At 38.7% G+C, this 124,933-nt stretch overlaps 2 protein-coding genes across 12 annotated transcripts; one reads left to right on the top strand and one right to left on the bottom strand.

Moving 5' to 3' along the window:
* Nucleotides 1-45,736: 45,736 nt before the first annotated feature.
* Nucleotides 45,737-98,393, top strand: DAPP1 (dual adaptor of phosphotyrosine and 3-phosphoinositides 1). 3 transcript variants are annotated; one of them, XM_081049303.1, is made up of 10 exons: nt 45,908-46,115; nt 55,011-55,154; nt 64,459-64,581; nt 68,533-68,666; nt 79,353-79,483; nt 87,276-87,323; nt 91,831-91,893; nt 92,528-92,613; nt 95,265-95,352; nt 96,681-98,393. In XM_081049303.1, the coding sequence occupies exons 1-10, from the start codon at nt 46,015-46,017 to the stop codon at nt 96,747-96,749; spliced, it is 987 nt and encodes a 328-aa protein (XP_080905429.1). In that variant the 5' UTR covers nt 45,908-46,014; the 3' UTR covers nt 96,750-98,393. The 3 variants fall into 3 exon arrangements, with proteins under 3 accessions (XP_080905431.1, XP_080905429.1, XP_080905430.1); XM_081049305.1 differs by lacking the exon at nt 55,011-55,154 and having other exon boundaries at nt 45,737-46,115; XM_081049304.1 differs by lacking the exons at nt 55,011-55,154; nt 96,681-98,393 and adding an exon at nt 95,477-96,289 and having other exon boundaries at nt 45,918-46,115.
* Nucleotides 98,394-105,316: 6,923 nt separating this feature from the next.
* Nucleotides 105,317-119,774, bottom strand: LAMTOR3 (late endosomal/lysosomal adaptor, MAPK and MTOR activator 3). Of its 9 annotated transcripts, none has more exons than XM_081050868.1 (7): nt 119,721-119,774; nt 119,268-119,313; nt 116,638-116,672; nt 110,294-110,352; nt 108,485-108,618; nt 107,313-107,376; nt 105,317-105,879 (listed from the first exon to the last, which is right to left on the bottom strand). In XM_081050868.1, the coding sequence occupies exons 2-7, from the start codon at nt 119,274-119,276 to the stop codon at nt 105,806-105,808; spliced, it is 375 nt and encodes a 124-aa protein (XP_080906994.1). In that variant the 5' UTR covers nt 119,277-119,313; nt 119,721-119,774; the 3' UTR covers nt 105,317-105,805. The 9 variants fall into 9 exon arrangements, with proteins under 9 accessions (XP_080906994.1, XP_080906995.1, XP_080906988.1 ...); XM_081050869.1 differs by having other exon boundaries at nt 119,268-119,399; XM_081050862.1 differs by having other exon boundaries at nt 119,609-119,774.
* Nucleotides 119,775-124,933: the final 5,159 nt, after the last annotated feature.

Here is a 124,933-nt window from a genome sequence, read left to right on the forward strand (position 1 = left end):
CTGAATTTCAGTCTGAAGACTTTTGTTACAGTGCTTTTTGCCTCCTTTCCAACCATGCCTTGTTTTATCATTTTAGGATCTGACAAAGCCTTGTCTTCACATTTTAAGGCCTCATTCGACAGATATGTATAATTCTGGGATGGTAGCAGTCACTACTGTTTTCCCACCCCAAATCTAATGCCCAGTTTACCACGACTTCCTTATTAATTTTGTTCAAGGTAATAACATGCCTGGCTAAAAATCTCAGCTTACCAGACTCAGAGTTGCGGGTGGCAAAGATATACCATTGTAGACAATTAAATACAAACCAAGGGTTTGGGGGAAATCATCCTTATTAATTTAAGCCATTCTTGGGACAGTGCTGTGTCATTTGCAGCTATGTGAATTTCTGACAGTACAGCAAGTACCAGTGAAATGTTGCAGTTACCTGCCGGAAGAACGACAGGGCTTACTTGTTGACATCTCCTACCCTGAAGCTTTTATTTCTAGACCAATCTTAAATCTTCCCAGTGGGTGGATGAATGAGAGGAATTGAGGAAATAGACCTTCTCCTGTTCTAGGGAGATATTATTACCCTTAGGCCTAAGATACAGTGTGGATGTTGGTTGTGAGGTACCATGTGTGGGAATGAATCCATCTGGAGTTCATGTTCTGTGGAGAGGTACGGAAGTGAAGTTATAAGTAAAGGATCAGTTTCCATGGGGCTATGAAACTCCTCCTGGGCAACAATCTGGCCGTTTCAGGAAAGGCAACATGATCATCATAGGACCCAGAAGGCATTTTCTATTTCTCTAAGTCAAGATTTCCTTACAGACACTGCCACTTTATGCCCTTGAAGAGAAGGCAAACCAGGGCAAGAATTTCCTTATTAGCAGACAAATTATGGTCAAAAGCCAAAACAACCAGCAGAGGAATATTTGGTTCCAAAAAAAACTGGAGCAGTTTTTTCTCCCTCTATCACCTGCCTACCAGGTGAGGAGAGGGGGCTGATGCTAAATGAATTAAAGTGGAGATATATTACTGCATTTCCTGACTCTCTTTCAGAGTCACCTCAGTCCTTAAATCATCTTTAGTAATAATCATTCACCTTTGGCTGGAAAAACAAAGTCACTCCCACTGGTCATGAGTAAATATAGTAAGACTTGAAATGCAATGCCTTTGAGAAGCCAGGCACCTCTACAGGGAGCAAGCTCATCTCGATAACAAAGAGATAATAAAGGGAACTCCAGCTGGCCTGATGGGTGTTCTGGAACTCAAACAGCTGCTTCCGGATGGATCATTCCCACCTTTCACAGCCTTTCAGCGGAAATATTTACTGGCTCACTCACGGAATAGATAATTTTTCCAATTAAGCAAGTTGGTGTAAAGGCCCAAGGTGGGAGCTGGCAAAATTTCCTGGAGGAGCTTACCTCGGATTGGCAGCCTGAGTCCACGCTGGGGGAGGGTGGTTATGTGCACACCTCCTGCCTTTTATCACAGACATAGGAGCGGGATGCGGATGAGGTTCTGCCCATTTTCTCTGTATTATCTCATTTCTGGTGTTAGATTCTTGAATTTCTCTAAGCCATAACCATAGCTATTCCCCAGGCAGTTGTGTGTATGTGTGTGTATCCAGGTGCCTACATGTTTGGAGAGGAGTGAGAGTGGGAAGGAAGAAAGAACCCCTTCCCCCTGGAAACTGATATAGTTGTAATAACTCAAGACATTTATAAGTAAACATACTTCCAGTACTGTCTGAATGGCTCAAATATAAGAAACAGAAAATAAGGGATTGGACTCTAATAAAAAGTGAGCCTCAGGACAGGGGCTTCTGTTTAGTTTAAAGAGCAGTTTTTTCTCCCTTGATCACCTGCCTACCAGGTCCCAGCCAGCTCATCCTGCCAAGGCCAGTGACTCAGCAGAGTGTGCATTCAGCACCTACTGAATGACACGCTCGGATCAGTTCCTGTGGGTCTCTCCACTCTAAGGAGCAGCATAGTGACTGATCAGGCATTATAGTTTTGCTGTTGCTGTTTGATCCTGAAATGCGTGCTGATCACTCTGTGCATTTTCTGCATTGCCTCAGTATTAGGAAGTAATGCAGTAAAGGGCTGCCAGAGAGCCCTCCTCCAGCCTTCGGTCTCAAACCTGCAATTTCCTTATCTGACTTGACATTTAAAACAGCTGGATGGCTTCAACGCCTGCCAAATGTTTCTTGGAGTTGTGCACGAGGGGTATGTTGCTTTGGGATATGATTAAGTGAAAGCATAGACTTTTTCTTTTGTTTACTTTCTCTGTGCCCAGGACTGAAATCCAATCAGTAAACTACTGGTCCAGCAAATAATAAACCCTAAGGCTTACTACTGTTACTGAGAAAAGCCCAAACTCAGCTCCCTGCATTCCCCTGAGGGAGTTTACCCTTTAGGTTGACACCATGAATTTCCCTCCCTTTTGAAAAGCATGGAATTGCCATTAGATGGAGCTCAATGAAAGAAAGAATAGAGGATTGGCTTTTTCTGGGTTAGAAAGAGGTTTTTCCTGGAAAGTCTGTTGGAACTGTTAAAGAGGCAAGTTTCATTCTGGAATGTGATTTTGCAAAGTCAGCCTCCATATAAATCTAGCAGACATCTCTCTGACATCGAAGTTGTCGGTACAAACCTCTCAGCATGAACATCAGACAGGAAACTGGTAAGTGTGAAATAAAAGGCCCAAGGAAATGATATAATAGAATAATGTAGTTTACAGCATGTTAGAATTTAGAGTATATGAGCTAACCCAGATTTCCTTATAATTTGTAAAGTGAGATCTAATTTGTTTCCGTTTCTCTGCCCCTCAATTCATCCCCACCACCAGGAGACTTTCTGGTGTTCATACACAGAGAAAGCTAAAGTCAAAGAAATGTATGGCTGTGGAAGAGAAAGGCAACTTAGTGTTCATGGTTAAAGGGAAATTCCAGTGTGCTTTGGGTGATGGTGGGTATGATGGCCAAGCCAGCTGCTACAGCCAGCAAGATGGTTCTCTTTTGCTTTATGGGTAGGGTCAAATCAGTATGTGCATGATCCTATGTCATGGGGGGAAATGTATGTGTCATGGGAAAAATACAACCCTTCTGAGTATCACAGGGGGGAAGAAACTGAAGTTTTTGTTAACACCCAAGCAGTAATATAATTTAATTGTGTCGTAGCCATTTGTATTCCACTACACTGGGAATTTCTAAAGGATGTCTCATGTAAGAATTTCTGCATGCTGAGGCTTTCTATTGCCATAGAGCTCAAAACATCAAGGGAAAGAAAATAAATCATTTCACTGCATTTATTTATACCCATATTAAACCATAGTATGTGATTTGTATGCTATAAGCAATGAAGACACTATGGATTTAAAAAGTGAATTTGGTTCTATGAACTGATCTGCACTAATCATTCATTTCCCTTCTCTTCTCTAATTGCACTATACAATTCTTCCATCAATGCAAGGATTGTCCATTTGTCCCTTTCCACCCTATAGACATCATTTAACATGTCAGAAGAGATGTGCCTTTAAACTTTTGTTTGTAAATCAAAATATGTTTTAATTGCACTGGAAGAGTATTTATTACATATTAGGAATAATTTCACAGATGAAACATATTTTAGAGAGTGAATAATTAAACTGTAGTAAATCTTTTTCCACAAATAGGAGTTAATATACTAAGTGTGCATAATGCAAAATACTCTTTGCACAGAAGTAAATTTTGGTGCCCTCTACTTACATAGCAGGGTTTCCCATTTTGACCAATTACCACACACTTTCCAGAAAGATTTCACAGAAGTCCTCAAAGATCTGAGCTCCTCCACTAGACCTCAAATGATGACCTCATGTCTCTTCACTCACATCCTGATTCCCACTCTAAAAATGACTATCCACCTGGTCTTGAGTCTATTTATTTCCAAAAACACAGGAAGTAAGGTATCAGGAAACAATAGACTTGTCACTGAGTCTCCACAAAGGTATTTCCTCCCAAATAATACAGGAAGAAATCTCGAGGGGTTGGAGGGTAAGATGCAAGAAGAGGCAAAGGACAACATAGCCTAATTAATCATGTCATGACATCAGTCTTTGATTCAACATTAAAATCATCAGTGAGTTCATGGGTGGAATATTAATTTGGATTTGTATTCCTGCATTTACCCCTTCTAAAACAGGAAATATGTAGATTCCCCAGGATTCAGTGACTGACTGGGGAGTGAGAGAAAGAAAAAGATCAAGAAGGATGTGGGGTTCCTGACTCGGATCACCCGTGGATGACGGTGTTCCCTGAGATCAAGGTGGACACTTCTACAACCAGTTCGGTGCTAGGCTGGTAAAAGCAGAACACGTCCGTCTGTATTTTGTGGTAGTGTTATAAAGAAGAGCAGCACTATGCTGTCTTATATTTTTATACTGCTTTACAGTGCTCAAAGTATTTTCAGAAACACTATGTCCTTTGTTACTCACAGCAGCCCAATAAAATATGTAGGTTAGTTATCAATAACCTTGCTTGAGAGATAAGGAAACTGAGGCCCCACATGCTTACATGATTTTCCAAAGGTCACAGGGGAAATATGTGGCAGGGTGGGGCTCGATCTTTGGTCTTTTGAATCTAAATTATTTAATACATTGAGTTTTGTATTTAATTAGTCTTCCTAACTTCATGAATGCCTGTTTTGCAATTAGAGTATATAGTATCCGAAGAAGAAGATAATGGTATATGTTCTGTCCCGGAGATTCTTGATCTTAGCACTACCGACCTGTTGGACCAGAAGTTGCCCTGCACATTATAAAGTTCTGAGTAGCATCCCAGGCCTCTACCCACTAAATGCCAGTAGCGTGGCCTAAGTTGTGACAAGAAACTATGCTGTCCATCATTGCCAATTATTCCCTAAAAGACAAAAACCATCCCTGGCTGAAAATCACTGATTTAGTCACTTCACAACCGTGGAGAAACCCAGTAAATTGTTGGTGATTGATTGAAAACTAATATGCATTCTGAAGTGTTTTTTTTTAATAGAAACTCATCAAAAGATGAAGGTAAACTGGAGTTAGAGGTCTAGGACTCCACCTTTTTAGTGTTTGGCCAGTGCCTAACACACTGGGGAGATTGTGATGGTGACGCCCCTTGTGCTGATTAGTCAAATAGTTTTATAGGGATCCATTGGGGAGGAAAAAAAGGATACTGTTTCTTTCAGAAGTAGGTATGTACACACTTTTTTACCTCCCTCTGCACTGGCACAGTGAGTCTGGAATAAAAGACACATTCGTGTCTATTTCACTTGTTTAGAAAATCCAGTCACTGGAAAGAGCTCGTTACAGGCTGTGAGGAGAAACCCAGGACCCTGGGGACTGGAGTCTATTTCTATCTCTGCTACTAACCGAGTAGTAAGACCTTTGGCAGGTCACTACCCCATTCTGGACTCAGCATCCTCATTCATAAAACAAGGAGGTAGGAATTCATATATTATCTCTTAGATAGCTTCCAACTTGAACATTCGTTTATGATTCTATGACACAGGTCTTCAGTCCCCCTTCTGAGAACCTTGAGACTGCATGTGCCACTGACTTCACACTTTTTACATTCTTTCAAAGGTAATAAAGTGCATGAACTATTTTTTATAATACTTCCAAGGGGGGCTGAGGCAACACCCGCAAATTAAACACATTACTATTTTTGCAGTGAAATGTATGTGTTCACACTCAGTGAAATAAAGGTACTCAACAACCCTGACTCAGTTCAAGTTAGATTTTGATGCCAAACGAGTTTGTCGCAAAAGCAAATAAACAGAATCCCTTTTGGTTTTCAGAACACTTTAAACCTCAAAATTGTGAATATGCAATTGTGTATGTGTACTCAATTCTGATGATTGATAATTCATTCATAAATCTTGTTATAAGTAAGTAAAATTTGTTAAATAAACCTAAGGTATATTTTTTTAATCCTTTGGGAGATGTCATTAAAAATATAAATGGCCTTTTCTTAATATTTATTCTCTTGGTTTCCAAATTTCAGAGCTAACACAATAAGCAGTCGCTCAGGCCTTGACTTTTAATATTTCATCATTATTCAAAAAATTATTATCCCAAGCCATACATGTGCATGGGAAAAATATGAACAAAAGTAAAAATGTAATGAATTATTTCTTTATGTTAATGTAAAAGCATGTAATAAATTTCAGGAAAATAGTAACAACATTAAAACTTATCAAAATAAATGTAATACAAAACAATTTAACAAATAAGATTTTATTTTTGTTTTATTTCATATTAATTAGAGTTATATTGACCTGTAGTTTGGTAAAATAAAAAGGGGCGGGGGGGGGATCAGTAAAGAGTAATGCTATCAGAAAGCTCTACTCATTCCTGGCTAGCACACACATCAAGTTCTCAGGTTGGACTTGAGTCTTACTCCTGTAGGTCTCAGTTTCCCAAATTACTATTAATAGTACTGCCAACCATGGCACTTTTCTTCACTCCCTCAGCACTTTCGGTCACACATTAATAATACTCCTCAACAGAAGAAAACACCATTGAGCTAAATGTGTTAAAAAGTCTTCACCAAGTAGAAAATGCATGCACACTACACTGAAAGGGACACTAAGGTAGATAGTGAGCCAGCAGTTAGTCATATGATCTTTCAGTGAGGAGCTCAGGACAGAATATAATTGTGTCACACTCTCTGTGAGCTGCAAAGTGTATTTTAAGCCATGGAGAAATTAAGAGACAGAAGGGGTTAGGCGAGGGACAGAAGAAGGAAGGAAAAGAGGGAGGGAAGAGTTTGTGAAATAGTGCCGGTTAAATTTTCCATGAAACATTTAGAAGTTCAATTGTCTATTTTGTCTCCTTAATTATGATGATGATGATGATGATGATGATGATGAAGAAGAAAATCATCATGTCAGTCATTGTGCTAGGTGTTGGGAGTACAATGGTAAACAACACATTTGAAACTTACAGATTAGTGAGATAAATGGACAATAAATAAGAAAAAAGTGTATAATTTCAGAGAAATGATAAATGCTGTGAAGGAAAGCAACTTTGTAATCAAATAACAAGTAACTTATGTAGGATGCTTTTGATGAGATTGTCAGTGAAGGCCTTCCTAGGAGATGAGAGTTAGACAGAAACCTGAAGGAAGAGAAAGAGTCTTCCACTGGAGACACTCCCAGTGCCAAAACCAGAGACAGGAAAGGGCCCGGGAGATTCCTGGAAGACAAAGGAGGCAGAGGAGTGATGTCAGAGAAGAGTCAGGACCCAGGCATCAGGGCCTGATAAATCACGGGAAGGAGGCTGCACTTTAAGGTAAGGACAGTGAAGGCCTTGAACCAAAGAGAGACGATTAGTTTTAGTTTAAAATGAACAGGCCTGCGGCCTTATAGAGAATGGATTGGGAAAGGGCACAAGTGAAAGTGAGAGCACTAGTGAGAAGGCTGATGTGGATAAAGACACTGTAATAATTTAAGAATGCCTGATACGCTAAGACTGAAGGCTCGTTAATGAGCAGATGGGATATTATTACCTTTTCATGTTTTCCTAGAAGCCTATGATTTTTATAAGCTTTATATGTATCTGTTTCTATTTCAAGCCACAGCTTCTGCTTGAATACATATCTTTGTTTCCTGGAGTGGACACTTTTTGTATAATCCAAATATAGACCAGACATCCAAAACACTATATAATTAGACTTATGCATTCACACTGACATCAGATGGACAATTCCACTTTAACTTGTCCATATCTTGTAGAATATTGAAGAATATTAAAGTTGTCGTTTCTTTCATCTTTTATCTTCCCAGGTTGAAAATATGTCTCATGTAGTGCCCCTTGATTAGTGTATCTATTAGGTTGGTGCAGAAGTGACTGTGGTTTAAAAGGTTAAAAATAATTGCAAAAACTGGGATTACTTTTGCATCAACCTAATATTTTAGGTCTTCCTACCACTCTTTTTTTCCAACTTTACCAGTGGATTTTCTTGAGATGTGAAATTAACATTGCTTCTGAAAAGCCAAACGGGAATACTATGTTTTGTTTCTTTCAGAGCAAAAATTTACCTTGTTTTGTCATCTATATAACGCCTAAAAGGATCAGCAATTAGTTTCCACTAAGAATCATGAGGTGAGGGGGAAAACTTCTGTGTGTGTGTGTGTGTGTGTGTGTGCTCGCACATTGGCTTTAATTACCATATTGTTAAACTTTTAGTTAGGTTTCCCTACGAGGTCTGACAATTAAGTTCGCAAACTTATCCTAGAAAAAGTGCTACATACCTCATTGCCGAATATCATTATGGTCACTTTCAAAGTACTCCCTTTGGGAAGCTTTGCACTGATACCAGTGCCTAGTCCACCCTTCAAAGAAATTTTGGAACTCTTTTTCTAGAATAGCCATCAGAGCTGTCGTTGTATTACCCTTGATGTCCTGAATGTCATCAAAATGTCTTCCTTTCAATATTTCCTTTATCTTTGAGTAAAGAAAGAAGTCACGGGGGTGGAGGGGGGCAGATCAGGTGAGTAGAAAGAATGTTCCAATACAGTCATTTGTTTACTGGCTAAAAACTCACTCACAGACAGTGCCCTGTGAGCTTGTGCACTGTCATGATGCAAGAGCCAGGAATTGTTGAGGAAAACTTCAGGTCACCTAACTTTTTCACGCAGCCCTTTCAGCACTTCCAAATAGTAAACCTTGTTAACTGTTTGTCCAGTTGGTACAAATTCATAATGAATAATGCCTCTGATATCTAAAAAAGATTAGTGACATCATTGCAACAAGTTTGCGAACTTAATTGTCAGACCTCATACATCTATGTTAACTTTTGTCATTCTATTAAGACTGTGCTTTCATGGTAACCTAAGTGGTCTCAATGGTCTCACTAGTGAAATTAGGTTAAATCAGAGATTTAATTAGTTACATATTGCTGCACAACAAATTTGCATACCTAACAACTTATAACAACAATAAATATTTATTCTCACAATTTCTATAGTTCAGGAATTCGGGAGCATCCTAGCTGGTTGGTTCTGGCTCCCAGTGTCTCGTGAAGCTGCAGTGAAGATGTCTGCCAGGGCCCCAGTCATCTGAAAGCCTGGATGGAGCTAAAGGGTCTGTTTCTGAGGTGGCTCATTCACATGTTTGCAAATTGAAGGTGGCTCTTGGCAGGAGGCCTCAGTTCCTTCACAGGGCTGCTTTGGTCCTCATGACATAGCAGCTGGCTCCCCCCAGAGCTGGTTTTCTTATTGCAACTAAAAGTGTGTCTAGAGTTAAGCATACAACACTGAGGAGAGCAAACAAGTGAGAATGGAGTGCCAATCCAGTGATTTCCGGTAGTGTTAAGAGGCAGGGCTCTTTAAGGGAAGGGAAGGGAGGCTCAAGGCCCAGTGATTCTCCGGCATTCTCCAGACAGTAACTGTGAGGCTGGAACAGATATCTGGTGGGAGGTTCCACCAATTCAGGCAGTGTCTAAGATTGGAGGTCTCCTGTGATTGCTCATATCAGGAGTGAAAGTGCTCACTCATGAAAGTGCTGGGACAGGGAGGACAGGAAGTGTACCAGGAAGGGACCCTGAGGTGCAGAATGGTATGTGAACTGAACGGATGAGCCGGTAGGCCCACACAGGAGTCCTCAGAAAAATGTCAAGAGAATGATATAACAGTAGAGACATGGGTCAGATAAGGGTTAGGAGCTACCCCCACAAAATCTGGACATATGTCCCTTCCTGCCAAGCCATGAGCTTCTTTCCAGGAGAAGAGTAGCTCCTTAGAGAGCTGCCCCAGACCACACAAGATAAGGGGGAACTAATCTGTTACCACCAAGTACTCACCATACACAATCTGTCCTGGTACTTAGGTAGTAGACACAATAACAAGGCCCTGACCTCTGAGTTACTACAGGAAAGACAGGGGTAATGGCAACTTCCACCTCTAATTCTCAGCCTTTCCTTCTGTGGGAACATAAGGCAGATGATACTGTCCCCATTTTTATGAATGAGGAAAGTGAAGCCCAAAACGTTTACATGGACTAATAAAAAAGGATGTCAGAATGCAAACCCACATCTTAGTCTTTTAACAAAAAAAAAAAAAAACGTACTAAACTGTCTTTCTATACAATAAAAGGAGAGGCTACTAAAAATAACATTTAGCTAGAGTTTGGAATAGGACTCAAAAAAGGAGAGAGATAGATGGAAAATAATACACTAACTATGCACGTGAGGAATAGTAAGCTAGTGGCATTCAAGTCTAAATGTTTAGGTACCTACATTTGGGTGATATTTGGATGACATATAAAACTGATGTATCTAAACTGACTTTGAGCTGTACAGTTATGCAGACGTAAATTTTATGCAGTTTATGAAGTTAACAGAGTAACATGATATAAGCAGGGTCATTTAATGGTTGTAAGGAGACACTGACAAGGGTATTTTTATACTGGCTTTTGATAATATGTGGGAGAACCATATTCAGTACTACTGTACTGATTTTGCTGTATATAATGCATTCCCATGTATAATACACACCCACGTATTTGGCCCAAACTTTCAGGGGAAAAAAGTCTTTCATTTTAATATTTTAATTCAAATTTTTATTTGTTTACATTTAGGTACTTGTTTTTTGCATTATAAAGGGATTTTAGCATTTATTTTTTTAACATATTATGGTACAAGAAATTTTATGTAACAAATAATTACAAAACACAAGAACAGATACAAGGTACAGGAAATTTTATGGACCGGTAACAAATTTACAATATTTACACATTATAGAAGACCAAGAATTCTTTGTCGTTGAAAGTTTACTATAAGTTCAACAAAACTGATTATCATATTCCAGTGTATTATTTTGCATACGGATATCGTTATTGATTATTAGAGTTATACTTTTAACTCATAAGCATAAATAAAAGAATTAAAAGCATTTATATAGATACAGAATTAGTACTACCCATGTATAATGCACATCCTTATTTTTCCCTCACAAATTTGGGCAAAAAAGTGTGCATTATACGGTATTTATTGAGCACCTACTCTGTACTAGGAATTTTAAAAGATTATTTCATGTAGCTCTGAAAACAATAGGAGGGGTAGGAATGGCTCCCATGTTAACAGAAGAGTAACCGAGACTTTAGAGTTGCTACTTGAACCCAAGTCTCTCTGACTCTAGTCCATATGTTCTTGCTCCTACACCCGCTGCTGCAAGTTAATAAAACCAAAAGAATTCTCATGCCTTTCTCTCCTGATTCTTTAGAGCTGAGTCTGCTAAAACCTATTCTTGTGAAATGATGTTTCTCCCAAATCTGCTTCTTCTTATGTGTTTTCTCTCTGTGACTCACCCGGCAAACATCTCAATCAGCCAGCCTTGATGCCTTCCTTCTATTCATCATCTCTCCACTCTACCATCCCACCCAAATCCAATTTGTTTGAAAATCCTGGCAATTATAATCTTGTCTTCATTTTCACACCATTCCCCTATCTCTGCCATATAGGAACCACCTATAGCAATGCCTCACTACCTGTAGCTTGATGGGGTGAAATAACTTCCAAAATGACCCCCTATGATCCTGCCTGCCAGTATTCACACTTTTGAGTAATCCCCTCCCCTTGGTGTAGACTGGGCTTGGCAACTCACTTTGAATGAATAAAATAAGGCACAATGAATAGAATACAGTACATGTGATGGGATGTCATTTCTGAGATTAGCTTACAAAAAGACTCTGGCTTCCACCTTGGTTGCCCTTTCTTGTCTCTCATTTGCTGGCTCTGATGGAAGCCGGCTGCCATGTTTTGAGGCTTCTGGAGAGGAAGTGAGGGAGGTCTCTGGCCAACGGCCATGGAGGAACTGAGGTTCCTAGTCCAATAGCCTCTGAAGAGCTAAATCCTGCAATAACCATGCCCACATTTTTGACTTACATTAACTGCAAGGTAATAAATGCTGTAAGCTGCTAAATTTGGGGGGGGGGGGGATCATTTATTACGTATCAATAATTAGCATACTTCCTCATTATTTTGGTATTCCCAAATCCAGGAATAGCATTGCTAATTTTCTGCTGCCAATTCAACCTCTAGAAATGTACTTCCAATTCTGTCATCCTCAAATTAAAAAACTTTCAATGACTCCTCAGTTACCTTTAGAAAATAGCAAACTTCTCAGTTTGGCAATTATGATACTTTATCACCAAGTCCCTGCACACCAGTGAATAATTAATTAAAGGTTATTTCATAGTTGAAGACAATAGTGTGTAATTCAGATACTGAGTCCGCTCTGTCCCTTAAAAGCTAAATAAGATTGGCTCCCACACTGCCGCACATTTTGTGAAAAATCCACCACCATCCCCAAAATTTCTATCAATTCCTGGTGGACTTATGTTCTCACAGTCACCTCTGGCTTCATTTGGCTTCTGCTGGATTTATTTAACATATGGATTATCTCTCCATCCACATATGTTACTGTTTCTTCCACATCATATCAACCTAGATGTGGAACTCAGTCTTGTTCCTTCACACACACACACACACACACACACACACACATACTCTTCATATAAACTTGTGTGAAGCAGATTTACTAAATTCTGGAAATTTGTCTCACATCTCAAATAACTTAAACTGAATATTGGACATCACTACTAAAAATATTTTTGGAAGGTAGAAAATTTAAAAACAAATGAATTTTGGTTTGTATTTGCATAAGCATTGGAAAGATACACTAGAAACTAAAAAAGAAGTCCTTTGGGAGAGGGTGGTAGGCACAAAATTTAGACTAAGACATTTCACTGTATTCGTCTATATTATTTTAATTTACGAACCATGTAAGTTTTTCCAGAATATGAAAAATAAAATAAAATTTAAAGATCATTTAGACCCATTTAATTAAAAAGTTCTCAGTGGCTATGCCATACTACTGGATTCTGAATTCCCCTCTCCCCTTCCATTTCTCCTCCCTTTGGGGCTCAGTCCTTTCCTGCTCCAATATAGATTCTTCTCACTCCCAATTCAATTAAACTCTCTTTGGTCGCTGCTCTCAGATTCAGCTCTCTTCCTAAGTAGGGCAGCAGAGATGTGGCAGAAGAGCGGATTCTATTTGTCTCATGTTGGTCTTCTCTCCCTCTCTGGCCTCCTGGGTGTAACAGATGCAGAAAAAAGGCTTTACACAGTTATAGCTAAGCCAGGAGAACCATCTCCAGGGAGGGTTGTTCAGTTAACCTTCATTAGTTGCTAACTATCTTTTGCAGGTTGTTTCTAAATTAAGTTCTACAGATTAGTGGCTTACAGTCTTTCCATGCACAAAGCAGACTGTTCTTGCTCTTGTGAATAATCGCTAAGGAAGTCATCACCGTGATGATCCATGCGGGGGTGAGAGCAAACTGAAGATCGGAGGGGTTTTCAGGATAATAAGGTAGTTTTTTTTTTTAATGTCATTTTCAGTTAGAAATGAAACATGATGAGGTAGCATGCTGGCCAATGAAAAGGCAGGTATCTTTCAAACAAAAGCCTTTACAAAATGATTTACAAAGAGAAGACAGATACTGTTGCATCTGTAAGGAAATTATGATACTTGGCAATTGGCCATAAACACCAGAGGGATAAATTGAGAACCTCCTTCCTTGCTTATTTCAGATTTCATTCCATCTGGAAAACATAAATGTCAGAACTCTTATTCCAGGTGGAGTTTCTTAGATTCATGGTAGAACTTTATCTTGTTGTGAATCATAGTTGTTATATTGCCAAGGATGAAGAAGACTATGTAATCAGATATTTCGCTGAATTTGTTAAGACACCTCAAATTTGAGTTTAGCCTTACTGGAAAGCAATCTAAAACTATGTAGGTATTCAAAACCTTAAAATGTATTTTAACTCAAACATTGCACTTCTGGAAATTTAACCTAAAGAAACAGTTAAGGATTTTTTCCAAATATGTATCTCTAAGAATATTTGTATGAGAAATATTTGCAACAGTGATAACCTAAATGCCCAACAATAAAGGATTAGTTAAATCAATTATGGCCCAGTCGAATGCTTGAGTACTATTCAAATCTTCATAGTGATGTTTTAGCAAAAGCATCTATTGAAATAAAAAGGTATTCACTATAAACGTTTATCTTAAAAAATAGTATGTAAGTTATACCCCATTAAAAACTAAAACAGCTAAAATGCGTTGATATTCAAAAGCTATTATTTCTGGTTGTATGGGATCATGAGTGTTTTTGTTTTCTTCTTTCTGTGTGTATATATATATTCAATATGTGTGTGTTTCTATAATGAGACTGAGTTGGTTTCATAATTAGACTTGCTTAGTTTCTCAAATATATTTTCTTGTCCTTGATCCTTTTCAAAATGGCCTCATATATATGGGGGAGAGCTCTGGCTCTCATGACCTCATGGTTAGGGGGATGGTAAGGAAGACATGAAACCACGCAAAGTTCTCTAGATCTTGTAAAAGTGTGCTGCAGAGTGTCTGATCTCAGTTGCTCCTTGGACTGGTGAATATTGAGGTGTAGTGAGTCCTATCTGACTTTTTGGATAAAGTTTTTCACTCCTAAAGACCACATGGTCTTTGGTCATTGGGCTCCCCGTTCTCAGAGGCTTCCTATTCCCAACCCCAGGCTCTACAGACAAGTGATGCTCTAAGAAGCATGGTGTTCCTGTAAGTCAGCCCCTGGGCACATCTGCCCCCCATGAATACTCTGTATAAACTGGAGTACTACCTCTTTTTTCTTTGTTTGTATTGTGTTAAGAACAAATAACATGAGATCTACCCTCTTGGGAAAATTTTAAGTGTACAATACTTAAACAAGACAGTATTGTTAACTATAAACAAAATGTTGTACAACAGATTTCTAGAATTTATTCATTTGTCATAACTGACACTTTATACCCATTGAACAGAAATGCCCCATTTCCCCTTCTCCCTAAGCCCTGTCAATCACCATTCTACTTTCTGGTTCTAGGAGTCTGACTATTTTAGATAAGAAGTATTATTTCTTAAGCTCATTCCTGCTGGTATCTCACCACTATCTCTCTGAATTTTATTGGAAGTATTCACAAGTCTGGCTTCCCTTAGAGCCTTTCTCCAGCACACTCTAGTAGGATTCCTCTGGGTGGTTCTTTCCCCATCACCATCCGAAGTCCTTCTTCCCCCACATTAGAAGGAAGAAGGCTTTCCTCCCTTATTCATTCTGTCGGATCAGGGCTTTCTTTAAATCAGTCTTTATGAACAAGTACACCAGGCCTCGTCCTTGATAAGCCAGGGTGAGGATACAAGAATTTTATAATTTCCTTTTTCCAAAATGCCTAACTTTCAAAACTATCACTGCAAAATCATATTTTGCAGAAGAAGAATATTAATTCTTTATTTCTCTTGATATTCCTGCAGCAACAATTTGAAAACTTTCCTAGTGAATCAGTCAATCAAATGATTCCTTCGGAAGACATAGTGAAGTCAGTTTAAGAAAACTTAAAACATAATATTTATATTTCCCTAGTATATTGCTATAGAAAATATTAAAATTTTGCATAAAAATTGTGTAATCAGGGAACAAGACAAGTTATAAGGGCTCTCAGAGTTATAGAAAATATCTAAATTAGTGAGGCCTTGAGAGAAATTATAAGATATTTTGTCTTTCTATAAAGCCTTAGGGAAAATATTCTGAGGACATTCTTTGAGAATGCTAAGTTGTGGTGTCCTCTGAATGTGAGTTGGAACAGAAAGGCAAATTTGGAAATGGACACACAGAAGTACTAGTTAAAATAAGTCAAGCCTGAAATAAGTCAATGAAGCCAACTCAGAAGTTGGAGGAGCTAAAAGAGACAACAGTGGTGAGCCACATGCAACCACTTGCAACAAAAAGTTGTCAAATAGAAGGAGCTTGAGCGTTGAGATCAAACAGAACACAAATTAAATGCAGCATTGCTAATTACTGACTATATGACAATTGGAAGTGACCAAACCTCTCTCTCACCATCAGTTTCTTCATCTAAAAGATAGAGATGCTAATACCTGACTCAATGAGTTATTCATAGAGTGAAAATCAGATAATGAGTAAATGAGAGTATGTAGAAAACATGTAAATTCCTCACAGTAGTGTGTGGCATATAATAGAGGCTCAGTAAACAATGGCTAAACAACACACATTGTCGACCTCATCTTCATCATCATTAGAAAAGGTAGAGAGCACATAAAAACAATTAGGTGAGAGTTCATGGTCCAAGCCTGGAAGAAGCCATTCGAGATTCTCACTCCGAAGAATGATGGGTGAGAACCAAAAAAGAAAATGGGAGATACACCAGACACTTAAGGAGCTCTGAGTGAAGGCAAAAGGGAGTATATATGGGTTCCTTATAGATATATGGAACCAGGTGTGGTAGTAAAACTAGACTCCATGCAACTGAGTTTAGAAAGGTCATCTTGCTTCCTCTGATGAGCCACACAACTCTGAAATAAGAGGGAAGGAGGGGGAGGAAGAAGAGGAGAAAAACAGCATTCACTATATTTAGATTTTACCCTGATCATGATAAGAGCCATGAAATCCTGTACACATCTTCCACACACATAGCTTCAATATCCAAAGCATAAAGCCCGTTCTGAGCACAGAATATGTTGCAGACTGGGTGTTCTCATGCAGCTTCGGCACATAGCCTCCTTTACCCCTTCTTTGTTTTCATTTCCCCTTTTCATGGGTGAGAATGTTTTAATTACAGTAGTCCCCCTTATCCATGGTTTCTTTTTCTGTGGTTTTAGTTACCCACAGTCAACTAGAGTCTAAAAATGTTAAATGGGAAATTCCAGAATAAGTAATTTGTAAGTTTTAAATTGTGTGCCGTTCTGAGTAGCTTGATGAAATCTTGCGTCATCCTTCTCCTTCCTGCCTGGGATATGGATCATCCCTTTCTTCAGTGTATCCACACAGCATACGCTCCCACCCACTAGTCACGTAGTAGCCTTTTCGGGTGTGTTCCAGTAACCCTTACTTTACTTAATAATGGCCCCAAAACACAAGAGTAGTTATGCTGGCAATTCGGATATGCCTTAGAGAAGCCATAAAGTGCTTCCTTTAAATGAAAAGGTGAGTACAGTACAATAAGATATTTTGAGAGAACACATTCACATAACTTTTATTACAGTATATTGTTATAATTGTTCTATTGTATTCTTATTGTTGCCAATCTCTCACTGTGCCTCATGTATAAATTAAACTTTATCATAGTGTCACGCAGGGGACCCTGCTCGCTGCGCCATTTGTCGTGCAGGGTCTCGGCTCCCACTCCCCGCCCAAGAACGCAGGACACGGTAAGGCCAAAAAGGAACACCCACGGAGCCATAGGTAGGGAAGTCAAACCAATATATTCTCGCTGGCGGCTTGGCTGGAGACACAGGAAGCAGGATCTACATAATCTGCCTAACAGCAGTCCGCGCTTGCCAGCCACCATCTTCTTGCTAGCCCCCATTCCTTCTCTTTTGCTAGCGTAGCCACAGCCGTTATATTAGTGGCCAATGGCTTACGGGTTACAGCTGACGGCCAACTAGCCACAGCTGCTGGCATCTGATCACAGTTGATGGCCATTTACTACCCGAGCCAGCACCTTTCTATGTGAGGCCGAGAGCCTGGAAACTGTTTTTGGGGGTTTTGTCCCCACACATAGGTCTGTATATATAGACAAAAAACATAGTAATATAGCGTTCAGTACTATCCACGGTTTCAGGCATCCACTGATGGTCTCGGAACATAGCCTTCGTGGAAAAGGAGCGATTACCATATTGAAAAGCCTTTAGTAATTGTTATGCCTGGTACAGTGCTATGGCCAACGCTCCTGACACATAGGTGAACAAGATTGCTTAAATCTTGGGACGGCATTTCAAGGAAAGGGGAAGATGCCACAGTGAGGCTTTCTCTGTCAGAGTTCTCCCCTGGGCACAAGATTTAGGAGAGGTATTCAATATGTGTTCCCTATTTAAGGCTGCTATTTCTTGTTTCACTAAATTCTCTTGGATTTATGGAGTTGTCACCTGGTTCTATCCTACAGTGTGGCAGGCTATGGCCCTCAGAATGAATGTACTGATGAATTGCTGCTGTCATCTTCTCTATGAGCCCCACACAACTATGTGACCAATTAGTAGATGTTGTCTGCTGTCTGGCTTGTCATCTACATTTCCTCCAGGCAGGAGAGCTTTATTTGGAAACATTCTATCTTGGCATAAATAAAAGTTTGCTTACTTCCATCCACCCCAACAACCCAATATATATGTCTGTTCCCACACGGCATATAGTTTCGCAGCTGGGTTGTTATGATTGAAAATATTTTTTTATCTAGAGGAATATTACTATTTGTCTGCAATGTTCTCAGTATGTTATTTTAGGAGAGTGGGGCTGACATATGCAGATCTCTCTGTAAAGAGGAGGAGATTCAGGAAAAAGCAATTTTGCCATTCAGAGAACTTAGAAATGAAAGCTTGCATTATTTATACTATAAAAATGCTTTTCTCCCACAATACAACTCCAGAAATTCTTTACTCAAATAATTACCTGTGATATAAATATTGTGGGTACAAGTACTAGCTTTTGGCTTGTTCTAGCCTTCAATTCTCAAAGCTAATTGTCCATTTAAGTAACACTTCATACCTCAAATCGTATCTATTAACCAACAAAAACACTAGCCAGGCTCAAATCCCCTAAAGACTTCTGAACCTCAAACTCAACTATGAAATTCAAAGTCAGTTTCTTTGATTAGTTATTGTCACTTGTTAAGAATCTGCTGGTGTTCCATTCTATTCAGTTCAGTTTAACAAAGGAACAATACAGACCCAGGCAGAGGGGAGACAAAGACCCCTCACAATGGTTACTTCAGCACAAAGGATAATTTCAACATGATGCCTAAGTACTGTGGCTGGCCTTGGTGGTGGTTGTTATGGAAACAGGAAACAATTTACCTGTTGGCTCCTGGAGACAATCTGGACGAAATGTCCACCAGCACTAAGACATGAAAGATGTGTAGAAATTGATCAGGCCAGTGAGGGAATGGTAGTAGGGGAGGCCAGAGAGTTTTAGGTGAACCAGACAACATTACTATGTATTCAACTACTTTGACCTACAGAAAGCAAATGGTTTCACCTAATCAGTGAGTGGGGGGGGCTCAGTTACAGGCAATTTTATATTAACTCCAGGTTTAAGAACTAATTAGTGCTTTACCTTGCATGGGGTGAGAAACTAATGAAGAATTTTAACTAGGTGAGCTTCGAGCTCAGATCTGTATTTTAGATAGATCATTCTCACAGGTGAGAGAGAATGGCCTAGACCAGTATATCCCTAATCTCTGGTTTCCCTCTGGAATTTTCTATCATCTGGTAATAGACCAGATGAGAGCTACTGGAGACCTAAACTAGGACTGAAGTACTAATGCAGAGGTGGGATCAACTAATAGAACATGTAATCACAACATAAAATCTATCCGACCCCATGACTGATTTTCAGTGGAGACAAAGAGAAGAGAAAGTCTCAGATTGCTTGTTTGTGTCGCTAGAGGGAATTTGGAACCGTTAACTCAAATGAAAAAAAGAGAAGGGGAGCAGGTTTGGGAGTGAAAAATACTGGGCGTGTCAAAAAATGTATACAAGTGGACAGTTTCGTTAATGTTGCGCAAGCAGTAGTTCACCGTAATCAGAAGTGTCTGGACGCTGATGGCAACCACTTTGAGCACCTCTTGTAATTGCAGAACTCAAATGTGACTTGTATTCATCTTTTGTTATTGGTATATATTGAGTATTACAATTTTAATACAGTTTTCCTTCCTTAAAATGTGTATACATTTTTTTGGCACCCTCTGTATGAGTTATATTTTGGATATATTGATTATGAGGAGTCTGAAACTTTCCAGAAGGAAATTGAATATAGGAGTCTCATCCAGGGAGGATTCTGAACTGGAAACAAAGATCTGGAAATCATCAGGTGATCAGGGTCAGGGGATGAGTTGGCAGTGGGGGAAGAAGGTGAGAGTAGGGGAGGGGCAGATGGTCCAAAGTATGAGAGTGGTTGACACTACTTAGAAACGTATAATTTTCAAGAAGACTTTACAGATTCACTGTTTTCTTTACATGCATTTTTAACTGAATAACCTTTAAAAATAATATTCCTTGGAAGTCCATAGTATAAGAAAGGTTTGCTCTGGTTGAAATGGAGGTGGGAGCCACAGAACCGGAGGTGCTCAGTTTCCCTACTTTCTTCTTTTAGGCAACCACAGCCATCTCTGAGGACCAGTTGGAAAATGAGTGATTTTGTACCAGGGGTAAGATAACTATATCCCTTGGGCCAAATCTGGCCCACCACCTGTTTTTGTAAATAAAGTTATATCAGAACATAGCTACACACATTCGTTTTCCTATTGTCTCTCTGTGGTCACACGACAGCAGGAGAGTTGAGTTGTGACAGGGATTGTGTAGACCACAGAGCCTAAAATATTTACTCTCTGACCCTTTACAGAAAAAGTTTGCTGACACCTGATCTACACTAAACCTTTTATTTTACCAATGAAAAAGCTGAGGTCTGGAGAATTTAAATGACATCTGAGAAACTGCTTAGGCTAGAACCCAAATTTTGGGATACAATTCCCACTGTCCTGTTAAAAAGGAGAATTAACAGTTTGCCAAAGAATGAACTGGATACATGGCCCACTCACAAAAATTCTCATAAGAATAGCAAACTAATAGCTCTGAACTTCCTTTCGCTGTTGAACAAAATACAGTTTTCAGTATTATGTTATTGCTATTATCTCTTAAATAAACAACTCTTTTCCTATATTACAAACTACTAGTCTATTACTACTCTATTACTAATTATCCTTCCCTAATTCAACAGCCAATTTTATGTTAAAATGTGAAGTGCTGTGGTCCCTCTTTCCTACTATTAGTAATGTGGGTTGAAAAATCAGTTCTCCAAGATAGAGTCACTAAGGTGGTTAGCAGAGGTGTCACATTGGCTGTTCCAGGTAGGCGCTCTCATTATACTTCCCCTACGTGCCTGGATCCGACCCAGCCTGCAGCTCTCACCCCGTCCCTCCTTTCATGCATTGCTCCTATTAGTAGATACCATTTAAGAACAGGGGCCAGAAATGAGCTGGGGAAGATGAATACGGAGCCTGCAGAGCTGGAGAGCCGGACGTGAGGATTGAGGAGCAGGGAAGGACACACAGGGACCTGCCATTCCAACAGGTGCAGGCATAATAGTCCGGCCACTGTGTCTCCCCCTCCCTTCAATCCAACTTTTCCACATTTGGGCAGAGAGAAGAAACACAAGGCAAGAGGCACACATAGCAGCGTTCTAAATGTAGTTCAGGCAGCACCAACTGGGAAGGGAGAAATTTCCCACAGTTCACCAGAAGGATTTTAATGTAGTAAATTAGAGAGTTGAAGAGACACGAATTAGTCCTGGTTGTCTGCTGACAAAGCAGTACTGAAAAAGACATTCCATTTTCTTCAATTCATATTTTTTTCCCCTAGCACAATAAATTGCATAAAGAAACATAAATAATAAACACGTATTTATCACATTTCTTTTAAGAATGGCAAGAGGGGTTTGTGAACAGTCCCAAATGAAAAGGAAAAGGTTATTTTTATAGCTAGATAAGAGGTAAGGTATTTAAAAGTGTCAGAATAAAATTCCCATCATGTTCAGTTAAGACTTTTTATAGATTGCATGAAGTGGGGAAGAGAAGTGTGAAGAAGGAGCATAGAATAAAGAAGATCTTTATAAGAAAATGGAACATTTGATCTTTTTTTTTTTTAAACATACTAACCCACTTAACATATCCATTTCCACTGGTTTTGTGAATCAGTTCCATTTCATATTGTTAGCCATATTGATTTCAAGTATAATAAAGAAAAGCATATATAAGGTTAAATTCAGATCTTGAGGGTGGACATTTTAATTTTACTATCATGTATTGATTTATCAAATATTTATATAGTCATTTACTATGTGCCAGGAATTGTTTTAAGAGCCTCATAAATATTAACTCTTTCTTGAGTAGTTATAGAGTACATCTGAGGAAAAAACTCTACAGTATGAAAGTTGGTACAGAAGGAAAATACTACTAGAATAAAAATTTAGGGGGGAAGAATGCAAACAATATGTTTGACAACTGGTACTTTCTTTCATTCCATTTTACTTATACAGAGCTGCCCATTTCCTGAACGTTTTCTTGCTTTACTTAAAGTATTTTTGTGAAAAAAGAATCCCAAGCCTAAAGGCTCAGCTAGCAAGGGAAATTTATCTCTCTAAGGTGATTGATGCATACATTAATGATTGATTTTCCTCAATGCTGGGATTTAAAAGAAAAAAATTGCTAACATATAATATTTTTAAGTTATTCTATGTACATCATTTCATAGATTTCTATTGAAATAAGTATTTAAATATGTAAATTATAATAACCCAAATTTTAATTAATTACAATATTTGTACATTTCCCAATTCCCAATAACTTCCCATTGCTGTAGGATAGCCATTTCCTATAACTGTAGTATCCTCAAGTTTTCATTCTTTTCCTTTCATCTATTAGAATCTTCTCTTTTCAAGAACATGTCCCATCCTTCCGGTTGGCTTTTTTACATGTCTTTGACACTTTCAGCTACATCAATAATGTCATCCACACAAATGTGATTCTGTGTGTTTCCTTTCTTCCTTCAATTTGCCAGCAACTAACCAATTTTATTCAAAGGATCCAGAGATCTAGTATTGTCTTTCCTCCAGCCTCCTCTGTCTTTTGGTCAGAAGTGTGCTCTTGGCTCTGAATGCTTCATTGCTTGTAGCCAGCAGTGGGCTACATGACTTTTCCATTTAATACTGTTTTCTGAGCCCATCTGTTCTCTGAGCTCATTCCTCAGTCTCAAGTCCACTCTTTTACAGCTCTTTGTTATATTATATAAAAACAGGTGAGTGTGTGTTACCATGCACAGAAAGAATAGGGTTACCGGGAAAGAGGGGGCAAGAAAGGAAGGAGTGAGTAAGGGGAGACTAAGGAAGAAGGAGATGAGGTCATTCTTAAGAAAAGGGGCAACTTTTAGATGGGCCAGAATTAGTTTTTGGTGGCTGAGAACAGATCCAGGACACCATCTTACCCCTCAAAGTGAACTTGAGCTAATTATAATGGATTCTAATACTATTAGCATGGCAGGCAGGGAAAATCTCCACCTCCTGAATCGCCAGGAGAGTTCCGAATAGAGCCAAATAAGGACAAGAGAATCCAATCCCTCCTTCTGATGGGAAGGAGTGGTCAGTGAGGACCTACCTATAATGCCTGTAATGCCACCCCTAAATTTCAAATATTTTGCACTCTCATTCTGACAGTAATAAATTCCTAAGCCCCATTGTCCTTCGGCACAGTTGCTCTTCTTTGAGTCTGTCCTCTCTCACACCATCTTGAGAGTGTGCTATCTCCTTTTTTCTCTCTCTCTTTCTCTCTCTCTCTCTCTCTCTCTCTCTCTCTCTCTCTCTCTCTCTTTCTTTCTTTTTTAATAAATCCACTGTTTGCTTGGTTTAGCTTGCTTGGCTTATTCAGTGCATCCTTGAATTATTTTCTGCAGTGTAAACCAAGAACCCAATTCCCAGCAACATGTGGATGAACCTTCTTTCATCCATTCATTTGACAAATACTGTGTTTGTTGAGCTTCTAGTATGTCCCAGGCACAGTTGTCTTAACTCTTTGTAGCCAATGATGAACAACTAAACAGACAATATCCCAGTTCTCAGTGGAGCAGTAAGGAAGCAGAACATTGTTTCAATTATGTAAAGTGCCAAGAAGGAAATAACCAAGGTCACTGAGGATAATAAAAAAGCAAACCTACTTAAAATGGTCGAGAAAGGCTTCTTTAGTGAAGTGTTATTACAACTGTGATCCTAAAGATTTTTTATGATACAGTTCCCTTATATTTCTCTTTGGGGACTTTTACCCTTATCTTTCAGCCATTTTTGAGCATCCTTTTGCAGAAATGCCTTTCTCTGTTAGCAAAACTCCTAGATTAACACACCTCTCCCTGCGTCTTTATTCACAACTAGAAAAAGTTGCTTTCTTTGTTGTCATATCTTGCCTTAGAAGAAGAGCTCTATCTCCTGGTGGACTGTACTTGGGGACATGAGACATTGACTGACTCATGACATTTTGGTCATGACATTTTTGTTTTATTACAGGGTCAAAATAAGATCCCTTCAATACATGGCCATCCCCACTGCCCAGCCAAACTTGGCCATTGGGAGAAAGATTTGGCATTAAGGGGCCATGTGACCAGTTTTGTCTTGAGGACTTTTCTGGTCAGTCCCTTCCCACCCACCCCAAGACATTTTTTTCACCCACATTTTATTTTTTATGTATAAATTTCTTCTCTTGCCTTCATTTCCTCTGAGTGGTATATCAAGTTTCTCTAAACAGTCCTCCACTCTTAGATGTTTAATAGATTCTTTCCATTCATCTTGCCTCTTTTAATAGATTACACTTACTTAGCACTTATAAAGTTCCAGGCACAGTTCTAAACGCTTTACATATATTAAGCTAACTAATTTACTACATACAACCATCTAATGAGATAGCTAGTTTTGTTATAACCATTTCAAGGATGAAAATAAGGCACAGGGGAAAGAGGACATTGAGGCACAGACAGGTTAAGTAACACACCTAAGGCCACACAGCTAATGGAACTGAGATTCAAACTCCAGAATCCATTCTCTTAAGTGCTTTGTTATATTGTCACTCTTACATTTTTATAGTTTCAACATTTTTCCTAATTTACAATAATTGTTTTGTCCTCTCATTCCCAAATTACCATTTTTTCTGAAACGAATTTCTTCTATTAGCATAGCAGGATAAAAACAAAAAGTATAGCATCTCTCAGTCTCTATTCTTCTAGGTACATAAATGCCATGGATTCTATTGGTGCTTTTCTTTATTTGGGGGGGAGAATATACCTGACTGTTTTCTTTTCTCTATACCACACTGGAATCTTGGCTCCAGAATCTGTTATTCTTATACTCTTTAATCATTCTCTTCATGAATTTCTCTAAAATGGAGTACATTCAAATGTCTATAGAATCCAAGCAGGTAACAAAAGGGAAAGAGACAAGTCATGTGTCAGAAACACAATGGTGTGAGCTAAATGGAAGTGGCAACTAACCCTAGACCTCAGTATCCCAAGGGGCACATGGATAGAACAGATTGTGAGGCTGTGTCCATGCACAAAATAAAGTCTAAGAAGCCCAGCATGCCAGAATGACTGAGACCGGCCGTCTGGGGGCTTCGGGGCTGTGGAGTCCCTGTGTATCACTCCCATGAGGAATACCAACCCATGTTCCTGATCTTCAGATTTTCCCAGACAAGACAGAGACTTATACTTTTACATTACACGTCTTAATTTTTCAATGATGGCCATTAATTTAGCTCTTTACTCTTGGGCTTCAGGATTGAGACCTCTTCTCTAAATGTTCTTATGTTCCATCTTGTTCACTTTATCTTTACTTTCCTTCCTTTTTCCCCATAATTTCATGGAGTTTCTTTTCCTTTTTTCTTACATCACTTTTTAAACAAATATAATATTTTATTTCTGACTTTTAACACTACCTTTATTATACAGAGAGAAAACAGTCATCTGCAAGCCGAAGAGAGAAGCTTCGAACAGATCCTTTTCTCACAGCCCTCAGAAGGAACCAACCGTGCCGTCACCTTAACCTCAGACTTCTAACTTCTCAGAACTGTGAGAAATTAAATTGCTGTTGTTTAGGGCATCTGGTCAGTGGTACGTTGTTATGGCAGCCCGAGCAGACTAATACACCCTCCTTCACTCTGTTCAACCTAGCAGCCAGAGTGACCCTGTTAAAACTCGAGTCAAATCATACAACTTCACAGTTAAAAGCCCCCAAAGCCAAAGTCCTTTCACAGACCCTCAGTGATCCAGCCTCCCCTGCTGTCTTCCCTCCACCTCTACCCTTACTCCTGCTCTTGCCACACCAGCCTGTCTGCTGTGCCTCAACCACCAGGCACTGGCTCCTACCTCAGGGTGCTTCCTTTGCTGGGCCTTCTGCCATAAATGTTCTTCCCAGGATACTCACCTGGTCTCTCTCCTCACTTCCTTCAGGCCTTTGCTCAGGTACAACCTTTTCAGTGAGACCTTTCCTGGTCACTTTATCTAAAATGACAATCCCCCATAGCCCACTTTCTACCCCCTTGCCTATATTCTGGTCCTCCTTTGCCCATATTACTATCTAACTTAGGGTATGTTTTATCTGTTGTTTCGTATTGTCTGTCACTCTGCTAGAGTGTAAATTCCAGTAGGGGCAAGGATTTCTGACTGTTTTATTCACTCCTATACCTACAGGGCCCGGAGTATAATTGGTGCTCAGTTCTTGAATGATTAAATGACTTAATGAGTGGAGAAATTATCTGTACCAGTTAGAACTCTTTCTTTCTCCTAAATAAAAAGACTTGGTGATACTATTAATTTTACCTTTCCACAGTTTATAACACATTGTAACATAAAACTTCAATAGTTTTCCTGGTCCTGTCAACTTATCACACCATATTTAATCATGACATAATATTATTTAAAACCACTAATCAGTTTTGAAAGAGAATAAGAAGTCTTTCTTCTTTGTGACTGCCAACGACTCCTTTTACCACCCTTTTTCCCTGGTAAAATAAATCTAATAAATCTAAAAATACATCTAATTTCTCTGCATTTCCAAAGTTCCCCTCACACCCATTCACAAGGTTTCCTCTCTGTCATTTCGTACATCTATTCTTACTTCATAGAATTTGAATTGCTACAACCATATTTCTCAATTTTATCTCTGTGGAATTAATAAGCAAAGTTTTCAGTGCCTCTCTGTAGCAAATATACAATGTCTGCTTTCCTAGTAAAGTTATAGATTCATGCTTTCTACATGAAAAAGAAATTCCAAACAATACTAAAATCATTATAGCTTTAATGGGATGCTAAAGATAAATAGTAATCAATTTCTTAATTTCCAAAGGTTGAAACACATTCTAAACTTGACAAGAGAGAGGTAGAAACCTTGAGTTTTAAAAAATACGGCCTGGAAAATTCTCAGAATGATTTTAAGCATCCAATGGGGCAAATTGTAGCTTTCAGTCCCTTCTGTTTCAATATGTCCCCAGTAAGCCATTGTGCTAATCCTGGCTTTTTGAAGGGCTTCTCTGACTGCTACTTTCCTCTCCACCACATGATGCACAAGATTAAAAAGTATGCCTTCCCTAAAGTCCCTTCCATTGAGATTCTGTGACTGTTACTCACACTGGGCAAGGAACTGCTCACAAATTATTTAAGCTGTCATTGGTGTAAGTTTCTTTATTGGAATATTTTTGGTCTTTAAGGGAAAATGTTTTTAAGCAACAATTCAGTCTGCTTTTTAGCTTCTAAAGGATTTCTAGGGAATCAGGTTATCAAAGAGTGCTCTAGCAGCTGAATCTTCAATCACATTATAGTCTTCAACTAGATTTCAATGGCTTCCAAAAAGTATTTGTTCAGTGAGGCCATGGCGGGAAGCAAAATAGATAACATAATCTCAACCCTAAAAATGCTTACCTTCTGGCAGGGAAGATCAAATTCGCATCTTTAAAACAGTGAGAGGCCAAAAAAAGATGCAAATTGGGTGGTACTGATCAGAAGTGCAGGTGCCGTTCAGAAAAAAGAAAGAAATGTGGTCTGCGTACATCAGGGAAGACCTTAGAGAAAGAGGGCAGTGTTTTAACTGACACTTAAGGATGAGGAGGATTCAGATTGATAGAGTCTGAAGAAGAGCACAGTCAAGAGAAATAACACAGACAAAAGCATGAGCATCTTTCATGAGGAATTCTAAATAAAGAATAAAAATCTTCAGCCTCCAACCTTTCCTCCCTTCCTCCAAAATGCGAGGCTGCCTGGCCCCGTGAGGTTCTGAAAGTACCTCAGGACTGAAGCCCGTGTGTACCAGGTGAGAGAACATGTGGAAGTCTATCCCTGGAATAGTAGAGTGACCGGTCTCTTGGTGTCTCCACTATATTTTGAAGAAAATAAATAAGCAAATGTCAGATTCAAATAGATCCCTCAAGAAGGATAATTTTAGTTGACTGGGACTGGAAGCCTGTCTGGGCACGTACAAGCACACAGATATCAGTTACCTTGGGTTACTGAGGAGGAGCAGGTGTCTAAACAAAGCTGGTGCTAGCCAAACCGATTTCAAATGACACTGTGCTCCTCCACGGCCCCAGAGGTTAGTGAGCATGCAGCAGGCCCAAGATCACCTTCTTTACAGATGGCTTTTGAGGACACCTGTACTTAATTAACTGTCACAGTCAATGGCTACATCTGAGCTTGACATTTTCTCTCTGACAGAGCATGAAATTATAATAATAGAATATTGTTGAGCTCAGAACCTGGAGAAAGTGACTCCAGGCTCTTCGTCTCATGTTCAGGGACTTCTGGAATACTCTCTCTGAACTTCCATTTAACTCTAAGTAAGTTGGGGAAAGGTGCAACATATTATTCTTTCTTATTTCTGTGCTATTACTTCCATTTCTCAAAACATGCTTACTGAGTATTTTACTCTGTGCAAAGCTCTCTGCCAAATGTTTAAGGGAAGAAGAGAAGCACAAAGATGAATGAGGCAATTTATGCCTTCAAATATTGTAAAATTTTCTCTGATAACTAAATAGAGTCAAGTAAGACTGGGGTTATAGAGGTATAGAATATGCCAAGGGAAGGCCAGTGGTAAAGCAATCAAGAGATTTCTGCGATGACTCTGAGAGGTATCTTCTGAATCATATTTTGAAGAACAGACACTATTCTGATTGGGCAAGGAAACATTCCATGATAACAGAAAAATGTGAAAAAGCACAAGAAGATGAAAATACATAATGGATGTAGAAAATGATCGATTAGGAGCCCAGTATGGTTGGTAGGGCTATAATGAAAAATACGTTTTTTTTTCTTTTATTCATGCATTTTTAAAATTAATTTCAGGTGTACAAAACAACATCATGATTAGACATTTATATCCCTTGTTTGTTTGTTTTTAACTTGTGTTAAGACCTGAATTCTCTTTTTTTAATTAGTTTCAGGTGCACAAAACAATGTAACAGTTAGACATTTATCATTTATATCCCTCACACTGTGTCAACCCCCCTCCCCCCATCCACTACCCCTCTGACATTGCACACAGCCATTACATTTCCATTGTCTCTATTCCTAATGGTGTACTCTGCTTCCTGTAAATATATATATATATATATATATATATATATATATATATAGTTGTGCCTGTTTTCATATAAAATTATAGTTGACATTCATTATTGTTCAGCTTCAGCTTCAGGTGTACATGCAGTGATCAGGCATCTACATCTTCCCTGAGGTGGTCTCCCAAATGGGACACATGTCCATTGGATACCATACAAAATCTTTACAACATTATTGATTATGTTCCCCAAATTAATTTTCAAAACCCCGTGGCCATCTTGTGGTTACTGACTGTTTTCTAATCCCCTCACCTTCTCCCTTATCCCCACCCCTCGCCCATCTAACAACTCTCAGTTTTTCCTTTGTCTCCAAAACTGTTTCTGATTAGTTCATTCACTTATTCTTTTTTTTAGATTCCGCATATAAGTGAGATCATATGGTATTTGTCTTTCTCTGTCTGACTTATTTCACTTAACATAATGTTCTCTAGGTCCATCCATATTGTTGCAAATGGTAATATTTCTTTTTTCTTTATGTCTGCGTAATACTCCATTGTATAAATGTACCACAGTTTCTTAATCCAGTCGTCTACCGATGGGCATTCCGGTTGTTTCCATGTCTTGGCTATTGTGTATAGTGCTGCAATAAATATAGGGGTGCATAAATTTTTTTGAATTAGAGTTTTGGATTTCTCCGAATAGATACCTAGGAGTGGAATTGTTGGGTCATAAGGTAGTTCCATTTTCAGATTTTTGAGATACCGCCATACTGTTTTCCATAGTTGCTGCACCAATCTACAATCCCACCAACAGTGCACAAGCATTCCCTTTTCTCCACATCCTCACCAGCACTTGTTGATTGTTGATTTATTGATGATAGCCATTTTGACTGGGGTGAGGTGGTATCTCATTGTGGTTTTTGTTTGCATTTCTCTGATGGTTAGTGAGGTTGAGCATTTTTTCATATGTCTGTTTGCCATCTGTATGTCCTTCTTAGAAAAATGTCTCTTCATGTCCTCTGCCCATTTTTTAATTGGGTTGTTTTTCTGGCGTTAAGTGAGTTTTTTTAAAAATAAATTTGGGCTATTAACCCCTTATTGGTTATATCATTGGCAAATATCTTCTCCCATTCTGTAGGATCCCTTTTTGTTTTATTGATAGTTTTCTTTGCTGTGAAAAAACTTTTTAGTTTGATGTAATCCCACATGTTTATTTTTTCTCTTACTTCCCTTGCCCAAGTGGATATATCAGTAAAAATCTTACTCTGGGTAATGTCTGTAAAGTTTCTTCCTATATTTTCTTCTAGGAATTTTATGGTTTCAGATCTTACATTTAAGTCTTTAATCCATTTTGAATTTATTCTTGTATATGGTGCAAGGAGGTGGTCCAGCTTCCTTTTTTTGCATGTGTCTGTCCAGGTTTCCCAGCACCATTTATTGAATAGACTGGCTTTACCTGACCATAAATTCTTGCTTCCATTGTCATAGATTAAATGACCATATAGGCATGGATTTATTTCTGGGCTCTCTATTCTGTTCCATTGATCTATGTGTCTGTTTTTATGCCAGTACCATGCTGTTTTGATTACTGCAGCCTTGTAGTATAATTTGAAGACATTTATACCCCTTGTTTTAAAAGGTAGTTTGAAGCTAGATGATGTGGAAGTTGAATGCCAGGCTAAAGAGACATATATTTTTCAATATACAAATAATAAAGAGTTACTCAAATTTTAAGCCGGAGGATATGGAATGATCATATGTAAATATTAGTATGTGACGGGTGGTAGAATAAGCCACCCCAAAATATGCCACTTTGGCATATTTTGAGACATCGCCAGTTGAGAAGAAGTAGATACAAGAAAAGCTCTCTGCCTTCCCCCTGTTTGCTTAAAAGTGACATAAATTTATAAAGATGTATCCCCTTCCCTCTCTACCAGGAAGGATAGAAGTTAATCATGAGACAACTCCAGAGATGAGGCCAAAGGACTCTACATGAAAAATTTTGCTAAAACTTTCATATATGTACCATTAGTTTCTCCATATATTTGCCTTCCCACAGTTTGCCCCCTAGAAGGTCAAAGTCCCTTTTCTTTGTCTTGTACTTCTCTAAAAGTTTATTTCTCTTTTGCTAAGATGCTATGTAAGCCCAAGTTCTAACCACCTCTTTGCGTTACTCATATGTATGCACAACGAACAGGTCAAAAAAACTTCCATTGGTTTTTCTCTTGTTAATCTGTCTAGTTAGTCTAATATACAGGATCCCAAACAATAAACCTAAGATGGGTAGAAGGAAAATAATTTTTTCCCTCCCCTATATCTGTTACCAGGAATGTGAATGATGAACTGGAGATTTTATTTTATTTTTCAATTACTGTTGACATTCAATATTATTTTATATTAGTTTCAGGTGTAGAGCACAGTAGTTACACATTTATATAATTTACAAAATGATCCTCCCAATAAGTCTAGTACCTACCTGGTACCATATATACCATATATAGTTATTATAATATTGACTATATTCCCTATGCTGTACTTTACATCCCCATGACTATTTTGTAACTACCAATTTGTACTTCTTAATCCCTTCACCTTTATCACAGACCCCCAACCCCTTCCCATCTGGCAAATGTCAGTTTCTTCTCTGTATCTAAGACACTGTTTCTGTTTTGTTTGTTCATTTATTTTGTTCTTTAAATTCCACATACAAGTGAGATCATATGATATTTGTCTTTCTCTGTCCGAATTATTTCACTTAGCATAATACCCCTAGGTCCATCCATGTTATTTAAATGGTAAGATTTCATTCTTTTTATGTTCGAGTAATATTTCATTCCATACATGTACCACATCTTTAACCAATCATCTCCTAATGGGCACTTAGGTTGCTTCCACATCTTGGGGATTGCAAATAACTCTGCAATGAACATAGGGGTGCATATATCTTTTTGAATTAGTGTTTTAGAATTCTTCAGATAAATACCCAGAAGTGGAATTGAGAGGTCATAAGGACATTCTAATTTTAACTTTTGAGGTACTGGCCTAGAGATTATTTTTAAAGGCCAGTTAGGACCAGCAATCGTCATATTGCTAGAATGAGATAATGGAGGCTTGACCTGGCCCTGAAAGAGTGAAAATAGTCAAAAAAAGAGAGGAAAATTAAAAATGGCCCAAATGTGCCAAAATGGGCCAAGATACGGAGAGAAAGAGAGGATGGCTCCAAAATCTCTATCTTGAGTTGATGTTTGCCTGCCGTCCTCCACCACACTTTTCTTGAGCATCCCATCTCATGAAATAGAACCTCAACCTATTTCTATTTCACAAATAAACTTACAGACCTTCTAGGTCTTCCCAAACCACAATGAGCTACTAATAGACTAAAACTGACTTCCAATCCAGGAAGTGGGAAGACAGAGGTACTTTCAAATGAGGAAGCAGAAACAACAAGAAACGGTTCGTGAAGGAAGACACTGGGTGACGTATTTGATCTTAAGATGCCTGGTGGCCATCGCTGTGGGATCATCCAGTGGTAATTAGAAACGCGCACTTGTTCTCTCAGAGAATCTGACAAAGCTGATGACTGCTGTTTCAGATATTTGGGAACATTTAGGGTGATTGTTTGTTTGTTTAGAAAGTTATCTGTTAGGGAAACATAAACTTCAGTTCTGGTGAATCTTTCAAATGGAAAATAAGAAGATGAAAAATATACTCAGAGAGCAAATCTCGTCTAGAAATCTTTAGCAGAGTGTTGAGGCAAACATTACAGGAAATCTTGTAACAGGGCTCTGAAGGCCAGGAGCATTTGTCTTTTCAGGGGGAGACCAGGCCAGCAACTTGACGGCACAGTGTGATGAGTATTTTAATTTCATCGACTAAGGTGTTTATTTGCATGAGCAATTGCCTTTGGCCTATGATAATGGGTTAATGCCTTCCTTGAATCCAATCCTCAAACATCCTCTTTCCCAAAGATTCTGAGAAGCGGGGACTTCACTTGTGATTTGGGGGAGCTTCCCAGGGGTGGTACCCCAAGATCACACCTGCACTGGGCCGCCTGTATGCCTTGCCTCAGGAACAGAAGGGAGAGCCAGCTTTGACCAAACCGCTTATTCAAGAGCAACTGGAAGTAAAACAGTGAGATGGAAAATGTGCTGAGGAGTTTCAGATTCCGCTGAAAGTAAAGCTAAGGCCCTGGTATACTTCTAGAGTAATTGTTAAAATTTGTGTGGGTTGAAAACTTTCAGGTCATTGGAATTAATACCTTTAAGTGGTCTTGCCTAGCATCTAGATGATCATCTGAAACAATTTAGGTAATGACATTTGCTTTTCCTGCTCTTAAAACACTTTTGTAAAGCATGATTTTGAAAAATACATTTTTAAATGGCAAAAAAATAGAGAGAGCAAATTTGGTACCCCAGATGTGGGAAATTTGATGAGATCATTCAGTTATACTTTAGCAGTATGGTGACCTAACTGACATTTTATGACATGTGTTCCCTGCAAAGAAGTATTCATAGCCTAGAATTCCTAAGCAATTATAAGAGTGTGTGTATACATATGTGTGCATGTGTGTGTATGTTTACATGTGTGTATTTATGTGTGCATGTGTGTATACACATGTGTGTTTGAGGTTTGCTTCTACTTATAGCAGAACACTCGCATAAATTTGGCATGTAGGAGACAATCTTTATCCAAAAGGGTTCTTGATTCCTGTACTATATCATCACCTTACAGTTTAAGGAAGATGAAAACATCATCTAAAAGGGAAAAATATGCTTAGGAAATTCACTACACCTGCTTTGATTTTTAGGTGGTTTCCACAGAGCTGATATAGGGTGTGTGTGTGCGTGTGTGTGTGTGTTTCTCTTACAAAATAAATGAACAAACATATAACACAGAAGATGCAAGAGTTAGTTTTATCCGTGTGTTTTGTCCTAAAACCAAACATTCTCAAGATACAAACATTCCAAGCAAGCAGTAATGAACAATAGCATTCTTTGTAAAAATGCCTTCTTGCCACTAATAAGAATGATTTTAGGTAATTATAGCTCACCCTGATGCAAATTCTCATGAAGCAAAGTCAGTGTGGCATTAGGAATGGAAAGTATATACCCTTTCTCAGAGCCGTGGACACCGTCTCAAATTAAGTCCTCTCTGTCCAGACCTCCTTCTACCTCATCCCCAACCCGTGGCCTCTCATGCTGAACCTTGTCTAAATCTGACAGGTCCACCCAGTCCTACACTCAGTGGAAAAATACCATCTGCACATGTTACTTCCCATCCTCCACGGCTGAAAGACACTGATGACACGTAGTAAACCAGCCTCCCAGGGTCCTTTCCAGTAATTAACCATTTTTCATGGCAGGTGTCCAGGAGTCACTCCGTCCTACAGAAGGTAGGGTGAGTCCCAAGCACTTAATGACTTGCCCTCTGAAAATCCATAATGGAGCAATGGCAGAGCCAGGTTCAGAAGGTGGGCCCCCGAAGAAATGGGTCACCCCACATGTGAACTCAGGAAATGAAAACATGGCCTCAGGCTCAACTGCAGGGGAGATATTTTTTTTTTAAGTCAGCTAAATATAGTGACCCAAACTGGAAGACAGCCAGTGCTCAGGGTGCCATCTCCAGGGGCTTACACAAGAGCACTCGAGGATCCTTAATTGCCACAGGTGGGTTGCATAGTTCTTTCAAATCTTTCCTAAAAATAAACCTTTAATGAGTCTAACTCCAAGTGTTGATTGTCTTGTCATTTCAAAATTCAGGAAAAAAAGAGGTAGTGGTGAGGAGGATGAGGAAGAGGTGGTTATTCTTGGGAAATCAGTATGTTCCATGAGTTGCTGGGGAGTGATTTTGAAAGCTGATTTTTCTTTCTTCTTAAAATTTTCAATAGACACCTATTTCATGGTTCTTTACAGTATTCTCTTTGCTTTCTAAAAGTCTGAGAAACATATTTGGCACTCTGTGATTCCTTGCTGCCGCGGGTGTTCAGAGTTGTGTGTCTGGGGCCTGGAGGCACGAGTCCCACACAGGGTCCAGTGAGCCCAGCATATAGGCAGCACGTCCCCTGCTCCATAACGCAGGGAGGCCAGTCTCCTTGGGGGCAGCGGGGTGGGGGATGGGGCCTGGGGCTGAATAATAGAACACAAGTGGGTATGAGCAGGGCTTTTGAAGCCAGATAGACCCACAGTTTGAATCAGGGCTTCTCTCCTTGCAGCCATTTCCATTTGTTTCTACCTCAGAAATAACACCAAACTGTCTTTATACAGAGGCTGTAAGATCAGATGAGGGAAAGGTGCAGAGTGGTTAAAGGACCTGACTGGTGATCCTATCGGTATACCCTTAGGGATCTGGCTTAGCATCTCAATAAACATCTGGAACAATTTAGGTAATGGCAATTGCTTTTTCTGCATCTAAAACACATTTGAAAACGTGATTTAGGATAGAGTATAGCATACCGGGGACAGCATTAGTTTTACAAATGGCAGTGGTTCCCTGGGATAACTCACAGAGAATAACTTATTTTATGACTACCTGAAATATATAGAGGAAAGACTCTCTTCTCAACTGGCATTGCAAATATCCCCTGATTTTTAAATTTGACTCCCAATTTAAAGTCAAATGAGTTTTCTTCCTCAACAGAAATCCTGTCTCACCTTAAGGTGACATTCCATTACGGGAGCCCAGCTATTAGGAACAGGCTTCTTGTTTATATTTTCGCCATTAGTGATCTTTCATATTTTCATGTGCACATTCCCCTTCCTCAAAGGCAGAGGCCATATTGATACCTCTCTCATTCGCTCCTTCCCTAGTCTAGTAACTATCTAGTGTTCAGTGAACTCTTAACCCAATAACTGTTGTATGCATGTGGAACCATCCACAGCTAAAAGATTTCTCCAGAGACACAACCTACAAGCTGAGTTTCCCAGCTCATCAAAGCCACTCTGACCACCCAATTCCTGCCTTTAAATATAATCCTCAACAAACAGCTTTTGTTGTGCCACCAGATTGCCCTGTTTTGTTTGCCTGTTTTTGTTTTAATCTATTTCTACTACTTTGTGAAAAGTAGTAGAGTCTTTTTTAAAAAAGAGATTTTTCTCTAAGACTTTTCACTTTCTTGAGGCCAGGCGGGTAGGCTTGTATGGCTTGAATTTTGTTTATGTGCTTTTAAAATTCTAATTATAACTCTTTGGGGAGCTGCTCTGCAAAGGCTGTATAAAAGAAGAGCTGGATGGGTGGACTGACACGCTGGAAGGGATTAAACAGACATGTCACTTTGGGGCTGGGCACAGCTGCCACAGCTAATGCCACAACAAACACCCTGGGACAAAGATTTGCTGTGATACTTTGTTATATTTTCCTGGGTGCTTAGAAGGAGTGTGCAGCACTGCCTCTCCAAGCTAATTTAGGGGCACCAAAGAGGATCTCCCCCAAAAAAACCCTACCTCATTTTCTGCAAACAATCCAAATCTTTCATTCTATAATTAAAAGGTCAAGTGTGGGATCTGAAAATCCCTGCTAAAGTCATAGGGAGCCACTTTATCAGAGACAGTCACTAAGTGGTGAGGGAAATGTGATAAAGAGACGACATGAAATCAGGCCCCTAAGAAGGAAAAGCTTTGGAGTAGGGAATGTGTTTATACGTTTTGTTCCTGGTCCAGTCCAATGAAGATAAAATAGACTTTCTCGTTAAGGAAAGCCACTGAGGAGACAGGCTCGCCACTGCAGTCCCCTCCCACCAGCCCCACTTTGCCAGAGAGCCTACAGTCTAGCGAACATCCAGCCTCTTGGGCTAAGAATTGTCTTTTTCCCTGAGTGACTATTTTTGTCCTTGTTTGCAAATGTAGGGGCGGAGGGAAGACAAGGAGAACGTCAGGCTTACAACCTTGCTTCTCAAAGTACGGCCCCGGACCAATATCACCACCACCTGGGTACTGGTTATAAACAGTCTCCCAGGCCCCAGCCCAGACAGTACCGAATCGGAATCTGTACTTTAACAAGGTCCCCAGATGATGTGTGTGAACATTAAATTTTAAAAGTCACCGAACCACAACTTCATGTAGAGTGATCTATTTTGGGTTTGGATGTTGGAAAGACAATGGATTGTTTCTGGATGTTGAAAGACGATATGAGGACACTAGAGACTGTACCCAATTCTATTCACTGGTAGATACATGTGCATGTCCCCAAGGACCCATCAGGCAAAGTCACTTTACCGGTTTGTCCCTACACTTACTGGGTCAATACCCTCCACCTGCCAAGGGCCAGGTCTCAGTCATTCTCCATCCTTGTGTGTGTCTAGAGGTTCCCAGAGGGGAGGAGTATCTCAGATATACTTGGGCCTCTACCTGCAGCTCTGCTCTCCCTCTACTCCAGATGTTTTCTTCTGGGGCAGCCTCTGCCTTGGGTCTCTGAAGCCTTAATGCTGCAGCCAACAGGGTCTCTGGCAGAGAAGGGGGACACCCACAGGGTCCCCCACAGAGAAAGGGGACACATTCCAGACATCAAGGCCCAGAGTAGCTGCACTCTAGGCTGTTATCGCCTGAAGCTCTTTGCCATTTGCTTAATGGTCTCTAAAACTCTGCTTTTTCAGGTAAGACCATTTCCCTTCAAGTGGCCACCACTTTTCTGGAGAGAGGGCCAGGGAGTGAGAAGATTGGGAGAAGAAAGGGGTCTACGCAAGGTGGTGGGAAGTAATGGACAGAGAGCAAAGCTGGTCCCCAGGTAATGTTCTGTGGAGGTGTTCAAGATGAAAGTCAGCATGGAGAGTCTACTATTCAATGTGAAGTTTGTTTCTTGTTTCTTTTTTTTCTTTCTTTTCTGAGCTGTGCTATAGTATGAGCCTCCCTCCATTACTCCAAGCAAACCGTTAGTAAAGTCTGCTGTCTCAAACTCTGGCAAGAGAGCTGACGTTAAAGGGACTGTGTCTCGCCTGAAGTCAGGTGGTGTGGCAAGAGGAGACATCACCTCACCTCAAAAGGCACACCAGCTGGCTAAGTGACCTAGATTTTAGTGGAAGCAAGAAGTTGGGAAGAACAGCCACTATGAGAGTATATTCCCCAGGATTCATAGAAATCTTGGGGAGATCACTGGGTTTTCCACAGAATATGGGGTGGGAGAGCCTGGAGTGATTTTTTTAAATGAAAGGAATGGGTTCCCCCAGAAGGCTGAAGGGACTTGGATCACCTGGGAAACACAAAGGTGCTAAAGGGTAAGAGAGATTTGGCTGAATTGAGGTCAAGAACGGCCACTGCCACCTGCCTGTCCCTGGTCCTGAGGAACCCTTTGTCACTCCCTGATGTCCAGCTTCCATCCCTTTCCCCTCTGCCCCTGTCTATCATACATGTATGTGTCTGAACCGTACGTTTGGATAAAGTCCAAGTTCCCTCCCATGGGACCCCAGGGCCTCAGAATCATCAGTGATGCTGAGCAACCTGTGATCTCTAAGAAGGCTTTGTCTGCTGAGCACATTTGGAGGCTCTCCACAGGGCAGCCACCAAGTCGTGACACCAGCCTAGTTGCGTGTCAAATGGGCTGCAGCCAAGAGACATGAGGACAGGAGAAGTTGAGTTTACTTTGCGGCCACCATACAATCATGAAAAGATCCTAGCCTTTTCTGCTTTGGGAAGTTCTCCTTTCTCTCCCTCCCCAGCCCACAGCCAGCCAGCACTCACAGATGGTTCAAGGGAATGAACCTTATTCTGTGTAGGAGTGAGGCCTGCTACAAAGCTGTATAGCTGATTAGGTCAGCAGATGCTCGGTTTTCCTGGCTCAGGCTTATAGCATTCACCGTTTACCCAGAAGCGTGAAAATCTATTACCACTCCACCGTTGGTCTGCAGGCTCTACTGCAGTCTTCATGGTCCTCAACTTTTGGAGGCACCAGAATCACCTGGGGCGACTGTCAGGGGCCGGCCAGGCTGCGATTTTGAGGCTGGTGGTTTGTAGACCACACTACGGGGGAGAAGCCTGGTGCCAGCACTTGGCCTGCAGTTTTCCAGTGTGCTGACCGTCACCAAGCTCTCACCATCCAGGTCTTCTGCGGCCATTACGTTTTGCTCTTATATGTGGACTTCAGATCCTTCAAGTCCCCTCAGGAGTAGGTTCATTCCTTTTGCTTCCGGTATATTCTTGTTTGAACTCCTATTTCCCCAGCTTATCCAGGCCTTCTTTTTCAGTTTCCCTGTTCTCTTCACATTTTTTTTTTCCTTCTAAAACCCTCTTCTAGTTCTTCATAATTCTGCCCTTCCTCCTGTTTCCTCCCTCCTTTTAATCCTCTGGAAAAAAATTTACCTTTGTAATACTCCCTTTTATACAGACCAAAAATCAAATCAAAATAAAACACGTTTACGTTTGAAGGGAAAGTTGTCTTTGCTTTCATTAAAAGATGTAAAATACCAAAGCCTCCCTATTTATGATTAACAGAGAAACCTCAGACCCAAGGGAGAGGAAGGAGCAGTGACAAACTTCCATCTGTTTCAAAATTGTTGCTGTGGCCAAACCATGTTCCCAGCAAACAGGCTGCTATTCTCAAACTGCTTTCATTGTGAGACTGAGAACCCTGAAGAAGTTGTTTTCACTATTCCCAGACACCATTACAATAAAAGGAGTCCACTCTAGCAAAAAATAGTCACCTGCATTCCTTATTTTAACTGAAAAATGAAATGCTTTGAAGATTTATATTTACTAGTGAATAAAGAGGGAAAGTAAATGCTTAAAACACATTGTAATTGCAGGAGCAAAAACATCATTTTTCAGATATAAAATTGAAGTTTTAGATGCAAATCACTTTTTACTTATCCAAATCTTTTTGGTAAAGCTCCCAAAACTTAAAAGGGAAGGGAGAGAGAAATTAAGAATTGAAGCTTTTAAAACTTGGTGAGCCAGATTATGAATTATACCTGAATCATGTTAATAGTTTGATTTTGAATGTATCTCCCATAAATGTGATGTTGGGTGACATTACTTAAATCAGCTTCTTGAATAAAGAGCTATACTTTTATAGAAAGGAGGGGGGAAAAGCAATGGCTTTAATTGGCACTCGGGTAACAGTCAGGGCCCCTAAACCAATGCGGTATGACTGCCACCTAGCGGCAGCATATCCTCATCACAGAAGTCCCGCCTAGTGGAAGTGGAAGAGAGGGATTGCAGCATCCACTGGACTGCAGGGCGAATCGGCAAACTAAAACCACAGATGACGAGAGTAAAGTTGTGTTTTCGATAATGGCAACTCTCATAGTTTCTAGGGATATTTTAAGATCTATACTTGTTAATGCAGTTTCAAAAAAGTTCTACATATGAGGATATGAAAACCGCGGTTTTCACTTTTAGGGAGTTTATCTTTATTTCACACAGGTTCCAAACGGACAGATGATATATATCTGAGGTTCAAGTTTCTTATGAATTTAATTCTAGTTCAGAACACGCTTTGTGATTTTTTTTTAAAGCACTAAAATTTGCTAACTTTTGTATCACTGGAATCAGTAAAAAAACAACAGTGGGCTAAGTCAGATCTCAGCTGTGACACCGACCAGGTGCAGGATCTCAGGGAAGTACTATATTAGTTTCCACCCATTTGCCCAACCTGTTATACAGAGGAGTTGAAGTAGATTCTCTCTAAGATGCACTCCCTGAAAAGTCGTAAGACTTTTCCTATTTCTTAATTTCCACCCTAAAGTGACCAAAGTGTTTTGAAATTTTAGCTGAGCTGCTCCCTCCACTCTGCCCCCTCCTCTAATAACCCCCCCCACACACACACACACATGATTATGGGTAATTTCAAGGCTGACCCATTTTCATAACCTGATTCTACCCTGGCACCCAGAGTATTTCAGCTGTCCTGTTGTCAAATAAGTTTTGCTCTTTGTCATTTTCACATACTGGTTAGTACTTTTCAAATGAAGTCAGACCAAGAAGACAAAAAAAGATTTGAATAAGGCCCACAAGATCCAAAAGTATGAAACTATAGTTTCTTTTTCTTGAGTTAGCAGCTACGCTTGCAAACGTAATAAAAAAAAGCTAGTGTGTTCGAGGCTTCATTTCAGTCTGTGCTTTCCTTACTCAGAAATCAGTGCCAAGACTATTAAGCATGACTTTTCCATACAGATGGTGCCTCTCTTCAGCCCAAACAGCACCTGTCACACTAACCCTCAAATGCAGATGTTTGCATATGTTTAAGCCACAGTGTGTTAAAATGGTAAAGTGAGTGCTGAAATAAAGGCTTGGCAGAAGGGAGCATAATATCACTTACTCTGTTTGTATTACTTGATAAGAAAGCCATACTGCAGTACTAGAAAATAAGGAGGTATGTCAAACAAACCCTTCTTCTTAAACCACACGTACATGTGCTTTGTTACAAAGATTGGAAAAATGCACAAACACTGCTGGGTCTGAAGGGTTGTTGATTCACTGTGATAAGAGGTGGTTTGTTAAACGCATGTGGTCCCAGATGCAACACAAAATGTAATGTACACCATGAGTGTGAGGCATAACTTCTGCAACACTGCATGATCATTTCCAAAAGGTCACACTATCTCAAAGTTAAAAGGAATCTTCAAAGTGATTTCCTCCAAATATAAAAATTCTTTAACTTGTAACTACAAAGGTGGGGTAAATAAGGGTTGGGAACAACCAAACCCCAAGAATAGTCAAAAAGAATTGAGAAAAAATAATAAACCCCATTAAAAGGAGAAGTCAGTCTGCTTTTATTATCAGCAATTCAATGTCAATGACGCTAATCCTCCAGCAGGGGCAGACCACCCTCCTCTCTCCCCTCCCCCTCCTTCCTGTACTATCCGGCCTCTGGCTTAATATTATGTGACTAAGAACTCTTCTCCAGTTTTTTTAAAATACATTTTCTATTCCATACCTCCTAATTATCAGAGTGACATTTTATAATTTAGAAGACATAGAAACAATACAAAGAAGCATTGAAAGGTCGTCTGCTACTCTCAAACCTAACCTTATCCAGTTCCCTGGTGGTACCCATGTTAAGGCTGTCTAGACATGGCTATAACTCACCAACTTCGAGAAATAGGTCATCTCCAGCCAGTGCAATGCTGGAACGACTTTCCCCCCCCTCACTGCACATCTTCAGAAAAGAATGAGCCATGCAGAGACAGAGATCTGGAGATATCTCTGTAGAGATAAGGACTGTACATATCAGATTGAGCAGCTATCCTAAGAAACGCTGGCGATCAGGAAGGAACCATGACACCCACATAGACAGAACATGCACCAAGGTTGCATGGTGCAGGCCCATGAAATAGTGAGGAATCTGGAAGCAGATGTAATGGGATTCCACATGCAGCAGCAGAGAGCAGAGTAGAAACCAAAACACAAGTCAGATTTCAAAAGTTGGTCAGTACACTGTGTGGCCTAATTGGGTTGACAAAAAAAAAAAAAAAATTGGCCAAAGGCAAGTAGAATGATACCCATGAGCCATGGTGAGAAAAACAGCCAGAACAGTGGGGCCAGGTATAGCAGAGGCATGAAATCTATGTAACCAGATCCGGCCCACAGAGTTCCTTTTCCTCACTGCTTGGAGATTGATCTGCCTGGTTGACATCTCCATTTGGCTATCTTGTATTTCTCAATGACCGAAATTTACCTTTATGAAATATTTTCTCAACATAAGCAAGAGGAGGGCTCCAAGATAGTAGAGTAGTAAATGTTGTGCTTGCCTCATCCCATCACATCAAAAATCTCAACATATCAAAATTACAACTAAATTATGGAATAATCAACCTGGAGAACCATCTAAAGTCTAGCTGAACAGAAGATTTATAATTAAGGTTATAAAAAAGAAGCCACATCCAAATGAGTAGGAGAGGTAGAGATGCAAAACAGGCTAGTCCCAAACCTCCATGTGGTGGATGACAATTGGGAGGGATATCTCGGCCATAGAGGTTAGCCACAGAAGAGCAAGGGAACTCAGCTCCACACCAGGAGCCCCAGCTCAGAGTACTGGTCTGGGAAGAGGAGCCCCCACAATATCTGGCTTGAAAAATAGTGGCAATTCTGACTGTCTTGGTGGGACAAAATGCAGTGAGAAACCCAGAAATCCTCTTAAGGGCCCACACACAGACTCACTCACTTGCAGGCATTCACCCTAGGCTCTGGCAGAGGTTGGTGATTCAGGAGGCATCAGAGGCATATGGGGGCAGACTGAAGTGTGTGGCTTCAGACAAGGGCTAGAGGACAGTTGCCATTTTCCTTGAGTGTGGTCCTTGTCCCATGCAACCGGCAGGCAGGTGCCATCTTTCCTGTGTTGAGCCCTCCCCCTATGTTTATGGCCAAATCTCTGTAATTGAAAATTCTAAAAAGAGGGGAAAAGGTGAAGGAGAATAAGTGGTCCAAATCTCCAAGTATAAAACTAGTAAGTCATGGGGATGTGATGTACAGCGTAGGGAATATAGTCAAAGATGTGATATCATAGTAAGGTGTCAGATGATTGCTGGACTTATGGTGATCACTGCTTTAGGTATATAAGTGTTAAGTAACTATTGTATACACCTGAAACTAATAAAAAATTGTATGTTAGCTATATTTTAATAAAAATCTTTTTTAAAAAGTTCTCATTAGTGGAGCCCCAAGTGTTAGACGCCCATTCTTCTGATAAAGAAATTCAAATCTGGATGAAATAGCTCTCTTGGAAGTCTCTTTATGAGAAAATTGATGATTTGAATGTGATCACCATTCCAAAAGAGGCCTAACACTTTTGATAAATAAAATATTTTCCAACAAAGAGTAAGATGTTCTAAAATTGTTCAAGTTTGATTGTTTCCATTTCTATGTCCAATACCAGTAAGGAAAGAATTAAGTGCTATGAACCAGCACTATTGACAACAGATTATTGAAATAAATAAGAAGCAAATTATGTGTTTTTTAAATATATAACTTGCGTTTGCTTGGAAGGTGTGTGGAAGCAAAAGTTGTGATTTCTATAATAAAAAAAAAAACACCATCCAAACCCTCTAATGTAAAATATATTACCAGATATTTTTACAAATGACCAGCATTTTGTTGAAACCCATCTAGTAACACTGTGTAACTGGTACCACTACAATGCTGAATGTGTATTTAGTGGAACAGGGCTATGACAGGGGAGGGAAGGGTCCTGGGGAAAATGGGATAAGTGACAAAATGGAAAAGTGATACTGCAGGAGAGAACAACAGAAGGGATAGCAAAATGAGAAAGGGAGAGTGGCAAGAAGACTGAAAAAGGGAAGAGGGTCGTCTTAGTAAATGCTGCTACTTTCCTGGGGGGGTGGGGAAGGCTAAAAAAAAGAAAAACCAGAATTTGCTAAAACAGAAACAAAATAGATACTAAAACACTGAACAAAGGGCTATAGAAAAGGGAACAGGAAATCTGCTGCTTTGCTGGTCCCCTATCTCTGCCATAGGCACATTTAGCACCTCCCCGGCCTTTGTGCAAGTGGATTCTGCACCTCTATCCTAACAAACTGTAGCCCAAAGAATTTTAAATGCTCAGAAGCAATCAGTTAGTGTGTGTGTTATCAGAGTTCTGCCTCCCCCAGGCTGTCTCTAGACATTCAGGAATTTCTCCCTGGCCATCAGAGGAAGCCAAGGTCTCACAAATCACTGACATGCAGAGGTAATAAGGAAGAACCTTAAAGAAAGATAGAATGATGATGTTAGGCACAGATCAGCCGTTCCTTTAGGAAGAACCCTTCTGTCTTGGTGTCCCATAAAGCAGTCTCCTTAAACTTGGAAGTGCAGGGAGTCACCTTGGGGGATCTGGATCAAAACGCTGGTGCTGGTTCAGAAGGGGTGGAACGAACCCGAAATTCTGCGCTCTGATAAACTCCAAGTGAGTCCAATGCCCCTGGGTGCCCAGGTGGCACGGGGAGAAGCAAGTTATACAGCACATGTTCTTTATCCATTTATTTCTGTACTTTGCCCAGTTCCCCAAAATTCAGTTATGGCAATTTCCCTTCAGGACATTCAGGCAGATGGAATTCTCTGCCCACGAATCTGGACATAAAGCAATACCAGCTGTGAATTAAGCCCAGGGAAGGAAGTGGCATTCAAAGACTCTGGCGTCCTAACCCGCCCCAGGAGTTGGCACCAGGCTGGTCCCTTCCAACTTTTCCTAACTTCTCACCTAATCCTTCTGTTACAGAGGAAACAATAATTGTCTCTCAATCATGCCAACCTGAACATCAAGGGAATGTTGGAAAGTTTGGGTAATTGAAGCAACAATATTGAGAACGTGCTAAAAACTAGACTTCAGGATCAAAGCTAGTGGCTTGACTGATTTCTTTACCCACTCTAAAGATGTTCTTGAAATAGTAGCTTCCCCAGTGTTTCGTGTGTGTGTGTGTGTGTGTGTGTGTGTGTGTGTGAGAGAGAGAGAGAGAGAGAGAGAGAGAGAGAGAAACACAGGGAAGGTAGGGATGAATGAGTGTATGCACGTCCCTTCTCTACAAACCAGAGGCTAATAGCACTAAGGAGAAACTGTGATCTGATCTCAAGAAAAGAATTTGAATTAATAGTCCAATCCCAGTTGGAGTGCGGTCATTTTTATTTCCTTTGACAGAAACTGCCAGTTGCGTGATGAGGTGTGGGTGTCCTCAGAGGTAGCTACCTAAGTTTGCATACTTCCTGACTGACAGAACACTCCTGCAAATGCCTTGGGGCCAGGGTGGTTGGTGTCAGTGGGAGGAGTAACCAAGTTTCACTTCCTTGCTGGTTGGAGACTCACAGCCACAGCTGGCTTCTCTCTCAGAGGAGGAGTGTAAGGAACAGCAGAGCTGGTCTCTCTGCCTCTTCCCCATAGCACCTGACAGGGGCTTCGCAGACGTGAGGAGTGCGAATGGGCAGAGCAGAGTCTCTAGAAGGGAAGATGAGCACCCAAGATCCTTCAGATCTGTGGAGCAGATTGGATGGAGAAGCAGAGTTGCTCCAGGACTTGGGGTAAGAGAGCTGATCCCCATTTCAAAGTGCTTCTTGGGTAAACATTAACTCCCTGCTCTCCCAAATGCTCACTTTGATTAATGATTACCATTAGCACTCTGTGCCCCAATCTTCTCTCCCTTCCACTTCACTCATTTCTGTCTATTAGATGTCTTTCTGTTTGGAGTCAATTGCAATGTAAAAGTATATATTCTTTTTCCAGATGTGAAAACATGTAGATGCAGGAAATGGGATAAAAATCAAATGTTGGACATTCTTTGAGACTAGGGACAGAATTGGGGTGTGTGAGTTGATGTTGCTTAGTCTTCTTGATTTTGATCTGGTTTATGGATACATGTGCTTGGTGTTAAAAATTTTGAGCTCTAAGCTGTTGACCGTAAGAGGACTGTGTTGTTGGTAAGATAAACAGACAGCCTACCCTCCTGTACAGGAGAGAGACTTTTTCAAAAGAGAAAAAATGAGGAAGTATCTGCAGCAATGTCCCATTTCCTTTCTTTCTCCTGACATCGAATTTGTGAGCTCTTGTGTGTATGCATGTCTACAGGGACACTGTGGAGCCTTTTAAATACTAACGAGTCAGAAAGAAGACACAATTTCTGCCTCAAACAGGTTATAAGTTTGGGTAGGTGGAGTCTTCAATCATAGTCCCATCTATAAGAGACAAGATGAGACAACTTATCAGGATATTTAATCAAAGAGACAAATATACACAAGAGAGGGGTAGGGAATTCCCTATGGACACTGAACCTTTTCCCTAAAGCATTGGGAATATCCTGACGAGGCTGGTTTTGACACTTCTGCTTCCGGAGAGGCACACCTGCACCTTTTGTCTTAATAAACAGCTCTAATCTTCACAACAGTGCAATCACACAAGAACTGTTCTCATCTCCATCTTACAGAGGAAGAAAATGAGCACCAGAGGGGTTGAGTACCATGCCTACATCACAGGTCAATTAAATGACAAAGCTGGGATTCCAACCTGCCAAAGCTTGTGTTCTTACCCAGAGAAACACTGAAACTAGGTGAAATCTCTCTGCATTAAGACTGCGGAGATTGTGTCTTTTGTGTTGAATTATTGTAAAAGTTCTCAATAAGTCCTGTCTTTAGATTTTAAATTTGGGGTCTCAGAATCAAACACTATCTTCAGAAGGTAAGTTAGATCTCACAGTTAAGGTTTTCTAGAAAGCAACTTCCCCATCTTGGAAATTCACTATCCTTCTAGATTGAATCCCCAAAGAAATTAAATGTCCCTGTGAGCACCCAAAATGGGTGTCACAATGTCCAGGTACTGAAGCTGAACCCTTGGGTTTAACTTAGAACCTTAATATATTATTAAACTATAATTCTTTACATGCTTCGTGATCTAGATTCTTACCCCACGATCAGTAGGAAGACCCAAAGAAGAAGAGACACAAATAAGATATTCAACTCCAGCCCTTTAATTCAACAATCCTTGAGTCTAGACTCTGTGTTTGAGTACGTTGGCACTCTAATGACAAGACGTGAGCTAGATCACGTACCTTCTCCCCACCATAATACCCGTGGCAGGAAACGACCACAGGTGAAACCCACAAGGAAACAAATCTGTGTCTTCCCTTCCATGTTCAAAGAATGGATGTTCAATGCAACCCAGAAACAATCAAAACAGGTGTTTTTATGTCCAGACTTCTCTATTTCAGAAGGCCTGGGAATTTATTAAACATTTGAGGATGGTTTCTGTAACGAAAGGAAGCTACAATTATCCGGTGAAATTACTTCCTAGTTGTGATTCTCAACCTGTACACTAGAACCTGTACACTAGAACCACCCAAGGAGTTTTTAAATATTCCTACACAGGGCAAAGGCCAGACAAATGACATCAGCGTCTTGGGGGTGCACATTTTTTATTAAGCTTTCCAAGTGATTCCAGAGTGAGACCAAGGTTGAGAATCACTGCATAGAATATAAATCCATCAGAAGCGCTGAGTACATGTGGCTTTGTTTTTCATTTGTTGGATATGTACCTGAATCTGAAAGCCATTAATAAATGTTGACATTTTATTTGTTGGTCTGGGAGCACTTTTTTGAAAATTTTATTGAGGTATATTTTAGAGATCATAAGACTCCCTCATTTCGAGTATATAATTCAATAATTTTTAGTAACTTCAAATAGTGGTACAACCATCACCATAAATCAATTTTAGAACATGTTCATTCCCCTGATAAGAACCCTCAGGAGCCTGCTTATTTAAATACACTCAAGGGTGTGCTGGTAATCCATCTGGGCGAGGGGTAGCCCAGATTTCTGGAGTCTGCCTATTTCCCTAATATAAATACTCCTACCACGGGCAATGTCAAGCTACCAAGAGTTTAACAATCAACTTGCAAAATTCCTGAAAATTGAATAATCAGCTTGAGCCAGTACTTACTCCTCCGGACATAACTGTTTTGCCTTTTATAGGTAATAGCTGAGAAAACTTGAAAATGACCTGTTGTCTCTGGAAGAATTCTGAATATAAATGAAACTTTCTTCCAAGCTTAAGTCACTGGTTAGGTACCAAAACTTCTGGTTAATTTAATTTTTAGAAAGCTCCATACAAAACAAAGTGATTTAATGTGCTTGGTAGATAAAAAGCAGCTGGTTTTAATGACTTAATTTTTAAATTATTTTAATAGGTTATTTGATTCGGCAGATTCTTATGTTTGTATTTTTGATAGCTATAAACAGACAATGTAGTGGTTAAATTAGACAGATAGCATACACCTTTATTCTTCTGTCCCTATTTTTTCCTCAGACTCTAGAATATGTAAGCTCTGTAAATTTAACCCTGAGCTGCAGCAAATCATTGTTTGCCTGTCTAGGACACACATGACTTGCTCCGAGCACAGGCTTATTCCCTTCTGAAGTGCTTGAATCAAGTAACTCAGATGGATTTGTGTCTCTTTTATAGAGTGTCAATCTAAAAACATTTCTTTTTCTTTCATTTTAAATATATTAATGTGTCCAACATCAAGGGGACAAAACCATCTGCACTTGTCGCTCAGCTTCACTGATACCTTGGTGATATGGGCTTGGGAGTGACTGGACAGTGGTGGAGGAAGGGCCAAGGGCTTGGAGAATGGCCCATGAGAAGCAAGAGGCAGGCTGGGAACAGTCAGGCTCTTTGTTTCCTTCAAAATGAAGTGATGAGGAAATGAAAAAAGTAATGAATATTAGAGGCATCACCTAAGTAACAAACTAGTGTTTGCTATTAACTAGTAACAAACTAGTTAATAATTTAAAATTCCAGAAATCCTTTGACTATAACAAAGTCTCTCATGACATAATGTAGGAACAGTTATCTAGTTTATAAAGGGGTCAGCCTTCATAAACTGTATAACTACAGACACAAAAGGGATACTGTGAAATACAAATATTTTAGGATATTTTCAGATTATCTAGTCAGACATATTCCCTCAGGTGAGAAATACAATAATTATTCTTTTTAAATATACTTTCCCAAATCTCAAATGTTATAAGAAAATGTTGGTGTTTGGCTGCATTGGCCAGTGTCAAGAATCTAGACTCTAAGTTCTGCATATTTAAGTAAATAATTAGAAAATCCTCTCATTTCTCTGCCCTTTAATCTTTACATATAAGAGAAGGTTAAAATAGATCAGGGATCAGCAAACTTGTTTTTGCCAACAGCCAGGTAATAAATATTTCAGGCTTTGCGGGCCTTATGAGCTCTGCCCAGACGACTCACATCTGCCGTTGTGTGAGAACAGCTAGAGATAACACTAAAACAACGCTGTTCAAATAAAATGCTATTTCTGGAATTTGAATTTTACATAATGTCCTGGGTCACAAAGTATTCTTTTCTTTCCCACCATCCATTTAAAAACATAAAACAATTCTTGGCTTTCAGTCCATACAAAAGCACGTGTCCTGGTGAGAACTAGCCCTCAGGTGATGATTTGCCAACCCAAGAAATAAATGATAGTAACCAAAATGAGTTGGTATGATGAGGCAGACATTTTGCACACACTAGCTCTGGTATTCAAAAGCTACTGGTATTCCAGCTTTAAATACAAGCAGGCTCATTAGCAGAGCAACCAGGCTGCCTGACATCCCAGTGAATCTGGGTCTCCAGGCTGTGTTTATTCCACCAAACCAGGATGCTTTCCTGTGCGATAGTCATTCTACACTGACCCCTACTCTGTGTCAGTGCCGTGCCATTCACCTACTCTGTGCTAGTGCCATGCCATTCACGTAGATGAAGAGGATGACTTCAAATAAGTTGAGGGAACTGTCCAGGTCACTGACGTAAGTGGTGCAGCTGAGGGACATGACTAGGGGAGCGCCCCAAACCTGACGTTCTTGTCACTGATTCAGGAAGGTGTATATATGTGTTCTCATCATGGCAATTAGTAATTACTGGATGCTCACCATGTACCAGGCACTATTTTAAGCCCTTTGCATGTATGACTTATTAAATTCATACATCATTATAAGGTAGTCCTTTTACTAATGTCAGTCCCATTTACAGATGAAAAAAAGTGAAGGACAGATTATATTCCCCCAACTGTCATGGACGGTGGAGATGCCTGACCACGGCGCTGTACACCCGAAGCTGAAGCTGAATAATATTGAATGTCACTATAATTTAACATATATATAGTCAAGGGATGTGGAACACAGCATAGAGCATAGAGTCAGTGGAACTGTAACAGCTATATTCGATGACAGAGGGGTAGCAGGTTGGGGGAGGGGGGATTATCACTTGTGAGGGGTATAAATGTCTAACTGTTACATTGTTTTGTACACCTGAAACTAATAAAATAAATAAATAGATACATAAATTGTTATGAAACTCAAAGAAAAAAAAAGGGAAGATCAGAGCTTTTATCACATGCCCAAGTTGACGTGCTCAAAAACCTTCAAATCCAGTTTTCCTCCAGAGCCCACGTGCCTGTCCACTAATGTAATTTCCCAATTTCCATCAAACTTCTCTCTTTTTATATTGGCACTATATATTAGTGCTAGCAGAAACTGAGAGAGGAAAAGAAAAGTTCTGTGATTACTATGACCAATAAATTTATTACGAAAAGACATTATTTCACATTCTTCACATATTTCAAATGCACATGAACACAAAACCAGGTCAATATGCTAATTATGAGAACTTCATTGAATTTTGTGTAGATTTCATTTTTCGGAGCTAGACAAATTGACTAGGCTAAGAAAAGCATAGTAAAGTCAAAGGTTTAAAGGAACTTGTTTACAGATCTGTGAGAGCAAGTAGGTCAATAACACTGGTTCCTCTTCTGTGCACAATTTTGTAGTCTTGGAGTCTAAAAACGGAAGGTGAGTCTCTTGTGGCTGTAGGAGAATATGTAACTAGCATACAGTTTGATCTCTATTTGACTCAAGTGAATTTCCTCTTCAGTTGTTGTGTTTTCTGTTCCTCTCTGGGTGGTGGTGACTTCCTTCTACTTACATGAAGAAATCTGTCCACAGGTTCTCCACACTCCGTGAGGTCACTTTGTTTCATTCATTCACTCTTCCACTCGTTCACGGATCCATCTGTTGTTTATGACATTATGCAGTGTAGGGGATACGAAAATTAAGACGAAATGGCTGTCCCCTTGAGGAGTTTACAGTATAGAGGACAGAGAATACACATTCATATCGTTGGAGAATGCAGGGTAGAGTGGGCTGAGGGTATCTAGATAAAGTGCACCACATATTGCAGGCAGAAAGCGATCACTGGGCATGGAGAAGATGGCCTTGGAACCAACAGGATTTTGGTCAGTTGAAGTCAGAAAAAAAGACATTTTCTAAAGAGAAAATGGCATGAGTCAAGTGGTGAAAGTGGCAGGACACGTGAGCATTCAGAAAACAAAAAACGCCCACCTGGACTCAGACCCTCCCAGTCTCTAAGACCCAGTGGTTAATCAGCGTTCAGTTTGCTTCTGGTCTTGACCTCTGAGAGTCCCTACCTTCAGCCACATTCCATGGGAAAGCTTCCACCTGCCTTTCTTCTTTTAGTGTCTGGTGTTGTTACCATACCCTTCACTTTTTTTTTTTTTTTTTTAAAGCCTGGGTTAATTTCTTGCTCCCACTAACTCCCCTAGAGAATAAATTCCTATTCTGAGCGCACACACTCTGGCTTCTACTCCCTGGTACGGACCTGTCTGAAACCAGCACAGTCTTACCTGAGTCTGACTTTGTTGCTTGTTCACTTCCTAATTCTCTGTGGCCATGGTCCCCTGACTCCCTGCCCACTAGTGCATGCCCCCTATCTGTTGTTAGACCTTCTTTGTTTAAAAATATTTGAATTTTAAAAAGCATAAGAGCAATAATTTAATCTGTCTTGATAAAAGCATAGTTAGGTAAGACTCAAAAATTTTTAGAAACACACGCTGAATTACTTAGGGTTCAAGTGCCATGATATCTGTAATTTACTTTAAAAAAGTTCATCCAACAATATATAAAGAAAATGTGACAAAAGGTTAATATTTATTCTACCTAAAATGTGGATATTATTTACATGGGAGTATTATTTGTACTATTTTTTTCTACTTTCCTATATATCTGAAATTACTCATAAGAAATAGTTGAAAATAATAGTAGTATGTGTTAATAATTGAAAGTTTGGGAAATAAAGAAAATCACCAAAAAATCTGTCATGTACCACCAACCAAAATGACACATTGTTCAACTTCTCTCCAGTCTATTGGAAATCCTTTTCTGTAAACACACACACACACACACTGAACTGTGGCCATACCATATATATAATTTTGCTCTTGCTTTCTAGTAGGATATTTTCTGATCATCTGCTTCCTTGTTTGTCTCAAAGCAGGTTCTGGATCTGGTCTTTCCTGGGCCAGTCTGTTTTCCTATATTAAAGTTTGGATATTTCAGTGGGTCCAAAGTCCAGAAGGTCTTAAATAGATCAGGAGTTTGGACTTTGTTCAGACTCCATTTGACAATAGGGAATCATTGAACGTTTATAGGAATATGGAATTACATGGTCATTATGTTTTGTTTCTAGGTAGATTAAGCTGGTAGTTGAGGATGATACGTGGCAATGGCTCCAGAGCCAAGAAAACTAATTAGTAAAGGAATTTACAGATTGGTGAATAAGAAAGTGGACTGATGACTTGGGAATAGTAAGGAAGGAACAGGGGTAGGAGCCAGTAATTCCACTGAGCTAAGCACAGTAAGTGATTCGCATGCCAATAAGAATGTTATTGTATGGTTATTGAATGCTTTTGAATGGTTTTCCAAAATGGCAACAAAGAAATTTTAAAAACTTTAATATTATAAATGTCTTATAATTTATTCTTTGTTTGCTTTATCACTATATATTGCTAAAGTTGCTTGGGTGTCATGTGACTGCTCCTACTGGTGGTTCTGACTCACCACCAGTAGAGTCTACATTTTGGGTTGATTCCTCCGTAATCTTAGAACAATTTTACAGATATCAATACTGAGGCAATAAAAGGTTTGGCTACCTGCTCTAGGCCAAGTACAGTGAACTCCCTTTGACAGTGAGCTTCTTAGGAGAAGGGCGGGCTGTAGGTTATTCACCTTTGTCTGCTCCTTCCAAGCCCACCACATGACAAAGAGAAGATGTCTAAATGTTTGAATTGTCCAAAGTTAGGTCAAAACCAAGACCAGAACTCAAGGCTCCTGACTTCAGCCCTGCACTACACCAACAGTGACTCACTCAGTCCCCTTATACTCAAAAATTTTTATTGGTGGGGAAAAATGATGTTATTTGGAGGCATCATCTAAATAATGGAATAGAGAGGAGAGAAGTAATAAAACAAGGATCTGTCTGGGCTTTTTTCTTTTTTTTTTTTTTTAACATCCTCCAATGTCTGGGGCTCTTTCCTATAGCTGTAGCTCTTCCTGAAAGTTGCCCACTCTGTCTCCTGAACCAGCCCGCAATAGTAAGTCATCCATGGTAAGTCGTCAGTGGCAACTGCAGTCTGAAGACAATTACCCTGAAGTAGCCTTTTATGAGTATAGGCTGCAAGAGTACCCAGAGTCAGTACAGTGTCAAGTTTGATTCCACTCAGATGAGCCCTCCTGAGAGAACCTCTGGTTTTGACTCTTTGCAACCATTCTAGTCCTCCTCAAGTTCCTAGCCACAAATGTTTTTTCTAGTCAGTCTTTGAGCTTTGGGTCCCAGTCCAAGTCAAACATTCCCTGGCCCCAACCTCTGGGGCAGTAGTGATGCCCTTTGGGTCTTGCAGTTTTTTCTACACTGTGCAGCCTGAGCTGGGGACTCTACAGGACCTCTGCTAGAATGAGATGCAACTTCCCCTTCCTCCCTCCAGTCAGTGGCTCTGCCCCTCCATCTCTCCAAGTCTCTGACAACCCTGAATGGGTTGATCTACCTCTGCGTCAGGCTCTTTGGGTTTCTCTTTATGCATCTATGTTCTTCTCTCTGTTTGGCTTCTTCCTCTGTGTCCTGGACCACTCTGTTTGGGTCTGTGCCTGTGTTCCTGTCACTGTCTGGCTATCTGTGTGCGCTGGTGTGCCTTTCTCTGTCTCCAAGTTTTGGTCTCTTTCTTTCTGTCTACAGCTCTTAACTTTTGTGTTTCTGACTGTACCACTTTATGTCTCTGAATCTCTGAGTGTCTCTCTCTCTCCCTCTTTGTGTGTGTGTGTGTGTGTGTGTGTGTGTGTGTGTGTGTGTGTGTGTTTCCATCTTTCAGAACTGTATCATTCCTCAGACTCCTTCAAGAACAGGTTTATACTGGTATCTAACTCCCACAATATTCTCTTCTTTCTTTCATTCCTGTTTCCTTTTCGCTGAGCCTTGACTCCTACCAAACAAACAAACAAACAAACCTGAGGCTCACATTTAGTTCATTGTTTGACCAGATACTCACTATTCTGCCTCTGTCATCACTCAGGTATGTCATCACTCCTCAAGCCTGGAGCTGCTGGCCTCACCATTTAGCTCTGCTATTAGCACATGTGGGAATTGAGAATGGCAATATGGAAAGCCACAGACAGGCTGGGTTCATCACAGAAACCTCTTTATTGGAAAGACTGTGGTGAGTCTTTCTTTCAGCCTCCCCTATGTATCACACTATGCCTGCCTGAGGCCTCAGCAGGACATTCAAAACCTTATGCAAAGCCTTTTCTTGGTTCTCTCTATTTGGGCAGGGTCCACTGCTATGATCAATGGAAAGATAAGCCCACATTTGTAAATATGGGACTTAATGTGCATGTAGGAACAACACCATCTTATCTTAGATACATTACAGCCTGACTCTAATGCAAATTGCACCACTGACAACTCTTGAAGCAAATATGACATCCATGATTTTTGATGACATAGAGGGCCAAAAATTTTATTTTTCACAAAATCAAAGAATCTAGCACCAACTTTATAAACCAATGAACATGAAGGAAATCAGCCGTTAAGCAATCCCATGGAATGACTCAAGGACAGATTAACCCAATTTAACATTCCTTAGCTTGGGATTGCCTAATAGATTCATCTTATGTTCAATCACCACTGTGTTCAGAAGGATTCTGAGGCTGCGTATAGACTTAGCAAGAAAGAAGACAGATCAATGAGCTTTATCCATGGCCTTAGAAAAGGAGAGTGGCATCACACGCGTATGCTATATATTTGTCATCTTTGGTCTACAGAGTTCAGAAAGTGTGTCAGTGTCATGCAAAATGAAGAATAATTTCAAAAATGAAGAAAAAGAGAAAATTATCTAGAGAAGAATGCTTTTGTTGGCTTCAACTCCAGGGCCTTTTAGCTGCGTTCACACAATCAGGAACTTCTGTTCTTGCTTTGGGTTGAAATGTATGTCCTCTTTATAATTCTAATGGGACGGAATCTATGTTACAGGTTCTATGTTACTTCCTTTTGCCAGAAAGGAGAGAAATATGTCATTAAATACATGAATCATCTGTAGACATGGGTTACTTAGAAATTTTCTCACCAATACATACATAATCTAAATGGATGCATGGTGCATGTTTCAACATGCACTGATCTTCAAGCATCATTTTGCATTACTCCTTGTCATAGACCCTCTGTTCCAGCTGAGCATTCTGTTTCCTGAATATGCCATGCATATGTCAGCCTCAGTGTCTTCACTTATGCCATGCTCCTGATGGAATGCCTTTTTCTCTCACTACCTAATGAATCCTGTATTTATTCTTCAAGCTCCAATGCGTGATTTTCCTCCTCCGTGAAACTTACCCTGATCATCCTGGCCCTCTGTGAGGTCCCCTTCTGTACCATTTACTGTGCATATCACTAAGATGGCAACTGTTGGGTATTTTCTGACACTCTTAGACTGCAAATCCTTCTCTTTTCCTCCCCATTGGTACTGCAGAGCCACTTAGTACTTTGCTTTGCCCTCTTTGTCCTCCTCTTCAGATACCATGCACTGTGAACTCACACCATCAGGGTTGTTGAAATGAATTCAATTCCTTAGGACCAAGAGTCCTTCACCTCCATGCTTCTGAAGCTTTAAACTGCAGATCAATCACACGAGGCTGTTAACAAATACAGATTATAACTTGGCAGGTATATGTAGTAGGGGACATGAGAATGCAAATTGTTAACAATATCCCAGGTCACTGAGCAGCTAGATTTCGCATTGTTTTTAAACACCAGGTACAACCCATTACTGTTACTGTTCTTAAAGTCAATTTAGTGAGTCACAATCAATATTTATAAAAAAAATAGAAAAGAAATTAGTAAGTAACATATAGAGTAGTGTTGTTTCCTATAACGTGTTTCCCTGGAAATAAGACCTAGCCGGACCATCAGCTCTCATGCGTTTTTTGGAGCAAATATTGATATAAGACCCGGTATTATATTGTATTGTATTATATTGTATTGTATTGTATTGCATTGTATTGTATTACATTACATTACATTACATTATATTATTAGATCCGGTCTTACATTATATTAAAATAAGACCAGATCTTATATTAATTTTTGCTCCAAAAGACACATTAGAGCTGATGGTCCGGTTAGGTCTTACTTCCGGGGAAACACAGTAATGCTTTTTGGCTTTTTGTGTGTGTTTGTAATATAGGTGTGTGTGTGTGTGTGTGTGTGTGTGTGTGTGTATGTGTGTGTGTATTTATATACAGAGAGAAAAACAGAGACAGAGAGAGAAAAAATGTATTTTATACCATAAGACAATTCAAAAAGTTTAAAGGCCTCTCCTTTAAAGTACAGTGCAAAATGAGATATAAACTTGTATCAGCAAATTAAGACAGTAAAACTCGATGGAATAAGAATCTATGAAGGTTCCAATATGCTGGGGCAATTTCCCAGAAGGTTCTAGCATGAAGGGGCACTGGAAAGAAAGGAGAAGAGGCTGAATTTGGGGACCAGCTTTCTGGATATAACTTTGCCTTCACTGTGGTTGAGCTTATTTCCTGTACTTTACTGAGAGGCAGCTATGAAAATTCTTTAGTGCGTGGGTGTTTCCTAATTTGTTACTGTATCATGGAAGGGATAATACCACTGTTTCCTTCAAGGTCAACTGCTGGGTTTGATAGTCTCAAAAACCCAGTGCAAATATTCTTTTGAAGCTTGAGGAGTCTCTGCTCTGTTGCCTCTGTTGGACTTGAGACATAATAATGGCAATGTGTGGGCTCTGGGGGGAAAGGAGAATATAACATTGCTTTGACTGTATTGTTATTAAAAGTAGTTTCTTGTTCTTTTTTATTTCTATAGGGAAAATGAGACCAAAAGATTTTTTTTTTTTTAAGTTTTAGGAAAATGAACCTTATTCCAAACTATTCTCAGTACCTAGTACAATGTCTGGCATATTCATAAGATGTATATTTAGCAAATCTTATATGTTGTTCTCTTCTGCAAAAGTTAAAGAATCATATAAAAAGTTTATAAAAGAAGACTGTGTTCCAACATATGAAAATAAGCGGTTTTCCTTCCTAGGTATTATTATTAGTCACCTTGACAAATGAGAAAACTGAGGTTGCTACTTGAATGAGGTCACATTGCTAACAAGCAGAAGTCCAAGGAGTGGATAGATGAGGACATGACTGGAGATAAAGGCGTGGCCTCTCCTCCCCCAAATTCTCACGGGCATAGCTGCTTATTAGCATTCCTTTTCACTTGGCATTACCCATCAGTAAAAAGGTTTCTTTTTGTACTTAATTCTAAAACCATCGCCCTTCTAATGCAGCTGGGGAGACTGGATGGAGCAGCAGAGAAAAATGAGTTACTTGGGAGATTTCACCAACAGTCGGTTTAGTGTGAGTCAGTAGCATGATGGAACTGTCAGTAAACTAATGCAGTCTTGGGTTGCTTTAATGTGTACCCAGCAGCTAGAACAAGGGAGACCCGTGAGGCTTTAGTCTGCACGTCAGAACTTAGTGTTAAAATAGATAAAAATTTGGAAAGTATTCAAAGCAAATAACACTTCTGGGTGATAAGGAGACTGAAAGCCTGTCACAAAACGAGAAGTTGAAGATAATAGAAAGAGAAGAGAGTACATTCTAAATGCTTTCGACTATTTAAGTATCATTTTATGTTCTTTTTTAAGTTTAACTCTAGGTAGTAGCCTTCGACCACCAGTTAAAAGCAGGAAATAGCAATTCAGTGCAGGCAAGAGTTTTCTGGCATCAATCATGGAAGCATGGAATGAGTTGACCTATAAAGTAGTGAGTCCCCGTCATTACGAGTATGTAGGCAACATTTGGATGAGAGTCATGTCGGGGTTTAGATTTTATTCACATGCTGTAGAAAAATTAAAAGAATTATAAACCAAGTTGATGGTGGTGATGGGGGATTATGTGTGGCTTTTATTTATTATGTTAAACATTTTAAATTGTTTAATTTAAAAAATAAAAAGCATATATGATTTGTATAATCATCAGAGGTGAGCTTACTCTGAAGACAATGAAGTTTCATCATCAAGGCCCCTCCCTGGCACAGACCCTGGCGATGTAGTTAATAAATCTTGTCACCTCGAAGGGTATTTAATATTAGTCCCTGTACACGAACATTTAACATGCCCTGGAATCTTACAGCTCATATTTGAGAGAAACTTCATAGAAGACCCCAAATTTGCCAACAATCTTAAAAACTCCATTACCAATAAAGCTGAAAATAACTTTTCTACACTGTCAATAATTGTTTTTAAATATTCTAGGTGAAAGATTGAATTACTGTCTCTCTAGAAAATTATATAAAATTATTATTATCTGAAGGGATAATCAAAGACAATATAGCCAAAAATACAGAGGGAAAAATATAGGGTGTGTTAAACAGTAAATGAGCATAAGTTATTTTTCTCAGATTTGTGATGTGTGTGGTTTTCGTCAGGTGTTTTAATTTGTAATTTTTTTTGTGATTTCTCATTCTAAATTACTATGGTTTTCTTATTTTTTTGTAATTTTGTATTAAATTTCTTAATGAGACTTTCAATTTTACTAGCTTCAAGCCCCTTAAAATCTGACTCTTCTCCCTAAAAATCATAATAACAAAATAAAAAATTTTTAAACACCGTTCTAATTACAGGAAATTTAGATCCTTGAGATTAGGACTGTATGCAATGAGCTGTTAGAAGAGCCTGGTAAAGCCTCTATAACAGCAGCCGCGGACCTGTAGGGATCCAATGCCACGCCCAACACAGCATCCATCTCATGGCTTCACGGCAACAGGCCTTATCACTGCCCTTCCACACTCACCTGAATTACTCACACCACTGTGCAGTGCTCTGATCCTACGCACACCTGGCATTCTCTTGTTTCTAGTCCTTCGCTCTGGTTATTCCCTTCGATGGAATAGCTCCCTGAACAATTCTTACTCCAAATCCCATCAGACTTCAAATAGAAAAAAAAGTCGCTGTTGCGCACACGCATGGTAGCCCTGTTTTTTTCTTCTCTCTCTCTCTCTCCTCCTTCCTCCCTCCCCCTCTCTCCTTTACCCAAGTGCTGAGGCAATGCCAACATTCAATAAACTGTAGTTGAATAAATGAAAAAATAAAGCAAATTATTAACAGGGTTATCTCTGGAAGTTGGATTAAGGATGCAATTAACACTTTTCTTTTTTTTCCCAAATTTTAGTTACCCAACAAATACATTAATCTATTTTGTTACTGGATTCATTAGAAGAGCTACATGAGGAAAATTTGATCAAACTGAAATCTTCTTTAGCAACACCCTCAACCCTGGTTCCTTCCATTAAGGAAACCATATTTATGAGTTTGGTGTCTATTTTTGTCAGACTTTTATTTTACACGTTTGTGTATCTTTATATGTAGACATATATGTGTTGTGAAGTTTGGGGGGAGAAAGGGTGATTTTAAAAAACTAAGTGGTATCATACTACAGTTAGTTCCTCTAACTTAATGTTTTGGGATCTATCAACGTTTGATATGTGTATCCAACGCCCTCAGCGTTTCTCAGTAGGGGTGCAGTTGGCATTCTGACTAGGACAATTCTTGGTTGTTCAGAACTGCATCATTCTTTGTAGGATGTTAAGCATTCCTGGCACCCCCTCACCACATGCTGGTAGCGCCCAATTCCCTGACCTCATTATTTGACAACCCCAAAATGCTTTCACACCTTTTCAAACACTTTTGGTTAACTTTTCACAGAATCTCATCTTATGAGCACTCAACTTTATTTATCATCTCACTGTCACTGGATATTTGAAATGGCTCCAAATTGTTACTCTCCCAAACATGTCTGCCACAAACACCTTTGTTCATCTTTCCTTCTGCTTGTGTGTGAGTGTTCCACTAGGTAGACGCAAGAAGTGGAATCGCGGGTTACCTGTGCATGTTCAGTTACGCTACAGACGCTAAATTCAACGTATACCCCTACCAACAGTAGATGATAATATCTGTTGTCCCCAGATTCTCCAATACTTAATAGTGTCTAACTCTTTTAGCCAATCGGGTGGATAAAGAAAATAGCACATTGTTGTTTTAATTTGCATTTCTCTGATTGGTAGTAAGACTGTTTGTTTGAAATACATAATTCCTCTTCTGTGAAAGACTTTTACTTTCTCTTTTGTCATGTATACATTTTAATCTTTACTACATATACTTTATAATCGGAAAAAAGTATACACACTTTAAAAAATAACGTATGCGTTCTTCAGGGCCTACTTAGATCTTGACTCATTCAGGGAACTGTCTTGATTTTTCCTCCTGGAAGGAACTGGGTGCTTCACTCTTTGGTATATAGTTTGCAAAGTATTTGTCTCATGCTCCTGACTAGGTTAATGACTTTCTGAAGCCCAGCCTGAGGCTTTTCCATTTTTGTCCCTTTTGACCTGCCTCGTACAGTGCCTTGCACAATGCTTTGCACAGATTTGAAGCTTAATAATAAAGATTTATAAAGCTGAATGATAGAAGGTAGAGATGGTTGATTGTGGGGACACTGACAACTTCACTCTACTGTATCTTCAACCTTTAGTTCTTCATGGACACAAGTGGATACATTCCTACAAAGAATATGTAATGTTTGGATCTCTAGTGACTTCCCTGAAAGACATACTCATCATAAGTTTCTGGGAAAGAAATGCTTAACTCAATGAAAAGAGGAAGTTTAGGCATTTGTGTAAGAGCTATTTGGGGAATGAGGCTCCTCCCTGCTCCATAGACATCATGAAGTGTAGGTGGCTGTGTGGCAGGCTCTGTCCTAGGTTTACCCAAGCCCAGGACTCCACAAAACCCAACAGACATCAAGATCGACTCACCCAAGCTGACATCCAGAAATTAACATTCACTGAGATGTTCCAAATTGGAGCACAATGTGATTCTTCTTACTTTATGCTCATGTATTTTTATGTGTTTATGGTATATAGCTATTATTTAGAAGATTACCATAAAAATTTCTTAGTAAAAACGGCCTTCAAGCTGTAATTATCAGAAGAATTTTGTAAATGCTTTAAACACAGACTTCAGAGCTCATTGAAAAGAGTCCAGAGGAATGTCCAAATCCTTCACATATTAGAATTTTGTTCATCAAATTTTGTTGCTTCAAATACGTGATCAATTGGCTCAAACTGAATCTTATTCTGAAATGTTCATTCAAAAATTAATTATTGGCAAAAGGTATTTAGAACTTGTGGCCTTGTGGAGATTTCACCTATCAAAAGAATTAGAATTTGGGCTGTAGCCAAGCCTGAAGTTTTTTTATAGCTTCACTTTTAATTCCTCCAATTGTCTTTTTTTTTAAAGCTGAGGTATAACTGACACAAAACATCATATTAGTTTCAGATTCCAATAGTCCCTTTGAAGCATTTTGTATTGAGATTTGAACTTGTCTGTGAATCAGTTCAATGAATGAAGCTGCTTTGTGGGTAAATAACTCAATGGATTTTCTTATAAAATGTTTTTCATTGCCATCGCTTTCAGCTAGCAGATACATTTCTAGTACAGGATGGAGGCATCTCTGCCCCAAAGAGGAAATATGCTAAAGAAACACACATTAGGAAATGCAGATTTAGAAAACCGATAGCCTGGAGACCTATGTAGAAACTTCCTTCCACAGATGGTCTTCCGTTTACTTTTTATTTATGATCAAGTTAAAATTTCCGACCATGGTGATGTCACAGTGGATGGCAGCGTGGCTCCTGAGAATAGCACACTTTGCTCCCAGAGCTGAGCTCTTCTGTAAAGTTCTTGTACACTCTCCACACATCATTAACAGTCCTTCGTTCACTGAGGTCATTGACATTGTGTAATTGCCTGTGTCCCCTTCCTCTCCACTGCTCTGGACTGTGGTCCCTTGCAGTAGCAACTACCCCTGGTACCTAGCTTTCTGTTATCTGAAATAAATTAAAAGTAATAAAAAATTATATTCGAGCAACAAGAAAATCATGCCACAGAGAACACATTGCAAGTTATGGCTTTGAGGATCTCAATGGTTTCATGCGAATAACTGATGGGTACTAAGATCTGCTGTTTGCAAGGCGTGTTTTAACCATTTATATGTGTGTCAATGTGATCAGTACTCACAATTGACCCACGAGGTGTGACTATTATTAATCCTCTTTTAGAGGTGAGAAAACTGAGGCTCAGATTGGTTATGTAACTTGTACAGCTAGCACGCAGTTTCACCTGGATAGAGACTCAGGACAGACTCTGTTGGTGACAGTCCTTCCTAATCACCGCATTGGGCTGCCTCCACCAAGTCATTAGAAAGAAGATGAAAAAACCTGTCATTAGGGAATAAGAACAAGGTGAAAAAGAGTGTGCCTAGAATGCTCTTATTTCCATAGAATTAGGAGGGGGGCATATCCGAATGCCTCTAGGTGCATACGACATCTCTTATGAGGAAACACAGGAATATGGTTAACACTGGAGAAAGAAACAGGGGGACTGACGATTAAAGGTGGGGGAAAACAACTTTATTTTCATTATGTCTTCTTTTAAAAGGTATTTGGATTTTTCTCCTACCATGGATATATGTTATCTTTTCTAAAACAAAGTTTTTTAAACCCATACATCAGTTTGAATCTCCTTGGGACTTCCCCAGATCTTCAGATATTTGTCAATTTGAAAAACTGTTTGATGCAGCTTGCATGTACATATAAAACATCTGAATTCCTTGTACTCAACTTCATTTCACTCATGACAATGGACTCTAGTATAATAGCTCAGTGGTTTTCTACACTGCAAACGGTGGTACCACACTGGCAAAAGAAACTGAGAGAGAGAAGAAAGGAAAAGAATAATTGGCGAGAGCCTATTCTTCTGGTTATTTTTGACTTGGACTTTAACATTTTTTTTCTGTTTACAAAGAAATTTTGAATGTTTGTCTGCTAAGGCTACCATGACAAAGTACTACAAAATGGGTGGCTTAAATAGAAGAAATTTATTGTCTCACAGTTCTGGAGGCCAGAAGCCCAAAATCAAGGTGTCAATAAAGTTGGTTCCTTGATTATCTCTAGTGTCAGTAGGGCTGGTTCCCTTCGAGGGTTGTGAGGGAAGGATCTGTTTCAGCCTTCCCTCCTTGACTTGTAGATGGTCATCACCACAGTTACATGGCATTCTCCCTGTTTGCAAGTCTGTCTCCAAAATGTCCCCTTTTGACAAAAAGACACGGTTGTATTGGATTACGGCCCACCCTAATGAGCTCATTATAACATGCTAAAGACCCTGCCTCCAAATAACGTCACATTCTGAGGTACTGAGGGTTAGGACTTCAACGTATGAATTTTCAGCCTCACCCTGCTATTTCTTGGTCCTGATGTTTTGGCGGAAAGCGTGGTCTCTGTGCTACTTATGTGGGGAATGTTGCTGATGTAATCTTTAAGAGGAAATGCCAGTGAGGGAAGAGTCCCCCTGTGGTTTGCCCTGAGTGAAAGCACTGTTCTCTCCTTCCTAGGTGGTATCACGGCACCCTCACTCGTCATGCAGCGGAGGCTCTTCTCCTCTCAAATGGATGTGATGGTAGCTACCTTCTGAGGGACAGCAATGAAAGGACTGGGCTGTACTCTCTCTCCGTGAGGTAGGATGCTTAAAGACTCTATGCATTCAATATGGTTCCATCTCTTACTTACATGGCCATTGACTTTACCAACACATTCAAATTGCCATATAACAAAATTCTCTTGATTCCTGTTAGACCAGCAGAGCCAAGGATTCCAAGCTCTGAGTGGTGAGACTGTAAAAAACATTCTCGCTCCTTCTATTGGCAGTGGGGGAAATGTTAGAATTGAAGGAGTCTTTATGAATTGTTTAATCCAAACTTCTTGCTTGACAGATGAAGGAACTGAAATCTGAAGTAGTTAAGTGTCTGGCACCCAATACATCAGCAACAGAAATAGCATCAGAATCCAGATCCTGAATGCTGGCCCAGTGCCCTTTTAATAGTCCTTGCTTCCTCTGGAAAATCAGAGTGATTTGTGGCTGTACAACTTTCATAATCATAAACTAAAGCAGGCAATATTGAAACTATCATTTTTTTTTGGTCTAAATGGACTGACCTTCTCTTTCAAGTTTCCATCTCCCCTGAATTAATGTAGTCCTTACCAGGTATTCCCAGCCAAAAAGAGTAATTGTCCAGTCCTTCCAGAGTCTCTCTCTTTACCCCTTCCTTCTGGCTGAACTATCAGAGAAGTTGACATACCCATGAGATAATCAGAGGGAGCCATTGGTCTGTCAGTGTCTGTCACCTTGGCTTCTGCTGGCTTGTAGCAAGTGTTTGTGGGCTCAGGGGCATTTAGTTGCCCCTGGCTCCATTTGGGGATGTGAAGACTCCATGAAATTGCCCTAGGCCACCCACCCCTTTTTAACCTCAAACTGTTACTATTTTATTACTGTTCTGATGGTGCCTCCATATGTCCTTGAAAGAAAGTCACAGGTTCCCTTCATGCTGCAGTCCCTCATGCTGAAGGTTTTCTCTTTTCTTTCCCACTCCACATGGTCCAGGTCTCCTTGCCACTAACTCAGCAACTCCCTTATCTCTGAAACTTCGTTGTTGCTATCCTTTCTATCCAGCTCAGAAACTTTTTTTTTTGTTTTTGTTTTTAATTAATGGTAGGCTTCTATGAGCTGAGCTGAAAAGCCAAAATTAATATATTTTCTTATCTTCTCTTTGGACTTGAGGCATTCCATATTTTCTGTGCTACATAACGAATTACACAAAAGCTTAATGGCTTCAAACAACAAAAATTGATTATCTCACAGTTTCTGTATATCAAAACTATAAGCATAAAAAAAAAGTATAGGCATGCTGTGGCTGGATTCTGTGCTCAGGCTTCTACCAGAGTAAAATAGAGATGTTGGCCAAGGCTGTGGCTTATCTGAGACTCAGTGTCCTATCTCTTCATTCTCTCCTGTCCTCTTCATTCCTTTCCATTCATATCCTTGCTACTGTTGGACTGAGCTCCCCATTTCCCATATAGCTATGAGCCAGAGCCCACTCTCAGCTCCTAGAGGCCATCCACAGTTCCTTGCCACATGGCCCCCATAGGCAGTTCACATGGATGTTTGCTTTTTCCTAGGTCAGCTAGAACATGTCTCTCTGAACTCCTCTTCTGTGACCAGCCACAGAAAACTCTCTGCTTTTACCAAAACTCTCCTGTGATTAGGTCAGGCCCACTCAGACAATCTTCCTATTTTAAAGTCAAATGATTTGGGGCCTAATTATCTGCAAAATTCCTTCCAGCAACATTTACATTAGCATTTTTTTGAATAACTGGGGAAAGGTGTATGTATTCCAGGGGCTGAGTATTAGAATGCTGCCTGCCATACCTTTCATTCCTAGGATCATTGGAAGTCTAGAGGAAGTCTACTTTAAGGGAAATGAGAGAAATAAGTGGGAAGGTGGTGGGGTATATAAGAGGGTCACAGGAAAAAAAAACAAAACATACATTAATGTTTTTATGTTACTCTGCTATATTTTCTTTACAAATTTTCTAAATAACATTTTTGAAAAATATATTAATCAAAAATTGATTTTTGTTTAGGAGAAATTGTGTTTTTTCTGATCGACAGCAAATGTTAAAAGTTCAACGGGTTAGGTTGTATATCCTTATTGCATGGATCTCCCAAAAATCTCAAACAAACCTGTGGAATCATGGGATCAAAGAATGTTAACTTTTCACCTATATATGTCTTATCTGAAGAATTGGATCCTAAGTCCCTTACAAATGGCATAGATTATACATTTATATAAAATTTTAAATATAAATTATTAATTTCCATCACAAGCATTTGGAAATGCTTAAAAAAAATAAAAAAAACCTACCAGCAGAGGTGACAGAAACCTCAGACCAGCTCAGTAGAATGAGCTGTTTTTATTTGTTCATTCAATCAGTCAGTAATAATAAATAATTAAGAGCATCTATTCTGTGCCAATCACTCGTCAAGTGTTGTAGAAGATTCAAAGACCTGGGCTCAGGAAGTATAGCCTCACATGGGCAATAAGACCATTTAAAAATACCTCTCTACAAAGTGGAGTGCAGTGAATGACATGAAAGAAAGCAAGATACGAGTAAGTGCTTGGGTTGTTGAGTAGAAAAAAAGCAAGTAACTCAAGCTGGATGAATCTTGCATTACTTGACAGAGTAGTGTTTGAACAGACACTGATCAGAAACAAAGGGGAAGAAGTTGCAGGTGAAGGGAACTGTATGAGCTAAGGGACAAATTTGTAGGACAATTATAGACCCAGCTGGACTGGAGCAGCAATTGGCAAGGTGTACCCAGACCAGTAGCATCACCTGAGAATATGGTGGGACTCCAAATTCTCAGGCCCCACCCTGGAACTACTAAATCAGGAATTCAGTAGGGAGGGCCCAGAAATCTGGGTTTTAACAAGGCCTCCAGGTGATTCTGATTTCTGATGCCTACGAAAATTGGAGCATGCCCTGCACAGAGAGAAGAGTAATACTGGGAGTCAAAGTATACATACTACATATAACTTATAATTTATTTAATGCTCTTCCTCATTGTAAAAGTCAGGTGGAAAATGACAATGTAGGAAACTTGGTATTTAAGTCAGTAGGCAGTGGAACCAGCATGGGAGGAAACTGGCTGGGCTCACATAACTAATTAGGTGACAGAAGCAGAATTCAGACTGACTCCCAAACAATGAAGGGAGGCGGGACAAGGACAGAAGAGAATTTGGAGAAGGTGTGGCATGTCATTTCTATCATTGCTCTTCCCTGCCCTTCTTAAATTCATGGCCGTTCAAGGGGGTTAATGTACAAGGACTCTTTCAGTAAGTCAGAGAATACACAGGGAGAATTGTCTCTTGTCTTCAGTAGAGTGAAAAAATGGGAACAGCACACTGCCAAAGGAAACTGTGCTTTAAAAATGCCAATGGTTTCTACTTTAGCTTCAGTTGTACAGTGCATTGATCAGGCACCTACAGTCTATGAAGTGATCCCCTTGATAAGTCCAGTGCCCATCTGGCACCTTACATCACCTTTACAACATTGTTGATTATGTTCCCCATACTGTATTTCATATCCCCATGATGACATTTTGTCTACTAATTTACACTTTCTAATCTCTTCACCTTCTCTCCCATCCCCTCCTCCTTCCCATCTAGCAAACAAGTTTTTTTTCTGTATTGTATGTCAACTATAATCAAATATATATATATATATATGTGTGTGTGTGCATGTATATAGTCACGAGATGTTGAGTATAGCATAAGGAAGATACTAGTCAATGATATTGTAACAGTTATATACGATGTCAGAGGGGTAGTAGCTTGGGGGAGGGGTGTTATCACTTTGTGAGGGGTGTAAATGCCTAACTAGTATGTTGCTTTGTACACCTGAACCTAATAAAAAATTTGTTTTTAAATGCCGGTGTTTTCAATGATTGTATCATAATTCTCAGTTGTTAGGAGAGTTTAATAGTGATACTCATACCTATGGTTATTGTTTCCCTTCAAAAATGATATTCATTTGTTAAATAACGTTAAACATTTCTTTTTCTCTTTCAGAGCCAAAGACTCTGTCAAACACTTTCATGTTGAATATACCGGATATTCATTTAAATTTGGCTTTAATGAATTCTCATCTTTGAAGGATTTTGTTAAGCATTTTGCAAATGAGCCTTTGATTGGAAGTGAGACAGGTAAGTTATGAACTTGACCTATGAAACATTGTTTCAGAATGGAGGAGGGACAAGGTGGATTTCAATGAAAGATCTGTCACTTCTATTGAATGGTGTGCATATGACATGCAATTGGATGTTTTGAAACATTACTTCCAATTCCTGTGCCATTTACTACATTGATAATTATATATATTTATATGTATTTCATTATTTCAGTAATATCTTTAGAAGAAAATGTATTTTGCACAAAATAGATAATTTTTTCAGAATATTATTTAAAGGATTGATTAAAAGCTCACAATTTCTTTAAAATAATCTATTCACTTTATAATAATATATACAATGAACGAAGAAATAGCAAAAGTAAGAATAACTTTTTGATTCCTCATAATTTTAGGTATGGGTAGTTTGCATATTAAAGAGACCCATAAAAGATAATTTTGAGCATTTTTAAGAATAAAATTCATACTTAAATTTCTACAAAGATCACTGAATATTTAAAATATTGACTAGCAATTGCTCTTGTGAGTAATGCCTTCATTTCATCATAAAATTCTGTTTTTCTTGTCTTGGTTTCTTGTAAGTTTTTAAACTGGACTTATGTGTGACTAGAAAAATTTGAATTTTCCTGTTTGAGTGGTTACAGTCAAACTGGAAAATTCAAGTTTAAAAAAAGAACCTGTGGCACAAGAGGAACTCAAAACTTAATAACACAGCTGGTTACTATGAATTTGTACATACTCATTTTCTCGGTAAACATGACCATGGGACTTTTTGTTAATTTCAGTGTGGTAGGAAGAGATGCCACCGTTGGCTTTTCCTTTCTGGGGGGTTATGTGGCCTGGATAGACCCTGATATGAAACATACAGTATGGAGTATAGATAAAAAGTACAGTGAAAACCACAAAATATTTGCCTTCTTTTATACTGACCACACAAGTTCTCTAAAGGAATATTCCAAACTATAGTGGTTTTTCTTTTTTCTGGTGGAAATTCTCCCAGTCAGTCCTGAAAATTACTTCATCATTTAATCAGCAGTAGTTCTCATAAACTAATGGCAGGTAGGGATGTATTTCTTTTTATCATTACTTTGGATGTATTTATTTTGGATATATTCATTATTATTACTTTGGATGTGTTTATTTGGATGTATTTACTGTTATGTTGGATGTATTTATTTTTATTGTTACATTTCAATTTCTCAAATCCCTTCACTTCAGAATTATTTCTTACCTGTGTCCAACCTTACACTCATTTTTGTTCAATTCTTGGTCACTGGCAATGGAGAAGAGACTTTTGAAGCCAAGGACTTTGTTTTATCTGCCTCTATTTTTGTCCTTTTTCATGTCCCCCTGGTCCTGGTACTGTGGATGGCATTTTGGGTGAATGAATGAATGGATGACTACGAATAGGAACTCCTCGTAGCCTTCAAAACCATTATAATCGTTATCTTCCAGCCTGTTCTTTCTCTAAGCAAAGTCAGCTCCTCTTTTACACTCTCTTCCTAGACCCTATTTTCAACCCTTTTGATCATTCTCTGAGTTCTTTCCTGAATTTTCTTGAAATTACGGAAAAGGTACACATTCTGCATACCAACAGGTTTCAAAACATTTTAAGGTCAAAGTGAATGCAGTACTTTTTGCTTGAACCTTTCAGGCACTGACCCAATAACCAGGCAAGAGGATCACCTAAGACTGCTCCAAAGTAAAGGTTTCTTGACATTAAATTAGAGACATGTTAAGGTTCCCTGTAAATACATTAATCTAACTAAAGAAGATTTCAGATTAATGCATTAGAGATTATAAGGATTTTTAATCCTGTCTCCTATAGTCGTTTTCTCCAAACCTATAGCTTGCTATATCATTATCATTACTATAATTATTTTATTTATTACAATAAATCTCAGGAAACTAAGATTGTTATCTTCTCCCCTGCATCTCCTCTGTTCTATTCGTTATTCAGTAGGGAATTTACAGCTGTTTGAACCCCTGCCACAGGACTATGGTACTGGTGAATATGCACTTGACTTACTGGCTTCCAACCCTTGAGTTAGATTCTACTAACTCTATGAAATATCCCTCTTATCTGTTCCATCCAGAGGAAGGCAAAGCTACTGAGCCTGGGAACAAGGGGCAAAACCCATGACAGAGGAGTGTTCCTAATTTGCCCCTCTGGGAGTGATAGGCCTCAGGAAATAAGATAACGGGCTGAAGTCATGATGACTCTTAAGTCCTGAAGGTCCTCAGAAGCCAGAGTCAGCACTGTGATCCATGAAAAACAGTGAATGGAAATTGGGATGCCACCTTCTAAAAACAGGTCTCTTGTTCATTTAAGAATGGGGTCCTGGTGTTGGCTCCCCATGACCAGGCTGATGATTCCTTGTGCACCATCAGGTGAAGTGCAAATTCTTCTTAAAGTTGTTAGGTGAAAGATCACCAGGGGGAAGCCCTTGCCTGCACAAGCATGAAGTCCTGCCAGGCTTCTCACCTCCAGATTCCCAGAATGAGAAGGACTAGAACTGGGTATTTCAGGATACCCCTGGCAGCCCAGACCCCACTCAGGCCAGCCTTAGCCTGCAGGATCTGGAGGGTGACTTTACTTAAGAGAAACTTTCTCACACTCATCCACTGGCAGGAAAGGCATTACCTCTGAGGGCAACGGAGAAGATCTCCAAATAACTAACAACCTTACACTTTTGCTTTATAATTGTATATAATGTCTTTAGTAGAGTGAGTCCCAGAACACTTGGTTCTGGGTCATAAGAAAATATTTTCTCAGGATAGGTAAAACTGTTAACCTAAAAGGATAAATACTATTTTAGATATCTTTTTTTCCTATTCTATTCCTATTGTCTATTCTTTAACCTTTCAGGATTTCTGTTTCCTAATCTGAAGGACGAACGTTTCCTAAAGCAAATCTAACCCTTTGACAACCTTAAGATTCTATTACTATAACTTCCCTGTTCCTCTTACTATAATCTGCATTTAATCTCTCTGATCTCCAGTAAAGTTTCTGTTCACTCTAAATTCTTCTTATTAATACTCATAAACACTCTTAAGATGTTTATAATTCTTAGAACTCGATTATTTCCCAAGTACATTATAGAGATATACAGTGCACCCTCTTGTTTTACTTTCCTCAGTGGTCCTTTTATCTTCTAATATATTGTATAATTCACTTAAAAACAAATCTTTGCACTAGTACCTAAACTTTTTGAGAGGAGGAATTTTTGTCAGTTCTGTTCCATTACATCCCAGCACCTAAACGAATAAATGCTAATAATTATTCACAACCTTTGATGTTGGGTATCCCATTACCAATGCCTGCATTGCAGCATGTGTGGCAATCCCACAATGAACAAATTTCTGACAATAAATTTGTCTTTAATTTGTAATAGTAAGAAACATAGAAAAATTCTCTTCATATTTGTACATGGCCTCCGAATTCAACTCAAATAGACTTGGAAATTTGAGACTTTTATGAATATGGATATGTTGGTTCATTATTAATTTTTACTGTATCCTCTTGTAATTAGTTGTTTCATATATATATTCTTAAAAATGTAAATAGCATTTATCTTTATGCTTAAATGCCCAACTAGCATTAGAAGAAAAATTACCTTTCCCTTCACCTTTTGTTTCTATTGTAATACTTATGTGTATGAAACTGTCATATGTGCTTTATCATAGGAATTACTTTGTTGTAAATTTAATGAGCTAACCAGCATGAAAAATTATAACGTAAGTGTTGTGTTTGTGCTAACCCTTTATAGTAATTGTTCTCAGTTTTGAAGATCCTATCTTGTTCTTTCTAAAATGTCAAATTTCCACTTCTCTTTTTGTTTTTATGTGGGGATTCCCAACCTCTTGATAACTGCTACAGTTATTTTATTTTGTGAGGCCAGCCATTTTACCCAGATAGTATTTTAAAATAATAAGGTAAAGTTAATTTTAACTTGAGATTTGTGTGATATTTCTGAAAATAATTGGTGGCAACTTGGAGTTTTGCCAAACCATAACCAGGATTCACTTATGTATGTTTGCCAAAATAATATATTTTCTTAGTTTGTAATGAATTGTGTTTGAAAAAGGAAAAAGCAGGCAAGGAAGAGAATGAAACAAACATTTGTGGAGTGTATACTAAGTTCTAGGCATTCTATTAGATGTTTTGACAGATACCAAATTATTTAATCTTCTGAATCACCCACAATAATGTGTAAAGTGGTCCCATTTTCAGATGGGGAAATCAAAACTCAGAGATTTTAAGTTATTTGCCCAAGGTTGCACAAATAGTAAGCATCAGAGCTGAGGCTGGAATCTAGACCAACTTAGGTCTAAAGCATAAATACTTTCCACTCACTTTACTGTCTCCTGAAACTGGTCTCATGGTAACACCATAGTATAATATGGCCACAGCACAGCATGGCCTTAAATGGATTTGCATTGGAAGAATCTCTGCCACAGTGATATAATAGTGTTTGTAGGATATGGCAGGGCTCCACTACATGTTTTAGTCCTATCCCTCTGCCTCTAAGGTCTATAATAATATTTTGGTATGTGATGTAAAGCCATTGCTCTAAAGAATATGAATCAATTTGAACTTCTGCCTTTGTATTTGTTGCTGTTCTTATTTTATCTACTTAAATTGCCATTTCAAAAATTATACTAGAGGAAATCTTAAAACATAAAAAGAAAACATCCCCCAAATACTTTGGCCCATCTCGTTCATGTCTTTCCCAAAAGGCTATAAAACAGCCTATGTAAATACAAGAAAGTAAAATAAAATTTAAAGTTTCTTGCCTCTCAATTGAACCTCTGTGTTTAACTGGATTTATGAATGTTAGAGTGGGCAGAGATCTCAGACCATTTAATTTCTTCTTACAAATGAAGAAACTGAGAAACGTTGAGACAGAAACTCACATCTCCTTTCCTGAAGCTGCCTCCTAAAGAATTCATTTCTTTGAATTTTGATTTATGCATACGCTCTCTTGCCCACAATAGATAGAGGACAGCATTTCACATGCCACAGAGAGTCTCCATGGTGGTGACCGCACCAAAGCTGAGAACAATATGTGGAATAATAAGTAAACACAAATTCCAAGTTCGACTCCTGTCTGTGCCATTCACCAGCTGTGTGTCCTCAGGCAATTTATGTAACCTCTCTGAGCTTCAGTTTCATCATGTTATAAAATTGAGCTGATGGTATAGTAGTTCATACCTTAAAAACCCATGACTTGCTGTGAAAATTGAATGAGATAGGCATGGAAGGCATTTAGAATGATTCTTAGTATGGCATAAATAATCACTATTATTGTCATTTAATGAAGCTCCTTTATGATAATTCATCCCATCATATTATACACAAGAACCGTACATTATTGTATCATGAAGAGTTAGTTTAGGGACAACTGAATTTGTATTTATCAAGTGTTTTTGATGACTTCACCAAATTTTAAGCCAGTTGTATAGTGGATTCATATGAAAGGTAGATCAATCTTTGACTACTCTAAAAAAAGTGACCTGATTTGACTTGGATATTTTAACAGAATAATATTATTTTCTCTTGTCCTGGTTATCTGTTTCTCCTACCTCAGTATATTATTCCCTTGAGACTGGAAATTAAATATTAAAGTCCCTTCATATGTAAATGAATGTGGTTTAACTATCACCATTTTATGATGGGCTAAAGTCCATTTGCAGAGCAGGTTGCAAAGGAGAAAGATCTTGAATGTTTCTATAAACCACCCCCTAGAAAGCTACTTCACATTGGCAGGAAGAGACAGAGGAACCCACCAGTTGCAAAGCTTGTTTTCTGAGCCTGAGGACAATAATGAAACATAGATGGATGTGATCTTATTTTAATTTAATTCATCAGATAGATATTGAGTGCCAACTATGAGCTAGGCACTATTAGCCACTGACAATATAGTGATGAATTAGATACCATCCTCACCCTCAAACATCTTACAGTCCAGCTGGGGAACCTGTTGGATAAGCACTAGATTTAGTTCATAAAAGAATATTCAAACAAAAGTTTCCCTTTCAGGAGCAATGTGTGCTCTTGCACTATACTTTATTTCAGTTATCAAACCAGTGTCTGGGGCTTAAGACTGTTCTTACTCTTCCTGCTGGAATACAGGATGAGTCCTCCAATGCAATCTCACAGTATTACATACAGAGTAAGTGTCCTGTAAGTTACAGTTCAGTCAAAGCAAATTGAAATGTCTGCTTTGGTCCTGTTCTGATCAACCCAAAAACGTACCTCTAACAAGTACTTCTGAAACCAAGCTTCAGTTAAAGGCAGGAAACAATAGTCTCCTTTATGCAGTTCAGAAACTGAAATAAAATTGTAGCCAGGTTTCCAAGATCCGTGGCTGCTAAACTTCCTCTCTCTTCTCCCTCTGCCAGCCCTGCCTCCTGTGTTGCCATTTATCTGAATGGTCCAACCAAGTCCTGGAGTCAATTTAGTCTGAATATCACCAACCCAGATTCTTGTTCTATGGAGTCATGGCACTATCTTGGAACTTGGGTGCAAATTATGAGTCTGTAGTGGCTACATTAGACATTTCTTTTGATTGCAAATCACAGAAACCAACCCTGAACAGCTGAACTTTTTTGTTTTTTAAGAGGAGTGCAGGGAGAGAAACAGAATTTTTTGGAAGGATATTAGTATTTCCTCCCAGAACTTAAGGACAAGCTGAACAACAAGAGACAATAAGGAATCAGCCCAGTAATCATGGCAACTCTGAAGCTTTCAGCAAACTGAAATGCCTGCCTAGATCCTGCTCTGAAAACTTGGAAAGTGTACCTCCACCATAGTTTCTGAAACCAGGTTTCACATCAAAGGCAGAAAACATCAGTTTCTTTGTGTAGTTCAGAAACTAGTTAGTGGTCCTTCTCTCCAGAGAAGTAACTAAACAGATCCCTGGGAAGTGAGTCCAGTGAGTGCAGCCCAGGTGAGGTGTTTGGGGGGAGGAGCCAGGGTCTGTGGGGATCTACCTCCGTACTGGGATGGGGACAGTCTGGATAGAAGGGGAAATCGCCGTCGGCCTAGCAGCCATACAAAGAAGTCTGTATATTGGCCCTTCCTTGGTTGGGCAGAATGGTCAGCTAAGGACACCTGTCTTTTAGGAGACGAGATTTTTATCAGTGAAAGTTATCATTTTAGAAGTAGTTTGTCATGTTCTTCATCCCACCATTCAACCTAGCCTCATTCAGAGTCTTTACTAAAGTCACTGTATAGTCAACTCTGTTTTCCTGGTTGACGCAATATCATTTCCCTCAGTTTAGCTTTTGTTGGTTAAATTTTAAGAGAGGCTTTTGAAATAGAATTTGGATTTCCACAATGGAGGACTGGAGAGTCACCCCCGAAGTTGTTGTCCTATTCTTGCCCCAGGCCACGGTGGTTGTGGACCTTGTAGGCTGGTTCACCCCAGGCTCTTCCTTGCCTTACACTTAAATTACTGTGAAATTCATTCATCCATCATCCATCTGTCCATTCTTCAAACGTCAGAGACTTTTTCAGGAGATGGGGATACAAAGGTAAATTTGGAATCACACCTGCTCTGAAGGGGCTCTCAGGGTTTGTAAATGTGCCTGTTGAAAAGGCAATCACTTTATAATACCAAGTGTTTATAGCACTGCAGGCTCAGGCAGCAACAGCAGCCCAGATATCCTTACATGGCAGCACAACCGGCCCCTGTGGCTATGCTTATCTCCCAGGAACTGATACTGTGCTAGGCAGGAAAATGCCCCGCTCCTCTCTCCCCCCACAAAGATGCTCACATCTTTCTCCAGACTTGTGAATATGTTATGTTTCATGGCAAGAGGGAATTAAGCTTGCAGATGGAATTAGGCTACCAATCAGCTGATGCTGAGATGGGGAGATGATCCTGGATCATCCTGGGGGGGGGGGGGTCCACTGTAATTACAGTGTCTTTATAAGTGAAAGACGAAGGCAGAAAAAGGAAAACCAGAGACATGACAGAGTCAGAAGGAGTTGACCCACTGTGGCTGGCTTTGAAGATGGGGGGAATAGGGTCACCAGTCAAGGAATGTAGGCAGCCTCTGGAAGCTAGAAAAGGCGAAGCAATGGACCCTCTTTTAGAGCCTTCAGAAGAAAAGAAAGCAGCCCCACCAATACCTTGATTTTACATTAGGGAGACACAGTTCAGATTTTTAATCCCCAGAACTATAAGATAATAAATCTTGTTTAAGTCACTACGTTTGTGGCGATTTTTTACAGCAGCAAAAAGAAACTAGCACAGACAGGAATATTCCTGGTTATATGAAAAAAGAGGATTGAGTAGGTGCATCTTCCTAGAGCATCCTTTAAAAAATTATCTTCATACTCAGCATATGGAATAGGATGAAAATTTGGCATCCAACTTTGAAGATAAAGCAGAAAACTTCACATTCTTTCCCATGTGTGAGCTGCGTTGAACCCTGGGCTTCAGTCCCCCTCTCCGCCACGGTCCAACAGAAGTGTTCCAGAGACACTGATATGTCTGAGCGCTGCAGTCGGTGACTGCTAGACCACGCCCCCTTTTGTGCTTAGCAGAATGGTACACATCGGTCTTTCTAACTTAACATTTTAAAATTCATGTTCTTAAAGATGTGATAATTGGACTTTTATTTAAGGACTTAAAATACTCTATATCAAAGCATAACAACATCTAACATGTTTATAATCCTTTCCCAAACACTTCTTTATCGGTGCTTAAAACAGCCTTGTGAAGAAGAGCTAATTATTCTTACTTGTCAGAGGAGGGAACAAAAGCTAGCTAGAATGATTGTCCAAGATCAACAGGTATTGAGTGGCAGTGTTGGGTGTTTCCATGACGCTGGGGTGATACCAGGCAAACCACTGGAGGTGTTTCTCTGGAGTGGGTTACAGAAGGCGCCAGCCCCAAATTCAGCAAGCACCTGCCATGTTATGTTACGACTGTTCACAGAGCCCTGAGCCTGCACAGTGGCTGCTCTGGATTTTGGTGTCGCTGCTTTCATTATGACTGTAAAACTGTCACCGGCCCCTTGTCCTGATATGACGAGATCTGTTCTCATGAAAGGATCGCATTGACGAAAGACAGTGCAGACAATGTACAAGAGCGGGACTGGGGCTTCTGATAACTGCTACAGTGCTTTTTCGTTGTGATCCCAAGGCTACTGATGTGAGCTGGATGCAGAAAGAGGAGGAGACCAGAGTCTCTCATTCTATTCTGGGGCCAAGTTCAGAGACTGTCTTGGCTTTTAGCGATGCTCCCTTTCATTTTATAGCAGTGCATTATCTGGGCTCAGGTATCAGAAGCCACAGTTGTCTTTGTTTAAGTACATTGTGTGTTCCAAACATAGCAGAAAGGTTTTGTTTTGTTTGTAGTTTCATCGTTATTATTAAGGGGTTTACAACTGCAGAGGAGGTATTTTCCTTTCCTCATTATCTTTCTCTTACTCCAATCCAAGGCCTGTACTCTCTATAATGTTTCAAATTACCTCTTCAAAGAAGTCTTGCTGACCACCCATATAGATTATCAGTCTCACCCAACCCCATCTAAGTCGCTTGCTCTCTATTCCTTTACCTTGCTCTGTTTGTCCAAAACACTTCTCTCACTTGACTTCCTTTTTTTCCCAAACTTTTTTCTCTCTCCCCTGCCACAGGAGCAGATGCTATAGATCCTTTGTTCACTGTTGAATCCCAAGGGCCTAGACAGTGCCGGGCACATAAATCTCAGTCAATATTTGTTGAATGAGTTACTGAATTCTTTACATCTCCCCCAGGTCCAGTACAATCACAAGCCTGCAGTATAAAAGACCGTAGTAAAATAAAAAGCAAGAAGCCACAGTTAAGGGGGAAAAAACCCTTAATTTACTTTTTCTGCAGTCAAAGTTTCTAGTTTCTGATTGACTGATTGGGGGGAGGGAAGGATCCGAAGGGGAAAATGTCAAAAGTGTTGAGTCAGAACTGATCTCAGCCCCTGAATGATGTGCCCAAGCCCCCACAGCCTGGCTCCTGGGCGGAGCCCATTTCCCATTTGGACTGCCCTCCTCCAGATGGAAGTCAAAGCCATTACGCATGAGCACGGCCTTGTGCACTTAAGATAAGCAAAATCTTCATTTAGTTTATTTCATTAATTGAGTCGTAGAAGACAGTAGGGAGAACACTGTGAGTCTACTTTTTTGAGATCCACTGATTTGTTGCAAGTTTTTCTGAAACGAGTAAGAAAGAAGGGCAATGGAATAAATCCTCCTACATCCCAGTGCATCTGTTGGGTTTTGTTTTCATGGCTTTTGTAAAGTCTTCTTAGAAAACTTTCAGTTATTGCTTACAGTCTAGACCAGTGTCACCTCTACAAAGCTTTTCTGAAGCATTCCAAAAAAGGGGTTCTTCAGGGCCTCCGGGGGCCACCAGCATGCTTTGTTCATAGCACTGACATCGGTCCCTTACCCCATTCCTTTAAATGACTATCCGTTAAATGCTATCCATTGATAGTTCTGTCTGAGCACTATCAGGCCAGAAGTCATCTCATCATGCTTTGTGTCTCCAGTGTCCAGCTTAAGCGCCTGGCACATGGTACTCAATCAATATGGAGAAAATAAACAAGTGAATATGTGAAAAAAACAAGAGACTGCAATCCGGTTGTTAGCATTTGGACATTCTTTCTGGGGAAAGTATTTGAAGATGGTTTGTTTTTTTGTTTCCTTCATTCAGGCACTCTGATTGTTCTGAAACATCCTTATCCAAGAGAAGTGGAAGAACCTTCCATTTATGAATCCGTCCGGGTTCACACGGCAATGCAGACAGGAAGAACAGAAAATGACCTGGTACCCACTGCGCCTTCCGTAAGTGGCCATTGGTCTCACTCAGCTCTGTCAGCGTCTGTTAGTGATAACGTGCAAGAAGAGTAATATACTGTTTAAAGTGTCTTTGTTCACTTAAAAATTCTAACTTGGGACATAAAACTTGGAAAGGAAATTACGTTTGAAGCATATGACTCAGTTCATCGGGTTCAGAGTAAATCGTAAAAAAAGTACAATGAGATTGTGAGAGGATTTTAAATACTTAGAAAATGACAATTAAATCCCCATCCTTACTTCGCTAAACGAGGTCATGGTAGAAGGAGTGAGAGATGTTTACGTTCCCACAGTTAGATACACTATTATTCTTCAACAAGTTTCTGAAATGAAGAAAAAATTTTTCTTTTTCATTTCAACTGTCTATGGAAGAAAAATATTTTCCACTTTACTATACCCCCCCTGGGATGTTCTTTTTTCCGAGCCTTTTTTTCCTTCACTGAATGAAGGGTACAGATGGAAAACACTTGCACTTCTTTGCAGTGTGAGCCATTATTCAGCTTCAGTGCACCAGACCACTCATTGTTCTTCTAAGAGTCCAAGTCCGTTTGTTCTGTGAGCCGTGACCTTGCAAAGATTCGTCTCCAGTACCCTCTTCCCTTCAGTACGGTCACGGCTCTTCTATTCTTTTTCTCTTCTTTGTTTGCTGAACACTCCTGGTATAAGACATCTGGATTTGTGGAGACGTAAAGAGGACAACACAAATGGAGTATCAAGAACTAATTCTAGACAGCAACCACTTCACTTGAAAAATAATTACTTGAAGATATTCAGCTACAAATTATATTAAAATACGTGTGATCTTTCTGTCCCTGCAGTACTTCTTCTACTCTGCCACCGCAGACATCTCTCCTAAAAAGCAGATTCACCACATGACCTTCGTGCTTAACATCCTTCCATGGTGTCCACGGTCTTCTCCGCGGGCCTGGACTCTGCTCACCCCTCTGGCCTCACCACATGCGACTCTTGCACTCACGCTGTGGAGCCTGCCTCTCAGCAACGTGCATTTCTCTGACTGCTCCTTCTCCCCTCCCTGCATCTAAAATGCTACCCATACCTCACTACTCCCTTGTTTTTCAAGACTTGCATCAGGGATCTGTATCTTCCAGGAAGCCTTCCCAGACCCCTCCTAGTTTTCTGTAAAATGCCCCTCTTCTGTGCTCCCAAGCAGCCTCTGCTTATCTGTATTCTGGAATTGTCATACCAGAGGCTAACCACCCTCCCAGCAGCCTGACACGTCTCAGGACAGGAATCATAACTTATTTTTGTAACTTTATAGCCTAGCCAGGTTCAAGACACACATTACATTTCTGTCACCATGCTACATCTACTCAAAACTAAGACTCCTGGAAATTGGTTGGGAGAGATAGTTTGGCTTTATTAGAGTTGGAAGAGGAAACATCAGACCTCAGAACTGAAGGCATTTATGAGAGGAAGATAATAAATAGTCGTCAGAACAGACCAAAGGACAAATCAAGACCTACTCTTTAACCAATTCTTTATTTTCCAGTCAACCCGATCATTCCTAACTTTCCCCTTTTCCCATCCTTACCTCACCACCAATCTTCCACATCTCTTTCACTTGTCCTCTCAGTTTAACTTGACATTCTCCTCTGTTACACTTCTCCTAAGATCTCTGCTCAAGGTCAATCACACCATGCCCTACCACGTGTGCCCTTTATTAACAGTAAAATGCAGGCAATTTCTAACTTGTATAGCTGGTGTGGGTATGAAATGTAGCATACTTAAGTAGAAATAGACCACTTTAGTCCAAATTCTGTAAGCCTTATCATACTTATGTGCTCACTCCGGGTTATCATACAGATTCACCTGCCCAAGTATCTAAATATGACCATACACACAAGGTACTGTATAGTGGAGTTTTGAAAACAGTGGTGAGTGAACTGTTGAGAAGGACTGCACTCACACTATAAAATGAGAAGTCTATGAAGTTTATTGTGCGTTAATATAAACAGGAAACTATAAAGGTTTACTAGTAGATACCGAAGTGTCTCTTGTTAGTCCTCACTAAGGAATGATTGACAGTTGGTCAGCTGGCTGGGGAAACAGTTCTGGTCTAATCAGACACTACTGTCCTTTACTGAACACAAGAGTTCTCAACCTTCCCTCTTACCCACAATGCCCACATGATACTGCACCTCCATCTCTAAACTGAGAGTTCCGAGGACTTCCAGATTTCTGCTTTCATTTTGGGGGATGCAAGTCTTACACAAGCTCTGGCAGTAGAGGAAGAGAATTAAGGCCAACTTACAGAAAAGAAAGAACTTCTTGCTTAAAGTGAAAATGAAAACAGATACCCTATTGCCCAGAAATGTAGACGCTTTTGTAACACTGTTTAACGTCCTCTGGCAACTGCATTTGGGGAAATAACTATTTATATATTTTATAAACAGCATAGGGTTGGGTTCCTGAGATAGGATAAAATTGAACTAATTCACTTATTTAATTTCTTTTTTAAGTGCCTACGATAAACCCAGGACTGCTTTAAGGACTGGGGGTTTGGTAGTAAATTAAGCAAAGGTTCTGCCTTCATTGAGCTCCTGTTCCAGTGGGGAAATCAAAGAAAATAATCAACTTAATAATATAAAACCAATAGTAATTCATCATAAAAAGAAAAGGTAGGATACAGAGAGAAGAAAGAAGCAAGGGAAACCTCTTTGAAAACGTGACATTTGAGCAGAGGCTTCTCTGAAGGAAAAGAGACTCTTGTCAAAAGGTGGGACAGTGTTGCAGGCCTAGAGAACAATACAAAAGCCCTGAAGTGGGAACTAAATTGAGGTGTTTTAAGGACTAACAAGATCATCGTGACTGGCTTGGAGGGAGTGGTAGGAAATAAGATAGTTGAGGTAATTAGAGGTCAGGTCATGTAAGACAATGGAGTTCTCAAGCTTGATCTACCACTTAGCTGAGTGTTTGAAAACTTCTGAGAATGTTGTAATTGTCAGTGCTTTGGGCACTACTAGTATTAGTGGATGTCAAGAACTGCAAACAGTCTGAGACTGTACCCACCTGCAAGCTAACAGGTTAGCCTACCAGTTTCATGGGTGTTGATAGATGGCACCAGACTTGTTAGCCTTCTCCTCTAGAGGGTGACACTGTTTCTATCTATTAAGGCTGTTTGCTATGCAAACATGTTTTTAAATTTGGTCTGGGACAAAAGACTGTTAGTGTCTTGCTTACAAGATGCACAGAAACAAAAGAGACCCCTGGAGAATTGTTTCCCAACAAGGGGCAGGAGTCATGGAGGCGAAATATGCTGCATAGTGAAGAAGTATCCTGCCCAACATGTCAGTTGTACCTCCTATATACAACATGAAGGAACTTTTAGGACAAGGCAAAGAATTTAGTTTTGTTCTAAGTGTTGACAAGAAATTCTGAGATTTTTTGAGTAACATGATTTGCTTAAGTTTTTAAGTTTTAAAAAGATCATTCTTACTACTAAGCGGAAAACGGAATGGGGGCAAAGTTGGAGGCAAGGAGCCCAGTTAGAAGGGTATTTACTTGGACTGCTGGTATCCTTGCCCAGCAGTCCAAGTAAAAGATGATGGTATTTGAAACTAGGGAAGAGGTGATAAGAATGGATGGTTAAACCGGGAGGAAGGAATAACCAGTCAGTTTCAGAAAGCGTTTTGAAGGTAAAAGGAACAAGAACTTACTAATGGATTGAATGTGGTAAGTAAAATAAAGAACAACAGAGTAAACACCCCTCCATTTATTGAGATGACTAAGATTGTAGGAAGAGTGGTTTGGGGGGTGGGAAAGAGGAGTTGAGTTCTGTTTTGAAGCTGGGAAAATATGAGACACCAATTAGTTATGTTGATAGAGATTAAATGAGATACTGTATTTTAAGTGCCTCTTAAATGTTGGTTTCCTTAGCTTTCCTTTTGTGGTATTCGTTTTAACAACACTCTCCTTCTAAAATTTCCATTCCCTTTACTTCCGCAACATCTTTCTCTCTTTATTCTTTTATCTATTTAACACATTTTATAGCTCCTCTTCTTAGATGCTTCCCTTATATGTTTTCTTTTCTTAGTGTTCTGCCTTTGACTCTCTTCTCATAGTTAAACTTTTAGTGTCTATTCTTCTAGCCTTTTTCTTAAATAAATATATATTATACTTAATAGATAAATATAAATATATAATGAGCTCTTCACTGTAAATAGTTACAGTATGCTTGCTTAACTAATTATATATTGTAAACATGTTCCATGTCATTACATAATCTCCTAAAACATCATTAAAACAAATTCTTTAGTATTCCATTATTTGGCTATATCATAATTTATTTAGTTAATCCCTATTATGTTTTCACATGTTATTTTTGTTGTTGTTTGAGGTTTATTGAAAACATACATTTTATTGTTAGTTTAAATAATTTCAAAGTTGCAGAAAAATTGCAAAAACATTACAAAGAAATTTGTTTATTCCTGAACTATTACAGATTAAATGACCTACAAAATGCCCCATCACCCCAGTACTTCAGTGTGTTTTTCCTACACACAAGGGCATTTGCCTACACTACATGACCACATAGAGCCATTCAAACTAGGAAATTAACACTGATAGAGTGCCACCATCCTATCCGGATCTCATTCAGGTGTCACCATTTTTCCCAATAAGGTCCTTCAGAGCAAAAGAATCCAATCCACAACCAAAAGTTGCATTTATTTATCCTATTTCTTGAGTGTTCTTCACTGTGGAACACTTCCCCAGTTTTTCCTTTTCCTTTCCTTCTTCTTCCTTTTTCCTTTTCATGACTTCGCATTTCTGAAAAATTAAAGGCCAGTTATTTTGTGAACTGTTCCTCAGCTTGATTTCTCTGATGTTGCCTTGTGATTAGATTCAGGTTTTGCATTTTTAGTAGAAACACCACAAAGGTGATGCTTTGGGCTTCTTAGTGCATCCTCTCAGGTGGAACATAATTTCAATTTGTCTCATTACAGTCTGTTTGATTACTTTATTGAATGTTGTCTGTGAGGTTTCTTCACTCTGAAATCACTTTATTGCCTTTGTTATTAATACATATTTTGGGGAGGTTGAGACTAAGTAAATATCCTGTTCCTCATAAACTTTTATCCATCAGTGTTAGCATCCATTGATATTTCTTGGCTGTTTAATTATTACTATATTGTTGCCAAATTGTGATTCTGTTTTTCCTTGTACATTTATTGGTTGTCATTCTACTATAAGGAAAAGCTTTTTATTGTCTGAATTTGTGCAATTATTTATTTTTATGTATTTATTTATTATTTATTTATTTGTATATCAATGAATTATAATCAGGACTCCTATTATTTATTTACATCTTTCAAATTTTCCCAGATTTGGCCAGTAAAAGCCTATTCAAGGTGACGTCTGTGTCCAAATAGCTCCATAATTCATAGAGAATTTTCTCACTTTCTGGTATGGCAAAATGTTCCAAGCTTATCTTGTACATTGCTTGCATCCAGCTCTACAACCAACAATTTCTCCAAGAAATTCTGTCCTTTTTTCTGGAGAGTGTACTTTACAAATCAAGATCTAGGTGCTACATGCATATTGTTGTCAGGATGTCACTCTCGCAGCCTGCTCTGAGAACAGAGCTAAGAAAGGTATATATGCATATACCTACGTACACATACCTTTATTGAAGTCTGTATTTATTTTTCTTTCTATTTCCCTATCTGTCTGTCTGTCTATCTCTCCATCTATATATCTCTATCACCTATCCATGGATTAATACCAGTACCTCCAGTCCTAATCCAACACCACAAGGCTCATTCTAGTTTTTCCGCTTTTCATATATGTAATTCCCTTCTCCTACAGTGAAGACTATGAATTCCATTATCTCCAATACACTTACTTATTTGTGATCAATCAAATATAAGCAATCTCCTGTTGCCTGGGAACTACTGCCTGACCACTGCCACTTCCTCCCCCACCACAGATGTCCACTTAGGCTGACTTGGTTCTGAAATTGTGCCCTGGCTGCCATCTCCACCCCTTTAGGCCCAAGCTCTCCTCACCCTGCCAGGCTTCAGTGCCTTGCACTAAGCTGCCACCGCCACTGTTGTCCACTGCTCTCTGTACGCTGCTTGGGACCACTCTGTACTAAGATGTATGAATGCCCTGCACATGCTCACACTGATGAGCTCCACCCCACCTGATGGCTTTTGACTAAATTTAAGGCAGGAGGGCAGGTAGAAAGGATGCTAGGAAGGCTAATCCTTTATTTTTAAACGTTTAAGTTGTTTCCAATTTGGTTCTCTTATAAACATCTTTCCTGTTAAAGATCATAGATTTTTTTGTCAAAGATAAGATAAATCTGCTATATAATTATTTCCTTTCTTATATCCTGACATCATGAATAAAATTAATACTTTCAGCTCTTCCCGCTGCAGCCAGCCTTCCACTTACTTCTAAAACCTTAGATAAATCACTAAACTTATATTTTTTGGATGGAGATAAGATAGAGTAGCATAATTCCTTAACTCAACTTCAATGAACAATTCTATAGGGTATTCTATATAACAATTTACCCTTAAGTATTTTTACCTCAGCAGACAACAACCCAAAATCTTAATTTTTGCTATTTCCATAATATAATAACAAAATTCAGTTCAATTTCTTTTAATGTCAAAATAAATCAAATTGATTATATGAAATCAAATTCACCAATATGGTTTGATATTATTTAAATGAACACCTGGGAAGTTCATCATTACTTTAATGCCATAAGAATTTAAAACTAAGTGGTCATATATTATTTCTCATTTTAACTCTTTTTACTGTGTTAGTGTTTGTTCCTCTTTCTATTGGGTAGGGAGAATTCACCTCAGAAAAAATACTCTGGAAACTCCCATAAAAAGAACCTTGTTGTCAACCAAGTAATTTCCCAGTTTCTATTTATTTTTTTCTTACTAATGTGACATATTTTATAATATAATATTAGAACAAAATATCTTACCAAGAACTCAATTTCTGCAGAAATTTATGAAATTATAAATTTCTTCATCTTAGGGTCATTGTTTTATACAAATTTCTATTAACACTGTGCCCCACTATTCCTTATATTTCCAAGTGTGTGATGTTGTTACCCTTGAATTAATGATATGTGAGTTAAAAGAAATGACTCATTCTCACTTCAAATCCCTATTGGATGAACCATGTATAAATAAACCTGTACTCCTGAAAGTCTGTTCCATGGAATACAGGTCTCAAGAGATGGTCTATGAAAAAATAAAGGGGGTAGTGGTGGGGAGTTGGTGGAAGATTATGCAATAAAATAAACGTTGGAAATGCTATTTCTAATATTCTCTCTTAAAAATTCACAAAGCACATTAGCATAATATAGATTCTGGAAAGCTCAGAAGTAAAGAAATCCCTTTACTTCACTTAATCCAGAGTTTTCCAAATATCTTGACCCAGTCTCAATGTGTGTGTGCATGTTTATGTGCCTACCATCCTATATGAAACAATCCTAGCAGCTGGGTTTCACATGATACACTTTGCCCAAGAATAACTTTTGTAAGCAATGTGATGTGCAAATAGCTAACTCCAGTTAGAAGAGAGTATTTTAATTGTCGTCTGTTGCTACAGAATTATGCCAGATGGTCTAACAACACAGGGAGGATTTTCAAGTGCCTAGGTGAAGAATGAAAGGTGATTATTTCAAGATCAAAGGCAAACTTGTGTTTCATTTAAAAACGGACAGAAACAGAAAGACAGAAATCATGTTGTGATAATTCTGGGCTTCACTTGGTGCTTCTTTCTTTTTCAGCTGGGCACCAAAGAAGGTTACCTCACCAAACAGGGGGGCCTGGTCAAGGTAAGGGTGCATGTATTTGCTAGCGCCAGCCACAGAGAAAGAGAACACACCATGTACACTCAGCTCTCATTTTGACACTTTTTGAAGGATAATTGCCCCTCATTTTGACGGGTTATAATGTTTACCTGTTTCAAGAGTTCATCTTAATGGCTAATATTGGTTAAAATTCTGGAAAATTACTTGACTATCCTTTGGCAAAGGATGTATGAGAGTAGCTTACAGTCAATACCCATGGGAAAAAAAAATACAATTCTCTTGATGGAATAATCCAGGATGAAAGTAGCAAGTAAATTCTAGAACATTTCTTTTCTTCTTAACTTTTTTTTAACAAAGAAGAAGGAAAATTGTATAAAATGTTACCTGAAAATAGGCCCAAAACATCAATGTTTTAAAAAAGCCCCCAAAAAACATAATTTAGTACTTTATTGGAGGGGGGGAGTTGTTCTACTATATTAGGTAGTACCATTCGATAGTACCATTAAAGTTACTGTGTTTTATTTCACTGTTTCAAAAAGACCTTTATTAAATATCTCTACTCCTTTCTATTTTAAGAGTTAGGGCACTTAACCTCTCTCACAGGTACTGGCCTGCTTGAATTGAATCTAAATATTTAGTTATTTGTGTCTCCACTAAGCTGGATGCTCCCTAAGGACAGGAAGTAATCATATTCATAACACATTTATTTTTAAATCCATTGTTACTTCTTTTAACGGGGCACCTTGACCCCCAGGATAAGATTATTGTTCTCTTAGTAGATAAGGAGACAGGAAAGATCCAAGATGGCAGAGTAGATAAATACTGTGTCTGCTTTCTTCCATGAAAACATTAAAATTACAACTAAATTATACACCAATCAACATGGACAACCATCTGAAGTCTAGCTGCACAGAAATTTTATAACAAAGGATATAAAGAAGAAGCCACGTTAAGACTGGTAGGAAGGGTAGAGACTTGAAATGCTCCAGCCCCAAACTTCTGTATAGCAGGTGAGAATCAGCAGGCATATCTTGGCTGTAGAGTTTCCCCAAGAGAAATGAGGGTCCCCAGCCTCAAACCAGGCTCCCCAACCCAGAGTCCTGGTTCTGGGAAGAGGAGCCCCCACAACATCTGTCTGTGAAAAACAGTGGGGATTTCAACCATCCGGGTAGGACGGAAGGCGGTGGAAAACCCAGATGTCCTCTTAAACAGCCTGCACACAGACTCACTCGCAGGCACTCACTTTTGGCTCCAGTGGAGGGACGGTGACCCAAGGGGTGTCAGAGGCATGCAGGGAGCAGGCTGAGGTATGTAGCTTTGAGACCAGGGCTGGAGGACAGTTGCCATTTTCCCTTTGTGAGGTTCTCCTTGCACGCAGCCAGCAGGCAGCTGCCATCTTTAATGTGTTGAGCTCTTCCTCTATGCTTATGGCTAAATCTGAATCTGATTGGTCGGGACTCTGCCCTGCTGACTCCCTCAGGCCCCACCCCCACCCAACCCCATCAATGCCAAAGGCACTTTCTCAGCAAGCACTCTTGGAAAACTATCAGAGACCACGGGCCCCAGGTGGGCAATGACTGGCCTCATTGTTCTCTGAGACTTTTCCTGAGTAGCTGCAGGCTCAGCACTGGCACCAAACCAGAATCTACATTAACCTGGTGAACACAACTCTTCCCACTCTAATGGCTCTCTGAGATCCTGCCTTACCCAATACACATACCACCCAAGGCATTATCACAGCTGAACTTTAAAGGAGCACGCAGGTGGCAGCAGACCTCATGGCACCCTGGCTTTTTGCAGAGCTACCCCAGTCCTACTCTTGGCAGACATCTTCGGTTCTCTTTGGCCTCTCCCAGGCACCTTTAGGTTTAACACAGGCAGTGAAAAACTGAGAATCGCTTTGTAGCTCCTACGAAGTAGCCCCTGGTTGGTCACAGGCAGTGGGTGACCTAAGCTTGCACCAGAGTCACCCAAGAGGCCCCAGAACCTGGAGGTTGACTTCAGAAAACAGCAGAGTACCACCCAATTAGCCCGACAAGCAGTACACAGAAAGGGCAGTCTCAACAGGCACCAGAGCCTGCTGGGGTGAATCCTATTCAGTGAGGTAAGCCTCCCCACACAGCAGTCCATAAGCTGTGAATGTGGCCAAACCCCAGTCAGCCTGCGGGTCAATCCTACCCACTGATATGCCAATAGCAATCAAGACTCAACTATAACAGGACGGCACACACAATGCACACAAAGGACACTCCTGGAGCACCTGGAGCAGGTGAAAAGGAAGACTCTGCCAGGGCCCCAGAGAGGACATATTATATAAGGCCACCAGGCCAAGACTGGGAGATACAGCAAATCTACCTAATAGAGAGAAACAAACACAGAGAGGCAGCCAAAATGAGGAAAGAAAGAAATACGTCTCAAATAAGAGAATTGGAGAAAACTCCAGAAAAAGAACTAAATGAAATGGAGGCAAGCAACCTACCAGAGACAAAGTTCAAAACAATGGTTATAAGGCTGCTCAAGGAATTTAGTGAGAATTTCAACAAAGAGAGCGCAAGCATAAAAAAAGCACATAGAAACCATAAAAAATATGAATAATAGAATAGAAATAGCTACATATCTATCAGCAATTACTTTCAATGTAAATGAAGTAAACGCTCCAATCAAAAGACACAGGAAGGCTGAATGGATAAGAAAAAAAGACCCTCACATATGCTGCCTATGAGAGACTCACTTCAGATTGAAAGACACACACAGACTGAAATAAAGAGATGGAGAAAATGGAAATGGAAAAAGAAAAATCAGGGGTAGCAATATTTATACCACACAAAATAGACGTGACAGGAGACAAAGAAGGACCCAGTAAACCCACTTTTGGGTATTTATCAGAAGAAACCCAAAATGCTACTCGTGAGGTTCTGTGTATCCATATGCTCATTGCAGCATTGTTCACAATGGCCAAGATGTGGAGGCAGCCTGGGTGTCCATCAATGGATGAGTGGATAAAGAGTACCTGTTATATATATACAGTGGAATATTGCTCGGCCATAGAAGGGAATGAGTTGTTGCCATCTGTGGTGACATGGATGGACCCGGAAGGTACTGTGCTGAGTGGAACATATCAGACAGAGAAAGACAGATGCAATGTGGTTTTGCTTGTATATAGACTCTAAAGAACAAACTAATCAAACAAAAATATTAACAGAAACAAACTTATAGGTACAAAAAACATTTTGATGGTTGTCAGAGTAGGGGGTGGGGTTGGGGTGTGTATGAAAAAAGAAAGGGATTAAGAAGTACAAATTGGTTGTTAAAAAGTTATTATGGGGACGTAGGTTACAGCATACTGAATGCAGTCAATAATATTGTAATAACTATGTATGCTATCAGATGGGGACTAGATTTGTTGGGGTGATAGATGAGAGGGGGTTGGGGACAGGGTGAATAAAGGTGAAGGGATTAAGAAGCACAAATTGGTAGTTAAAAAATAATCATGGGAATGTAGAGTAGAACCCAGGGAATATAGTCAATAATATGGTGATAATTATGTATAGTGCCAAGTGGGTCCTAGACTAGTCAGAGGGATCACTTCTTCAATTATATAAATATCTAACCACTGTGCTGTACACCTGAAGTTAATAATTTCAACTGTAATAAAAAAAAATGGGGGAAGGTGAAAGGGAATAAGAATTCCAATTTTCCATGTGTAAAACAAACAAGTCATGGGGATGTAATGTACAGCAGATGGAATGTAGTTACTAATACTGTGACAGCGTGGTACAGTGTCACATGGTTGCTGGACTTATCATGGTGATCGCTTCTTTCAGCATGTTAATGTTAAATAATTATGTTGTACCCCTAAAACTGATATAATATTTTATGTTAGCTGTATTTTTAATAAAAATCTTTAAAAAATATATGGATAACAGCCAATGCTAATGAGGATGTGAGATTGATAGGATTTCATAAATTTTTTGTAAAATAGAGTTTATTTGTCAAAAAATAAATGTAATAAGACAGAAAAAAAAGGAGATAGTGAGGAAGGACAGTTTTTGCTACCAATGCCAAGGTTTAGAATATCATGTGGTCTGAGATTCCTAAACCTCAATTTGCATATTTGTAAAACAAGAATAATATTTGGTATTTTATAAGGATTGGCTATAATATATATGAACCTCCAAGAATAGCATGTAGCCCACAGTAGGTGCTCAAAAAATAATATCTATTATTAGAAAGTTAATAAGATGAAAAATTTAGTGGTTTGTTGTAAATACCCTGAATATTTATGATAGACTGTTTCTTTTAATTTGCTTAAATATGCTAATGATATCTTTGCTTTCACTGTGAGCTAATGCATGGAATCATTTTAATTTTTGTAGATATTTTAAAACTTCTTATTCAGAAATGACATCACAAGAATATTTTATTGTGTCTAATCTTCTAAATACATTTAAAACAAAAGGAAATTATTACCAGTTCAAATATTGCCCTCCTATATTCAAAACCTACATGTTTTAATTGTTTTTTTTCTCAGACCTGGAAAACAAGATGGTTCACTTTGCACAGGAATGAACTGAAATACTTCAAAGACCAGATGGTGAGAAACATGATAATACATTTGCCTTTTAAAAATTAGCTCTCTAGGTGAAAGGAACATCTACCTTTAAAATCCCTAAGATTTTCCTTATGAGTGCCTGAAATACCCAATAAATAAGTGGAGTTGTGAGTTCTTTTGCAAAGATGAAATGTGTATGCCGGAAACTGCTTTCTGGGACTGGTTAAATTAGGGCAATAGAATTATTCTCGTGCCACAATGTATTAACTGTTTCTTGCAGAAATTTTCCCCTTTGTTAGAAACATGTCCATTTCCCAGGCTCATTTCATTAAGCCAATTCAAATTTATTTTGTTTCTTCTCATTTTCATGATACAAAATTTCTGAGCAAGTAGAGATTTAAAAACAAAAGAGAAAAATGATTCCCTTCCTTGTTTAAAATCCATCTCCATCAAATTTAAATTGATAAATCAGTGTCCTCTTAGTGCCTGGTTTCATGAATGCCAACTTCCTAACAGGGAGTTTGTGACTTCCTTTAGTACCTTTCCTATTATCCATCCCCTTGGTGAAAGGAATATTGACAGTTGCACATGGTAGAAGATTTGTTAGGGGAATAAGTGATGAACAGAGTTTTGTGTTTTTTATGATGACATAGGTTGTTTTATGTTTTTTTTTAAGTCACCAGAACCAATTCGGATCCTAGACCTCACAGCATGTTCGGCTGTACAATTTGATTACTCACAGGAAAGGGTAAACTGTTTTTGGTAAGTTGTTTTTTAAAGGAAATATTTTTAAAAGTCTTCCTCCCAGACACATACTTTAGCTGAGGAATAAAAAACTGTGTGTCTTAATGTGTACAAATGTTTTGATCTGAGGGACATGGGTTTAACCCATGCATGGGATATATATATATATATATATATATATATATATATATATATATATATATATATATACACATATATATATATATATATACATATATATATATATATATTCCAAAAAATGCATTACATTTTAAGAAAGGAAAAAACTGTATTAAAATTGTAATAGTCAATATGTACTTATAACAAAAGATGAATACAAGTCATGTATATATATTTTTGGCACCCCTGATGTATATATGTGTGTGTGTGTGTGTGTGTGTGTATACTTTCAGCTGAGTGTGACATAATACCTCATTGAAAGTGTCTTAAACAAATAGGCAGGTCTGCTGGATTCAATTGATTAGGTTGCACACTGCATAGGCGTGATACACCTAAGGGGATACCATTCACATCTTAAATAGCTTTATTCCTTTGGAATTCTTCCCTCAATTTTAGTTATAAGTTTGTTGACTCCAATTATGGGTGATTTGTATTGTTATGACAATTTCTGGCAGATGGCACAAAAGTGTTTTGTTCTAACAATTAGTATACCATGACAATTTTCTAACTAGGAGAAGTAAAATATTTTGAGAAAGAAGTGTCTTACTTTTCACCAACTTTTATTTTAAAGTTTCCAAACATACGAAATTTGAAAGACTTATATATCCATATACCCTTCACATACATGCATCAATTGTTAATGTTTTGCCATATTTGCTTTATCTCCATGTACTTTGTTTACCTGAACCCATTGAACGTAAGTTGCAGGCATCGTGGCACTCTACCACTAACTACTGGAATATGTATCTCCTAAGAATAAAAATATCACCTATAGAACTTCAATACCATTGTCACACCTAAAAAATTAACATTAATTCTAACATTAACAGTAGTGAATATCTTTTTAAAAATTTGCGTAAAGGAACATATGAGCTAGCAGAGGTTCGTATTTCTCATATAACATAAAATTGGGAAGACGGCAGCTGCCTTGACAATGTCAGGTCCCATGTCTCCACAATTTTCTTGACCTTTTCTTCATGCTTGCTATTCCAGAGTTCATGTAAGCCATGAAGAAAGTTGTAAGGATGGCATCAACCATGTCTGTCCATTTTTATCAAGAAAACAGTTATTTTCCCAGAAACTCTCCTATCAGATTTTCCCTCTTATCTCTAGCCTGGGTCCCCTGGCCATCGGGGACAGCAGAGGAAGCTAGAAAAGGGGACTGGTATGATTATAATTAGCTTCAACAAATAATTTATCACCTGGAGTTCTATTAGTAAGAAGAAAGGAAAAAATTATCTGTATTAATAGCCAATTAATTACGTCTTCCACAGGGATTACAAAACAATGGCAATTCCAGAAACCAGTTTTGAATAGTGTGTGTGCAATATCCCTTCCTCCCCACCTCCCCACTGTCCGCTCACCTGTCGATTTGACCTCACATCAAGGTTTTCCTTTCGTACACAGGGACTGACCTCTCATCTTTTCAACGTTAGTTCCTGGTAGAAACAAAATATGCTGCTTAGGCTTCAGAATATAGAAACCCTGCTGAATTTCAGTTCAAGGCTTTTCTTTCTTTTTTATTCATGAGAAGGAAAAAGATTATTGGTATTTTGCATCTCAACTGTAAGGACAGGAAGTATGGGCAAGATATAAGTTAGGGCTGCCTCTATTACTCAAGTGATTTTGACTCTACAGCCAACAGACAATCAAATGAAGACCACCATATTCCTGGAACAAGTCGTTTCTTATCAGTAGGAAAGTTCATCTTTCCTCCAGCAGAGACTTAACTCATGGCTGGAAGTGGGCAAAGTGACGAGCTGAGAAGTTTCATTGTCTCTTTTTCTTGTCTTAAATACTGTGTTTCCCTGAAAATAACACCTAACCGGACAATCAGCTCTAATGCAATTATTGGAGCAAAAATTAATACAAGACATGGTCTTATTTTACTATAATATAAGACCAGGTTTAATATAATATAATATAATATAATATAATATAATATAATATAATACCTGGTCTTATATTAATTTTTGCTCCAAGAGACGCGTTAGAGCTGATTGTCTGGCTAGGTCTTATTTTCAGGGAAACACGGTAGTTAACATTGCAGAGGGCAGCGTTACCCTCATTGAAGCAAGCTAATAACCCAAATGCGTTCTTTCATCAAACTCTTTGCTCTTTCTTGTTTATTCTCAAATGTACCACAGGTTCTGAGTCATTTGACATATCAGGTGAATAAACACGGAAATGTTCTATTCTGTCTAAGACATGAAAAACAAAGGGATCTGGGGGTGTCTGGGACCTCTTTTTTCCCTTGAATTCTCATTAGAGAATATAAGTCTGGCCTATAATAATAACATGAATTTCCAAGTCCTCGACATTTCTGCGGCGTGCTGGCAGGAACAGCTGCAAATATACCAGTTCTTCACATTGCTTCCTCTGGCCCTTTATCAATTCATGTTTCCATGGAATACTCTAATTAGTGTCCAACTAATACATATTCAAGTAACCATCTGCAGTATCTTACCTTCTTTCTTTTGTCTTATCAGCTTAGTATTTCCATTCAGGACATTCTATCTCTGTGCGAAGACAGGAGTAGAAGCTGATGAGTGGATCAAGATATTACGTTGGAAATTGGTAAGTTATACAAGCATGATGGGTGGATGCCTAGTACTCAGAAATGGCACGCGGATGATTTGACACATATTTCTGTTCAATGAATCAGACTATACCCGGGAATCACTGGGATGTCTACTTGCAGGTTTGCGGAATAGTCTGTCGTTCTTCTGGGACATGGAAGGGATGGAGACGGGTAAAAGGAGAAAGGAGGATATGCACGGGGTCCCAGCCCCACACCCTTAGCCTTGAGACTATCTGTCTTCCTTTAAGTGTGAAGGCTGGCCTCATTTGCCAGGAGGAGGACATGTGGAACCAGGAGGTCAGATAGAGGAAACCTGATAACATTTCTACAGTAGAAAGTTCTTTAAAATTGCCAGAGAAAGAAGCTTACCAGAGGAGCCCAGCTTAGTTTCCAGTGTAAGCATTACTTTTTGCAAGTCAAGAACAAAAGGTGGTTTACTTTATCTGTTTTCTATATGCTCCCCAGGGAGGGAGATGGAGTGTTTTTAAAAATTTGCTAATCTCATACTTTTTAAGAATGTGTTTGCAAGTTAGTGAATTGTTAGCCAAGAGCTTTTTGTTAAAGCTTTATAAAATATCCTGTAGATACCATCTTGAAACTCTTGATGTTTTCAAAAGTAAACAACTTTTCCTAATTATTTTTTATGAAATTAGCTTATATATAGAATCTTGTTGAATGATACTGTCTAGATTTTGAGACTTTTGCTTTTGGTTCTTTCCAGTTTGAAATCCAAAGAAACATACCACTCATTTTGAGATAGTTCCAATGTATTTGATATTTAATGGGAAATATTTTGCCATATGAAGCTTTTGTACAGATATGAATCAATATTTTATTCTTTCTATTTTGTAATTTTGCAAGTGGCATATAATCATAGAAAAGTTAAGGTAAAAATATATCAAATAAACACATTTTCAGTGCAAATAAATACTTAAAAACAAAATAGAATCATTCTCTAGTGTTCTTTACCTGCTTATTCCACATAAAAATATATTATAAACATCTTTCCCTGTCAATAAATTTAGATCTATATCTTCATTTTGATTCATTAAATAGTATTGCATTTGTGGATTATTATAAGTATTAGGCCAATTCCCAATTTGTACCTGTTTTAACAACCACTTTATTATATTTCTCCTGAGAAAAATACCAAAAAAAAAAAAAAACCCAGATTCAAACATAGGGAGAGCACATGATAATTAATTTTTATAGTTGGATGGTTTCCTTACTGGCCAGCATGTCTTATTTCATATTTGTTCAAGACAGAGTTTCTTGTCTTACAATTGGTTAATAATACATCACATGAATACGTGTTTTATTACAGTCTCAAATCAGAAAGCAGCTCGGGCAAGGGGAAGGCACAATCCGATCTCGGTCATTCATCTTTAAATAGACCTTTCTTGACGAAGGATGCCCTATTCCAAGGAGCAGGGTGGCATGCTCACTGATGCTGAGCCATAGCAAGTTTCAGCTGGAAGCTGACTACGGATTTTTCTTAAAAAAAAAAAAAAAAAAAAAAAAAAAATCAAAAGCAAATGCTGATTGGGATCTTCCAGAACACACCACATTTGCTGACTCATGGAATACCACTGCCCTTCAAGATGCTGTCATCTCCTTGAGAACACCGAGTAGTCACCGTTCTGATGGAAACCAATGAAACCATCATGCCCAGAGTGCTCACTCTCAGAACATGCCACATAAGATAAAGGGTTTGTGTTTTCCCTCATTGTGGTCCCCACGCTTGTGGACGTTATTTGCCTGGAGTCCCACTCTGTGTCCTGGACAGCTCATCTGACACTTAGGCTGCGCTATGGACCAGCAGGGAAATAGCTGTACACTTTGAGGTTTAAGCTGCCTCTTCAGAAAGTATATTAAGATAGCAAACATCAAATATTGGGGGAGGGGACAGAGTTGTTTTGCTTTTGTTTTCCTTTATATTAAAAGAAATGAAAAACAATTTCCAAAACTAAAATGGAAAGTGTTTGCAGTACTTATTTTCTCTTTGTAAAAATCTAGTGGGTCCTTCCTTCCCTTATACTGATAAACCTGTGAGAGAGAATGAAATGTCTTATGGACAATTAGGTAGGATGATAAAGGAAGGCATAATCTGAAAAAATCTCTTTGAATCATTTTGGAGGACATGTTTTAAAAAGTGAGAAAAACCTAAGTTGAGGAAGGATAATAAAGTAGTAGATGACTTGTAAATAACAATAGTAGAGCACTTGTAAGCACTAAGTTATCTTTATCCAACATTTCTCCAAACAGACTGAAAGTGCTTTCTCAAGGAGAGTGTATTAATACAATGCCTTCCCCAGAGTGAGCTGTAGGTGTTGGTCTAAGGGAATCACTTGGCACTGAGATGGCTGAGCACCCGGTACCTTATTCAAGAGCAACTTCTGTTGCCAGTTGAGGGAACAACACTAAATCCACATGCAATGTGTAATGATTGACAATGTGCATTTGTTACATAGTATTTTCAAACTAGAATAAGGGGATAGAAAAGGGGGAAATGAGAGACTGTCATCCAGAACTCATAAGTAGATTCTGTTATCTTTATTAATACTCCTTTATAAGACAGAAGTTTGTAGAGTGAGAAAATGGAGGAGGAACCCAAAAAACAAAAAGATTATGGGGCAAAGCTGTGATATAACACTGCTCTTGCAGTCCAAAGGGATACTTTTGTTAAATAAGTTTTTTAAACATCCAGGACTCAGAAAATACATTAAATTTTTGTGTATTTCAAAAAGATTTTTAATGTATTTTGTTATGTTTCTATCATCTGTATAAAGTAGCTGTCACATTAAAATGTATTATGTTAAGTTTGCAAAGCAAGGAGTTACAAATGAATCCTGAGCTGTATGATTTTGTTTTGTTTTCTTAGAATACAGGGTGTTTCTTTGTGTAGGTGATGTTGTTTTTACCTTTTGTAAAATGTGTCATGTTTATTTATATTCTTTGATTCTGTTTATTAAAAAGCATAATTTTTCTGTGTCTGCAATATTTTGCTATTAAAATATATTTTTAATATCTGTAATTTAAAATCATTACAACTGATTAATATCACAAATAGCAGTGAAGAATCCATGTCGATTAGACCATAAGCAACGAAGGATTTGGAGTTGAAGTAGTAGCCTGGGTCCTCAAGGGTTTCTTAGTTCAATATGGAAAAGATAATAAATACCTGATTGTCGTGCGGGGTGTCCGGCGGGCCGGCCTGCGGGGTCTCTGCTCCCGCTCCCCACATAAGAACGCAGGACACGGTGAGGCCAAAAAGGAACACCCACGGAGCCATAGGTAGGGAAGTCATACCACTATAGTCTCACTGGAGGCTGGATTCACACGATGTGTGACCTGCTGTCCGCTTTGCTGCCAACCGACTGACTCTCCTCGACTCTCCTTACTCTCCTTCAGTCTCCTCGGCTCACCTCCGTAGCCGCGGCAGTTATATCAGTGACCAATGGCTTAATGGCTACAGCTGATGGCCAACCAGCCACAGCTGACGGCCATCCACTATCTGAGCCAGCACCTCTCCACATGAGGCAGGGAGCCTGGAAACTGCTTTCTGGGGCTCTGTCCCCACACTGATAATGTACAGATGTAAATAAGATAAATACTGCAGGTGAGGCACACGAAGCTATATGCTGGAGAATGTGCTGCAGTGGGATGAAGCCATGTTTTGGTGGGTTTGACATGAAAAGGGCGAGCTAACATATAAACATCATGTGATTAGCATTACGCTAGAGGCTTCACCTGCTCTCAGACACTCTGAAGAGTGGTTGTGATTTCACCTGAGAGGAGCCTGGTGAAGGGCCCTCAGCTACTTCTACAAGTCCAGGATGAGGGAGAATGTTTCGTGCCAATACCACATCTGAGTGGGATTGTTTGGGGGAATTGCCTGTGGGGTGTCTGTGCCAGACCATGTTTCCTAACAGGTATGTGGTTATCTTTAAAGGAAGTACTTCTTAAGACACAATCCAAGTATTAAGTTACAGTAGTCCACCGTTATCCACGGGAGATACAATCCAAGAGCCCCAGTGGATACCTGAAACCACAGATAGTATCGAACCCAATATATACTATGTATTTTCCGATACATACATACATATGATAAAGTTTAATTTATAAATTAGGCACACTAAGAGACTAACAACAATAATAAAATTGAATAATTATAACAGTACACTGTTGTGAAAGTTAGGTGATTGTGGTCTTTCTCAAAATATCTGGAATTTTCTATTTAACATTTTCAGAATGTGGTTGACTACAGGTAAAGGAAAAGCAAGACCACACATAAAGGGGGACTACTGTATTCTCAGAATTCTCCCTAAGAATATCTTGTCCCCCCAGAAGCACTGTTCCCTCTGGACCAAAGAGTCACCCCTGTGGTGGAGATGGCTATTCCTGCCTCTGAGGGAAACTGGCCCCCTGTTCCAGTCACTGGACATTAGAACACTCAGTGGGCTAGAGCCCTTCTCTTCACACCCACGTGGCATGTGAGAGAGTGGGCTCTCAGATCCTCACCTCTCCCAAACAGTAGGCATGCAGGTCAGGTAGTGAAGCTGTGTCCATTTCAAGCAGAGAGCAAGAGAACAATAAGGCGATCATCCTACTTCTGTCCCCCTCTACTACTTTAAGTCAGCTGCTGCAAACCCACGTTTGTCAAACTCTTCCCAGGCAAGCACAGTATGCAGCCGAGTTCCAGGCTTGAGCCTACACTGCTCACTACAGATTCAGGCTGTCTTGATAACGTGCTGAGCAGAGTTTCTTTAAACCATCTGTGGAGAAGGATCAGACTGCCTTTTCAAAAAATTTCAGACTGGGATTTTGCAAAATCCAACAAAACTAAGTTATTAGAAAAGTGAAATAAATAAAGCAAATATCACAATACCATTTTTTATTACCAGATTCTCCAGACATGAAGTTACTGGGTCACATTGCTGTAAGATTTTAAACACTCACTCTCCATTTCTGTACTTACCTGGTCACACATTACTAATGGACAGAACAGCCCAGTTTATGTGCCACATTTTGAGGAGCTCTGGTCTGACTGACTGGCAGGTAAAAAGAACCAAGAGCCTTCTTGAGAAACAAGGTAGAGAGGGTTGAGGTGCATGTTTTACTGATATGGACGTCCATGATAGGGTGATTCTGAACACATTCTTCCATTTCTCAGATGCTCAGCAAAACCCAAAGAAGTTGTTTCACTAGAGTCTCAAGGGACAGACACTGAGATTGTAAGTTGTGTCACATTTACAGCTGTGAAGATGGCCCCCTTAGCCTTCAGCAGCTTCTAGGCACCCATATTCTCTGTCAGTGGCAGTAGCCACGGCCAGGGCTTGGGGCCGAGTTCATTCCGGAGAGTAGGAACAAGAGCAATTGAAATTGGCAGGTGCCATATGGCCTCTGTGAAAACTGGTTTCAGAAGTAGAATACATGTAAAGGGCTCTCTGGGGACTCCCAGAAATATCTGGAAGGCATTTGAGAGGGACTGGAGTTTCCACAGAAGCAGCAAGGATGGAACCCGAGAAGTGATCCAGGGACTGCTGAACCTGTGGTCATTTCCCTAGTTCTAGAAAGTTGCAATATTGGTATAGACATACTCAACACTGGCAAAATACCCACATTGGTTTTCTGTCCCGTGGAGTGAGGGCTATTATGGTAAGAAAGGACAAATGTAACCAATGGAACCACCTCTACTGAGGATGATGATAAACCAAAAGCAATAGCACATTTCTGGAGGGATTTTGGAGATTAGTGCCAAAGACTGGATGGACGCAAGGGCTGTGGTTCCCACCATATCATCATTCGGCCGACCTATTTGGCCTGTGCAGAAAATAGATGAACCCTGGAGAACAGTGGATTACACAAACTTAACCCAATGGTGACTCCAATGGCAGCCACTGCTACAGATGTGATTCCATTGTTTAAACAAATTAACATTCCCTGATATCCGGTATGCTATTGATCTGGCAAAAGTTTTTTTCTCGGTAACTATTAGTAAAGTGCACCAGAGGCAGTTTATCTGGCAAGGCCAGGAAAACACCTTTCACTGTCCTACCTGAGGTACGAATGTATCAAAGCAGCAGAATACCTAATGGGATTCTGGATTTTGGAGACAATGTTATTTCTCATATTGCTCATGGAAGTTTTTGGTTTTTCCATGTTCTCCATCATCCCGAAACATCTGGCCTGATAGAATGGTGGAATAGCCTTTTAAAGACTTGGTTTATAGCACCACCTAGGTGGCAATACTTTGCAGGGCTGAGGCAATGTTCTCCAGGAAGCTATATATGCTCTAAATCAGCATTCAATCTATGGTGCTATTTATCCCATAGTCAGGATTCACGGGTCCAAAAATCAAGGGGTGGAAGTGTGCATGACACCACTATTAATCCTAGTGAACTTCTGGCACAATTTTCGCTTTCTGTCTCTGTGGTCTTATGCTGTGCTTGTCTAGAGGTCTCTGTTCCAAATGGAGAAATGGGGACACACCAGGGGATGCAAAGATTTCATTAATCTGGCATCAAGGCTGCCAACAGGCAACTTTTGAATCAAAAGGAATTACTGTACTGCTGGGATGATTGATCCTGATTACCAAGGGGAACTTGGGCTGCTATTGCACTACGGAGGTAAGGAAGAGCAAGTCCAAAACACAGGAGCTCCCCCAGGGGACCTTAGTACCTCCAACCCCTGTGACTAAAGTCAATGGAAAACTACAAAATTCAATTCAGGCAGGGCAACTAATGGCTCAAACTCTTCAGGAATTGAAGGTTTGGATCACCCCACCAAGCAAAGAGCCACAACCAGCTGAGGTGCATGCTGAGGGCAGAGGGAAAATGGGATGAGTAACGAAAGGTAATATATCAGCTACAACCACATACCTGGTTGGAGAAACAAGGACTGTGATTGTATTTATTTTGTTATGTATTTTGCATACATGCATCAAATATGTACACACACACACATATAGGAAGCAAGTATCTTTTCTTATCCTCTAACAAATCAGAAATAGTTAACATCACAGTATTTAAACTGAAGTGTATCAAGGAGATGAGTGAACAGTTCCCACGGACTTTGCATCCTCTTCTGGAGATAGGGTTAACATGTCCTCAGTTGTACTCAGAATAGTAGTACCATATTAAGAGAAGTACCACTTGGTTATTGTCTTTATTTGGAAATTAAATATGCTTTAAGATGTGTACATGTGCCGACAAGGGTAGACTGCAAAGGTTAGTTTTTATGTGTCATCTTGGCTAGGCCTCCCAGTTACCAGTTATTCATTCGGACATGAATCTAGAAGCTGCTATAAAGGTATTTTGTAGATGTGCTTAACATCTATAATTCGATGAATGTAAATAAGATATTATCTTCCATAATGTGGGTGGGCTTCATCCAATCAACTGAAGGGCCTTAAGAGCAAAACGGAGGTTTCCAAGGGGAAGAAATTCTGCCTTAAGATTGAAACCTCAGCTCCTGAGATTTTCCGGGCCTTACAGATTTTGGACCTGCCAGTTCCTACAATCACATAAACCAGTTCCTTGAAATAAATCTTATACATGTATATCCTACCGGTTGTTTCTTTGGCAAGCCCTGATACATTCTTCCCCAAATATCTCATCATTTTATTAGAAATTTTGTTTGCTGAAATATTTTATTAATTTATTTAATATTATATTTGAATAAAAATTCAAAAAGTATAATGAAGTTTACAGTGAAAGGCTCACTCCTGGGATCCCTGCCCCCCATTGATGTAGTCCACTCCATGGGGGCTACCAACATGACCAGGTTCTGTGTACCTACAGAGATAGTTTACCATATACAAACAAATATAAATACACTTTTTATCTTCTAATACATAATTGTAGCATACCACACCGTTTCACACCATGCTTTTTTCATTGAAGATTGTCTTAGAGATCATTCCATCTCAGTACCTAAAGTCTTCATTCTTTTTTCCATTGGGCAAATGTAGTTAACCAATCCTCTATGATTAGGGTGACCATATAATTTACTTAAAAATGGGAGACTTGAGAGTTGAAAGGAGCTCTAATAATTATACCGAGAAGAGCAGGTATAAACTGGTACTGTTTAAAAAACCGTAACATATGGTCACTCTATTCATGATGGATATTTTAAGTACTTTACAATCTTTTGGTACTACCAAATTGCAATCAATAGTGTTGTAAACATGTAATTTTGCACATATCCAAATGCATCAGTAGGATAAATACCTAGAAGTGGAATTTTTGGGTGTGATGGTTAATTTTTTGTCAACTTGACTACCTAAATAAAATACTCTTTGTGGATTGTTACTCTGGAGAATCCTAATACACTGGATCAAGGTTATATGCATTTGAAAGTTTGATAGGTTGCCCAATGCCCTTCATAAAGGGTATACAATTTTCACTTCCACCCGCAGGGTATTAAAAAAACACCTGCCCTACTTATTGAATAATCCTTTTCCTATTGACTTATGTTATCTTTATGTTTTAAGTCCTCATGTATGTACTAAAGTCTGTTCCTGGGTTATTCCATTCCACTGATCTGTCTAATTGTGTACCTAATCTAGTTTTATACAATTTTTTAGAAAGTTAATCTAGTTTTATATTACGTTTTCAAAAATTAATTTCACCTTATTTTTTCCTGATGAACTGTAGAATAATTCATCTATTATACCATCAAATAGAAATTTTAATAGCAGTATTCACCATGCAAAGGTTAAGATCCCCATTTATTAGTGTTCTTTCCTGGGGTTTTTAGAAACATAATTATTACTTGCAATTCAAGTTTGGTCTCCTCCTTTATAAAAAACCTTCTTGATTCATGAACCATTGCATTGGCAAAAATTTCCTGGACACTACTAAATAATCATCCAGGTAATGGAAATCCTAGATTTTAATGGGTGTGTCTAATCTTCATTAGGTTTTAACAATTAACTATTTATACATCCCTGCAGGTAAAACATATCTCTTGCCCCTATTTCTTTGTAAAGGCTGTTGTTCTTGCCCAATTTAAATGCCCCTATTCTGTTTCTACAGCATCCTTTAGTACAGCATTTCATATACTTGTTTCATTTACTGAGCTTTAAATTCTTTAAAGGTAAGTACCACAATTTAGTCTCCTATCGTATAGGATGGAAGGAGGGAGTGAGGGAGGGAAGAAGAGAAAAAAAGCAGCGAACAGGCAGTGCCTGACGACCCGACTCCACAACTCCAAGGACCTGCATTCGCACATACATACACACACCCCGGGAGCACTGAAATACGATGTGAATTGTGCTCCTTAGAATTCTGCAATGTGAATTCTGGTGAATGTGAATCTCTGGTGAACGGCACACAGGAGGTATTCAATGTATGTGTATTGAACTGTACCAGTGACAACTGACTGTCAAAGCAGCTAGGAGGAATCTAACAACCTCAAATGATGGGCTGCATGCTTGAATATAAAGGGCATATTCTAGAAGTGTGATACCAATTTCAGTGATTAAATTAGGCTCACAAATGAGGTTTATTTTCCAACTGATACTTTATGCTAGGTAAAACCATCTCCAAATCAGTATTTACAAGATCCACTCATTACTTATTCATGTGGTTGAAAAGAGTGAATTAATTATATTCTTTAAACTTCTGAAAAAAGTCTGGGGGTGGGGGAGAACTATATAGTGCTCAAACTACAAACTATACTTTTAAAAATACTATTTTATTTATACTCACGTATGAAAAAATGGCTGTATCATGTTTTACATACATACCAATATTGGAAACAGTGACAATGAATCAACCAACTCTAAATTTTATAAAGAACACACAAACATTAAAATACTGATTGGTTATAGAAAGCAGAGTGGGCGGAAAACCGTTAGCTATCATTTTCCTTTTCATTAAAGAGCAGCACCCTCTGAGAAGAATCAAATCAATTAGTAATATTCATCTATACTGCAAAATAACATACATAGAAAAGTTACTGATTGTACTGATTTTATTACTTTTACTAAGCCATTTTACCTTCCTCACACTCAATACAACAAATAAAACAATAACGAAAAAAATATGTCCTCATTATTATTCACAACAAAAAGGGTCTGCTCCATTCTGCAGACCTGGGCCTGTGGTACAATAGGGGCACGTCATGGCTCGAGTGGATCAAAGTACCATTTTGATTCTGACCCACCGAATAGAATCTCATGCAGATTTGATGGCTGGACTAACTCCATGGGAGCTGTGATAGAACCATTTCTGCGGTATCCCCGATCTCAGTAAGTAAGAGCCTGTATAAGAAAAGATAATCAATCTACCCATAAATTCTATCTACAGGCTCTTCCTTTAGTGTAAGGTGGAAGATGGGGCCCTTTCTTGAGTACATGGATACAAGTATTGCGATCTAAAGATTGCTGGATTGATATTGTGCCTATTATAATGAAAATAAGGTAGACGTCAAAACCAACTCAGATTAAGAAACTTCCACAACTTGTCTCAATTCTTCAAATAATGGAGCAAGTTCCTTTTCTAGGCTGACAATTAATCCTAAAACAAAGAGATTAAGAAAATTAGAACATTAGAAAACATGTTCCTAAAAAAAGTCTTTGACTTAATATTCCCTCTTGTTGAAATTTAGTTACCAAAAAATAAAAGATACAATTTATTCCCCATAACTACAACAAAATATTCTATCTAAGTAAGTTAAAGACTCATATTCATTATGAAGTTTACATATACTTACATGTTTAAAAGAAGTTCAATGATGAATCTGGAAGACAACCTAGTCTAGAAATTAGCATATCTAACTTCTTAGTTTACCAGAGTGAAAGGCTACATATCTTAGACACTGCTGGTTTTATATTCAAACAAATAAGGACCTTCCTGTCTCAAAGAATATAAAACAAACATCTGGGATTCTCAATGAAATGTTCTAAGTACTAAAATATAATTCTGTATATTATCATAATTTATAACATAAACTCCTGATTTAGTATGTGATGGTGATTTATCACAATTGAGGCTTAATATACTTAAAATATTGACACCGCTAGTATCCTATATGATTTACAAAGTGTTTTCACATATAGTATTTTACAGCTTCAAAACATTTAGAAATGCAACAGACTTAACAGATCATCAAACCTAAAACCCTCATTTTAAAGACAAGGAGTCTAAGGATTGGCTTCAGTGGCACAAGTGGAAATACAACTTGCTCAAAACACTTGAAAGAAAAAAAAAACAGAAAAAAAAGTGTATAACAAACAGTTCTAAATAGCAGTCAAATCTGAAGGAGACAGACTTTGAAAGAAATTCCACTTTATCCAAACGGAATAAAGAAAGAAATTACAATTCAACTGAATATTATCATTTTACACATAAAGACCCAGTGAAGGCTACTGAATATAATGGGATGTTACTCTTCTCTATAGAGAGTACAGCTTCCTGTTTGTTCTCAAACTTTTCAACCCTTGAGAAGACATGGGTGGACATGGGTTAATCCCCTTCACACTCTTTAAATTCCCTGTCACATTCATCTTGCTCACTATAGTCAAGGTTTAAAAAATTCTAAAAGATTCATCTAAATGGAATTTAACTCATCCTTGATCATTTTATGTGGTTTGTTTGGTTATCTTCTCTACTTTTTTTGTGTCTTAAGCTGTTTTAATATGAGTAAGATGTAGTATTCAAGAGGTAAATATAGCATTTAATTTTCCTTTCTATCTCAAATGGTCAGTTACCATACACTGTCCCATATAAACTAGAAAATAACCCCATCAGATGGAGAAAGCAGACATTAGCTCCATTATACAGATATGGAAAACAGAATTCAGAGAAGTTACTTTTCCATAGAGCAAGGAATACATGATGGATCTGGGCCATGAATTCAGGTTTTCTGACTTTGGATCTACTATTCCTAAACCGCTCAGATATGGTATTACAAAGAATTCAAAGCTGTATTTAAGGTAATTAAAACACACCTGTATTGGCATTGCTGCTGGCTATGAAACTCACCACCAAAGGTAAACGATTGAATTGAACCACCTACAAAGAAAACAAGATTTAAATAATATGTTGTATTATGAAAAGGTAGTATAATTCAAATGAAATATCTTAATCTTTCAAAAATTTTTAAATGGTCAATGTGTAACATACTAGTTTAACACAATGAAATATGAAAGAGATGAAAATAAACATTTCCATAAGAGTTACTGATTTTCTCTTAGAGACATTACTACCACTTAGCCTGAAAAGGTTTTTAAGGTGGGACTATGTCTTCTTCATCTTTTATCTCTAATGCCCTGCAGAGTGTCAATTACATAGTAGAAGTTCAATAAATATTTGATAATTAAATGGCTAGAGGCAGTATTTCTTAAGTCATTCAAGTACTTATATCTTCATGATTTTTCTGCCTCTTGTGTACCAATATAATTTAAATGAATTCAAATTAACTTTAACCAACTATCTTTTGAAAAAAACTTAGCTTCAACCTAATCCTTATCAGTGAAATTAAAGGTCAGATAGGTTGGTTATCTTTTGCCTAATACACATTAAAATATGTACTTTTAAAATAAAAAGATGTCACTTGTATCATCAGTGGTAGATAAATCTTACTCTGGAAAACATCGCTTTAAAACATAAGCAATTAATGTATTCTAAAAAAGAAAATGTAACTGGAGATCAAGAGGTGTGTAACAACTAATTTCCTTCCCAAAATTAATAACCTTGATTATTATATATATTCCAAATCAAATGAAGGAATTAGAAGCAGTAACAAATTTAAATAACTTATCATTTGACTTTCAAGAGAAATTTTTTTATCTGTCAACAACAAAAAAAATGTGTGTCATTTGAGAATTCAGTTGTTAAGCTAAGGGCACCATCTACTGGAGGTAATAATGACCTAATATACCCTTTTTAAGATAACACATATTTTATTATGAAATCTTTTAAAACTATTTTTCCATATTAATTAATTCCTGGTGTAAAATATGAAAAAATTACTATAGTTTAACATAACCAATTTGAAGGCTAAGATTTTAAAATTCCATCCCCTTCAAAATTAAAATGTAGAATGACAACACAAACTATTTTACATAGAAGACCTAATAAAAGTTGAAATCAGTAAACCATTCAATAGTTATGAACTCACCTGGTAAGTATTATAGTAACAGATGATACTTTTATTTTTTGAAAGTCCAAGTTTGCTCCCTTGGTCTGTTGCAAGGGCAAAAGTAGATAAGAAACCAGGTCTCAAAGCATGCTCTGGAGCATTGTCATTGGCCACTGAGAATACAAATGATTTAATAGGTAAAAATTACACAGTGGATATTGTAGAGAGAAGATTTACAGCACTTTTTAAAAATATATATTTGTAAAAATGTCAAGCACAAGCGTTCTGCTTCACAATATTTAAAATCGTATCACTAACTGGGTTTCATCAACTTAGGTGGGAAATACTGCTCAGTCAGAAGTTGAGTGATCATAACAAAGGGAAGAAATGATGACTCTCACAGTATTTTTTAATTTTTAAAAGAATACTAAATGTTTATATTTTCTTAATATTTACCTTAAAACACAGGTTAATCAGTATATTTAATAAATTGAATATTCTTCTAGATATTAATTCTGCAGCTGGCCATCTATTTTCTTTCTTTCATTAAAGTCACCTAGTTAGTTGCACCAGTGTGAGCTTAAGGCTTTAATACAGAGACCTCGGAAAGAACATTTGAGCTGGAAAATCTGAATTTATTTTGTTCAAAGCCCTCACTACAGAACTGAGAAAAGGCAAGTAATTTGCCATGGCTACCTATGTTTTCTGGCGGGTTAGAAAGCACACTGGACCATACATTAAGAAATGATGGGTTCTAATATTATCTTGTCACTGACTCATGTGGAACTTTGAACTAACAATGTACTCTTTGCATTTGACCATCTTAACTTATAAAACAAAAGAACTAAATCAAGTGATTTCTAAACTTCCTTTCAATCCTAAAATCTAAAATTAGATGACATATATGATAACTGTAGGTAGAAAGTAAACTGGAAACAAAATGTACAGGGCATTAATCTTTTTTTGAGAAAGCTATTAGTCTCCAAGTATAACTATACATATCCATTCTGATGATACCAGATAGAACAGTAAAAACGGTATTAATATATACCAACTCTGTGACATGACATATACTAAAATAAAACAAAACAAAAAAAGCTGAAAATCAGGTGAAAAATTCTTAGATTCTGGTTAACTAAAGTAATTATAAAGTTAAAGTTAAAAAAAAAAATCTTATTTCCAGTTTAAACAAGTAGAAATATCAAGAAAGATTAATCAATCTATGCTGATTCAACTGTATGGATATTTATCTTAAAATTACTAGCAATACTGATTAAAAAATAATATTGGGGGAGTCTGTGTGTGTAACATACCGTGTTTCCCTGAAAATAAGACCTAGCCTGACAATCAGCTCTAATGTGTCTTCCAGAGTAAAAATTAATATAAGACCAAGTCTTATTGGGTATTATATTATATTATAAACACTCGGTATTATATTATAATAAAATAAGACTGGGTTTTATATTAATTTTTGCTCCAAAAGACGCATTAGAGCTGATTGTCCAGCTAGGTTTTATTTTCAGGGAAACACGGCATCTAGCTGCATACATGTCCAACCTTGTCACTTAGGTTTATTAATGGTTTATATTATACCATAAAATGTCTTTAATGGGAATCTGGGTCTGTTATAAATTCATGCTTAAACTCCTGATGGTAACATTTAACATGCAATAAGTTTTAAGTTCCAACACAGCCTTAATACACAAAAGCAAACATTTTCCCCCAAATTAAGACTATCTCCTGAATTTACTGAAATGAGTTTTATATGTTTGCCTCTGCACTATTCTGATATAAATACTGTTCTTTCTAAAGCCAGCATGACGCTGACATGTAAGTGCTCAGTTTTACCTTTAATAACAGGCACCCCATCTCTATCTGACACGACAATAGCATGGAGCCCTTCGACACTAGAAAGGAAAAAAAGTTAAAATATTACAAAATATTTCATTTTCTCAAAGTATGTACCTTAAAGTCATAATGGTAATTTTCATGCACATTTCTGAAAAACCACGGAAACTCAATTATTTATAGTATAAGCTCCTATGTTTTCCAAAACTCTTCCAGAAATTGAATGAATATGTATTACTGACATGTTCATAATCTTTACAAATTTATGTAGCTTATCAATGAACATCTAACACAGCTCATTCTCCATTAAAATTGCTAATTATCATTCTATGGTTTACAAAAGTATGATAGTTTATCAGTAATGGCTATAGTGACAAAAAGACAGACTTTTTCTTTTTCTCATTCATTCCAATATCAAGTGCCCACTTACTACTCATATAATACCATGCTAAGCAAAAATAAGCAGTCACCGCCTTCACAAAGCTTAACAACTAAAAAGAGAGCAGCTATCAAATAAACTCACACTAACAAATATAAAATTATAACTGTAGAAAGTGCCATCGAGATCTGTGGGGACATGAGAGCCATTGGGGGGGGCGGGGCCAGCCTGACTGAGACAGGTGGGTCAGGGAAGGCTTCCCTGAGAAGTGATAGCTCAGCTGGGAGGTTATGGTACTGATTAAGAGAAGTGGGACAAAAAGATCAGTCTGGCTAATGAACAGGATGGGGAGAATGAAGGTCATGCAGCAATCCTTTCAGCATGCCTACATTAAGCAGCAGTAAGTAGAATGGTCAAGACTACAGCTCTGAAATTACAAAGACGTGGGTTCCATTCAGACTCTCCTGATTACTACGTATTTATGCTACCTTGGGACAGTTAAGAAACCTCTCTAAGCCTCAGTTCACAATCTGAAAACTACTTATTTGAAATTTAATAAAGTAATGCATGTAAAATAGATGTAGATACATAGTTAACATTCAAAAATATTTATTATTAATTAACATGAGGCTGTCATTCTGTACACACTGATAATAATTTATCAAGGCAGTTTTAATATTAAATTATTAGTGAGAATTCCTAAAGCACAAAAGTACCGGGTTAAAAATTATAATGGGAAACATTCTCAAACTTTCAACATTTACGTAAAACCTATAGCATTGTAACTATCTCATATCTGTAGATTGCAACTCAGAAATATGTTCAGTATTCTCACTACAACCAAGAACTATCCATTCCTTATTGTGTTAACCTTAATATTTTAACTTAGGAATAAGGAAAATTCTTACTAACTTAAGATACTGAAATTTTAAAAATTCCACTGTCAAAACTTTTAAGTCAGAGAAGTGTTATTAAAGTTTGGAGAAATGTTACAAAGCCATTTTATCTGCCTCACATTAAAAATAAGAATGATGAAGCAAGTGTGTATAAATATTTACTGGTATTATTTTTTATTATCATTCAATTCTGAAGTTATCTATGGATTCAAACATGCTCTATAAAATTAATACATAAGATATATTTCTCTAAGTTAAAAACTAGGTGATATAAAAATACATCCTACAGATACTTGCACACCCACAAATCACTTAGCGCAGTTATTGATAGCAATATCACTTAAAATAGAAAAAGACTAGAAACCTAACTGTTCATCAAGAACAAGTTAAATCAGTTATGACACCCATATACAACGGAATACTCTGCAGACATAAAAAACAAAGCCGCAGCCCTTTATGTACTGGGAAGGATTGATCTCTAAATTATGCATACTGTTAAGTGAAAAACCATGGTTTTGAAAGTTGTACAAGCAACTTATGTAATAACACATGTAGGCATACGTGTGCATGTTGCAATGGACTAAATGTTTTGTCACCCCCCCTCAAAATTTGTACGTTGAAATCCTAATCCCAATGTGATATGTGGAGGTGGGGCCTTTGGGAGGTAATTAGGACATGAGGGTGGAGCCGTTAGGAATGTGAGGATATGAGAAGTTTGCAATCTGCACCCCAGAGGAGGGCCCTCACCAGAACCCAACCATGCTGGCACCCTGATCTGACTTCCAGCCTCCAGAACTGTAAGAAATAAATTTCAGTTGTTTATAAAAGAATCCAATCTACTGTATTTTGTGATAGCAACCTAAACTATGATCACTGTATATAAGTCTAAATATGTGTTTATTATGTACATGTTTGCTTTTAGGTGCATAAAATATCTCTGAAGATTATAATGGGTACTTATGAGAGGGTAACTGTGTGGCTGGAAGGGTGGATGGAAGCTTATCACTCTTATGTCTATCAGATAACTTATGATGTATTATGCAAAAAGTAAACAAATTAAAAAACAGGTATTAAAAACAAATTAAAAAACCCCCTCCCCAGGGGCGGAGGGGTGACTCAGTTGGTTCAAGCGTGAACTCTGGGCAATAGGGCTGCCGGTTCGATTCCCACATGGGCCAGTGAGCTGCGTCCTCCGCAAGTAGAATGAAGTCAAATGAGCTGCGGCTGAGCTCCCAGGTGGCCAGATGGCTCAGTTGGTTGGAGCGCGTGCTCTCAACCACAAGGTTGCTGGTTTGACTCCCGCAAGGGATGGTGGGCTGCGCCCCCTGCAATAACAATGGTGACTGGGCCTGGAGTTGAGCTGCACCTTCCACAACTAAGATTGAAAGGACAATAATTTGACTTGGATGGAGCTGATGAGTCCTGGGAAAAAAACACACTACTATTCCCCAATAAAATCCTGTTCCCCTTCCCCAATAAAATCTTTAAAAAAACAAAACAAAACAAAAAGAAACCGGTATCAAAAGAAATCCAAAACACTAATTCGAAAAAAAATATATGCACCCCTATGTTTACTGCAGTGCTATTCACAATAGCTGAAATATGGAAACAACCGAAATGCCCATCAGTACACGACTGGATAAAGAAACTGGTACATTTATACAATGGAGTATTACTCGGCCATAAAAAAGAATGAAATCTTACCATTTGCAACAACATGGATGGACCTAGAGAATATTATGCTAAGTAAAATAAATCAGACTGGGAAAGACAAATACCATCTGATCTCACTTATACGCAGAATCTAAAGAACAGAATAAATGAGTAAAACAACAACAAAAAAGCCAGGTAAAGAGTACTACAAAAATGTTTAGAAATATTTGCGTCACCACAGGTAGCTTTTTTCTTCCCATAGTAATTAATTTAAATGTCAACTAATGCACCAAAAGAGGAGGTAGAAATAAAAAGACTTTATTTTGAATGATTTCAAATTCACAGAGATAAATGTCCAACAAAAGTAGAAAAATTACTCACGTACTTAATGTATCCAATTAAAGAAATCAGGCCACAAATATAAAAAGTGTTTCCAATTCTACACATAGTCAATAAAGAATAACATGAATAGATTTTCGTAGTAATTGAAAACAACTATGATGCATTAATAAGTACACTACACTTTTACAAGACATAAATTTTATGAAATAGTCTGCAGAAATCTAAGCCTTAACCTTACTAAAACAAACATCTTTATTCCAAAAAGGTAAACGTTACATTAGTAATCAGACATCATACTTAGTTGTATTCATATAATGATGAAACATTTGGTTATTTTAAAACACATAAAGTTATGACTGTTAAAGCCTGAGACTGCTTTGGGTCATGACTAGATTTTGACATACAAATCTAAGAATTACATTTAACGAAGGATCAAAAAAGAAAAAAAACACACATATCATTAATGACTGTAGCTGTCCGACTTGGTTGGTGAGGTACAGAAGTACAATTAAATGCATGGACCCACAGCTCTGAAGCCAGGCTGCCTGGGTCCAATCCCGTAACTTTACATACATCTAAGCAACAAATCTAAGTGTCTGTTCTACTACTTTTCTTTGTAAGTGTTCAGTATCATTATTTCTTTATCTTTTAGCTCTTAGGATGCAATAAGCCTACTTTCAAGAAATAGTCATCAATAGGACTCAAACTGGCCTCAGTCATTATGAAAAACAAAACAAAACCAAACAACACAGTACTAATCCCTTTCCTTCCATTATGAAAAGATTTTCATTATGTTTTTTACAAATATCCTTTTTACTAATATCAACTATGCTTCTGTTCCTGTATTTGTCACCAGTGTGGTTATTTCCCACTCCCCACCATCACCAATTTTAGCATCTTTCAATATGCTACGCCCAACAAGGTAAATACAGATACAGAAGGCCCTCATTTTTGTGTAGTTCCAATCTGGACACATTTTAGTTATCAGTTTAGTTAAAATAACACCATTCCTCCTCAACAGCATGGGTCAAATTTCAGTAAGTATGGTATATTAACTGAATAACTGCATAAAATACAAATGTGGCTAACTCTTCAGTTCAAAAATCATTATGTAAACAACAGACGCACATCATGATTAGTAATCAGTCACATCACTTCTTTCCAAGTGTGTTGGTGATTGGTCACTGAGCATCTGTTATTCAGTTAATGCAAGAGCAAAGTATGTAGTTTTATCTTGTCTTCCAGTAATAGTAAAAAAAAAATAACTGAAATAAGGTCAATAAAGATAAAATAAGCAAAGAAATGAAAAGTGATAATGCTGGAAGTGAAATTCAAATAGAAAGTAAATGGAGTTAACAAAGGAAGAGCTGGCTGAGGGAACGCTGACATTATCACTGTTATGCATGAGAGGTGCAGCCAGTGGAACTGAGGGAAGGCGGACTTATTACATAAATCAGGAAAAGTGGTGTGTGAAAAGGATGAAGACATCCCAGAGGAAGTGACACTGGCAAAAATCTTCACATTAAAGAACTCTTAGAGATATTTCACAACATTGAAAGCACAAAGGACACAATGTTGGAAGCTGATTCAAACTTAGAAAGGAGTATGCTACTTTGCCAAGGCACAGAAATGATGTCTGCTCCTTATCTTTCACATATCTTAAGTTATATGAAAAGAAGTAAACAGTTCAAACTACTCTTTAAGTTTTTTTGCAAAGAAATAAACACTCTAATTCTCAATGTTTCTACTGTGTTAAAATAAAGTGTATTAAACAAATACTAGTTTTAGTATTCATTTTCATCCCTCTGAATATAACCAGCAGCAAGAGAGGTTTTCATCTTTTGGCAAAAACCTTTTAAGGTCAGAAAACAACTGTAAAATTCCCCACTGATTACTAAAACTGCCTTGGACAGTTTCAGCATGTGCGGTCATTTTTATGGCTCTGCAAGAATGTAAAAGCTAAGGCTGCCTGTATTGCTTATCATTGGGATGAGAACAGAATCAGCAACTTGTCTTTAGATAGTTAACTCTAAGAGGAAAAGAGTAAAAATAAATTTAAGTATTACATTAACATAAAATGAGTGATAATTATTTAATGCCTCAAAAGGTTTTCTTCCTGAATATGGAAGAAAAGTACAGATAAATCAAAACTAGAAGACAGTATCATTAATTTCTAGTGGTCTGTAAACAGAGTAAGGGCACAAGTCTACAGGGAAAGCTACAACAAACATTTCAATAAAAATCCAAACAAGAGGTTTCTTTCCCTACCTACAGAGATAAACTGACATCCAAAACCTTTTTAACTTCAAACTGACTTGGAAAATAAGAAATAAAAAAAGAAATTAAAAAAAAGGATTTCCCCATATATTCTGCTGCTAATGCTCATAGGTTATTCAGTTATTCTGGAATGTGGAAATTGATATATCAAGTTATATTTCTCTTATGTCCTTAACTCTAAGATCATTTAACACCAAACTAAATGTGAATTTTAATTCAACTAGAGTGACAAAGTCATTCAATCAGTAACATTTCTAATACGAAGTTTGCTGTCCTCAGTACAAGAGCCTAATTTATAAAATGTTACATCAAATGGCCTGTGTGCTGGCAAAAGAAAACTTTTTGAGTTTTCCAACTATGAAGTGCTATCTAGGTCGAGCATTTTTGGGTTATGGACTCTATAATTAGGTCTTAAAAGCAATATTAAAAGTAAAGACAAGTTCTTCATTTCTTCCCCTTAAAATTACTCTACTTCAAAGTATAATCCAGTAAACTGCTATGATAATATATCTGAAAGAATTCTAAAGTGGCAAGAAACCTGAGTTCTAGCCCTGTGGCATCCACTAGTTGTTTAACCTTAATTAAGTCTTGTAACTTCTCTAGGTCCCGTGTTATTTATCTTCGAATTCAAATGACATCATTTATGCTACCTAGGGTTATGTTAAGTATTTAAAAGTGCTAAATAATAGCATAATATACACACAGTATTAGTCAAAATTAGCTAGAAACAAAATACTACATAAAGTTAACATACATTATGCAGAATTTATGTAGTAACAAATTAGTAATTTTTTTACCTTGGTAATTTTTTATACAGGAATCGCTTTAAGTCCTGAAAGAGAATATAAAATAAAAATCATATAATAATATGCCTTGTACTAGTTCTCTGTGTCTTGTCCTATCCGTATTTCAGATTACCTAAGTAATCATTCATAATCTTTCTCGTGTGTATCTTCTCTTTCTCTTTCTGATTTTGACATTTACTAGTTATGTGACTTGGAGCAAATTAACTAACCCTTTTCTCTGAGCCTCAGTTTCATTCTTTGTTGAGCAGGGATAATAACAGAACCTACGTCATATTATTTTTAAAGTTTACTGAGAAGATGCATGTTAAGTGATTAGCATATCTGGAAATGGGAAACACAAATACGTATTAGCTGTAAAATTAGATCACACTTTTCTTACTATTTCACATCCTGTTTCTACTGTTGTATTCACTTAAGAATATATTATGAACATCTTTCCACATCTATATATAGCCTTTCTTATATCACTTCAACAATTCTGGGTGAGTTGATTAACTTCTCTGAAATTAAATCTCCTCACATGACTAAAGATATGACAATGTTTGCCATGTGTTTAGCGTGGAACATAATTAGGACAAAATAAATAGAAGACTATTTTATTTGATCTCTTTATACTCTCATCTGGGGGATTTCATTGATAACCCAAGTATCAGTTAAAGAGCTCTACATACACAAATCAGGTATCTGTTGTTTTGAACCTCTAATCCCTACTATTCTCCAAACCTGAATATTCATTTTATTGCATATTATCACTACCAGTTTACCTTTGCTCTCATTTTAAACACACACAAAAAAACCTCAACTCATCATGTTTCATTTGAAACCCAGATTTCCTCAATCTCTTTTTGTTTCCACTAATGGGATTACCAAGCCCATTAATTCAGGTTTGAAACTAAGAGTAATACCTAACCCTAACCTCACATTTGTCACTTTTAAATCACTTGTGAAGTCAAATGTTTTTAAACTGATCTCTTCTCCTTTTCAACTGACATTAAAGTTTATTTTCATTCTATTATTTACAACTTGCACTAGCTTCCCAGTTGGTATGCTGGTCTCCCGCTTCTATTCCATACAGGTCTACACAGTGCCAACAATCCTATTATTCTCCTTCTCTAAAATCATATATGTAGTGATTCTCAACCTTGGCTATGAATAACACGTGAAAAGCTTCAAAAAAAAAAAAAAAAAAGGCCACTGATGGCAAGATGGCTAGGTTAGAGGTGCTCCCCAGATGATTACCTATTCAGCCACGGTTGAGAACAAGTATTGAAATGGCTCTCCACTGTTTAATGAATTATGTACAAACTCTTTAGACATTTGAGACTCTACAATATGGCCTGCAACTAAGTTTACAGTTCTGCTTCCTACCACTCTCTCACACAGATCCTCAGCCCTAGCTAAACTGGACTACTCACAGCTCTTCCATACACACACCTCTCCCTTTCCTATGTAATTCTGTTCACGCTATTTGTTCTACTAGCAATATTCTCCTTCTCAATCTTACTTTTTAAAACTGCTACTCATCATTTCGAGTTAATCTCAACCACCAAACACTCCAAATAGGTTTTCCTGATAGACACACACCAGATGTAACCCCTCTCTCCTTTGAATTTTCACACAATGATGTATGCATATATGATCATTTGCCTACTTTTTAAAACTGTAAAACCAGTAAGAGGACTTATACCATAATCCTCTTCATTTCACCCACAGTCCTTATTATAACAACCTTTTAGCTGCGCAATAGGTATTTAGTGATTTGATTATGCCTGAAGAATAGTGTCTCAAAAACATAATGGAAGACACCCCAAAATGGAGTGATAAAGGCATGAAAGTTGCTTAATGTTGAGACACATAATCTTGCAACGTAAAAAGAAAAATCAGATTCATATTAATGCTGAATGACTGGCGAGATGGTTAAGTGCACTGACTCGAGCCAGAATACCTGGGTTGGTATTCTCACTCTACGTGCTCGAGTAACCTGAGGCAAGGCACTTGATCGTTCTGGGCTTTAGCTTCCTCACCTATGCCACAGGGATAATGCCCATGCCTACCTCCTCAAGCTGAGACTGAGCGTCTGTTCAATATTTATAACACTCAGGAGGTACGTCGGCAAAGTAACATACGTGAGATACAAACATTAGCACTCGTATTAATTTCCCGCTGTTTCTAGTAACTAGAAGAGTTAAGTTCCTTAAACTTAGAATCTGGCTTTTATTGCTGTGCTCAAGACGTGTCAGTTGAAAATCATCTCAAGTTGCTCCAAGGAACCCAGAAAGACACCATGACCACTTGCTGGGGGGAAAAAGGGTTCCAAGCAGCAAAACACCGTTTAGAAGAAATTCAAATGGTAAATACTCGGAGCCTCTTTTGTCCGCAGGGCTGTGGAGTGGGCACAGGCTCCTAAGTAAGTGTCCTGCAGGCCCACGCGAGGCAGAAACTCACGGCCCCGCGAAATCCATTCACAGTAATCTCTAACTCCAGACCTTGGAGGCAATAACTCGAGGTGTAGAGGGGCCAAAATAAAACAAACTTCTCTTTGGGCAGCACAATCGTTCCCCACCCAGTACGCTCCACACTCCCCACCATTTGCCTCCTCCTGTGCGGGGGTGTTCACTCACATCGGCCATGACGAACCCCTTTCTCCCGCAGGTTCAATATCCACGCCTGAAAGAGAAACTCCTGGTGAGGAAATCTGGGTCTCGGCGGGGTCAGCTGTCATCAGGGTCAGGCAAGAATCGGCGGCTCTAGGCCTGGAACCAGAGGGACGGCAGGGAGACACACCTCCCAGATACCCACCAGAACAGCCGGGGGGGCGCCTTACCTCGGCCCACTCCGCCTCCCCAGCCCCCAAGGTCTAAGCCCGAAAGAAAGCGGAAGGGGCATCCTCTGCTCTGCCAGCTCACCGCCCGTAACTCCCGCGGGCCCAGGCCTGAACACCGAGCAACGTGGCTCCAGTTACCCGGTTTCTGGGCTGCCCGGTTCTTTGGGTCGCAGGGCTCTGGGCTGCCTGCCGTCCTTCAGGGACAGCGTCAAAGACAGGTCTTTCTGAAAGCTGCCATCACATGACTTACGACCTCCTCTGTGCTCCAAGCGGCACTTCCTACGCCTCCGACGCCGGGTACCACGGGATTTCCGGGACGCGCGGCGCAAGCTGGGAGCGTGCGACTGCGCGTCGCACCCCGCCCCTCCCCGCCCTCCCCGCCCTCCCCGGCTCTCCGCAGGCTGCGTCCTGCGCCTGCGCAGGCACCAGCTGTGGGAGGGAGGTTTCCTGTCAGGTTGCTGCGCTGTAAAGCTCCCCGGGAAAACCCTGTGCGAAGACATTTTTGTGCGGAGAATGTATAAATTGCCTTAGTAGTTCACAGTCCGTTATCTTAAAACCTGTTCTTTTAGATCAAAGACTTGGAAGCTGAACAGCAAGCACCAGATGACACGTGATTAGAAGTCCCAGCTCCAAAGGTTCCAGAGCCCGATTCCCCTGTTGGCTTTCCCGTTTGCCCCCGACTCACTGCTCTTCACTACACACTGGTCTTGTGTAGATTGAATTGAGGAGCCATCCTGGGCTTTCTGGAGTTCTCAGCTATGTGTGAACTTCAACATAGGCCGCTATTGGGTAACCCTTATTGGCTCGAGTTAGAAGGCTGTGCCTGTAAGGACTGTCCATATTGTTTTCTGTTTGGTGCCTTGCGTGCACCTTTAACAAAAACCTACCGTAGGTGGCAGGTAAATGAGGTCTACAGGAGCTTGTTCAACACTGATCTTCAACCCCCATCCCTACCGGGAGTGCAAAAATCAGTAACCCTAGCTCAAGACATGGTGAACAGAATTGGATACTTACTTCCTCGTTATTCCTGAGAAGATGGAATGGTAAACTGCAAAGCTCCCAAATATTACACATAACTTCATTATGACAAGTGAACTTAACAGTTACACCAACTGACATCACTGAAGATCGCTTCCTTTTCCTCATTTAACCCCTTTTGCTTCTTAGCTTCTGGGACACTGCTCTTTCTTATTTTAGGTCTTCACTTACTCTAAGTTTCCTAACTCTTAAATGATGGCATTTAAAGCTTGTCTGGTTTCTCATCTGTTTTTCTAGTTCCACAGTGTCCTGAGAATGTGGGTTCTAACTCCGCACCTTTCTTCTGAGTTCTAGGTTCACATTTTCAGCTGCTTGTTGGATGCCGGATAAATATTTCTACATACATACCTTAATGTCAACTCTAATTCAAAAGCTCTAAAGTTTCTCCAATAAATCTGTTCCTCCTGATGTATGTCTGTAAAGGTTTCATAATTCTAATTAGGTACCACATTTGCTTTCCATCATGTTCTCTTTTCTTTCCTAACCATGATGCTTGCATCTCTATTTTTTCAATTCTTAGTTCAAAGCATTATTCTATTCCGCAAAACTGTATCAGTATCTACCTAACGGCCAGATAGACCTTCTTAGAATACACATTACTGCTGCTCAAAAAATCTTCAGTGATATGCCATTGCAGACAATGATAAAGTTTACAATCTTTAATTTGGCACTAACATTCTATTTTACTTCTGAACACATTCTAATGTGAATCCCATACACTAGCCAAATTACTTACCTCACCCTTCCATCCACATGACTTATTTTCCCACACTGATTCTGGAGGTTACTTTCATCTGAAGTGATTACTTTTCTTGTAGGGGAGGACAAAGTTCCTTCCACCTTCTTAGGTTCTGTGGCTGGGCCTAAGAATAAAACTGACAGATGACAGGAGGAAAATCATACAAATTTATATAGTATTTTTACGTGTACACGAGAGTCTTCAGAAGGAAAATGAAGAAACAAGTCATTAGACCGAAAGCTTATATACCGACAATAAATTGTGGGGATGTGACAAGACAAAGGGGCTTAGGCTAGGGGCAGTAAATTGTGGAACAGACACTATTAAATATATGGAGAAACAAATTGGAGGTAAGGGTTATTTTATTAGGTTTGTAGAGGTTCATTTTGATATCAATTCCCAGTCTCTGGTGATAGGAATGTTCTTCTCTTCCTGGTACAGGGAAGGCACCTTTCCTATAGGAAGTGTAATGACCAGTTTTAGGTGAAAGAGGGAAGTCAGAAAACCCTTCATGTATCTATTTCTTAGTGCCTTCACGTCAAAATAGTCAATATGCCAAAGTGACATATTTGGGGTGGGATGTTCTGAACCCCTTCACTCCCTACTTTATTTAAATCTTGTTTCACTGTAACTCCTTTTCACCCATCAAATTCTCTTGAATGCTACTGTATACTACCAAGAATAACTGATAATTTATTTGTACATAGTTATGTCACAGTTTTGGTTTGTTTCACAAAGAGACCGTAAAGTATAGAAGGCTGGGTCAGGTTTTACATTTTTCCAGTTTCTCATGTAAATTTCTTGCACTCAACAGGCACTCAGGTAACATCTGTGGAATAAAAGTGATTAAAAGAAATCATTAATCCTGGCCCTGACTAAAACTTCTTATTCCCCCGTCACTATTCCCCCACCCGTTTAGACACAAGTAAAGATATGAACTCTAGTATGATCTTTTAATTTCTGGAAGTGCTACTTTTCATTTTTACAAAATTCACCATCTTAATGACCTTAATAAATGGTAGTTGACCTGGAAAATATTGATTTTTTTCTTTGAGTGGCAAAAAGGTAGAGCATAGCTTTCCAAAATCTCCAAACACCACTATGTTCTCAAATGGAAAGAAATAATATTTCTGATTTCCAAGAATGATGGTTTCTGATAATAGCATGTTAATGGAAAAGTTCCTTATGTACTCTGATTGATCTGTTTGCATTTACTCATTAATACCACTGCTGCTAGTTTAGGAATAGGGTAAATATTTACTGGCCTAAAAGATTATCAGCATGATGTACCAGTTCTCCAAAGTGGGTGTCCCAGATGATCCCCGAGGTTCAGGAAGAAACTAGTGGAAGTGGAGCACATACACACACACACACACACACACACACACACACACACACACACAATTTTATCTCATTCATTCAAATTTTCTATTTTACTATGTACGAGTTCTGACAATTAAGTTCACGAACTCATCCTAGAAAAAGTGCTACATACCTCATTGTTGAATATCACTACGGTCCCCTTCGACATACTCCCCTTCGGAAGCTATGCACCAATGCCAACGCCTAGTCCACCCTTCAAAGCAATTTTGGAACTCTTTCTAGAATAGCTATCAGAGCTGTCATTGTATTACCCGTGATGCTCTGAATGTCATCAAAATGTCTTCCTTTCAATATTTCCTTTATCTTCTGGTAAAGAAAGAAGTCATTGGGGACCAGATCAGTGAGTAGGGAGGGTGTTCTAATACAGCTATTTGTTTCCTGGCTAAAAATTCCCTCTCAGACAGTGCCGTGTGAGCTGGTGCATTGTAGTGATGCAAGAATCATGAATTGTTGGCGAAAGTTCAGGTCATCTAACTTTTTCAGGTAGGCTTTTCAGCACTTCCAAATAAAGAGTAAACTTGGTTAACTGTTTGTTCAGTTGGTACAAATTCATAATGAATAATCCCTCTGATATCAAAAAAGGTTAGCAACATCACTGCAACAAGTTCACGAACTTAATTGTCATCAGACTTTGTACACAGTATATTAGTATATAGTTAATAAATACTCATTAAAGTTAACTTTATTGGTTATATTAAAGCCTTTGTTTCTGCTTCTCTTCAGCTTCAATTTCTCTTAGCTGTTGCACACAGCAGAGAACTCTAATTTTTTAAAATTGTTTTCCTATTAAAAAATCAACAATTATCTGGATTTAGAGTGTCTCTACTGACTGTGTGAAAATTCTAGTTGTATTCAGACTCATAAGGAGAAGTGTCTTGCTGATTCTCCAACATATAAAAATGAGTTTTATCACTTATACTGTTCAAGTTGTATGTCCAATTTTTATTCTGGCCATGGTTTGGGATTTGGCCAATGAGAACACAATTATGAGTTCATATGTAATAACTTTCTCGTCTATACTACCATCCATTGTCATCACACCCTGGACTTGCGTAGTCACTTTAGAAATCACTAATTACCTCCATCTGTAGTTTACATCCAATAGTCAATCAGTGGAATCACTTAACTGTTAACATCTTAAATTCCCTTACCATCTTTAGTGCCTAACAGAGCCCCAAATTTGAATGAGTTAAATGAGTAGTATTGCCCAGGCCTATGCCTAGGCTGCTGGGTTAAGCTGGAGAAAACACAACTACGCAGATTATAAATTCTGTCAACAACCTGGAACCCATAGAAATCCTACTTTTCAACGAATCAGCTGACTCAGTGAAAATGATTCCTTCCAATTGTCTTCATTCTTTCTAAGCCTCTGCTTATCATTCTTCCCCCTCCCCCACTTTACATAAACTGCCTATTTCATCAAGAAAATGCAAGCATAATATCGTCCCATTAACACTACAAATCTACCTGCATCTGTACCCATCCTTTGTGCATTCCTTTCTGAAAAAAGGCTAGTGGTATCTATTAGCTAAAGTAATTATTTTATCTTTCCAATGGATCCTATACTTTCTGGACATATTAAGTACTTAATGTTATTATCCCTTTTTCTCTATCTTTACTCTTTCACTTTCTACTTGCAGCTTTCCATCAGAATTTAAGAAATTAGTAAGATCTCTCCCGTAATAAATAGCAAGGTCTCATGCCATAAGTAATAATGGAAAAAAATAAAAGCCTTCTTTAGAAACCACATCATCTTACAGCTACCACCCTTTTTTCCTACTCCCTTTCTAGCCGAATTTAAATTTTTAATTGTTGCCCTCATTTATCCCAAAAGCAATCAACCAAATAATTCTCTTGATTCTGCCTCCTGGTTCTCTCTCAGAATCATTCGCTTACCCATGCTCCTACTCGGGTCCAAGACATGATCATCTCTCCTTTAACTTCCTATCCTTCCTACATTAACCTTTGCTTGTCCAGTCTTTTCCATACGGCAACTAAAATGATACTTTAAAAACTAAAATCTCATCACATAACGCCCTCCTTAAAAATCACAAAGGTTTTCTACTCATTTAGAATAAAGTCTAATTCTCATCATCGTGGTTTATATATGGTCTTACAGGATTTGGCCCCCATCTTATTTTAACTCTCTAACTTACCCTGACTTCCTTATGTCATAATCATACAAGTATGTTTTCATTTCCCTAAAGTTTCTATGACTTTATCACTTAGCACACTCTGCCTGAAACATTTCCCTAGCATTTATCTCACTCCTATGCTCATCTTTTGGATTTCAGCTTCAGCTC

This window comes from Rhinolophus hipposideros (genome assembly GCF_964194185.1).
Source record: "Rhinolophus hipposideros genome assembly, chromosome: 1".
Taxonomy (NCBI): Eukaryota; Metazoa; Chordata; class Mammalia; order Chiroptera; family Rhinolophidae; genus Rhinolophus; species Rhinolophus hipposideros.

What these genes read in the sequence shown, in the direction of transcription:
- DAPP1 (XM_081049303.1), top strand. Translation starts at nt 46,015, where the DNA reads ATGGGCAGAGCAGAGTCTCTAGAAGGGAAGATGAGCACCCAAGATCCT. An exon ending in CTGTACTCTCTCTCCGTGAG is followed by an intron (nt 64,582 to 68,532) that starts GTAGGATGCTTA and finishes TTTCTCTTTCAG; the next exon opens with AGCCAAAGACTCTGTCAAAC. An exon ending in AACAGGGGGGCCTGGTCAAG is followed by an intron (nt 87,324 to 91,830) that starts GTAAGGGTGCAT and finishes TTTTTTTCTCAG; the next exon opens with ACCTGGAAAACAAGATGGTT.
- LAMTOR3 (XM_081050861.1), bottom strand. Translation starts at nt 113,668, where the DNA reads ATGTGTAGAATTGGAAACACTTTTTATATTTGTGGCCTGATTTCTTTA. An exon ending in GTTACTATAATACTTACCAG is followed by an intron (nt 107,377 to 108,484) that starts GTGAGTTCATAA and finishes TTTTCTTTGTAG; the next exon opens with GTGGTTCAATTCAATCGTTT. An exon ending in CAGCAGCAATGCCAATACAG is followed by an intron (nt 105,880 to 107,312) that starts GTGTGTTTTAAT and finishes TCTTTGTTTTAG; the next exon opens with GATTAATTGTCAGCCTAGAA.